Source organism: Rhipicephalus microplus, chromosome 3 (assembly GCF_043290135.1).
Source record: "Rhipicephalus microplus isolate Deutch F79 chromosome 3, USDA_Rmic, whole genome shotgun sequence".
Taxonomy (NCBI): domain Eukaryota; kingdom Metazoa; phylum Arthropoda; class Arachnida; order Ixodida; family Ixodidae; genus Rhipicephalus; species Rhipicephalus microplus.
The window spans coordinates 16,408,699-16,544,369 of NC_134702.1; the positions used below are offsets into that span (position 1 = coordinate 16,408,699).

Below are 135,671 nucleotides of genomic sequence, written 5' to 3' on the forward strand. Positions count from 1 at the left end.
GTGACTCTGCTATGGTGCTATCGCCCCTAAAACAACGCGCTTTGCTTAACTGGCAAGCCATTCAGATATCTGATAGATAATTTCAAGAGTCACTTTGAAGTCCCCTCCAGCGTGAGCGCAATAGGGGGAGGGGGTGTAAGACTCCGCTGACTCCCCCCACCCCGTCATAATTGATGCCACTGCCCATGGAAACATCCTTCTGGTCGCGTAAGCGTGGGAACGGGGGGAAAATAAAATGCGCTGATTGTGGATGTCGTTGAACTCAAAGACGTGCACTGTTGCGGTGGCCGGTAGCAATCGTAAACGAGTAAAACGGTACAGGCTCGCCGGTAATCGCAACCAGGATGCGCACATAAGCACTCGGCGCGCACCGCGTGCGGACTGAACGGTTGCTTGTTTGCTCGCGCGGCCACACTGTCCGGGCGGAGCGCTTCCGAGCTGGTGCCTCGGGCAATTTCGTGTAGGTCCTGGGCCACGGACCACCACGATTGCGTCCCCGCTATCTCTTATCTGCGGTGGCCTCATGCAAGCAATGCTGCAGCTGTCGCGCGCAAATCTCATCGTTGTACGACATCGAGCAGCCACGCGCCCCGTTTTTATCTCCGATCCGGCAGCACGATGGCTGTGGTAAAAATTGGCGCTAAAATGCTGGCCTCGTTTTCACTCTTACGCGCGTCTCGGCGGGCTCTTTCTCTCTGCGAGTTGCGACGCACGCACAAAACGAAGTCTAAACGAAAGTGCTGGAGCGAATATATTAACATCAGGGGATCTGCGTTCCAAAGCTACGACACGACTTTGCATGAGACACACCTAAAATTTGGTCACTTACTGTCATTTAACATGAACTGACATCGCATGGTACACGGGCCTCTGGTATTTCGCCTCCGTGGAAATGTAACCGCCGTCGCCGGGATCGAACCGGCGACATTCGTGTCAGCAGCGCAACACCGTAACCCCTGCTCCACCGCGGAAGATGTGCTATTGGAGAAAACGCGACCGACGTGCACAGTTGGCCTTGGACCGATCGCGTTCATAGGGCGTTTTAACTAACTCTGAAAATACGTGAACTAGAGCAGCTGCAGTTCTCCCCTCATGTTTCCTGTCTTTTTTTTTTTTTTGACAATTTGTGACGCGAGCACTCTGTTCACAGTGACGTCGTGAGAAAATAAGCTATCGATCGGTGCGTATGACATGGAAACAGGTTGTGGATTGCCTCGTATACCCTGCTGTGCCATGCACTCACACGCCCTTCCATACTTGTGTCGCATGAACATCGTGCGAGGTGAACCGATTTCGCTTAGTGTTGCGTGTTTCTGCGCAAGCGGAGATAAACAGCACATAGCCGAAAAGTGCAAAATTCTGACTGGCTCAAAGCCTGGTGCTGACCTTGTACTACGTACACTGTCTTCCTTCATGGAAGGGAACACGCGAACGCGTGGCCTGCGCTCTGCGGCGGCTGCCTACAGCACCATCAACCGACAGCAAAAGGAAACACGTTCGCTTTCAGCGTCATCTGTTGCCCCCCCCCCCCCCCAAAAAAAAACAAATATAACGGGTTATGGCCGGTAGACAAGTGCTAGTAGATTGCACTCTCTCTCTCTCTCCCCACGCCTGCAGTGTGTAGTCCACTGCCAGCATATCAATCGTTGTTCGCGACCATGGCGCAAGCTGCAGTAATCGCCCGATATCGCTCGCCGCGAGAGCGATCAGGGAACGTATAATCTAGCAGCGCTTGTCTATACCGGCCATAACTCGTTATCCTGCTTGGCCATAGATGACGCGGAAAGCGAACGCGATTTCTTCACTTGTCGGTAGATGGTGCTGCAGGCAGCCGCCGCAGAGCGCAGGCCACGCGTTCGCGTGTTCCCTTTCATAAAGAACGACAGTGTACATCTGTTTTGTGAATGCGTGGCGAAGAAGGGATAATATTAATCATATCTATGGTTTTACGTCCCACAATGACGTTACTATTACGAGAGATGCTGTAGGAGAGGACTGCGAACATTTGTTCATCAGGCTTTCATTTACGCGCACTGATATCGCATGGGCCTCTACCACTTCGCCTCAATCTAAATGCAACCGCAGTGGCCGAAATTGAACCCGCAACCTTGGGGTTCAGGAGCATAGAGTTTCTGAAAACTAACTAGAGGGCACTCTGGCGCTGTGATCGTTCAGCGACCATGGGAATGATGGGTAGTACACACATTTGCCTAGTCTTCGTATTTGCGGGCGGCGAATCGTACTTGCGGCTTCGTTTATTGCCGTGTTTCGGTTTTGTGTTGAAATAAAGATTGAATGCTTTTGAACTTCGTAAGCCAATTTGGAAAGTAAGTCTAAAAAAATAAAATGGTGAAGCGCAACCGCTGAACATTTGCTAATACTTGTTTCGTAAGAAAACAGCTCCAAGCCACGCAAACACACAAAGAGCCAAAGGCAGGCCAGAAGTACGAATATTAGACAAACGTGTGTACTACCCATCATTCCCATGCTCGCTGAAGCGCCATGCGTTGCAGCTCCCGTAGACACTATAGCGCCAGAGTTTCCTCTAGTAAGTGTTGTGGGAAACTCTTATGTTCAGGGATTCAGCAGCCGAGCACCATACAGTCCGTGTAGCCACTGATCCACCTCGGCAGGCAAAAGGAGTAGATAACGCCTTTAGGAAGGGTAGTAATGGCGAAAAAGAAACGACTATCCCGTCTTTGAATTTGGAGTGGTGCAAAGGCCATTTGCCGTAGCCCCCCCCCCCCTTTCTTCTTTTGTTTCGGGGGAGTGGCACGTCATTGATACGACACGAGGTCCGGTAGGTAAGTGTCTGTTCGTGGTCTGTATCACGGAAGGAAAAAAAAAGAAAACCTTCAGAAGTGGGTAAGGGGGGAACGGGCATGGTGTGCCGCTCCCTTGCTGCGCTACTGACGCAGACGCCATATTATATGGTGCACCTCAAAGTCATGTTGTGGCTTTGCCACTTAAAAACAACCACGTGTTCATGTCTAGGCTGCAAATGTGCGCAACCAGAAGTTACTTCAGTGGATATGGTGGGTCTTAAACATTGTCGTTATTTTTCTTTTTTCCCAATACGTAGACAGCTGTTACTGGATCAGGAATGCGCGCTGCCCTCTGCATTTTCGTGTCGATTTGAAATGTACCCTGTCACTGTCTCGCGTCGCCACGCACCTAAACATACTGCGATGGCCAAAAGAGAGTAATTCGTATGTAGTTGCGTTCTAGGTCAATTAGTGAATGTTCTTCAGTATTTGAACCGGGCAAAGGATGAGACCTCAAGGAAAGAATTGGAAAACTTGTGTGGGGGCTAGTTGGACCACACTGCAGGAAAAGGCTGCGCGGCAATGTTGAGGACAAAAAATTGGACTGGCACGGGCAAAGCGCATCTAACAACTGAAGTTTATTGAAATAAATAGCAAAAAAAGGTGGAGTAACAGTTTGATAAAGGCACGTGTATGACGGCATAGATAGCATCCCGATAGAATCATGCGTTGTTTGCTTGCAGTATGTTACCGCACCTTTTTTTTTGCTATTTATTTCAATAAACTTCAGTGGTCAGATGCACTTTCCCTGTGCCAGTCCAGGTTTTTGTCCTCAACTTTGCAGCGCAGCCTTTTACTGAAGAAAGAACTGGCCCGTAAAGTGACTGGTCGCGACACACAGCGAGTCTGGACACTGGGGTAGGGTGCCTGGGTGCACGCTTTTAACATTGCATTACGACAGCCGCGATGGTACAATTCGTTGTAGTATACGTGTTTCGAGCCTTTGTTAGGATGCAGAAGCGTAATCGTACAGTGCACCGCTGGATAACTTCACGACGTGGCTGGAGTGCGAACTAACGCTCGTGAGCTCCCCTTTGGCCGAGCTACTGCGGCTGTGGTCTGCGCCAGCTTGACGGACACGTAACGTTGAAATGTGGGTTGCATATTTTGAGGCCCTGTCAGATATGGCCGTAAGAGAAGCGATATCCGCCAATGCTCGCGAGACGCGCAGTCCGCAGCCAGAGTCCACAAGGGTCCCGTTGCAGTCTTGTACTTTGGGACCCTCTTCTGTATATTTTACTCCCTGTAACATCCATTTATGACATGATAATAAACTGATTGATTAAGACGCGCAGTACACGTACAGCCTGAGTGCTGCCATGAGACGCGCGTGTGGCTTGAGATGTTGATAGTACCTTCCTTGTGATTAATCATAGCAATTAGGCGGCAGTAATAAATGCTACACACTAGTATTGAATCTTGTAGCGTCGAGTGAGCGACGTTGCACTTATAAAATGATCAAAAGACTGCGCATTTTACAGCGAAGGCTGTTATAAGGTCACTTTCTGGGTCACGCGCAGTTGCATGTTGTCCGCCGCCGCCGGTGTCCGTAACCACTTCGCGCGAAATCAGAAAAGAAAAAACCTTGCACCAATGACAGTTGGGCTCAAATCCGTGTCCGCTGGGTACCATCCCAATATTCTACCTCTGAGTTACGCCGGTGCTTGTAATTTGTCAAACTTGCATTAGGCAGGCATCGCCTAGCACTAATTTCACAGTGCGGCTTTTACCTGGGTCCGCTGGGTGCCAGCCCAGTGTTCTACCACTGAGCTACACCGGTGCTTGTGACTTGGTGTCAAACTTGCCTTAAGCAGACTTGATGTCGGGAAACCAATCGCGTTAATACGACTTATAAAGCGTTTTACAACAGCGAAAGAACAACCAGTCGTCGCACAATGCGAATAGCGTAATGAGTGGCCCGTCCAATGCTCCAACCCATTACAAATCTTGTTCTTGTTGCCCTATTAACTGTGGCGCATACCCATCACAGCCATAATTCCTCATCGTCGTCAGCCACTTCATGGGCAATTGGCACAAAATTCCTTGCAAGTGTTTAGCGGATACCACGCTTCTCAGAAGAATGACGAAAAATAGCATAGCGAATGCCAGCCTACTTCCCAACAGCTTATTATTAATGCCCTAGCGGGTACCAAGCAAGTGTGCTTGCAGTAGTCACCCAATGAGTGTTTTGAAAAGGCTCTGAAAGGCCGCTCTTCTAGCTTTCGCTGTGACTGTGGTGCGCCTACCACGCAGGCCTGGTGTTTTTATCACATGGGGTGCAACCTGACATGTACTACAAAGCGAAATGTTAAGAAATAACGTTTGGTGGAGCCGGTAAAAGAAGTAGGGGTGGGGGGGGGGGGGTGATTTCGAATTCACTGCGGCTAGCAGCACGAAAAACACAGACGCAGAGGAGAAGAGGACACGGCACAGCGATCGGCTGAATACTTTTTATTATAGAAATGGTAGAATATATAATACATGAGCAGGGCCTCTCGTGTCAGCTTGTGAGGATTTCAAGCCCAAAGTTTTCTAAGTTTGCATTTGAATAAATGCATGCATACATGCAAACCTCATGCTCGAACATACATACGGGAAAAGAAACTTTAGTGCACCCCCCCCCCCTCCCTCTGAAAAAAAAAAAAAAAAAAAGTTGGACTACGCCTTTGGGGACAACTGTCAGTCTATAGCGCGAGAACAAAGATGTTCCGTGTTTCTGACATCGTAGATACGTAACATTTCCGCTTATTTAATTAAACGATTGGCAACAACACCAATACCGAAAATGCTTTCGTGGTGACAGCTAATGCGCGATTCGCTTGCGCCCAGTGAGTTGCTATACGTTTGGGGTTGCGGCATTATTGAATGGTACACAGCAAGCGATTTTTTTTTTTTTACCGCGTTTGACACTATATTGTAAACTTTCCTCAAGACGCAATGCAGGAATACTTAGCTGCCGTGGTGACGTGAGCGTTGTTTATAGAATGACAATACTTCTTTTTATTTTCTTCATATATGCCTAAAAAGTGTTACGTGGCCCTATTCAAGAAGGAAGAAACAGTTTATTTCATCAACGTACGCGAAGCTAATTGATTGGAAAACTTATCGATTTCTAAGACATGCGGGGCTCCCAAAGTCTAAATGAAAAGGACAACTTGTAGTAGAAGTAACACTAAATGTTGATATTATAAGAGAGGTCATTTGTTCTTTAACGGAGGCATATATGACTTTTAAGGGAAAAAAGTGTTGTGTTTATAGAGTACACAATGTACTTTGTTCGGCAAAGTTTGAATTGCGCCGTGATTACAAGACAATAATATAACTTTAATTTGAATGACATGACGTGGTTGCCTTGATTATCAGGACCTAGGAAAAAGATTTATTCTCAGAACAAAAGGCTGAGTTGAAGTGCTCGGCACATGTGACGATAACGAAGTGGGATCACCCTGCCATAAACATGCCCAGCAACCAGGACTGGTACACACACAAACAAAAACAAAAAGGGGCAAACAAAACGTTCGTCTTGCGCAATTACAGACATGACAATACACGCAGAGAGCACGTCGTTGTTCAGCTCGCCTCGGGTACCACCTGCAGATAATAAGCGCCCATCGCTCACTGGAAAAAAACATGATTGCTGTGGCAGGAGTATACAGCCCTGTTTGTCAATCTCCCGCTGCTGCGAAAGAGAGCATGCACTTTCACTAAAACGGTGCAGCACTGCAAGCGTTCGCGTCGAGAAAGCACAGGAGTCACACTGACGAGGTCATCTGCATGCGAGGAGGGTTATCATCCAGTTGACACTTGCGACACGATGTTTGAACACGAAGAAGAACACGAAAAGAACAGGTAACATCCTGAGCGACCATTTGCGTTGGGTAAAATACTAGGCCCATGGCCATCTCAAATAAATGGCAAAAACAATGAAGGTCCTGCAACGTTTTTTCGAAGAAACAAAGATTTGTGACCACTACTGAGCGGACTATAGTTAAAAGTGAGCGTGGCGGTTACGAATTTGTTCTACCCATATGAGAACGTTTGGACTCACCAATATAGGACTGTATATATGTATATATGTTATTTTGGTTTTTTTCTACTATATATTTCTAACAATTAAGTAGAAAGGGGTAGCTGTCGCCGATGGAGGCGGAAATGTTGTAGGCCCGTGTTCTCAGATTTGGGTGCACGTTAAAGAACCCCAGGTGGTCAAAATTTCCGGAGTCCTCCACTAAGGCGTCTCTCATAATCATATGGTGGTTTTGGGACGTTAAACCCCACAAATCAATTATCAATCAATATAGGACTGTATATATGTATATATGTTATTTTGGGTTTTTTTCTACTATATATTTCAAACAAACAAGTAGAAAGGGGTAGCCGTCGCCAAGTAACGGTGACAACTCCTTCGTTTATTTTCTATTTCAGTTTAAAAAAAACAAAAAAAAACAGGTATATAGAGCTCACACTCGTGCTCCTGTGTGTCCTAACTGTTTTCGTTTGTTCTTCTTCGTGTTCAAACAGCGTGTCGCAATAGGCAACAATGTAACAGCCAACTATCCGCTACTCTTGCCCTTTAAACCGCTTTCATTCAGCCTGATCAGCCTGTATTGGCGTAGCCAAAGCGCAGGGGTTTACCCCAGCCGTTCCCCGTCTGCAGAAATTTTTGTACGTTTTAAATTTCTACGCACACAAAATATAAGAATGAACACGCATGAATGCTCATTAAAAAATTTCCCGGCCCTGTTCTTACCATCAAAAACATTCTAGCTAAACCCCTATCCATGTATTTTCGTGCGCTCACCGGTTTCCGTGTTTTCCCTACCCCCTCCCACTGAGGCCCTCAAGGTCACAACGCAGTGCAGCAGGGAGGAGGAAACTTAGGAAAGACAAGGAGACCTCACACCTCCCGGTGCTCACGCCAATGGGTAGCAGCATATGCGTTCCGAACTGGAATGGCCGGCGTCACCACCAGAGAGCGCTTCGGCGATGAAGAAATGATTGGACATGTCCTGTGCGACTGTCCGGATTATGACCCTCAGAGACGATTTCTCAGTAATATTCTCGGCAACTAGAGCAAACGATGTGTCATCGCAAACGGTACAAGGACTACAGTGGAACGAAGACAACGGGACAAGCGCTGACTACCGACTGAATATTGCTTACAGGGAATAAAATCAGGATTTTATACATCCCGAAAATTAACATGCGCACGTCCAACAACTGCTAATCGCAATGAAATTCTTCTACAAGTTTATTTCTCTCTCTCTGAAAGTAGGAGAGGGCGAATGAACACAATTGTCACCTTCCCTGCGGAACGCCTTTAAAATTTCTCTTTCCTTCTGAGATTATGGTTTTCCAGTAACCTTCGTTATTTCAAACGCGTCAACACATGCGTAGTTCTTACAACGGTAAACTATATGGCCGCGATATTCATATTTACGTTATTGCAGTATTGGATGGATTTGTGGTGTTTAACGTCCCAAAACCACCATATGATTATGGGAGACGCCGTAGTGGAGGGCTCCGGAAATTTCGACCCCCTGCGGTTCTTTAACGTGCACCCAAATCTGAGCACACGGGCCTACAACATTTCCGCCCTTATCGGAAATGCAGCCACCGCAGCCGGGATTCGAACCCGCGACCTGCGGGTCAGCAGCCGTGTACCTTAGCCACTAGACCAACGCGGCGGGGCTTTATTGCAGTATTGACGAGCATATATAGTCTTTGAAACGACTGTCCGGTTTCACCTATTTAGGCTTCCCCACAGCCCATGGGAATCTGACACATTACATTATTCGTGCATTCAGTAAACGGCTGTCGCGACTGGTTGCGTACGCGGGGGAGAAGGAAGGGAGCTGTTTTTTTTTTTTTTTTTCATGCGTCCGCATATCGAAGACAGCTTGCAGAGTGCTTTGAAAAGTAAGTTCGCCTGGTGTCTATTTGAAACTATTGTGTGACAACTCATGCAAGTCCGGGGAGACGTGTACTGGTTTCCTGTCTTGATTTTTTGTTCTTATTGTTGCCTGTTTCTGTTTTGCTCTCTCTCTACAAGATTGATTTGCATATACCCGCCATTAGCGGTTATGGAACTTGACTACTGGTCTGCAGGTCGCGCAATACCGGCATCGATTGACGCATTTTCAATGAGGACGAAAATTCTTGAGGCCCATGCGAAGTTCTTCTATTTCACTTCCCATTTCTCGTCACTTTTTTGTAGGAATACGTAGCCAGTGAAGTCAGTTTTAAAAAAAATTAAACAATGGAAAACTAGTGCACCTATAAAAGGTGATACTGCAAATTAAAACCCACCACTTGGAGCTGCGATTCGAACCCTTGCTTCTAGAGTGCGATCGCTGCGCCACAAGCGACGTGACCCTGTGTGGGCTTTAGTTTTCGATGCTCGTTTCGAGCATCGAAAACTGTTATAGTTCACTCTAATTATAGTTCACTCTAATTCACTCGCCGCGAAATTAGAGGGTATGTACTAAAGCTATCTTGCGAAATTATATTGTTGTAAAGGCAACACGATGAAAACCATCGCTCTTGCTTTGCTTTTTCTGTGCAGATATCTAGTGGAAGCCGCAAATCGTATTATAAAAGGGTGACGTATACGTTGACGTCACCCAAATACTCCCCATGTACAGCAATAAATACAACAATACGGCGTCCGAATCGGTCGGCAATTTGGCCAGAAAGATTTCTTTTCGATGTCTCTTATAATGTCAAGCAAAATATACTTGTCGAGGGGCACAGCCAGAGATATCCGCGGTGTCATTCTTGGGCGATATCCGAGTGTGCAGTGACTCACCGACATTGCATTGCTGTGTGCACGACGGTTATTCGACACTGGTTCTTATCAACGCGTCATAACTGAAAAAAAAAGCACGGTGCATTTTGTCGCCGGACGCTACCCAATTGCCATGACATGGTCACCCACCCAATTGCAGTTTTCAGCGAACTATACATGCAGAGGGTCTGTTGTGTCTGTACATGTGGAAAACTGGACTGTAAAGGAATATTTCATTACACAGTGGGCCCTAGAAGTTGCTGGCTGTAAACGCTGCTCACTGCCGGCGACCGCCATTTTGCCTTGGCGTGTATGACGTCATGTGCTTCATGGAGTTGAGCCGTCGTCTTATGCCTACAGCCACTATAAACAGCTCAATTTTCATTGCTGTACGGAAGAAGGCTCTCAATAGATCCAGTGCACGCGCAGCTGATGAAACATTGTCGGTGGCCGGAATACAGACGCTTGCAAAACAAGCGGCTTGTTACGTCACGGCTCGCGAGTCGACCATTGTTGTCAGACTCTCGGGCTGCCCACGTGCTCATGAAAATTTTTGTTATGATTAGGTTTTCGGTGAAAGGTGCTGAAATTCTTGCCGGCTTGTTTTAAACACCATGCATTAGCCTAGTTAACACATATTACAAACGAAAACTGAGTGTCATGGCCCTTTTAAGCACTCTGAACAGCAGTCGACGTCATTCGTGACAAGGTCTAGATTTCAAGTGTAGTTTGTATTCGAGGTGCTCGCCTTGAAACTGGATGTTTTATGCGTCGCCGTTCGGCACTGATAAAATTTCATGTCAAAATGCAAATCGTCTTCGTAGGCGGAGAGTATGGTGGCGGATGGGGGGGGGGGGGGGGGTAGATATTTCTTCGGGTGGCATCATAAAGGCATCCCCCCCCCCCCCCCCCAGGCGCTGGCCCGGGCTCCATTTAAGAGCTTGGCTCAGGCTCTCATCCATCGCACACGGACTCTTTGACATCCTGTCTTGCAGCTATTTACACCCGATACTTTTCCTTTCAGGCTTTTATAATACGGATACAAGTAGGTAGTCTGGCACCATGGTCGCATAGAGAACGAAGTGCACGATGACGAAACTTACTGCTTTTACACCGCTCTTACGCAAAATAGGAACAGGATCTACGTGTATGCATCAAGAAAGTGAATGTTTTTAAAGCAAAATACATCATGATTTTCAATATCTTCTTAATACCTTCGACAAGTCTTTTTCTCGCGAGAGGTGCTGGGATCGATACCCAGCACCTCCACCAAATATGTTACGGTTAAGACGCGACGGCGTATCGACGAGGCTGTGGATGAGATGTACTTAAGACCAGCAGTAATGGCGTGTCCGCTTCACCAGCGAACTAGTGGAGACCACCCTTCGCCCTCTTGTCAGGCACAACGCGCATCGTCCGACAAAATGACAACATGCATGTAGCAATATATATATATATATATATATATATATATATATATATATATATATATATATATATATATATATATATATATATATATATATATATATATATATATATATATATATATCACAGCGTAAAGGGAGGGAAAGGCAGTGTGCGAGATGACAGCTTCTGCGGCGGCCACCCGTGACGCCACAGCAGTTCGCACCGTCGTGCGGTCGCAGATGACGTCATCATTAGGTTATACCGTGAAGGCGTTTCCCGATGCATTTAAGGAAATAAAGCGCTGCGTGTACGGAGGCCTCTTTGCGGCAGCTGTAGGGGAACGCGCCCAATCACTGCCTTCCGCGTTCTTCCGGATATCGAGGCAGTCGCGCTGTACGCTCAGTCTGCGGTGAGGAATGCGAATTGGGCTGCACGAGATTGTCCGCGCCAGTCACGCTACTGACGGCTTGGTAAGCAACTGGGCATGCGTCCATACCTCTCTTAAAGTACTTGCCCCCATCTTATCACGTAATCAGACACATGGACAGCGGCGCTCAGAATTCGCATAACGCAGTGTACGTAATCATCGGCGATTTTTTTAGGGGCGAAGCGCCTTAGGGCGTATAATTGTCTGCCGTAGTAGTCTGTCTTGCCACCCCTAGTACGCGAAGTGTTAACTAGATGGCGCGGAGGCGCGCGCTGCCTTCTTCTTTCTTCTTTTTTTTTCTTTTCTTACCGGCTAGGTCACACTATCTGTGACCACCCCATTCAAAGGGAACAGCCACCTATTATTATAGTTTTGGATATCAAGGGAGCGTACGATAGCGTGGCTCAAAAGAACTTGTGGGGTTTACTGGACACACTAGGTGTGGAAGATGAAGTCACTAATCTTTTGAAAATATCTATAAAGGTAACAAGGTAGTTATAAAGTGGGAAACAACAGGTCTCCAAGCCCGCAGATGTAAAACTAGGGCTTAGGCAGGGGGGTCCTCTGTCACCCTTGTTATTCATGATGTACCTACAAGGATTATAGAGGTCAAATTTGAGGGGAGTGGACTTGGCTTTAACCTCTCTTTCGTCAAACAAGGAAAACTCATTGAACAGGTACTACCGGCATTGATGTACGCAGACGATATAGTGTTAATGGCAGAGAACAAGGACGGTTTGCAGAGATTGATGGACATCTGCGGTAATGAGGGAGATAGGTTAGATTTCAGATTCAGTAAGGAAAAATCAGCAGTCATGATTTTTAATGATAATGAAGGTAGTGAGCTTAGAATACAGGAGGTCACGCTAGAGATAACAGATAAATACAAATATCTGGGCGTATGGATAAGCAATGGCAGCTAGTACCTAAGCGAACACGAAATATACGTGACGACTAAAGGTAACAGGAATGCAGCAGTGATCAAAAACAGGGCACTGTGGAATTACAATAGGTATGATGCTGTGAGAGGAATATGGAAAGGGTCATGGTTTTTGGTCTGACGTTCGGCAATGCAGTCTTGTGCATGAGATCGGAAGTTCAAGCAAAATTAGAAGTTAAGCAACGTGGAATATATATAGGCTTGCCTTAGGAGCTCACGGGAATACACCAAATCAGGGAGTACAAGGTGATATGGGATGGACATCATTTGATGGCAGGGAAGCTAGCAGCAAGATAAAAATTGAGAAGCGATTGAGCGAAAGGGGGGAGGAGCGTTGGGCTAGGAAGGTATTCAGCTACTTGTACATGAAAAATGTCAATACAAAATGGAGGAAATGAACCAGAAAATTGACTGGTAAATACAAAGAAAACAGCAGGGGGCCACACTAAAAAGAATTATCGGTTAAGAAGAAGGTGAAGGAACCTGAGACTGATCTGTAGAGAATTGGCATGATTATGAATTCCGCACTAGAGATCTATGAAACTTTTAAGCAAAAAATTGCCAAGCAAAGGATCTATGATAATACCCGGAGCAGTTCTGTACTGTTTGGAGGCCAGGACGGGAGTATTGCGAACAAAGACATATCGGGCCAACTACGAAGGTGTACACATGGTATGCAGTGCGTGTGGAGAAGAGGAGAAAACTGCCGAACACTTGATAACGTTCTGTAAAGGCTTCATCCTATAGTTCAGGATGATGGCGCTGAGTTTTTCAAAGCACTGGGGTTTAGGGACAGGGAGGGCAAAATAGGCTTTAAGCGGGTAGAATTAACTAGGAGGAGGTTATCTGATTGGTGGATGAAGTCAAGCCACGAGTGAAAATTAAACCCTTCAATGCAAAGTACGAGTCCTCAACCTCACTATTTAAAGGAAAAAAATCTAGTTTTTTGTTCACTAAGTATTACGGCTTGTTGGCGTTAGCCACCGCCCGATCTAAAGGGTACAGCCATATCAATCCGTTGGAGATGTTGCGATAAACAGACATACAGACAAAAAGACAGGTTTGACGCGTCGAGCTCATAAACAAAGTATGTCATTACGGCATTCATTATCAGAGTATGCACAGGTGCTGTGTAGTGGCATTATTTGTCTCAATCCCAGTAATCAAAGAGGAATAATTTGGATTTGCCCGGTGCCGGTCAGCTCAAACGAAACTAAACGACTGATACGAACGGGAGAATTACAGTATCTAGAAGCGGCAAAAAAAAGGGGGGGGGGGGAGGGGGCAGCTCCCGCATTGCAGCAATCTGCGTTTGTTTAATGTATTTTTTAGTTCACGTGATAATATTAAGAAATAGCTCGGAACTTTAGAAAACACCGAACGGTGCTCGAAATTGTTCCGACGCACGAGCATCTGTCATTTGTTCCTTTAGGTTTGAGTGTAATATCCTCCGAAATTGGTTGCACATCTTTTTAATAACTCTGCTTATACGGGAACGAACTTGCAACGTAAACTAAAACTCCGGACAACTGACGCGTCCTCCAGTCTTCCAGAGTGGGGAAGCGTCCTTCAGAGGGGTTCAGTGGACGTGTAGTTTGCTGGTTTCATTGGACATTGAGTAGACCGTTTATGAGTAAAAGTGAGCTCATCAAGGAAACGTGATAGCGCAATGGGCGAAAGACTTTCGCTCAATCCTGACGGCTTCTCGGGAAGGTATACGCCCGCTTGTCAGAACAAGTGCTGGCTTTCCTGAGCTTTCTCGATGAAGCCTCTCTCTGTCATGATATACGTCGTCCAACATCAACAAAAGCTAAAAAAAAGGATAGGCGTTACGAAGGAAAAAAACAAAAAATGGTTCCAAATCTGCATGTTACACCGCAAATGTAGTCGTAAGACGACAGTCTTGCGTCTGGAGAGAGTGAACAAAACGTTTATTTGGTGTTCTGCGCAAGAAAATCGGTGAAGGGTATTCTGGGGGCGCTGCGTTAGAGTGCCTCGAGCGTGTAGCGGAGGTGAACGAGCGCATCGAGGCACGTTTGACACAAGCGCCATCTGGCAGTTGTCTTCGAAAATGAAGGCGTGCAACCCGCGGAGAAAGATGCGTGCCATTCTCGGAGGTGATAAAATGTAGAACGCAAAGCGACTGGCAGGTGCCACCACTGTGACGTCGTAGCAAAGCGTTGGAAACACCTTTTTGAGCATCGCGTTTCACTGTCAGCGCGGCGCGATAAACGCTACATTCTTTAGAGTTATTTGTGTGTGCTTCTTCTAGTATAAAGGCAGACATACAAAACTTCGAAGTGTTGTTATGGCGCCTCAGATTTGCACAAGAATTGCTTTTTATTTGACAATCGCACAACTATGAACGCTAATACTTGAGCAATATAGGTGGGCGCTGCGAATGGGGTTGGCCGTTTAGTGCCGTTTCAGATATTGTTAGGGCGGACAAACAGACAAATGTAGAGACAGACAGACAGACAGACAGACAGACAGACAGACAGACAGACAGACAGACAGACAGACAGACAGACAGACAGACAGACAGACCAAAATTTTTCCGTCGAAGGTCCCCAAGAAAGACTATCGTCATTTAAATAAAAAAGAAACCAGATCTTTTAAAATTCGTCAACGCATGGACACTGGATGCCACCTTTTCTCAAGCCAAAGTCTGCCCTCTGTAACAAACACGAAAAAATCTTCGCTAAGGGAGTAGTTACGCTGGCTTACACCCCCCCTCAGCGCGCGGCATGCAAGCGGAGAGAACAGGGCGGGAGTGCCTGACCTGTCCACCGTCCTCCTCCTTGCCTCTAATGAGCGGCCTATCGTCCAGCGGGAGACGTGCGATAGGCCGAAGCCAACGGTCGGTGCCGGGTTGACGTTTACGAGCAAGGTGCGAGAGGGAGAGAGCACGCGTCGGGGAGGAGGCTCCGGACGTGAATATATAGGCTGAATTTCAACGCACGTGCTTTCGTTCGATGGCTTCGCTAGGCGCCGCACACCGGCTCGACCCTAGGTTCCAAGTGGATAGCCCCGAGTAAGAGAAAAAAAAGAAAAAGTCATGTCCCACATACTGGTCTCCCGGATCGCCGCGACCGTCTCCAACTGCTGGAAGTTGGCGGTGCTCCTCCTCGTGCCATTCCTTTTCTTGCCCCTCGTGCTGTACATCGACACCAAGGTCAGTACCCTGCTGCTGACGGTACACGTCCGTTACGTCACTTCCGCTACCGCGCACCCGTGCCAGGTAAAGACTTGAAGGACCATGACTCCCAGATACGATTTCTTAGAACCTCTTGTAAAATATATAGCGACGCATTAGCCATTACATTGTTCGAATCAGGTGCTTCAGGACACCTCAATTGACAGTTGGGTGTTATCATCACGCAAGTGAACTAAATGCTGTAAAAATGAAAAAAGATCTTTAAAGCATGGTGTCTCTGAGTGCAATGTTTCTACAAAAGGATTCGTCTTCCTCGAGGCTGCAACTGCATGCAGTTTGGAAGCTGGAGCTGCTTTACGCAGATACCGATCTTTTGAATAACCAAAACAAAAAGAAACATGCAACGTCTCCGCTTTAGTTTATGTAGTCTACTCGCTACAACTTCGTAAAGCCTCGCATACTTGCTTCCACCGCTTAGCACCGGTGATTTCGCTTGTTTCCTTAAAGAGTAGGCCAAGATTAAAATTTGCTCTTGAGATCACGCTCCTCAGGCGGGACATCCCTTGCAGCTGCATGGTGTCTTCTTAGTTGTGTGACAGCTTAGTTATGGGCTTGAGGAGATCAATAATTGTGAAAGCGCTCTCATATCTGATAACCTCGACCCGTATTCATTTTTATTTCTTTCGGTAGAAGTGAACCCTTTTACATTTACTCGTTGGCCACCGAATAAACGTTTTTTCTCCTCTCTATCTCGCTAGAAGTTTCTTTCAGGGGAAGTACGAGTCTGTTATAATAGCGTTCGACTAAATGTTAGCGTAGCGTTCCGATCTATAGCAAGCAATACTTCCGGAGGAAAACTCCCACGAATACGGCATGCGAGCTTTAAAATTTAGCTAAATATGCGCAACTTTCAACGTGCAATGTTTAGAGTGCAATAACTGTTATTTTTTGTACCACGCGCTTACGAAGTCCTTATGATCAACACTGCCATAAACACTGACCGGTTTTTTGTTACGTTAGCTAAAGTATCCACAATTTGAATAGCTTGCAATGTCACTGGTGATGATATGAGGCGACATTCGTGCATTCAACTTTGTCATGTGGTCGCGTAATAGTCGCGTTCACTGTGGAGGCCAATTCTTTTCTGTTTTCTTACGCTGTTAGTATTTCCACAGCGAATCGCCGACGAGAATAAATGACTCGATTGTAGAACATTTGTTGATTCTACGCCCACGTGAAAAATTACACTCGAAACACTCGAGCTCGGCTCAAGAAGCAACTTCCGTGAACATGGAAGGAACAATGGCATTCTTTGCAAATGACTTCGTGGTTTACGCGACGAACATTTAAAATGCATGAAAGCAAAAAAAAAATTGGTGACTCATTTTTGTTTGTTTGGATCTACCTTAATTAAAAGAAGCATTTAATTAAGCTATGAAGGTTTGTCTGTTCCGAAGAAGAATTAAACTTAAAACCAAATTGGTGGTTTGTGCCCACATTGGTGCGAACTTTGCAGCATCCCCTAGTTTTGTTTCAGTCATGCATTAGCAGCCTTACTTTGATTACTGTTGCTGCAGGCTGTTAGTTAACATGTGTATTTCTAATTAAAATACCTTCAGCGAAGTTCTCGTTATGCATCCTTTCAGCAGAAAACTGGCAAGAAAGTGAAATCTGCACAAAAAACCTCCCTCTCTTCCTTTCTTTCAGCGCGCTTTTTGCGACATTCTGTTCATGCGAAAATTATTCACTTTCTCTCTGTCTTTCTTTAAACAATTTTAGCTATTGTACTCACAAAGCTGAATGAATGCTCAATGCACAATGAACTGACAATGTCGGCAATAAGCAGTATACGATGCCGGGTTTCACGCGACATATCAAATGCGAGGCATTTCATTGCCTATTGCAAGCACTTTTGGAATCTATCTATCTATCTATCCGCCTACGTCTCCTCATGATTACCCCCTTAACTTGGGATGAACTAAAATTAGCATGGGAGGGTGAAATGGTTTGACGAATATGACGCGCCGTCATTACATTAAGAATGTGAGAATCGCGTCTCGTACGACGTCGAACACTATCCGCCAGACAGTGGCACAATACCGCGGGTGTGTATGTGCCCGATATGCGGGTACGTGCTGCAGGTGACTGACAGTTTATGTCTACCCAGGAACTACCAGAACTAACATTGGCAATATTAACGCGAGATCATTAAGAAAAAAGTTGACATCGGCAGCGTTGGCCGGACAAGTGATGCAAAGGATGAATGTCAGGACCCCAGCTGGAATTGAACCCAAGCATTCTTCTTGGCAACCGAGTGTTCTACCACAGAACCATTCCACGTCTCGGTATTGCTTTCGAAAAATGCTCCATTCAGGTGTAATCAGGTGTGATGATGGTGAAACGTCAATTGTAGTTGCAATGCTGGCTATCTTATTCTATCAGCGTTACATATGTACTTCTATGATAGAACCGTCTCGTCGGATTAACATCAATTGTTGTTAAGTGCCATCCACTGAAGTTTATTTATGTAGAAGTGTCCAGGGCTATCATCCTCGCGATAACAAGCTTTACATATCAGCTTACCTCCTCTTGTATTGATAATACTCTTGTTCCTGTTGGCATCTTTACGCAAGTGCAAACAACTGGTTATATAAGTATATTTGACTGTTAAACATATGCCTGTCAGTATATGTCTGTGGAAATATATTTAGCGTCATTTCGTAACGTGTCGCTCTATAAAACGAATTACAACACGGTCGCCTTCCTTTCGCATGCTTCGCATAACGTCGATTCTCAAGGTTCGTGGGACCTGCCGAATTTTTATTTTATGAAAGCTTTTTTTTCTGCATTTCAATGCTCGACTGCTGAACTGAACGTTGCGGGTTCGATTCCGGTAGGCACAGTCTCATTTCGACTGATTCCAAATGCTAGGGGCTCGTGCATTGCCAGTGCCGGTTAAGAAACACCAGATAATCGGAATTTTCGGAGCCCTCCACTACGGTCTGCCTTATAGTCATATAATGCTTATAGGCACGTAAGATCCTACAGATAGTATTATTGTTATTTTCCTGTGGAATTTACGATGTCCGCAAGCTTCCGAGACAATATGCACAGGTACCGACTCACTCCACACTTTTCGCCGAGACAGTCTCGCTCCTGACTTCGTTTCCTGTACAGAAGCTCTATATTGGAGTTTATGTCATTCGTATATCAAACGTCTCGAGTTGTCCGCAGCGCAAAAATGTTGCATCGTTTGCAGGGCGCAACTTCTTCCGTTCACTGGAGACCCGCATATAATTTTTTGATGCTGTAATGACGTGCTCGTCTAGACGAGCGTTACCTCGAGGCAGTTTAGAGCTGGCGTGAGCGGAATCGATGGTAATTTGAGCGTTATTCATCGTTGCGCGATCCCGCGAAAAAAAAATAAAGAGAAGAACTGCTTTCGAAATGCGCTACACAGCGAGCAACAGATGCCTACTCAAGTGCTGGCTGTAAACTCTCTGTTCCGGTAGCCATGGCAACTGCTTACGACGTACTACGTTCTGCACGTGTCTCTTGACAGTTTGCTTGTTGTTTGCTTGTTCACGTTTTTCTTCGTTGTACTCCTTCCCAGTGATCCTAGGAGAGAGGGATAGAGAGATTTCGTGTTGCTAAGATCCCCACGGTCTTATCGCGCGGTGCGCTGAGGTCAATTAATATACGACACTACACGATGGTTCGGAGACGTAGCGCAGTCGCAGCTTATCAACGCAGTGTTCCTTCTACAACTAGACGCATGTCACTCCCCTTGTTTCGCACTTATTTTTCCTGCGATGAGATATACATAACTTTCTCCGCAGCATGTTTGCGTCTTGCCACCCTCAAATTCTGTTACCGCGCAGTTTTCCACGGCTGTTTTGCCGAGTCAGGCATTTCGTGTGAGAAGTGTTGAGACACTATAGGGTGATTAGCATAAAGTTTCCTAAAATTAACTAGAGGGGACTCTGTCGCTGCTATCCTTCAGTGACCATGGGAATGATGAATAGTACACACATTTGCCTAGTCTTCGTACTTGCGGGCGGTGAATCGTACTTGCGGCTTTGTTTATTGCTGTGTTTCTGTTTTTTCTGAAAGAAAGATTCAACCTTTTGAACTTCGTGACTCGATTTGGAAAAGTAAGTCTAAAATAATAAGGTGGTGAAGCGCAATCGCTGAACATTTGCTGATTTTTGTTTCGTCAGAAAACAGCTCCAAGCCACACGAACACACACGGAGACAAAAGCAGGTCAGAAGTACGAAGATTAGACAAATGTGTGCACTACCCATCATTCCCATGCTCGCTGAGGCGCCATGCGTTGCAGCTCCTATAGGCACTATAGCGCCAGAGTTCCCTTTAGTGTATATTAGGAAACTATATGGTGATTAGTGCATAGCAGACGTATTTCATTGGCCTATAGTTTCGTAACAGATCCTTCTGTTGTAACTTTGTTCATGGCAAGAGATCCAAAAAGAATGAGAAATTATTTACGCGTTTCGTTTTTTTTTCTTAGTGTGCAACGCGAAAAAATAAATTCGCACCATCTTCCCAAAAAGAACCCTGATGGGATGCGAAGTGTCCCGCCGCGGTGCTCTTGTGGCTAAGGTACTCTGCTGCTGACCCGCAGGTCGCGGGATAGAATCCCGGCTGTGGCGCATTTCCAGTGGAGTCTAAAATGTTGGAGGCCCGTGTGCACGTTGGGTGCACGTTACGGAACCCCAAGTGGTCGAACTTTGTGGAGCCTTTCACTACGGCGTCTTTCATAATTATATTGTGGTTTTGGGACGTTAAACCCCGCGTATCAATCAAATTAAGCCGGTGGAATGCAAATCACCAGTGTTGCGCATGGGTGGCGTCACGAGTTGTACCGCGCTAACGCGGGTGGAGCAGTGAGCGCTGGAAGATAGCGATGGCTGGCGTAGGTCTTGGCATTTCTTCAGAGTGGACACGGGCGCTGGACCGCGGCCGGTGAGTGTATCGCCTTGATTACCACGGCCTTGTGATTGGCGAAGTGCACGCTGAGAGGCTTCGCTAACCCTTGCAACGCCACCAACGGCTGGGTTAGGGCTAACTGGTTCGGCAGATGTGTCGGTGCGTCGTCTTCCGGCGTCCTCTCCAGCGCAGATAAACGAGCCAAAAAGTGTTACCACTCAATGCGCGCTAGAGCGTTGCGTGTGGTTGAGAAGGTGAAGGGAGAGACAAGTGAAACGTACATACATGTTTCAAGGCGCGCGCTAGGCGCGCGTCAGATTTATTGCGCGTGAACCGACGAGTCGGAGGTGTAGCGAGAAGCGGTCGTGGTAGTGAAGCGAGTGGTGGAAGGGGCAGGTGTTGCAGGCAAACGAATGAGGCGGCAGCTGTGGGTGCTCTGGCAGGCGAAGGAGAGAGTGACGTCAGCGCGCACTGTGACGAGAGCGTGACGTGGACGTCCAGATGCTGCGTGACATACTTGGCAACGCTATAATACATGCGGCGAGGGAAATGCGTTGCGGTGCATTCGTACGGATGAACGGAGGGACAGCGTTACACTGGCTAGTCAAAGAGCTTCTTCGCATCTAAAAAAGCAAAACGCCTTAGGGGAGACCTCCGGAAATTTCGGCCGCGTGTGTTTCGTTAACGTGCACCTAAATCTAAGTTAACGGGCTTCGAGCATTTTCGCCTCCATGGAAATGCGGTCACTACGTCCAGATTTAATGATAAGGTAATAATTCCTTCGGAGGTTTTACATGCCAAAACCATGATAACATTGTGAGAGTCACCGTAGTGAGGGACTTCGGATTAATTTTGACCACCTGGCTATTCTTAATCCGCCTGTATAGTTAGCTTGTTGTAATTTACCAAGTTTATTGTAATTATCTATCGCAACAACGTTTAGCACTTACTTATTATTCATAAACGTGTGCTTCGTTTTGACGTTAGTAGAATTACGCTTACATATCTCGGTTGCGCAAATTAATTTCCTGACCCATGGATACCTTGAGCCTCATTTTCCGCATCAAGATGATACGTCGAGATGAATCCTTTTAAAATATTATAATAGTTATTACCTACTATTTTAGATTAGATAGTCAAAAGCTTGGTAGCACAAAGGTAGTAACGGGGCAATAAAGTTAGTAAAAGCTGCAGCTACTACCTATTTATTTCCAGTGACTAACTTTCTACCAACATACAGGTAGTAAAGACGTAGTAAAATGTTAATTATGGCAAGGTAGTAGGCGCTGCAGTTACTACTTATTCGCTTGCAGTTGCTACCTCTTTACTAACTTTTTTAAAAGTATGCGTACATTACAAGATGAGTTACGTAAATTTCCATTCAGATATCAGATAGGCAGATAATCTTTAGAAGAGTTACCTGCTACATGCGTTGCTCGGCATAGATATCATGTAAGGACGCCAATATATGCGCTTGCCGAGACACCTTTCACGGTCACTGTAGATATACGCATAATAAAACGAAACAAAGGTACACGCTTAGATATGATAGAGATCACTACCTGCTATGCCTTATCACCTCATAAATTCAGTGGCGTATCCAGTGGCGTAGATATCATACAGCTCACTACCTGCTATGCCGTATCACCTCGTAAATCCAGTGGCGTATAATCTCGTAAATGTATCAAGAAAATGCGCTGCTGTAAAAAGTTATGTGAGCTTCATTCGTGACTGCAGCTATTCGATATCAAAGGCGACGGCGATTCACCCTCTTCGTCTTCTTGCACGATCCTTGAGGCCTTCGGTTTTTCACTTCCGCGTTTGTTCATGTATATTTCTAGTCATCTTTATGCTTACTTACAATAACCATCACAAGTACATTTACAGTTTCCTTCACATTTTTAACAGCTTTTATAGACTTCTGAATTTTCTGTGTTCTGATGTTGTTTTATGGCGCATTTGTTCATCTGACCGTCCATGAATGCATCTGTCCGTCCATCTGTCCGTCCGGCCTTGAATCGATGCGTTTGTCCATCCGTCCGTTCATCCTCCACACCCGTCCATCTGTCTGCCCGCCCGTGCGTGCATGCGTGCGAGCGTGCGTCCGTTCGTCTGTCCATCCGTCCATCTGGTTGTACTTTGAATTTGTCGGCGACTTCAACATAGACATTATGGACCTTAAGACTTACCTTCGCCCACTCTTCATCATTCATTTCGTGGAGGTGGGTGAATTTTCAGTTTGTAAGCTGATTGATATGTGGGGTTTAACGTCCTAAGACCACCATATGATTGTGAGAGACGCCGTAGTGGAGGGCTCCGAAAATTTCTACCACCTGAGGTTTTTTAACTTGCACCCATATCTGAGCACACGGGCCTACAACATTTGTCAAGTGTTGACATTCTTGCTTCCGTTAAATTGAACTCACCGGATATTCTTCTACAGAATGATTCTGCGACATCAATCTCTCCACATTGTAGGTAAAGTGCCAGAGATGTAAATGGGTGTCACTCACCAAAGGTTGTGCTAAGACCCCGGACAGTTCTCCATATCAGCGATAAGGGCTTTCGCGGATCCAACGACTCGCAGAAGGATGCCCAACGTCGCCAAGCCAGTTTATTCATGTGCCGTTGTAATTTCTTTTGAGTGCGTCAAGCCAGCCTCAAATCATTCATGTACTTTGTCCGTCTGTACCTACGTTCCGCACGACGACGTATTGTGCGAAGTTTCTCAAGCTGGATGTCGAAATCAGTGCGCTTTTAACATGGTCAAAAGCGAATGCGTGGTATTTGCCGGGCATCCTTTATCGGAGGCCTCTGGGTTATAGGATGAGCCGCCACTACAACAGGCTTCACATAACACTTTGAATTTAGGCCAGTCGGTGTGTTTGAGGGCTCTGGGGGACTTGGAGCTGGGGAAGCCTTCTATCCTCATGTAAGTTGGAATATGGTCACTGCCCCACGTATCCTTATCCGAAAACCAGTGCACTTTTCTGCTAAATGAGTGAGAAACCAATATATGGTCCAGGCAGCTACTATAGGTTGATCTGCGTAAATGTGTAGGGCTTCCATTATTACAAACGCAACGTTCACACTCCGAGGCAAAGGACACCTAGTTTCTTCCTCTAGAGTGGGCCCTAGCGCTTCCCCATAGGAAATGGAATGGTGAACCTTAAAGTCACCAGTGATCACCCATGGGCATGGGTTTGGTGTCAGAATACCGCGTAAGCGCTCGCATTCGAGGTGGCTTGATGGAGATATGTAAGCTCCGAATTGTGAAAGTAACCTTATTCTTCTCCACAGTAAGGCACACATATTGATTCTCTTCGTCAGGCGAGACGGTGTGGTGAGCGTAAGTGAGGTCACGGTGCATGAATACAATAACCTTGCTGCAGTCTCCGTGAGTGGAGTACACAAAGCACTCATATCCTGACAGTTCGATTAAGCCAGACAGGTTGGGTTCGCAAAACACAATGATGGGAAAACGGTTGACAAATACAAACTGTCTAAAATCAGACATGCGTGACTTAAAACCTTTGGCGTTCCACTGAAAGGCAGATCCATTCTTGACTTCCAATCGAAACGATGGTGCCTCGCTGACCGTGGTTTTACTGTAGAGCTGCAAGCACCGGACTCGGGGTGTTCAGCACTTGCAGTGCGCTTTGCGCAGACTGAGTCTTCATATTTCTCAGTAGAACACGCACGGCGCTTATCAGCGACTGCAGCAAGCTTATCACTTGTCGATCTTCATTCGTCGCATCAGTGGTTCGAAGGGTCGTCGAGAGCGGCGGGATCTGATGCGACTCCGAATTATATGGGTTGACCTCGGGCAAGTGAGGGCCATGCACTCTTCGGAAAGTGCGACTGCTGTTCCTGTCTTCTTTTTCACAGTATCCGTTTTCATTGAGTTCGGTGTTCGTGGGACAGCCACTTTGATGGGGGACGGCATCTCTTTATCGGTAGAGCAGTCTTTCCATGATGGTCTTCGATCTCGACGTGGTCGTCGGTGAAGTGTTGCGGCAGCTTCCCTGTGCTTTGACTTGTCCCGCACCGTACGCTTGAGTACCGCGTGCTCGTTTCGCACCTGCGGGCAATCTTTGGATGAGGCTTCATCAGCACCGTGGAAGTTTGGACATCGTAACACGGTGGCACCGCAGGCGTGTTTTGGATGAGATTCAGCCCACTGCGGGCACGCAACTTTGTTCTCACAGACGCCTTTTACGTGTCCTATCTTGACACACTTGTAGCATTGCAGCGGCTTCGGCACGTATGGACGTACTGAGTGGCGAACGTGGCCAACTTTGACGTACGAGGGAAGGCTGTCTCTCTCGAACACGAGTCTCAAGCAACATGAGGTGCGAACGGTCTGGTTATGTGCCTGATATGGGTGCCTTCTGCAGCTGGATTTAATAATATTGACAGCGAATTAGCTGTTATGGAAAGATCCGCATGATAAATGACGCCTACAGTGTCGTTACAACCTGTAGCGACTATTGGCTGAACTTTCACGTTGCCCATTTTTGTTATGCGCCGAAGGCTTTGCAGCGCGCTACTGTGCATGACGTCTACGGCAAGGACATTCTTTCGTGCATTGATCCTCACGTTCTAGATCTCATTCGGCGCGGTTTCCTCGAGAAGCACAAAGAATACTTGCCTGTTGAGAAGCCGCAAGTTGGAAGCAGGGTCTTCAGGCATGAACAGCTTGGTGTGCGGCCAGCGCTGTGGTGCAGTCTTAACGGTGGAAACACTTGCCGACGATGCCGTTCGCAGCAGTCTTTGTTTTCCAGTTCGACTCGTGACGACCTTGAAGTCATCGTCGGATGACTCGAAAACATCCGAGTAAAAATCGGTTGCCTCGCTTTCCATGTCGCTCAGCGCGTTGCCACGTTTTTTGTATGGACGCGACGGTGGCACGTCAGGAACGTTGTCAGGTGTGTCCTGAAGCATCGCCGCAAAGGAGGGAGCGGCAGCTCCCATGATTTGCAGGAAAGCAAAATGAAAATACTCAGACACGGGTACAAGCGTTCTGTGCAAGAAACACTTCCAAAAAACAAAACAAAAAACAAACGGCACTGCCAAGAAAAGTATGGGGGAGGTTATTAATAGTAAATGTAATGTAAATGTGAAGAAAAAATAGTGTGCGATATCTTTACATGGGCCGGAACCGAACCAGCGACCTTTGAATAATACATCCTATATGCTCTACCAACTGAGCTAACCACGGCGGCTTCCCCGTCCACTTCATGGTGTATGTATGGGCACTTATACGTGCGAGCGTCAGTCAGCGTCGCCAGTCAGCGCCTGAGAGCTGCGCTCGAGAGAACGGACGCTCGTTTCATGATGAAGCAACGCCAACCGTGTTTGAAGTTTTGGCTATCCGCGCTTGGAGCGATCTAGCATTCGTTACATATTGCCACACACACAGCCAGCGCTCGCGTCGCGAACCACGCGAAACGCTGGCTGTGTTACAATACTAACCGTAGACGGCTAAATAGACAGCTAAATGGATGGCGGCCATCTTAAGTCCCATTCCAATTTTCACGTAGCCGGCAAAGTAGACAGCTCCGAGAAGACCACATCGTAGACAAATACGATGCAGGCTACTTTGATGTGTAAACAAGATGGCGGCTCAGCGAATCGCTCAGATAGATCAAATCTCGCCAGAATGGCCGTCTGCACACAAGCAGACGCTTTCCCAGACGCTCAATGTGAGTAAAGTTTATTTGCTTTTGATTTTAACACGAAATAAGCCAGAAATTACAACTGTTACTTTTGTTTCTTTCAGCTTTTTCTTTTCAACGCAAGGTGGCGCATCGTCGTGTAAAAGCTGTCTAAACGTGTTCCGATTCTCGGACAGCATGGACTCGGTGCGGTCTTCTAAGCTGTCTGCGTAGACTGTCTACGTGCTGTCTAAGAATTGGAACACAGCCTTTGACATCCCCGTTACGACTAGCGAAGCCGGCCGCTGTGCACGTGCCAGCCTTGCATGCGCACCGGCTACGACCGACGGGCCAGCGTGCGTGACGATGGATGGAGAAAGAGAAGTTGGGGGTCAGTGGTTCGTAACATCGGCAAACTGCCCTGGGTCTCTTTCATCCTCGTTCGCAATGTCCTCTTACACCGATGGCGACGCCACATAAAGCAAGAAGAGCTGCGCTTTAAAACGCGAAAAAAACACGTAAACACAAGACAACAGAAGGGTAACACAGGCGAATGAATGATCCACAGTTGGTACAGCCTTCACTTAACGAGGATCAGTCTTTGATGTACAGGGTATTTCAAGAAATGTGTCCAATGTCGTTTGAAAATCGGCAAAAGAATGCTACTTGCTCGCTGCCATGACAGTTGCTTTTCTGCAGCGTTAGGCATCTGAAGAGGCTTGAATACATCATTACGAGCTGTAATTAGGAAATTTAAATTAATTACCTTTTGAACTAGTGGAGTTAGGACGTGAAGTCAAAGAGACAATTGAAGTCATTCATGCGAGCAACCGATTGTCGCTTTGAGGTTTTGGAAAAGTGGCCTCTGGTAATAACTACGAAATAATGAATTTCTTCCCAATTCTGCGGCGAAACCAAAACCGAAACGCGAATGAGCGCACGTTTTATTTATTTATTTGATTTGCATACATAGACACACAAGGGCACAGGGGAAAGGGAGAGAGAGCAAGCTGGCAACTGCCACCTGGATGGGGCACAACGCCGGCTCACTTTTTCGGGAGGAGGGAAGAAATAGAGGAAACAAAGATTAGAAGGGAGAAAGAGGGAAAAAACTGAGGAAAGAAAAAAATGACGAAGACTTCGACGAGTATGAGTAAAAACATAAATAAAAATAATAGTAATAAAAAAGACCGTCTGAGAGAGCGTTGTTACATCAACCATCAAGCAACTTCTGACGTTGTGTGGGTGTGTGGGCTGCGCTCGCAAATACAGCACGCATGACGCACATACGCTAACGAATGGGGAAAAACTGCACTTTTGTAACCACTGTTTTGAACAGTGACGTCATTGTAGTCTTCTACTTGCTGCGCTCATCGGTCCTTTGGTTTCGGTTTCGCCGAAAAATTTAGGAGCATTTCATTATCTTGTAGTTATTTCTAGATGCCACTTTTTCAAAGTCTCAAAGTGGCAATGGGTTCTCGCATCAAGGACCTCAATTCTTACATTTGGCTCAACTGCCTACTTCCAGCAATTAAAAAGTAATTAATCCCACTGTCCTAATTGAGGTTCCAAATGATGTCTTCAACCCTCTCAGAGGGGCCCTGGAAAACTTTTTCGAGTAACCATAGAATTAATTCACTGGAAAAGCGTATTGCCTCATAAATTCAACGCCGCGAAAATGTTAAGAATCCGTCCAGTACGAGCGGAGTTACAAAGACTTGTCACACGCTGCAATTGCATTCCCTCTTCTCTCGTCCCGACGCAAGCGCTGGAAGCGAAGCAGGGAGGGATGGCAGGGGCAAGCAAACGACGTCATGCGCGCCTTGTGACCTTGAGCACTTTACTCTTTTTTAGGGGCGAAACTTCTTATAGCGGCACCCGTTCGTCCCCCGTAGTTTGTAACAAGTATAACATTTTGACCTCCAAGGTGGTGCCGGTGAGAGACTTCTTCTGTGCGCTGTTGAACAATAAAAAATAGTGCTCAATGTACATGTCAATGGCTGCTAATGGGGAATGAGAGACAGGAGCATTCGGCTTTTAGTTAACGCGCAGGCTGCGATCACCATTAGCAGCCATTGGCATGTACATTGAGCACTATTTGACAAGAAAAGGTTGCTACGTTATACTCGCTGGGTGTAACCTCCTTAGCTTTAGAAAGGTTTAGCGAGCGTTAGGGAGCCTACATGAACGGCCGTTTTTAGGGTGGAGACATCTTAATAAGTGCCTTCAAGAAACTCAGCCAAAACCAGCGGGCATCGGGGCACGCTGTTGCCAGCTTTCACCAAATTCAGCATAGTTTTCTGTGTGCCGCCATTTTGGAGCCAGCCGCCGCTCTCTCCAGCTACGCGAAGCACGGCGCAACAAAAAGGAGCCGACCGAGTGACAGCAGTGGTTCTCAGGGTCGTGTAAGCGACCCAGTTCTCAAAGTGAGCGCACGAAGAAATGCGCAGCCCACACACAAACACTTGCGACATAATACTGAGAAGTGTGGCAGCTTGGGCTAGTTGGTATGGCATGACGAGAGTTATAGCGCGAGAACAAAACGACGACACAGAGTGTCCTTCTTGTCTCTGTGTCGTCGTTTTGTTTTCGCGCTATAATACTGAGGTTACGCTGACACGAACGCAAGCGTGGCAACAGCTCAGACTAGCGAGCGCGTCTCCGTACGAACGCGCGGACGCGTCCCGTTTGTGGGCTTCCTACTCGCAATGCGTGGACGCAGCAACGACAACTTCGGTTATCTACTCATTCGCGAACACCGCGAAACACATATACGTGTGCAGAAGGAAAAAACAGTGAACGAAATACGCAGTACTCACAGAGCAAATACGAGACGCACTGGTGGGCTCCCAGCCGTCTCGCTTCACTTGAGCCAGCCATAGTTGTCGTCGGCCAGGGCTCACTGGGAAGCGGAGCATTCGCACCCCCTTTCTGTTGTGGTTAGTGCAGAGCGGTACGCAGCATCCAGGCATTCTAAGGCTTCACCGGCAGCGTTTAACACGCTATCGCAACGTTCGACGCCGTATTATTGAGAACTAAACGCAACCGGGCGTAGACGCAGTGCGGGCACCAAGATGGGGCGACAGCGCGGCGTTGCTGTCTGGCAACATTGTGTTTTGGCAGGCGGCGGTGCGTTGGCGGCATGTAGTGGGTCAAAGGCTGACATCACCCTAAAAACGGCCGTTCATGTAGGCTCCCTAGCGAGCGTTGAGCCGCAGTGCCATGAATACAATGAACTTGTATATACCATGAATGAACACGAGGTGGTTAAAGGTGGGAAGTAGATACGAAGCGCAAGCCGTAAGAAAGTAAAAGCCGAATTCTCCTGTCTCTCATTTCTCATTAGCAGCCATTGGCATGTACATTGAGCACTATCTGACTGAAAAGGTTTGCTACGTCATACTCGCTGGGCGTAACCTCCTTGGTTTTCGAAAGATTTAGCGAGCGTTCGGCCGCAGTGCCATGAATACAGTGAACTAGTATATACCATGAACTCGAGGTGGTTAAAGGTGGAAAGTGGACCCGAAGCGCAAGCCGTAAGAAAGTGTGCGTGTGCCACCTCTCGTTTAGTCCTTGGAATGTCCGCTGGATGGCGGTGTCTATATGGGCAATATATGATGAAAAGATGCGAGATGGTGGTACTTGGAGTGTTGAATAGATGGACGAACGGACACATAGACAGATGCATGGATGGACGCATGAACGGACGCAGGGGTGGCTGCATGGACGAACGCAGGGACGGACGCACGAACAGACGCACGCACGGACGGGCTGATGGACGCAGGGACGGTCACACTGACGGACGCATGGACGGACGGAAGCAAGAACGAATGGACGGACGAATTCTTCGCCCCACTCTCCATCATTCACTCCGTGGATATGCTGCCATTTTTTTTTTTTCGAATACGTGGATTTGTCAGTGCGATCGCGCACGCGCGCGTGGACAAGTGACGACCTCCCGCGGAAATCTCTGTAACAACCAAGCGCGCCACGTTCAAATCAGCCAATGGTTGATAGGTGGGCTTATTACGAGTGATTTTTTAGGCTTATTGCGTGATTTTTCGAGAGAAGAGTAATCAATTTTTAGCTGACTTTGATAATTTATTGTGAATTCCCGGCCGCGAACTGCACTATAATATTTGGCTCACGTGTTGTCGGGAGCCTCTACTACAGATCGGCAGCATTTTCTAACTATGCTCAAAAAGCGTTGCAGGGCTCCTTTAAGGTGCCTGCCGCTACAGAAAAACCAACTGTGAAGACAGCGAGCAAATAGAGTCTTTTGCTGATTTTTAAAAAAAATATTGGACACATTTCTTGAAACACCCTGTATGCTTTTTTTTTTTCTTCGCTACGCTGTCAACCACATGCATAATGCGCGAGTGAAAACACCACGATAGGTGTCCCCCGGTAATATCAACATCGTCTGGCGCCACTCTTGGCTGCCCCTGCAGACGGGGTAAAGTGGTAACGTCGTGAGTCATGTGGCGCGATTAGTCGCCCATCTGCACTTATATGTGGCGTAATAACACACAGACGCTATAAAACGTTGTTGTTTCGCAGTTGGCGCCGAGATAGGGAAGCGTGGTTTAGCCTGAGCGTGGTACAAGAACGCGGAAGGAAAACGTTGGATAAAAAAGGAGTTGTAAACGAGGAGAAGGAAGGCGCAACATCAATGTATTCCGAAATGTCTTGTTTTTCGAAGGCTTGTGTCGCAACATAGACACCACTGAAGTCGGCATCATGACATGGCTTGGCCAATAGATGTGGGAGGAGTTCACTTGCGAAGGTCGTTTATTGTCATTCCCGCAGTCACAGACGTAATAAAGCTTGCCTGTAGTTGGGTTTGCCGCAGCGAACTCACGCATGCTTATTGAATTGGCGAGAATTTCCCGCAGTCAAACAGGTGTCACCTTTTTTTTTCTTTTTTTTTCGTTGAGCCTTTTTTATTGCGCTCCGAACATTTTAATATTGACCTGTCACTTGGCACTACTGAAGATTTATCACCTACAAAAATTGCCTTGAGCTAGAAAAAAAAAATGACATACCGATGCAATTGTGTATCCTACATGCAACGTGGCTTCGGTTATTGTACGGTAGCTGAGAATCCGTGTATCCACAAATCTTACTATAAAACGCACACATGTATTACCAGTTAATCATATATTTATTATGAATGACAGCTTTTCGCAGAGGTGTTGTACCTAATGAAGTTCACTTTCTCTTTACATTATGATAACTTCGTCGTGTTCATCTTTTTTTGCTATTTAGAGCTCGGTCGCCCCAAACCTGTATAGTTTGTGACGCCGGATGCCTTTAGAATCACGGTACTTCTCAAGGACTTCCATCTGAAGGTATTGAAAGGTTGAAAGGTCTTCCCAGAGTCCTTGGTCTCTGTATTATATAACTTTCAACCTCGTATGGGCTTGAGTTGCGTGTTAGACCGAACCATTTTGGCTATGAAACTGGCTCACAGTCTAGACGTTCTTCAACAGTCTTCATGCCTACATAAATCTCCCAGGTGCCTCCAGTAAAGCCTGATGAATACTTATCGATTATGAGTTTTGCACAAGCCGACTTCACGTTAGTCATTCCATTTTCCTACACGCGAGTACTAACTGTGCGCGTTATGAGAAAGTACAAAGCATGGCTGAACATCGATTTAGGCCCCGCCGCGGTAATCTAGTGGCTAATGTACTCGGCTGCTGACCCGCAGGTCGCGGGATCGAATCCCGGCTGCGGCGGCTGCATTTCCGATAGAGGCGGAAATGCCGTAGGCCCGTGTGCTCAGATTTGTGTGCACGTTAAAGAACCCCAGGTGGTCGAACTTTCCGGAGCCCTCCACCACAGCGTCTCTCATAATCATATGGTGGTTTTGGGACGTTAAACCCCACATATCAATCAACATCGATTTAGTATACGTTTCTGGTTCAGACACTTAGCATGTATTCTTATCGGTAAATTTCGAAGCACGCGCGTTCATTTTTTTTGCATTACTAGTTCATTTTGCGTTCATTTTGTGTATCGCTAGTTCGCTGTGACGACTGTTATTCTCCTCGTAAGGAGTTGTCTGGGTTAATTGTTTAAACTTCAAGTTTCAATTTATTTCGCGCAAGAAGCTAGTTACACACGTTATTTCAACGTCGCAGATGTGAAATTCAACAATTCTATGTGTAATGACGTAATATTGTTTGGGTTTAACTTCCCATAATCACTGTATCATTATGAAAGATGCCGTAGTCGAGCACTTCGGAAGTCGTGCACCTAAATTAAGAACGCGGGCCTCTAGCATTTTCGCTTCCATCGAAAATGTGGCCGCCCTGGCCGGGATTAAATGGAATTTCGTCGATGCTGTCATTAAAAGGAATCCCATAAGCCACGTAAGCCTTTCACGTTTTAACCTTTCTGGTCACTGACCTGCCTCAGTGTGATTGCGTTTTAGCTGCGACACTAATCACAATGCATGCGGCGCGCAGAAAATAAACTGTCACTTTTTGTTCCCACTGTCGCTTGTTGCGGGGTGCCAAAAAGGCCGGAGATAATAACCCTTATCTCGCCAAGGCTGTTTTGGTGGCGGAAAATTTTTGGCGACGCAAGCGGCTCTAGCATGCGGGTCATAAAGCAGGTCATCGCATGCCCCAAGCTCTTGCTCTTTAGTACACCGCGTGCGTCGCTTTCTTTGCAGTAAACGCGCTGCTTTTGCACTGCGCTTTTCTTATCTCATCCCGCTGGCCCCCATATACGCTCGAGGCTAACTTCCGCTACCTGTGACACTTGTCGCGGGGTTCGTACAAAAGGAATACAGAGCGTATTGGTCTAGTAGCCTGGCGGCATGCTCTAGAGTGTACGAATTAATAGAGTGCTGGTTGAGGGTGAAGTGGTCGCAGAACCCGGTTCGGGACTACTCCGTCTACTATAGTTCTTGCACAGACTGGATGAACCAAATAAACGTTCCTCGCATTGTGTTTCACTCTTTACGTGTTTCCTCTATTTCAAAATTGAGTATACACGGACGCTAAACGCTAATTCCCGCTTTGCCTACGCCGTCGTTGTGATGTCTCGCTATAGGTACTCGACACTGGACCAGATGACGCGACGGAGCTCTTTTGGGGCCGCCTCAGCATTGTTGGTATTGACCGCCAGGGATACGATGAAAATAAAACTCTCGCTGAACACATTGACATGCTCAAGTGTCATGTCATTGCTCTTTTTGGCACGTGCTCAAAGAACGCTTCCTGGGTACTTCCATAATCACGCGTGACCCTCTTGTTGACCACTGAATAAAAAAAAATGTACCCTGGCAAGTCCGCTTTTCCTGCGTCTACTCGCTAGTAGGCGACGCAGGGGCGGGCCCGGTTTTGCGGTGTCTGTTCGCTAGGCTGTGTGCTTTGGTGCTACCATCGGTTCTTGCAAACTGCGTTGCCGGGTGCCTATTGACGGCACGTGTGCAGCTGGCGCGGAAGCTGTTGTAGAGGGCCTTCGTGCAGGCGAAGGCGTTTCGGTGAACGCACGGTGACTGCTTTACACTGTCAGCTTCGTGGTGACTGAAATGGCGTCCTGCTTTCCGACGTTCACACGAACGATATGCGCAAATGTATGTGTTCATGCTAAGCGACTGCTTTCCCCCTGAGTGCAACAGTCAGTAAAGGCCGGACTGACATTACTTAAAGGGCCCCTAAACATCCTCCAGAAAAATCACAGCATATCCCCTAGGTGAATGATGACGATCGAGTGGGGCGAAGCGGACGACGGACGGACGGACGCACGGAAGCATGCATGGACTGACGGATGCTTCGCTCCACTCATCGTCATTCACTTTGTGGATATGCTGTGACAGCGTTTTTATGCAGTGCAATGCAACTTCCAATGCAATGCAACTGTCTACTACGACTATGACCACGACACGAGACATACGACCCATGGCGTAAGGAGCTTCGCCCCTGAAATGCCAAAAAACAAGCAAGTTATCACCTCTTGGCATTCGCCGTCCTTGCGGTGCGATTCCTTACGTCAGTAGTCTGCTCGTGAGACATCAGGATCAAATAAGCTCACGACTGGTCGATAAACTGAAGATATATGTTGCGCGTTGTCACTTGCCCTGTTATTCCGTGTAGTCGCATGCCCGTTCTCCAATGAATCACATCGCTAACGGGTGCGATAAACAAATTTCACTTCGTTTTCTGCGTTTGCGACAGCGCAAGCGGAGGTATCAGCGTGTAGCCGACAAGCGCGAAATCTTGACTGGCCTGACGCCGAGTGCCGACATTTCACGGGCTTCATGAAAAAAAAAGGGGGGGGGGGGCATGAGGAAATGGCGGCTCGTAGGAAGGGCAGTGAAGACGAGAAAGAAACTACTCTCTCGTTTTTAAACTCCGTACGATTCAGGGGCCGTTCAATTCAGTGAGTGCCTTAATAACGTCGATGGTTTTCCGCCAGCCTCATCTCGTGCACCTAGGAAGGGCAGTGAAGACGAGAAAGAAACTACTCTCTCGTTTTTAAACTCCGTACGATTCAGGGGCCGTTCAATTCAGTGAGTGCCTTAATAACGTCGATGGTTTTCCGCCAGCCTCATCTCGTGCACCTAGGAAGGGCAGTGAAGACGAGAAATAAACTACTCTCTCGTTTTTGAACTCCGTATGATTCAGGGGCCGTTCAATTCAGTGAGTGCCTTAATAACGTCGATGGTTTTCCGCCAGCCTCATCTCGTGCACCTAGGAAGGGCAGTGAATACGAGAAAGAAACTACTCTCTCGTTTTTGAACTCTGTATGATTCAGGGGCCGTTCAATTCAGTGAGTGCCTTAATAACGTCGATGGTTTTCCGCCAGCCTCATCTCGTGCACCTAGGAAGGGCAGTGAAGACGAGAAAGAAACTATTCTCTCGCCTTTGAACTCCGCATGATTCAGGGGCCGTTCAAGTCAGTGAGTGCCTTAATAACGTCGATGGTTTTCCGCCAGCCTCATCTCGTGCACCATCGATATGCGATGCCACTAACGATACTTCGCATCATTCGAGATTCCTCGCAGTTGCCAAGGAGGTTGCCGTTCCTTGTGGCAAGCAGCGCCGTCCTTGTGTACGCTGTCACACCCATACGATGTACCCCGTGCATATATATAAGACTTTTATAGGAGTTCGAGAAGCACGTGGAACCTTGCTATAGCTGTCAATGTTTGATCCCCTATCAACGTGCTCGATATCACATTGCTGCTTCTCACTATCGAGTAAAGCAGGTAAAATGCAACTACTTCCCTTCAAAAAAGAAAAAGAAAGGTTCAGGCATTTGCACTAACGAAGCGCTCCCGCTTGACTAAACTAAATCAATTGATTGATAGATGAAGTTTAACGTCCCAAAACCATTATATGATTGTGAGAGATGCCGTAATGGACGGCTTGACTAAATAAATCGATGAAAAAAAATGCCGTAGGTATAGTAGTTGACTATATTGTTTGAAATGCAGGAATCAAGATGTGCCTACGTGGTCTGTCTCATGTCTACGTTCTGGATGACGAACGCGGTTCCGCTGCCTGTCACAGCCTTGCTTCCCGTGGTCCTATTTCCGCTGTTGGGCGTACTACCGACGGACGAAGCCTGCTACCCTTACCTTCAGGTCAGTGCTCCGTTTATATGGGAGTCCTACGGGTGCCCAACAGCAGGCGATCTGCGTCCATTGATGTCCTTTGTGAACGGGAACACGCGAGCCCATGACCTACGCTCTGCAGCGGCTCCCTACAGCACCGCCAACCGATAGCTAACGAAAGCACGTTCACTTTTGGCGTCATCGCCAGTCGCAGGACCTAAGCAGGACCGGTGTGGGAGTGCAATCTAGCTTCGGCTAAAGTGGACATACTTTTTTCAGTTGTCGGTTGATGGCGCTAGGCAGCCGCCGCAGAGCGCAGGCCACGTGCTCGAGTGTTCCTTTTCTTAAAGACGGCAGTGTACACCGCTGGAAACAAGTGGTTTGCCTTGTTTTCTGGGATTGGAAGCTGAGTTGAAGGGAATGACAACAGCGTCACAGTTTATTACGTCACGACTTTGTGCTAGATGCTCTGACTTAAAAATGGAACTTATGAGTAACGCAATGTCGGTCGTTTAAAAATCAATTACACTAGAACATGAGGAACCAAAAAAAAAGTTTCTCTGCATCGTTCTCTCCTTTGATAGCTTATCTACTTATTCTATAGGATGCAACGTCACGTTTCAAAGATTTCGGTCGAGCGTTGGTCTATTGTTTGAATTCGAAAATTCTTCTTTGGCTCGCGCATCATGCATACGTGCTTGTTTTTCCCGCGTAGCAGATGTCTGCCCTTGGAAAATTGTGCAGCTATATGCGCGTTCCAGCGATTCGTTTAATGCGCAACATATATACAATCGAGAAATGCACACGGTTTCATATAGCAAATAATATCTGCTGTCTCACACTCAAGGCGCCACGTTTCGAACATTAATGCAACAAACCTCATGGCGTGCTTTTCTCCAGGAAACAAACATGCTGTTTATCGGTAGCCTAATCATGGCGATGGCTATCGAACATTGCAACGTCCACAAGAGGATAGCTCTAAGGGTAATGCTCTGCGTTGGAACAAATCCTAGATGGTAAGTACATATGTTTATAAGTCAATCAATTCATATTACAAATTGTCCTTGTAGTTCAAGACGGCATAAAAGTTCATAGCACAGTTCCTCACAGTAAGAATAAATTACAGAGAACGGCAACTGTTTTCACTTGCAATATCTGAAATCATTTGAAAAGCAGATCTTGTTCAGCGTTCTCAAACTAAACAGTGTGATTTAACACGTAGAGCAAATGGTATCAGCAAGGCAAATGGCTCATACTTGACCCTGCTACCTTGGCCATGTGTCTATAGAAGAAACATACGGAATCTAAAATAAATTACGGTGAGTCTAAACTGGCGCTGTTGGGTTGGTGGAAGGAGAATTAAATGTTCCTCTTATTCCCATTTATTAAATTTGGTGTCGATGACTCACGGGGAAACATGATATATCTGCTTAACCCATATACGTTGTACAAAAATATCACGGAAAGCCTGATAAAAAGCAATGAAACGAAACTATATTGAATAGGTGTTAAAGTTCGAATTCTCAATCAAACTTCAGAATCTGGAAAATATTGCGGAAACATACTATGATGTAGAGTAATGTTTCCGTTAATTAAGAAGGAAATGTGAGGTATATCCTCGGTCTGAAGCTTTGACGCGTGCAAAGTTTTGTAACCTTTGCCTTTTTGTTTTGCATTGTTTCTGGTATTATAACGTCTGTTTTGTGTTTTTGCGATAACTTGTTTGTTTTCACTGTAACCGTCGTATTTCTATCTTTATTCTATTGCGATGTCTGTATTTTATTTCTGTGGTGATACGTGATTTGTGCTGTACTTCTCATATGACACGCCATCGTTCTTTGGTGCCAGGTCATCCTTGCTTGCGCACATGAAGGAAAGAGAGAGAGAGAGAGAGAGAGAGAGAGAGAGAAGAAAAATGAATGAAGCTTTACCATGGCGCTTCATGCCGGACATCAGATATAACCTGCCAAACTGAATGAATGGTTTGCTAAAGCAACCCTATCGATGAAGCATGAAATGCTTTAGCGTAGCATCTGCCTCACACCAAAAAGTTATGCAAATACACCATAGGTTTAACCAGGAGGTCTCTAGCTTCCAAGCGTTCATTTCCATCTATATAATAAGCGGCATACAACTGAACAAGGCAAAAGAGGTGCTGCAGGATGACCGTAGTGTGGCGGCAAATTGTCTCATCGCGCTTCTGACGGCAGAGCCACCGAGCGTCTGGTTTACAATCTTAATTTATATTCGTCCTTATTAATTACTCCAGGCTTTTGATCATCAATAATAAAGGGCGAAAGTCCGTTGCCCTTTAAAGTTGTACTAGACAATATACGTTCGACCGGGCGCAAATTTATTTTTTCTCTTAATCAAAGCCCCACGGCGGTGCATTGCTCAGTGAAGACGACGTGTGTGGTTTCTGTAGGATCATGTTGGGTTTCATGCTGACCACCATGTTCATGTCGACTTGGATCTGCAACACGGCCACCACCGCCATGATGATGCCCATAGTGGACGCCGTCCTTGCCGAAGTCATCGACGCCGAATACGATCCACTCATGCTCGCTGAAGTCGGAGGCGTCTGCGACACTGAAAAAGGTGACCCGCGTGCTTCGTGCTTACTTACGCGGAAGCTGGAAATGTACTGATGGATTGATGATGCCGCTTCGTGGAAGCGAGGGAAACTGGAAGAAATACCCTATGGTAGAGTCTCAGAACTCGTCCTAATCTTTCATTCTTGTTCTTAGTAACAGTGCAACAACGCTGAATGATGATCAGAGAAATGGTATAGAGCGTGCATAGTTGAAGCCAAATTGACGAAGGAACAAGAGACAGCGCTGACACCATGTCAGCGCTCCGTGCTCTGTAACCATTCTATAATACAATGCCAGCTAACTCACGGAGCTGTCTTCATCTTAAGGGATAAGTAGTCGTGGTTTCATACATATCTAACTATGGTATCAAAATGTGAATAACGTACTCTGGGGCGTGAAGCTCATTCTTACATGCCCTTAAAAAGGTTAAGCTTGGCTGTCGCAAAAACCTGAACAGGGGCTGAAAACAAGTACCGAACCTGCAATTGAACCCCTTGTATTCTATATTCTAGTCTTATTTCAAGGCTGTGTTGTTCTGTGGTAGACCAAGTCAGCTTACCTCTTCAACGCGCGTTCAGTGATACTCTCCTAGGCTTAGGATGGGCTCGGCCAATCACCCAGAATCCTTTGTTCCGACAAAGGCCGATGGTTCAGTCTATATATCCAGAGCTGCAGTCAGTTCTTGTCTTCGCGCGTTTAAATGGGTGCACTCAAGCTTTGCTGTGTGTTTTTTTTTTTTTGCGGACAACTGGCCGCAGAGACAGACTTTAGTGTCTTATACTTTTGAGGTTGCCTTTATTCTGTCGCTATTTTTTGTAATCTCTCTCTCTCTTCGCAACATTTCTTTTTATTGTCTTTTATTCCCCTCACCCCTTTCCCAAGCGCAAGGTAGCCAGCTGGTCTAAGAACTGGCTATAACCTTCCTGTTTTTCCGCTTAAGCTTTCCTCCTCCTTCTCCTCCGTGATACTCTCCTATTAGGAACTAGTTGACGCCGGAACCTTGCCATAATTTGCTTACTATGCTTTTCTTATAGCTACATGCTTGGAAAAATCACCTAGTTACGCGATCTCTCAGCAAGGTCTATTACACAGCGCTCTTCAGGCTTTTTCTGCGTTTGCCGGTTTGAAGAAATTAATAAGCTGCAGCTAAGCTTAAGCGTAAGGCCGCTGAACGAATGCCTAGCGAAGTCCACCCATGCGAGCATTGGTTTTTACACTTCTCAAAAGACTGGACTTCAGCATGTTTGTTTCCTTAAGTAGAAGTAGCACGTCCATGAATAATGATGCAACAATTCGTGTTTCTAATACCACATGAAATAATGATCAGACTATTCATCTGAGACCACATGAAATAGTGATAAGACAATTAATGTTTCCAAGACCACATCAACTAATGATCAGAGTGTTCCCATGAGACAGCATGAGAGTGCTCAAGTACTCAACAAACATGAGAGTACTCATGTTTCAAGCGACAAAGCCCGGAGCAGAGTGTACCGCAGTGCACTTTTTCTGTATACGCGTTCAATCGTGTGGCTTAGATTTCCAATCATTCACGAGTCCTTGCATAAATAACTGTCCACGTTCCTAGTGAATACTCCTCATCTACATTTTCAGAGACGAAGCCCGCGATGCCAGCGGCACTAGCATCGCAGACGTGCGGCTGGAGCAGTGCAGAATGCTACGCCGTCTTTGGCGACCGATGAACAAAAACGGGGATCCACTTCTTTTTGTTCACCAGTCGATAAAGACGTCCGAGCAATCTGGAGACTGCCGCCGTCGCGAGCCAAGAGCCGCTCTTGCATCTCCCGGTGTGTCCGAAGCGTTCATATATTCTCTGCAATTTGTCTCCGGAGTCATAGAGTGGGCCACTGTGGTCACTGGGAGTTTGTTCGTCGAACAATTTTATGACCGCTGCGACTCATTCTGATCGCGTTTTCACTCTGGAGACCTGCCTTTGTAAAATGTTGCTTCTGAAAGGTTTAGATGCAACAAAGAAAAAAATTATTATGAGTGAAACCGTTTGTATGTCAATAGTATGTATAGTGTAATTTGTTTCCTAATATATAACGTTCAGGCAGTTCTAACCAGTTGTTTTAGGGTCACTGCTAAAGTTCACGGGTATCGCTGCTTGAACACGTTTCACCTTATTATTAAAACTAGTGTTCTCACCGTCGTGGCAGTGAATAACAACATTATCAGAAATATTGTGCACCTAAATGTTTTTTTTTCTTTAACATAAGTTACGGTGTCATATTTTTTACCAAAGGGTGTGTTAAATGGCTCTGACCCTATTTTTTCTGTATTTATTGCAAGAAAATGAGAATGCAAGGAATGACGAGGTTGACTAGATCACGTGTATTCTTTACCAACTCCTCGCGTAAAAAAACTAAATAGCTTTCTGTACTCCCTGCGTATATTTTCTCGCTTTAAATCTTCCGTCAGAACTTTCTCGTAATCATGTATACATGATCGTATTATTTGCGGTACATGCTCCGATCGGCATGTAAACATGATAGGTATTTCACAAATATCTTGCTCGATAAGCTCAGGCTGTATGGTGTCGTTCATTCTAGCAGTTCATGCTGGCGCCTTTTTTTGTTGTTGTGTTCCTCTGAAAAAGGTTTTTTTTTATTTGCGGCTTTCAAGCGAGCCTTCTTGTTATGATGCGTAATGTTGACAAAAACAACGGGTTCTTTATAGCGTTGTGAAGGGGTCATAAAATGCTTGATAAAATATTGTCGGGCATAAAAGCAAACTTGATGGACATGATACTGACGAACGAATTATTTTATGGCGTTCGTGCAGTCTTCTGTTCATTTTAATGCTACCAGTATATTAATGATTCCGTGTGCGTGCGTTTATTTTTCCAGGAGGACAAAAACCACTCAACCGCAGCACCAGCACGGAAAGCTCCGGAAAGAAAGAAAAGTAAATATACCAAATTTTCGGCGCGCTAACTTCAATATAAAGCTTTAGACTTTACTTTTATCAAAACTTTTTTTGTGCGAGTTGGTTTATCGTAGAGCGAGGGAGTAACAGCGCGAATGCTCACCCGTAAGAGATCTCGGCACCTGTGGGTCAGATGTCTAAAGCCTTAACCACCAAACCACCATGGCAGGTCGGTGAATACTGAGAACGCGTAGATGATTTGATGGGAACACTTGAAGGTTTACGCTGTTGTGGTTATCATCCTTAGCCATATGTGCTCAAAAAACCTGAGTAGAAACTTGAAAACTCTTCGAGGGAGCGTATGGAAGCATTGCTTCTTCATTATTTTTTTTTTGGGTACAGCACGAGATTGATGAAGACGAAAGAGTGCGCAAGGGACACAGACAAGTGCTGGCTCGAAACTGAAAAGCTTTATTTGAGGAACGCGTGAACGTGGGAGCCATATGAAAAAATAAACGTATCAACATTGCGCAGAAGTGTTAAAAGTGAATAGAAGAAGATACGTACATGTCGAATCACCTAACGGCACATGTGTTCAGAAGATAGGCGAACTCTTTGTCTGTGAGATACGATGCCTCAGTGACGCATGCGTCATATTTGTTTAATATGGAATGATTTTATCACTTCCCTAGTTATCTGGGAACTATGTTCCGGCGAAATTTCGGTATCGGCGAGAACAGGTGTACAGCCACAGGTGCTGCAGTGGAATGCCAGGTTCTAAGCGTTCGGATACTTGAGCGAGTTTTTTGTACTTTCTTAACTGCACATGTATCTCACGGACAAAGAGTTTGCCAACTTCTCAGCACATGTGCCGTTAGGTGATACGATATATATGTAACTTTTTCTATTCAGCTTTAAAGCTTTAGTGCAATGTTGATGTGCTGACTTCTTGTTTTTTAATGCTTTCACGTTCATCTGTTCTTCAAGTAAAACTTTTCAGTTGCGAGACAGCGCCCATGTGTGTCCCGGGCGTCCGTGCTCTTCCGCCTTCGTCAGTCTCGCGTTGTAGGTACCAACATGCCTAAGTTTTCATACTATTCCTTCGTTATTATTTCTGCTCCCTCATGGACTCGGGGGAAAAGTTTATGTCGACCCTTTCGGGAGTTTCGCTAAGTTAATTGACGCTGTCAGACGCATATACTACGTGACTACGCAGGTCCGTGTCGCCTGTCAGCCGCTCGTGCAGCGTTCGCAGCGAGGACGTCGCCAAGCAGAAAGCCCAGAGGACGCTGAGCAAGAGCCTCTACCTCAGCGTGGCGTTCGCTGCGAACATCGGAGGCACGGCAACACTCACCAGCGCCGGACCCAACCTGATTCTCAAGTTCGTAGTCGAAGAGTAAGTGCGGATCCCATGGTAGCAGTTTTCACGAGTTTTTATGCATTTACACGGTATATGTTTTTTTTTTATTGCGCACCCGCTTTCTGCCACATAGAAAAATCCTTTTAAAGCGCCTTCGGGTGGAACCGAAGCACAGAAAAGCACACTCTAAGCACAGAAAAGCAGAACCTTTAAAGGTCTATAAGTTTCACCAAGTGAGCGACTACCTTTTTTCTATACTCATTGAAAAGGCGAAAGTGTCAGAACACATCAAGGGCTCGAAGAACTTGTACCGGGGCTAGTTGGTGCTTATGCTATTATAACTAAACGTGTTATTCCTGGCACACTCCGGGAAGGTGCTGCATCTTGGATTGTGCTTGGTGTAGCAAGTCAGGTGACGAAACCAGGCTAACATGTTCGGGAGTTTCATGAAAAGAGTATGATCTCTCTCTCTCTCTCTCTCTGGCACAAAGTCTCTGAAACATGAAAGAAGAGAAGAAAGCAAAAAAATGCAGGGGCGCAGACTATCAACTATAGTAACAACTCCCCACTTTTTATGGCTTTTTCTTTAATGGATAGCTTCCGCAATGTCATGTGTGATGTCAAGCTTTCGCGTCTTTACACTTAATGCTTGGAGGTTAGCGTCGTCTCACAGCTTTGACCTTTAATAAACACGTGGTAGCCAGTGTCCATCTGTCTCATCTCCGTCGTTTTTTCATGTTTTAAGTACTGCACCAGTAATAACATAATTAGCGATCATTTGGCGCCTTATAGATTCTCATTTTCGCGCCCTCCTGCATCTTCGTGCATTATGCTTTCTTTTCCTTCATGTGCACGTTAATTGAAGCTTCATTTGCATATCCGCTTTGCTGGAAAAACATCCAGATGTTGCACTCAGTTATTCTTACTAACACAGGAATGAGTTGCGCAAATTTAGGTATCCCCCCCCCCTCCGAAAATAAAAAAAAAACGCGACATATGTCTACAGACACCGCTTGTTGTGCCCCGCAATAATATGCATAAATCTATGGCCCCTCGTTTCAACAAGGACCCAAAGGCTTACCCACAGCTTGTTGGGTGGAAGGCTCGTCCCGTAAAATAAGCAAGGCCACTGCAGAGCCGCAATGGAGGGAAATGACTGCAATATCTGTTTATGGATGACGAGGTGCGCTCCGTTAGTGCAACATTGGAACACATGCGTAACGTATAGCTGTTACCGCTGCGGTGAGAATTACTCGCGTGGATTTTCGCAGCCTACCTTGTTCAGACTCTTAATTGTATCGCACACTGAATTGCTAATCGTGAAAGGTAGTTTTATTCAGCCAAGACAGCTTGCTTTGAAAGTCATCTTAGGTCTACTTCAGGACAATCTCTACATGAGACGAGTCAGCGGGATCGATCGTGCTTTTTTGTGTGTGTGTGGCACGAAGTATACGTACGATTGGTGCTCTTGTTCCTCTTCCAAGCACTACTGGTCAAGCGTTTACTTCCAGTCGAGCACCTACTTTCGATTTTTTGAGTATTCTGAAAGCGCGTTTTATAAAATACAACTGGTGTCAGACTCATGGTTCTGGTTCAAGTTACTAATACTATTTGTGGGATTTAACATTACAAAAAAACACGATATGATTATGAAATAGGCCGTTGTAGAGGATTCCTTATTTTTTGACGACCTGGATTTCTTCAACGTCCACCTGAATCTAAGTACACGCTTCTCCACCATTTTAGCCTTCATCGAAAATTTGGCTGCTGCGGCCAAGATTCGATCCCGTGACCTGCTGGTCAGAAGTCGAGCATAATAACCACCGTCGCGGGTTCGGGTTGAAGTTAGCAGTTACATTATATGCACCTAATATTAAAACATAAGTTTACTTTAGTTGAAAGTCAATTAACTGTCAGTTAATTAACTGAAAGTTAATTGACTGAGTGCACTGAAATATCAGACGCTGGGATCTCTGCATTGCCTGACAAAGCCGAGATTCTCGAATGCATGCCTCGTTCGCCCATGCAGATTCTACGGTGGCCTCCCGCCCATCGACTACGCGAGCTGGTTGGTCTTCTCGACACCCGGAGTGGTCATCAGCGTCTTCGTGGTCTGGGCTGCGTTCCAGCTTCTCTACCGAAACACCGGGTAACAACTCGCCGCAGGGGCGTTCGCGTTCCTCGTGTTGTGGGGAACGCACTTTTGAGTCACCAACGTCTCTAGAAGCCCTGAAAGTGGCAGGGAAAGATGCACAATGACTCGCTTTTTTTTAGTTTGCATATGATAATCATAGCTGTAATTATTACTTTTACTTTATTACGTCTATGCATTTTCTCTTAAGGGTTCCTTGAGGGACACTACGTATAAGAGCTTCAGTACAGCAGCAAAAAAGAAAAAAAGGATAAGGGTTAGTTATACAGTCAGAATGAACTATTGTCTAGGACCAAAAAAAAAAAAAACACAGAATCCTAAATTGATGAGGAAAAGGCAACCAAATGAATGTAGAATACTAGCCACGCAATTATTCGTGTCATAAAGTGTCAAAACTCAGCAATTAGGATGGTGAGAGAAAGTTCTTTTAGTTTATTTATTTTTTTGGCTGATGGACTACATAAACGCTTCGCAAGATGTATTTCGAAAAAAAAAATGCACTGCGTCGCAGGGGTGCAGCCAGGGACTTCCTCCAGTTGGGGGGTGCGGGGGGGGGGGCAGTTAACTCTATTTTATGTATATTCGCGCGTACGTTTGTATGTGTGCGTGTATATATAGTTATGTACATATGCAAAAGTGAAAATTTTGGACGGAAGGGGTAGCCCCCTCCCTCTTCGGGCTACGCCAATGCTACGTAGAAGAAACTCGCGACGCTTAGAAGCATACGAGTGCAAATCAGTGTACCCATTAGGAGGGGGGGGGGGAAGGGATGACGTAGTGTCCCCTCCTTACTAAGTAAATATATGCGACAGACTTTGCGCCCCTCCAAGCTTCCCTGTCGCTCTGCACCCTCACGCTTATGCTTAAAAGTTATTATACATGAAGCGGTTTTCTCACAAGACATATTGATCAGATGATGCAACGATATCGTCAAGTGTGAACGGGACAACAAAGTTCAGTGTTATAGGTACCAATGAATGCATCTTGAAATTCCAACTTGCAATGCTTTTTCTCGTGCAGTGCCATTGGACTCGAGAAGAAGGGGCATGCAGCGAAGAAGGTCATAAACAAGAAATACGACGAGCTTGGTCCAATGAAGTGAGTTCGACAAATTCTTCTCGTTTTACTTATTAAGGTGAAATAAACGAAAAATATTTCTTCGCTGAAGAACAGTCATCATTTCAAACCTTCGGGAGTAACATACCTAGTCTGAAGCTAGGAGCATTTATTTCGCATTGATACTTTCTTTTTTTGAGGGGGGGGGGGGGGGGTCCCTGATGTTAGTCCAAATGCTTGGTCTTAATCCACTGTAACAGTCTGCTTCGCAGATAGGTGAGAAACTACGGTTTTCATCTAATTAGATTCAAGTGCTTGTGCTTTTATTATTTGTAATCATCACCGAGGGTCCCGTTGCAGTCGTGTACTTTGGGACCCTCGTCTGTATATTTTTACTCCCTGTAACATCCTTTTATGACATGATAATAAACTGATTGATTGATTGATTGATTGATTGATTGATTGATTGAAGTTACAAGAAAGGAACACTTTGGGAACTCCTAAAACTGAAAGTGTGAACCAGTTTGTTCAGAGCGGGTCTTACAGAATATTTTTTGTCATGTTTTGCCTTGACCTCCAATACATCCAAGTACTGTCAGTAGGCGTTGTATCTGCTGTGACTGTAACTATTTTTCAGGCCATGCAGGACTTGCCTCTTTAATGTGTGCCGACATAGGACTATAGGCTTCAGTGGCGTGTGTGAATTCAGTGCCCTAATTACTTTATTTCGTTGACCCAGCTGTCTACTTTTCTTTAGCTCTTCCTGTTCCCGCTTCCTCAACTCGGAGTAGCAGGGTAGCTCTGGGAAAGTACCTGAGACCACCCTTTCTATACCACTCGTCTAGTTCAACTTTTCGCTCCATTTTTCCTGCACGATTCCGGCTTCAGAAGCGTGCTGTTCTCTCCGAAAGTTCTTGAGCATTACTTGAACGATGTTAACACATACTTGTCTGTTCCTGCATTCGTCACATTTCTTCCCCCAGTTTCCACGAGTTCGCCGTGCTGGTGATGTTGGCCACCCTCGTGCTCCTGTGGATGTTCAGGGACCCACATTTCGCGAGGGGCTGGGCCACCTTCTTCGGTGACCTGTAAGTTCAGCAAAATATCTTGCCTATCACGCTATTGAAATCGTTTACTTTTGTTTATGAGAGGAGTAATAATAAGGGCAGGCGCACAGTTATCCATCACGGGGTGCATCCGCACCTCCATATTGCTCGAGTCTGAAAGAATACAGGCTTCACAGGGCAAGCGAAAATGAAAATTAAGCGACAAACTGCTTCCCAGAAAGGCCTGCCTTTGGTTTTTATCATTCTTTAGATAAGGCGGGAAGTAAACATTTCTTGGAATGGAACATCGAGAGTATTCAGTCAAAACACATCTATTGCCGTAACCCTGGACTATAAAAAAAAATAGCGAGATAGGTTCGGCTGAGTAAAGAGATGCAGATTTGGCGTCTCCTTTGATAATTAGGGGAGGGGGGCGCACACCCTGCATTTACCGCCTCTGCGCACCCATGTGGGACTGAGTCTTCTAGTGCTCCTTCTCTGGAGGCCCCCGGGACGGCTTTGAACTCTCCCATAGTAGAGTACATAGTACTCTACATTGTTACCCACGTTTCCTAAACACACACCGTACTCTCTTGGAAGAAGTTCTGTCCAGGTCAACGTTTATTCATTCTCCTCCTACTTCACAGGAAGCCCAAGGACGCCACGGCGGCACTGTTTGTGATATTCTTCCTCTTCGTGATCCCGGCGGACCCGCGCAAAATCGGCACCAGCCCGACCTTACTCACCTGGGACGTGGTCCAGAAGCGCCTTCCGTGGGGCGTCGTCCTACTCCGAGGAGGTGGATTTGCTATGGCCGAAGCCACAAACGTGAGAGCCTCGTTAGATTTTTAGGCACTGCGCCGTGCTCCCGACCGGGTTGCAGAAATTAGGTGCATTTTCTCATCTTCTAACCACTACCACCACCACCGTTAGATTTATTCTATACTCTCAGTGCAGCTGGCTAACTAATGCGGCAAGGTGGACGAGCTCCGAGAGAGACGAATGTGTTCGTCCATGAGTCAATGTGTGCGTTGTTACAGTATAGTTGTTGGCGTTTTACGTCCGAAAACCGGAGTGTGATTATGAGGGACGTCGTAGCGGAGGGCTCCGGAAGTTTTGAACTCTATAGAGGTTCTTTGACGTACTCCTACATCTAAGCACACAAGCATCTAGCATTGAGCTGTTCAAAGAGCGGCCACAGCGGCCGAGATTCGATCCCGCGACCTTCGGCTGAGTCGAGCACTATAACCACTGTAGACTACAACGGCGGGTCTGTGTGCGTTGCCTTTATAGCTTGAAATGGTAGGCAATGGAGTGACGTATCAATGCAGTAGAACCCCGTTAATACGTTTCTCTTTTGTACAATTTCTTGGTTCTAAAGTTCGTGATGTCGATATCAAGCGAAACAGCGTGATATTGTAGAGAATTTTGACTGCGGATCATCCCAGATACTGTCTTTGCTGAAAAACGTAGGAGCGTGGTTTTACTGTATCTTGCGAGAGAGAATTATTTTAATAGAGAGCTGGAGAAGTTTGCCTGGTTTTTCACCCGACACGCTACTCTAGGTATCTTGAGTGATCTAATTTAACTACACACAACCGATGTAGAGCCGGAATCTATAGTTTTTCGCATTCGAAACAAAACAAAAAAACAGCTAAGATGATGGGACAACAGCGACAGTGTAGACCTATAGGCGCTGTGCATCACCCGCCATCTTGTTGTTGTCCTACGAACTGCATTGCTTTACAAGCGGTAAAGGGTGCTTCGGCCAGGTTTCGTGGTGTGTGCTGTCGTTACGCTTATCGTCATCGTCATTCAGTGGCAGCAGAGCGTGTCAAAAAAGAAAGAAAGGAAGAAGACTGCTTATCTTAAACACGACCATTCCGTCGCATTTGCATTGCGTTCTCGTCGAGCGCTGCCTGTTCTAAATTGCCGCTTTTCGGTGGCTATGGGTGTACGATCCGCAACTTTCTCCTGTAGACTCTGTCACTCTTTTTATACTGGCCAGCGTCGCTCCCGTTCTCACCGTCGTATTCATTGTTTTTGGATTGCCTCGGGTGTCGTTTAAGCCTTCCTGTAAATAAGAGCACGGTACGCACAAATCTTGGCTGGAGAATAACTGAGTTTGTGCTGCTTCATTGGTGGTTTGATCGTGTGTCGGTTCTCGCTATATTTTCGGTGCCCTTGTATGCAACTTAAGGCACCGAAAATGTTACGCGTTATTATCACGTCTGTTTCGCAACAGTGAAGCTGTCTTAGTCTGTCTATCCTGTGCCATCGACGTCGTCGTCGGCGGAATAGTAGAAGTAAGTAGTCAACAGTAAGGTAGTTGTAGTAGTCGCGGTAGTGGTGGTAGTAGTAGTAACAGCAGCATTACAAGACTTCACGCAGCTCATGTGATGGAAGCGGAAGTTAAAAAAATAAAATAAATAAAACTAACTGATGATTAAGATAATTATGATGATCATGTTGCTCGATCACATACACTCGAGCGCTCACAACTTTACTATGCGGCGATTTTAATGGCATGAAACTGGCTGAACGTTTTCTTTTTTTTCTTCGTATTATCTTGAACAATGTTTTCACTCTCAGTATCTACATTTAAAAGAATTAAATCCTGCACAGCAGCACTCACTCTTCTTTTCATTTATTTTATTGTTTCTGGGGACCTGCGAACGATTGACTCTCCAACTTTGTAACTTGAGGTATATTAGGCCAATAGATTCCACTGTTTACGCCATAAGAGTGCTTTCTATTTCTTTATTTTTTGGTGGGGGAGAGGTGCTCGGGTTTTTATACACGAAACTTGCATGTCAACATCAATACAGTGTAGCGTGTCGCCCGCATGTTTTCTTTAAAAAAAAAGAAAGCGCATCGACAGCCTACCGTTTTGATAAAGGAACAAAGCCGGACCTGATCGAGAGGCGCTTATAAAGCGGCATGCTTCGAAGCATACATTCCAGAGATGACCTAGGACGCTTAGACAGAATCGAACAGTTATCGGACGCATGGCAGACCATATGAATGAGCTTATCGCAGTGAAGAGCGGAGACAGGACATTACCCTTTGTGCGTGTCTGACAGTAAATAGCATCAAGTAATTGATAATGGTCCTTTGTGAGGTTATACACCCCATATCCGCCATATTTCATGAAGTAGATACCGAAAACCTTGTCATAGGGCGTGACTTTGTGTAGTATTTCGTGACGGCTACCCCATTTGCACTTGATTGTTACAAATAAAGAATAAAAAGAATATAAATAGCATATATACATTCAGTCCCACATAGGTGAGTACAAAAGTTCTCATATGGACACAACAAACATGTAGCCACCACCCTAAAAACTCACGGTTACTAGAAATATAAACAGCGCAGACCTATAGCAGTAAATGGGAGCTTTGAGGGATCAAATATCGCTAAAAATTAAATGGCACTGAGGCTGGTGTTTCCCCAAGAAAACGAAAAGCCCTGACGGAGAAAAGCCACGGTTTAGTGACGTTAATTGCAGGGACGTTCTTTGTTGAACGACTTTACATTGGCTATACTATAAAAACACCGCGGAATCTGTAGAAAAAGTGCAAAGGAAAGGAACACTCAACGGTGTCTTTGCATCTCCTTCCGTATGTACCGTTATACTGTTTTCCCCAAATGTCTTCAACGAACCTTCTTCGTGGTGCTTGTGCTTCTGAACCTCGGGGTGTTTATCTTTCCGTTGCGAACTGCAGGTTTCCGGTCTTTCGAGGTGGATGGGCCACCAACTCTCCTCGTTTGGCTTCATGTCGCCGCAGTGCATCATATTCGTCGTGTCCGGCATCGTGGCCTTCATCACCGAAGTGGTATCCAACTCTGCCACGGCCACTATCTTCTTGCCCATCATGGCGCAGCTGGTACGCTGACACATCCTTAATATTTTGTTCACGCGTAAACAGCTACATGCGTTCGAAACCGGATTTTGAAATAAAAGGTGTAATGCCAGTAGGGCTTAACGGTGGTAGTATGGAACCGTGACCGACTGTCTTCCCTCGGCCAAAAGTGTAGCTAAGTTGGCCTTTTTTGTGATATTGATTACTAGCTATATAAATAAAAGTGATACTTTTATGACTATTGTATATATTTAAGATTGTGTTACTTACGAGAAAGACCTATAAGCAGAGGTCTCATTCAATTTTCTGTCTACGGTTTTCTTGAGTGATTATAAAATAGAAGGCCGCTGCATTACTAAGGAACCGTCTAACAAAAGCCATTTGAAAATACTGCTGATCGATTTTAGGATCCATGTACTGATTCACTTTCTTTTTCTGGCTTGAGTGTTCCAAATAGCGTAACAACACTGTCAACCAATGTTTGGTATTCAGAATTGGATTGTGCGATGTTTATTTTCTTTGGTTAATAAAAAAATACTTGTCCTGCTTTTATACTCACGAAAGAGTAGATGGAGCGCATTCATGGTATTCACCAGCATCCTAAATTTTGTCGCTCTTTCACGCAGGCAACTGACCTCCACATGAATCCTCTGATGATCATTGTGCCAGTTGCGTTGTCTTGTTCCTATGCCTTCATGTTGCCCGTCGGAACGCCAGCCAACGCCATTGTTTCAAGTCATGCCAACATCTTCCCGGCTGAAATGGTGAGATCCACAAGACGTTGCTCATGCTTAGCGTGAATTGTGCGTCGGCTAACATTGCGTAATTCCGCTGCACTTTCTGCCTTTAATTTGTCATGTTTTAATGTTAGCATTTGTTCTAAGCGTTTTGGTATCCGCGATCTGAGGCCTTCGTTATTATTTGCTAGGTGTACCTTATTCTAAAGACAAGAAAATTAACCGTGTGTAATGTTCCTGTGGTAGGCTATACATAGCAGACAATTAAGTAGTATTAGTTGCTTTGGGTGGCAGCTGCAGGTAAGATGAGCCAGCTGATTTGTCGTAAATACTGCGCAATGACAAAGACGAAAACACACAAGGTGGTACGGACAAGGACACGTGCTGCTCCTGCCTTTAGTGCACTTTCCGTTGTTGTTGGTTTCTTGAATAGCGTAACACCTATTTGAGAATGAAACTCACCAAAAATACGTAGCTAACAATGTTCAAGAACAGTGAGTGGCCACCATTACCACACAGCATACGATAACTTATTGAATAAGTGTTTAATCAAAATAAAAGAAACTTACAGTGCCCCTTTGCATTTACCAAAAAAGGCTTTAAGGCAAAAGCCATTTTCTTTTTACTTCTCAGTCAATGTATTGATCCTCCTCCGCCCGCCTCCGAAAGCCTTCTGCCCTCAACGTGGTTTCGCAGTTTAGCACTGCCTCGAAGATCGCAGACATTGCAAGCTTTCTACTTCTCACTTGATTTCACATCGCCTCTGTGATAGTCGGACCACTGAGCTAGCGATGATGCCACGTGACGATGTCATAATGTGACGCCACGTTATTGGACATCGTGATTACGTCATGATAACGTCATAAATTTTGGTGATATCGGACATTGTGATGATGGCGTATGGTGCTGTAATCACGTGATGACCTTTTTTTCATCACTCGCGTTGACTGCGTCGCCGCATGACAAGCGTCGACGCTGACGGTCAAGCTTTGTGTTTGTTTAGACCATGGTCCCTCAATACTTTTAGTTGTCATGAAAATCCCGTATTGAGGGACCATGGTTAGACGTACACAGCTATCGCCTTAAAAGGGAAATTTCAGGTCAGTGTATTTACTGTATGCTTTACGGACTTTCCTCACAGATCCTCCCTGGTCTGGTGGTCAAATGTATCTGCATCTGCATTATGCTGGTCAGCATCAACACGATTGGCATCGTCATCTTCGACCTCAACAACTTCCCCGCCTGGGCAGGAGACATGGACGCAAACGGTACCCTGGCGGCCATGTTGAATGGAACGTTGGCTGTCAGTGGACACTAGGAGGCACAGCGACATTGTTGAATGCGTGCCTCGCTGTTCATGGACACACAGTGCCATTGGCGTAACGCCGATGAACGATCGTCGAAGCTGGACTTCGGTGATTACTTGGAGGCGAGGCGGATACGTACGATGTACAAAGAGTTAAGGGCGAGGAGAGCGAGGAGGAAGCACCGACTGACGCAACTTCCGTTTTATGGAAGATGGGCGGGGCTTCCACAAACTTGCGGGTCGGCTGTAAGGTGTCGTTTCACGCGCTGCCATCGAAACCGCTAGGCGCCTGTTCTGCGTTTTTAGTCCTGCAGAAAGGCGACGTTTTTTGTTTTTGTTTTCTTGCGAGGCGCACATACCTAGCAATTGGTGCCACTTCTAAACAACTTGAAGATTGACGCTGTTGATTTGACAGCGCTCTTGGCGTAGTTCGTGCAATTGATTGTGATTTGTCCCACTGTTTTAATTGGTGCAAGCCAAACGCTATTGTGCATTCAGTTACTGTGAGCCGTGGTGACATGTGAACCTCAAAAAAAAAAAAAAAACGCGAGATTCTCGTCATTGGCAGTGAAATCCTGCAATAAGCATTTCACGTATACTATGGAAACTACATTTCTTCATTACTCGTTTGTAATTATACAGTAAATATTTCGGTACCCGGTCGCTATGCATTGCTCCGGAACGATGTGGTGCCACTTCCTCATGACAGTGCTTTGCATATTCTGACAGTCGTGGTACATGCTATGCTCGGTGAGCTATACATCGGTGACCTTGTGTTTGCGGTTTTGATGTAAGTACCCAGTTTAAATGTAAGTGTGCAAGTACAATTTAGGAGTACACACACAATCGCAAGGTCTAATATAAAAAAAGAAAATATGCTGATGTGGTAATACCACCTCACTGTTAAGACCTACACACGACAATCACGAGAATGAATTATCAGAAATCAATCAAAGAATATCTCCATGGTGCGACGATGCTCGTGCCTTGAATACATGTGGGCATTTGAATGCGCATTTACAATTTGCACTATGCAAGCGTAAGCTTGCGGATACGACCTGTTGAAGCGAGGCACGACAGCATGATGCAGTTGTCTACTAATTCGCATGTAAATACCCAAGTGCGTCGTTGTATGCCTATAAAACACTGATCTCCTCGCTTGTTTGCTTGTCACTGTGTATACTGATTGAACAGCGACCTGACAAACGCACGGCGTAGCGCTAGCCGTGCGTGGCACATTGTCTTATAATTGTGTATAAAGCTCCCGAATTGGCGTTTTTCTGTCTCTTTGTCTGTTTGATGAGCTGATGCTTCACCTGGCACCGTGGTGCAATATTGACGGCCACCCATACACCATCACCACCACACTACTACTACTACTACTACTACTACTACTACTACTACTACTACTACTACTAGCAGTAGTAGTGGTAGTAATAGTTCTTCTTTTACTACTACAGCAGTCGTAGAAGTTGCAGTAGTAGTGGTAGTACTCATATTAGTAGCTACAGTAATATTGGTCGTATGCTAACACCACTTCTAGCGCTGCCACAACTACTATACTATTGGCGTAGCCCAAGAAAAGCTGGCGGTACCCCCCCCCCCCCTTATAGCCTGTAAAAGAACCTGGTTACGCCTTTGTACACATTTCTATTACAGCTGTTACTACCACTGTTATTTTATTTTACACATTATGAAAGGCACAGTTCACGAGACCATTTATTTGTCTTTGAACGTCATAGACGTTGTCGGTTGGTGCCATGTTAAAAAACCGGGCGTTCAAACATGGACGCAATCGGAAAGTCAAAATGTTGACAAACAACTCAGGTGCACAGAGACGGAAAAGAACGTCGGAATAAAAACTGTCTGGGTATGCGTAGATAAATCCTGGGCATGTGCAGATAAGTTTTGTGCCTATCTCATTTTATCGCCACTGAGTGCTTTTTTCAGTCGTTAGTCATTAGATGACGCTCGTGGTGTCTCCCCTTCTCTCTTGTTTCCGTGCTTGCACGCCCAGTCTTTTAACTAGATTACTTTGTGTACAAACTAAGGATCTGATAATCAGTATGACATAGGCGTTTGCAGCCTATCGTATCCACTTCGTGTTCTCCAACGTATCGTGATGTGGCTGGGAAGAGATTACATTGTGCAAGGTACGGCCTCGTAGCAATGCGTTCGTGAACTTCAATAGATAGATACGAGGTAAAATTTCATGTCGCATGCTTCGTCAGTTCCGATTTCTTAACGCCACCAGCGAACGATAGTAAGTGAGAATCAAAGTATATGCGGGCGGAGCTAATCGGCTTCAGTTCGCGCGCGTGCCCAGAGACGGCGCTCCGCATGCTTGACGTCGCTTGACGTCGCTCCATGACGTCGTTCCGAGGGCTAAAGTGCGCGCTCCCTGTAAAGCGCCGCCTGCGCCGCGCAAATCTGTTGGGGGGCGTGGGCGTCTAGCGGCTGCCGTCCATTTATCTGCGTCGAAAGTCGCGACACTTGGTATTTTGCAAAGACGTCAGGAATCGCGCACACGCAGCTTTCAAAGGCGAAAGTCGGTGCTGCTCGTCGGGAAGTAAAAGCGGTGCAAAAAAACCCACGAACACTTGGATTCTCAGTGCGCGTTCGCTCAACGGGGAGACGGCAAGGAGCGCAGAAGGCGTCCGTGAGTAATACTGGATGCTTTACTTTCCATACACGTGACTCGTTCTATTCTCTCTCTTCCCTCGTTCTCCTTTCTTACCCCTTTCCTAATCCCTCCATGTTGGGTAGCCAACCGGATGTCTTTCTGGTTAACCTCCTATACTTCTTCCTTTCTGTCTGCTTCATCTTCATACACGTGACTCAGTTGTTGGGAAAAACAACGCGATATTCGAAGCGATTAGCGGAAACCAGAAAATGAAGGCCCGAGAGAGAAGTAATAGTAGTAGAAATGCCGGGTGCTAATTTGAACTTTTAGTATTCGAAAGGTAAGCTCAGGTTAGTACAATTTGCGCATGCGTGCGTCAGTATCGGCAAAATGCGATCGCATTGACGTATCAGAGAACTGCGTCACGTTTTCGATAAGACAAACTGAAGCGTCTTTAAATGCAACTCGTGCCTCGTTTTTTTTTTTTTTGTGCGAAAAGCGTCAAATGACTCTCGCGCTAACGTGTCACTGCAACTGTCTTATTACCTTGGGATCTCGCTAAACAGGGACTCGCATCTGCAGATAAGGGCTGCAGCGCGAGCACCAAGGTGCTAGAAGAAACGTGAAACGAAAGGCGAGGCAAGGAAAGCAAGGAGGACAACACGAGCAGCGCTTTGCTTTCCTTGCCTCGCCTTTCGTTTCACGTTTCTTCAAGCACCTTCGTGCTCGCGCTGCAGCCCTTATCACCACGAATTCTACCCAACTAGCCCAAATAGCCGTTCTTCTCCAATCGCATCTGCAGTCCACGCGATACGCAGGTAAGCACGTGTTACCTTTGTGTGTGTGTGTTTTTTTTTTTTTCTAAGAACAGTTCACGGTCACACGTGCTCGGCCACCGACACATCACGAAATTCCGTACGCGTACGTCACACCAAAGCGGCATCTCACATACAACGAGCTAAAAAGCATTCCTTTAGAGTCAGACAACTCGACCTGAAACATGTCTTACTGGACGTCATATTAATTGAGTCCTTCCACAGCGACAAGTATTCATAGAACAGAAATGCTACACACTACCATATCGAGATTTTTTTTTGTTCTAATATATATACTGCGGGCTCAAACAGCGTTTGCGGGAGTGGTTACAGAGGTAAAACATTGATTGATATGCGGGGTTTAACGTCCCAAAGCCCCCACGTGATTATGAGAGACGCCGTAGTGCAGGGCTCCAGAAATTTCGATTACCTGGGATTCTTTAACGCGCACCAAAATCTGGCACACGGGCCTACATCATTTTCGCCTCCATCGGAAATGCAGCCGCTGCTGCCGGGATTCGATCCCGCGACCTGCGGGTCAGCAGCCGAGTACCTTAGCCACTAGACCACCGCGGCGGGGTGGTGAGAGGTAAAGCATGAAAGGCAATCATGACTAGAGACACTCTTTGAACTTTTGTAACAAAATACTCGGCAGTATTACAGTTCACAAAATTGTTCTGCTAAAAGAGTGCTGATGGGAAAGATTGAACATTTGCGTGTATTAACGCGGCTTTAAGGTTGCTAACTTTTTTTTTTACCGTGATGAGGTCTCTTTAAGTGTAGGAAAGTGTAAAGTATTAGAATGACAGGTAAAGTTAGAATTGTTTATGGTAATACAGAAGTTCATTACAAGAGATTCCACAATGAACGTTTGCCGGCTATTTAGGCCTGGCTGACCCTGTCTGTTGCAACACCACCACTACCACCACCGATTACAAATTACCTCGTTCGCGTCTTCACCAGCGTGAACTGCAGTAACGGGCCACTAACGATGTAGCAACGTAGATAACCAACACGCTAATAAGGACGGCATTAGCTTGCCGGTCATTCATACCAGCTCGCTTACTTTTTTTCTTCGCATCGTTAAAAAACTCGAATTCAAAATTTTGGACTTAGGAATTTTACGTAAAATTAACATCACTCGTGTCGTTTTTGTTTCGCTCTTTACGTATCGTTGTATACGAGCTCGCAGCAGAATTCACTATGATATGTTTATGCCTCTGGCAAGCCTATTGGACCTCCCCCCCCCCCTCCTTCTTCCAAGGCCATGCCAGTGGTAGCTAGCCTTGTCCAGTATTGCATTACCTCCCGACCGTTCTTTTATCATATCAATATCCTACGCCTCCCCCCCCCCTTTTTTTTAATATTTATTCTGATTAACGACGAAAGCGATGCGCAACTATTATCACCTTTGTTTGAGCATATGTCGACTTTAAGGTGTGGTGAGGTGCACTTCAGTTTTGATCTGCTAGGAATAAATATTCATCTGCCTGTAGTGAATTCAGCCTAGGAGTCTGCACTGTGCATCTAATACTTTTCTTCTGTTAGCGAATGAATCCACCCATGTCTTACCGCTGTCTATTACTATGTCTGTATAGCCATAGTGTGTGGTGTCAACTTTAACAAGCTTTTGCTTGCTGTTCTAAAGAGCACTAGCTTTATTTTAAGTTCGTTGTTGCTGTGAACCGTCAAGTAGTTGCTGATTACCAGTGACATCATACGTATAAGAACGCCCAGTAAGCATTGCTTAACGTAAGTCGTTGCGCTGAAGTCTAGCTTTAGAAAAAAAAAGAAACATTCACCAGAATGTAGTAATAATTTTGTCGTAAACGTGAGGAAAGACTACTTCAATATCATTAGCTTCGCGAGCGTAGTGTAGGCTCTTTTTTACTCTCACAGTCATAGGGCAATCGTAAAGCTCATGTTAAAGACACGGTCCAAGGTTATCTTAGTGGCATGTGGTATGTGCAGTACGGGTTACTACTGTCATAAACATTTACGACGAGCCCTTTGCCTGGCTGTTTCCGCTTTCTGGCGCAATATGTCCACCCTTGTTAAGTGCAACTTCTCCTTCCCTTGAAACTATAGTTTCAAGGGAAGGAGTTTTTTGCACTCAGTATACTGAGGGCAGAAATTACATTACACTACGTGTTTTGTTTTATTATCTACTATTTTATTATTAGCGCAGTATTTGTTTATTCATATACCCTAAAAGCCCATTCAGACATTACATTCGGGGTTTCTATTATACAACTAATTTGTAAATAATATTGTTAATATACGGTGAAAATGGTAAACAATGTAAAATACAGTTCAATGAACTATAGGTGCAAAAAAGGAAAGAAAAAACATGGGTAAAATATGAATGAAAATTCAATAACGGCAAAACTGATATAGTGAGAAATATAAGTACAATAAAAAGTGACATAATGTATATATAACACAAAAAAGAAAGAAAAACAAGTACATACATACGTGTACGCGTGCACATGCACGCACGAACACACACACACACACACACACACACACACACACACACACACACACACAAATAGGCAAGTCATATGTTCAAGAAAATCTTCTGCTTCTTAACAAGAACTGTGTATTGAAAACAACGCATGCGACGTGATATAAACCAATTACTCTTGTGTTACTACGCAATGTACCTTCAATAGAGGCCCATCGCAACGCACTCGCCAATGGTATAACTGCGTATTAAATTGGCCCCGTTCCCGAATGAGGAAACATATAACTCTTGGATTTCGAGTATGGCCTCGAAGGAGCCGTCAGACGCCGTTAAAAGCTGTCACAAACCTTGCAACGCCTCTTTATGATACGGGGACCATTTACAGAATAGAACTGCCAACAGTGAACGCGTACGAGCCTTGATTGAGGTCGATGGAGTACATGGCGCCTTTCCTCATGCTGCACATTATGCTTGGCCATGCTGCCAAACTAATTTGGTCTGTAACTACAACGTATCTAAACGTACACCGGCGACGGTGACAAGACGCCACATTTCTGCTGATGTAACACGTGTGCCGAGGGGTGCTATGCAAGATCGGCGGTGTTTCGCGAAACTCGGAATTTTCCCGAGCTCTGTCGACAATCCCTTATGAACGAGCCATCAGTACGGAAAAGTCAAATTCACACCTCAGCGCGCTGCGTTTCATTGGTTACGATGAAACCAGTCATCGCGTCTAGGACGGTCGACTAAGTTGGGTGGTGTTTTCAAACCAGAAGCATCTTCTTTCATTTGTTGATCTTTCCACTGAGGGCAGAAGTGCACCGATGTAAAAAAAAGTGCCAGAAGCTTTTTTGATATTTTTAGCGGCACAAGGTGTTTAAATTTATTTTAAAGATTTTAGTGCTTGCACTGAGTCTGGTCTAGATTAATCAGCACGGTGGCCTCTGAGGTCAGTACTGGCCGAGCGTCTTACAATATCGCGATCGTAGCTAAACCCGAGGCCACGTGTCAATCATCATGGTCAGCCTGTACATTCTAGTGCGCTGCTCGGCTGGAGCGCGTCGTCTTTGTTGTCATCGACCGCTAGCACGCGAACATTTGCGGCCGGCTAATTAGCTATTTGGCTAGACGGTAGACGTGGCTAGTTAGGCCAGGGCATGGCATGATTAAGCTAATTACGCCATGCCATGGTAGGGTCGAGGTAATTGCGCCACATCCTAAGTGCGCCTGCTGATGAAGCCATGTAAAGCTGGAATCGGGCTAACTAAAGCATGCTAGGTGATGAGCTAACTAGACTACGCTAATGAACGCGACGTGAATCACGAGTACGCTAAGAAAAATTGTGCTAATTATCCCTTACTAATATGATGACAATTACTATCATGCTAATCATGATTACGTTTAATAACTTCATACTGATCATGACATTGCTAATTGTGCCCGAGACAATTTTCTTTTAATCGGAGCCTTATCTATGAAGACAAAACAGCTCAGTGTAATGGTCTTCAAGCCTCAGTCAATTATTACAATCCAAATTAAGACATAGCTGATGTGGTCTTCACTTCAAAGCCGAGCACGCACATGAGTAGACGACCAACTTAAAAAGCTACAAGAAGCTAGGTCATCACGAGCTCCTCTGTGGCTCCAGCCTTGCACAAGCAGTGTAAGCTCACCAAATTATTTATATATATGCAAAGAAGCGGCCGCTAAGCGTTTACTGCATCAAACGCTTGACAGCCACACCAGCATCGTCACAGTCACGAGTTGAACTCGGGCCTTCTCAAAATCAACGAGTTTGTATCCGAGTCTACGCGTCAATCAGTTTGATTGACAGACGCTCGCGGCGAAGATCGGGTACGCCCACCAGGTTTGCTCGTGCCGAGGAGCAGTACTCACGTCAAGCGGCACGATTAATTTATCAGCTTTATCGCGGAGACTATGCACGCATGCATGCAGAAGTAAAAGTGATATCACCATGTTCCATTATTTTGATGTTACCAAAATTGTTTTATTGTGTGTTCTTGCATTGACAATGTATAATGTAGGATTTGGTATTCTATTATGTAATTCTGGTTTTTTTAGATTTTATACATATAATTTTGCTTAAAGAAATGTTAGTTTTAATCTATCTTTACGCTATATTATCTGATAAGATTGGCGGTATTGTTAAATAAATAATTGAATAAATAAGTGAATAAATAAATAAACAAGCTTGCTTTGAGGTTCAGTTTTTGCCTCCATCTTTAAATCGGGCATTGGCGCAAAATCTAGGCAGACTATATTTTGTCTAATATTTACACATTATTTTCGAACTCGTACCTCCTTTCAGACCAGAACATAGCTAACGTCTGAATCATTTTTACATATTTGAGTGCTCTTCAATAGGAGCGTGAAGGCACACAGCAACAAAGTATATGACATACATACACACTTTTTTATTATACTTATTATTATCACTGACGCAGAAAAACCGAGACATATACCATTCCGAAGCAGTCAGCGAAGAACTATGATCTATGAACTTCTTCGGTTGGCGCGCTATCGATGCAGAGCACGCTGAACAATGTCTATGTTTAGCTAGTGTTTCATGCATTCGCCCACATCTGCTTTTGTTTGGCAGCGAATGGGATACGGAGGATAACAATGTACACAAGTGTCTAGTTCATGATAACCCCAAAGAACAAAGCCTCGTTCACTTCCATTCGATGAATTTCGCATGCGTATAGTTCTTCCAGCCGCAAGTTTCCAATCACAATGTTTATCAGTCTACTTGCTAATTGCGGGGGAGGGGTAGCAATCTTAATAAAAAAAACTATGGCCCATACATGGACTTGGTCTATAGGCCACCCCCGGGGAAGACTATACCGTTCTTTTTGATGCTTTTTGTTTTTGTTTTTTTTCTTGAAATCACGGATCGATAGAGAGCGCGTCAAGAGCAACTCTGGCGAGAAATTGATTACCTTGCAAGTGCTGTACCCTCGAAATTCGGTCATCAACATATTTCATTCAAGTGTGAGAGCTACATATTGCTACGTGCCAGTGCACGGAGACGGAGAAGAAAAACATATAGACTGGTGCGAGCTAACCTCTGTGGCTGGCGCTGCTTGCTTAACCAGCTGACAATACATCTGTGACTACCCCTCCGAGTCGGTCTTCTTCTCGTAACATATTTGGTTGTGGTGGAGGTCTCCTCCTCGTAACAATATCACTTAAGCTAATTAGGCACATTTTGATGCACAGTGCGTCACGAAACGTGCAGCTACCGACAAGAAGAACGCTTTTTCTTTTTGTTTTAGTATCACCGATGCGCACAATCCTTCTGTCCGTCCACCGCGGGGATTTGATTGATTAATCATTGGGGTTTAACGTCCCAATGCCACAGCATGATTATGAGAGACGCCGAAGTGGAGGGCTCAGGAAATTTCGACTGTCTAGGGGTTCTTCAACGCGCGCCCGAATCTGAGCACACGGGCCTACAGCGCTTTCGCCTCCATCGACGCTGCGGTGATATAGCGGTTGCGGTACTTCACTGGTGACCCGAGGTTCGGGGGTCCGATCCCGGCCGCGGCTGTCGTATTTCTCCAAAAGCGAAATTCTAGACGACCGCGTACTGCACATATAGTAAACGTACGTTGAAAAACACGTGACAATGAAAATTTTCGGAGTCCTCCACTACACCGCGCCTAATAATGATATAAGTGGTTTTGGGACGTACAACCACGTATATTATTATTAGAATCCCTTGTTTCAGCGTAGTGCTCAGATTTGGGCGCACGTTAAAGAACCCCAGGTGGTCGAAACTTCCGGAGCCCTCCACTACGGCGTCTCTCATAATCATATGGTGGTTTTGGGACGTTAAACCCCACATATCAATCAATAACTTGTTCCAGCATACAATGTCAGTGTATTCATTCATTTACCGAGGTTTTTGACAGGACGCCTCAAGTTGATGGTGCGCGACGATATAGGGGACCTTATTTTCTTCATTTTATTTTACTAAAAGCCACTCTTTCTTTCGAGCAAATGTTAGCAAAATTACATAAGAATATGGCGAGAAAAATTATACAAAAGTGATTTCTCACTAATCTGCACAGTGACCATTTTCATATCGGTTCAAAGTCATTTAAAGGGGTGGCTTTGACAAACCTTGATTCAGATCAACTATAGACACTTAGTTTGATGCCGACAGAGGAAGGCTGCAGTGAACATAGCCCAGATGTTCCTCAAAAGCCCTTGACATGTTCATTCCAAAGGGAGCCCTCGAATTCCACCTTGCCTTCCTATAGTTCGCTGTGCAGCCGGCGGTCTATTTCAGTGGCGGAGAAACAAAAATAGTAGAAAAGTGGGGAAATCGCGTGGCCTATAAATACAGTGAAACAACGCAATCGTGCAATAGACATTACGTTATCTATTGCTTTTGAGGGCACTCAATTAGCCACGATAAAGCTTGTTGCGTGAAGGTGGCTTCTGCGTACAAGTCGCCTTCACTTGGTAAACGGCTGCTATAGCGAACACATTGAAAAAACTCCCTTGATTCGGCTTGCAGTAATTTGTGGGAACACGAATACAAATACCATTGCACGTCTTATTTGCTTAGAAAGACTAATGCAATTACGTCTTTCGGGAGCAGAGATAATCAGGGTGAATAGTGGAAGTGCCTCAGATAGGCTGGCCGACGTTTCGATAGGAGGGTCCTCCTATCGAAACGACGGCCAGCCTATCTGGAGCACTTCCACTGTTCACTTTGATTATCCCTATATACGTGCTTAGGTCTGTCGGCTCCCATCTTGATATTGGATTTCTTTCCGGAGCAATGGCAGGAGCACATTCTGGGAACGACAGCTTGAAAAAACAAGAAGCAAAGCTTACGGCATACATTTATCCTTAAGCATTTTGATTTCCTTTCTGTGTGCAGCGCAAGAGGCGCAGCGATACGTCGGCATTGCGATTATCAGCCTATACACACCTCACGTCGATACGTCTTACGTATCTGTAAACACACGCGGACTTTGGGTTCTGCACCGCGCTGAGCCTCTAACATGGCGGTATATGCACACGACGGCCGACAAACGGCAGCGATTTCGCATAAGGTCTATAGGTTCATAACGCAACGCCTATGCGTATATGGTCCGTCTTTAAACGGGCACCGAGAAACGGTGGAGAGTCCTTAGAATGAGGAGGAAAAGTAAATGAGCGATAGATAAAGAGATGTTGAGGTTAGCCGATGTATAGACCGAACGGATACTCTTTCTGGAGTGAGTGAAAAAAAAATGTAGTTCGACTACAGAAGAAGGTGGGACATCCTCTAAAAGCCCACTTGTCTGCGAACTCAGTGCAGCTGTCTTCAAAGCGCACAACACGTTGCTCACCGTTCTGTCTCACGTGTAGCGCTATCTGAGATATCCTAAAGGGGCCCTGTAACGCTTTACAAGTAGCTATAGATTGTATTCACTTAAAATGCTTATTGCCTCACAAATGCACTGCCACAAAAACTTTTAGAACATTTCCAGTACCAGTGGATTTACAGATTTGTCGCATGCTTAAATTGCATTCTCCCTATATTCTATTGGCTTAATTCACATTAATTTTATAAGCCATTATTTTTGTAAATATTTTGTAGAGAACAGGCAATAAGCTGATTGGCCTCTAATTTTCCAAGACCTTGACGTCTCCTTTTTTATGGATTAAAATAATGTTGGCGTTCTTCCACGATTCTGGTACCCTTCCCGTCAATGACACTTCGTATATAAGGTGACCAGTTTTTTAAGCACAATTTCCCCGCTATCAGCGGGTCGATCAACTGTTACCTTATCCTCACCAGCGGTTTTGCCTCCTTGCATTACTTCTAGGCGCTTTCCTTACTTCCCTTTCGTAACTGGTAAGATGCTGACTTCGTCTGGGCTATCATTGTTTCTCATGGTATTGTCCTGGTTTTTTTGGCTTCTGCACAGCTTCTCTGTAGAATTCCTCCACCATATCAACTATCCTATCAATATTGGTTATGAGATTAGCTTTCTTGTCCCTTAATGCATACGTTCGATTTTAGGGGCGGTCGGTCGTCCCCTGTATGTATGCATGTATGTAGTAACCACCTCACAACATATCGGCGGAGTAAATGATTATGAGTGGGGCGAAGCTTCGGTGGGTTTTATCGGCGAACCGTTAATCATCCGCTGGCCGCGTCCATCCGTCGTCTGTCTGTCTGTTTGACGCACGGACAGATGGACGCATGGGTGGGCCGACGGGCGGACGGACACATAAATGGACGGAAGAACGGACGGACGTACGGATGGTTGTATGGACGCAAGGATGGATGCATGGACGGACGGACGCGCGGGCGGACGCATGGAAGCACGGACGGACTGATGGATGCTTCGCCCCACTCATTGTCATTCACTCCGTGGATATGCTGTGATTTTTTTTTCTTTTTTGCTTATGCACAAGTTAGCCTTCGCAGCTTTTAAGCTTCAGCCGCTTTTTAGAGCCTGCTCGATTCTCTCCATGTTATACCTTCTGATGTCGGCTACCTTGCGCCTATTGATTAACTTCGAAAGCTCCACCAGCTCTGTATTGTCGGTTGCATTTGAGGCTTTGATAGTTTGTCGTCTTTTGATAAGATTGTTTGTCTCCTCAGATAGTTTGCTAGTGTCTTGTCTAGTGACAGTACCTCCGACTTCCATTGCACACTCTTTGGTGATACTAGCAGGATTATCATGCGCGTGTCATCGCTAACATCGGTTACCTTGTTTAGAGCCTCGAATATATTTTGAAGCGAAACTCTGCATTCCTGTACCTTCCTTCTCACCACGAGCTCATTATTTGGCTTCGACTGTGCTAATTTCTTCTACATCTTACAGAAGTACTTTTTTATAATAAAAATGTGCACTAAACGCGGTATCTTAATGTCGAACCGTGCGTTTAAAAATGTTTAAAAATTTCGAGTACTTCGTACCCAACTATGGGAGAGCCTTGAGCTATCCCTAAAAAACGATGAAGGCGAGCCGAACCGACGGTGAGCAAAGAGTGGTTCACAGAGACAAAGAAGGCCTTCCTCGACCACTGTACATCATTCCAGACGCTTTTATCTAGACAAGGGAGGACTGTGCTTCCTGGAAACGTCTTTCCCTAATTTCTGGTTTTCTCTCAGTGGTGCATTATGAAGTGCAGATAATTTCATTGACACTGCATGTGTTTTCATCTTTATTGCTTGGCCAATGCCACCGTGGCTATTTGTGCTTATCATAATGTATCCCCGCAGTGACTCTATTTACAGCAATTCTTTTTGTAAGGTTGAAATGATTTTTTTATTCGAAAGACTGCCCTTTGGCATAACCAGCATAGATTTTTCGATTGAACATTGAAGCTATTATGTAGTATCACTTAAATGCAGAGCTGCCAGCTCCGCTTATTTAAGCAGACTTGGGCTTTTTAGAGGCAAAGCTGCTTGAGTCGTGGGTCGTTCCCTACTCTGTAGTCGTAGTAGTCACCTCTAGTTTGAGTTGCTCAATAGATGGCGCCATGTGTATATGTCTTTTAGGGTTGCTCGATACGCGCACCCCTTCTACCGCTTTAAAGAGTAGAGACAACCGCGTCGTCGGCTACGGAGTCCGCCATTACGATGCCACCTCCGCAAGCCGCCTATAGTCGCGACGTCCAGCCAATAAGTGTTGCGCGGCTGCATACAGAGTTTGTTGCGTCGAAACATGTGGTGCTCAAACAACATGAAAGAAATACAAAGTTTTACATCGGGAGTGTGACGGTCTTAGATATCGAGTCTCTAGTCTTCATTTTTAAAGAGGCATTAGCAGCTGGATTTGCTCGCAGCAGAAAAATACCGTCGACGTAAGCCGTGGTAACACCTTCAATTAGCGTCTTTTGAACTAGTCGCTAACTATTTAGATAGGTGGTGAAACACCCACCACACCTGAGTCACATGAGCTTTCAATGTGTCTGTGTGCTGTGTGCATTCCACAAAAGTGTAAAAATAGGGCCATTTGCCAGCTGGCTGAAAAAAAAAAGAATAAGGTATACGTGCTGTCGAGAGAAAAGAGAAAAATCACAGCATATTCACGGAGTGAACGATGATGTGTGGGGCGAAGCGTTAATACATGCATCCGTCCGTGCTTCTATTCATGCATTCATACGTCCGTACGTTCATTCATACGTCCGTCCATCCAGCATATCCACGGAGCACAGCATGGCACGGACGGACGAACGCTTCATTCCACACATCATCATTCATGATGAGTGGGGCAAAGCATACGTCCGTCCGTTTGTTTCTGCTTCCGTGCATCCGTGCATCTGTCTGTCTGCGCATCCATCTGCCTGTCACTCACACTAGCGCAACATACTGAGTGAGTCATACAACTTGGTCGTTACGAACCGGTCACAGACATGCATGGACAAACCCCCGGCTTTAGAAGCTTTGCCCCTAAAACTGTGAAGGTGTACCATAATGCCATATATTGTTTTTGAATTATTCAATAGCTACCTCATTTACGGACCACACCATGCAACGCACAGTATATTGTACGCTGTTTTTATCTCTTATACCTTACCGAAAACCGCAGATTGGCAAAACATTGTTGAGAACATATCATACTATTTGGTGATCAACATGTGGCTTTTATGGCATTAAATCATTGCTCGCACGCAGACATTGGGAGTCGAACCAAGTTTAGCGTGTTTTCTACGGGAATATATTGTAAATTAGCAATTTTAAAGCGTTCATTGATATCTATAAAATGAAGCGACCACACGGCTTTACAACAATGACCAAGCAAATTGCATTCTTTATACAGCAATTTCAGATGCCACAGCTTTATTTGGGCGATAATATTACTATACTTCAAAAACAAGCGTTGTAACTCACTGCAAGTTAACCACAGCGCATGACTTGCTTCCACTTCCACTGGTTCTCGTTGTTTCGAGCTGGCGCAGGTGAATGCGCAGCTTTACTCGTGCATAACTTCATATCAACATTTTTTCCAAAGAACCCCAGTGTTGCTGACATTCCTGTACTCTGCACTTTTGTTTGAATTATCAGTTACAGCTTTGAGAGGGGACATCAGGCTGGACAGGTTGTCTGCTCAGGATGTGATTCCTTTCAAGTCCTCTTCACAAGATATGAGCGAACTCATAACCTGACCGCTTGGATAACGCAAGTTCTTGCCATCCTGAACGTACTGCTTCAGTGCAGTTAAATATGTGTGTTCATGGCTCACCTAGCCCGTCAGTGCAGCCCTGCACTACCCGCAATCCATTTTCTTCAAGGTTCCTTACACAATAAATCCACCTATATGGTGCAAAATGTTGCATGCTATTGAAGTCAACGCTTCAACAAAGTGATTTCCCCCATCATCAATCTTCAGCATCTACACGAAACTCTATTTTCCCTTGGGCATTCATGGCAACCAGGTACTGTGAGTCATCATTTTCACAACTATAGTTCGCCGGCATGTGCAAGAACTGGCTGACGCATACAAGCTTTAAAGTGCATTTCATACCTTAAACGTTGGGAACGGGCGCACGGACAGACGCACAGACGGACCGATGCACGGACAAACGCAGGGACGGACGAATGAACGGATGAACAGACGCGCGAATGGAATCATGGATGGAGAGACGCACAGACAAATGGATGCATGGACGCACGAACTAACGCATGGACGGATGAACGGACGGACGGATGGACGTGAGCACGGATGGACTTATGGACGCTTCGCCCCACTCATCATCATTCACTGCGTGGATATGCTGTGATACCGTTTTAATTGACATGCAATGCAATGCAACTGGCTACTTTGACTACGATGACATGCGACATACGACCTACAGCGTAAAGGGCTTTGCCCCTTAAAAGAAATAGTTGAAGTCGCTGGCAGCAACAAGTGCACAACGTAGGCGCACATCTTTGCACAATTGCAGCGTGTGTGCAAGAAGCGATTGAGAACGCATTTTGTGCGACTCAAACTGAAGGAGTTAAGTACGGATGTACACAGCATGCAAATGAACGTGTATTGCACTCGGTGCACTGGTGATCGCAGTTAAGCCCGATCGGAATCAAATTTCTCAACAGTGATTGGCGCCGTTCTGCAGCTGGTGCAAGAGAGTCAATCTCATCAAGCTTTATCGCGATTGAAAGCGCCCGTGTGACAGCGCTTTAAGTTATAACTCTCGAAATGCTGAAATGGCATAAATTACGCTGCGCAATCACGAACGGTTCATGGGATTCCACTTCTCGCGCTTGATCTTTACAAGCCACAAAAGTCGCCTTTTCAGATATTTCGGGAATCAGAACACCCTGTCGCCATTTCATGAGTTGTTTCGCAACACCCAGGAATTTTCGTCCATGAAAGCGCCCCGCACGCGTCTCACTCAACCAGCCACGACGAGACGGGTGGAGCGGAAAGGCGGAAGGGGGCGCGCGCATCGAGGAACCCTGTCTTTGGGAATAATATAAGTAAACGGCGTTAGTGGTATTCACAGTAAACTACGGAGTTAATGATGATGAGTGGTGGCGAAATATCCCTCCGTCTGTGTGTTCATCCGTCCTTGCTTCCGTTCATCCATCCGTCCGTGCTCCTGTCCCTTCCTCCGTCTGTCTGTCTGTCCATGCTTCCGTCCGTCCGCCTGTCCGTCCATCCGTGATTTCGTCCGTCCGCCTGTCCGTCCATCCGTGATTTCGTCCATCCACCGGTGCGTCCGTCTGTCTCTCTGTCCGTGCTTCCGTCCATCCGTGTGACCGTCCGTCCAAGAGTCTGTTCATGCGTCTGTCCCTCGGTTCGTGCATCCGTGCTTCTGCCCATACGTCCATGCGTTCGTTCGTTCGTCCGTCCGTCCGTGCTTCCATTCGTCCTTCCGTCCATCCGTCCGTTCGTGTTTCCGTCTATCCGTCTGTGCGACCGTCCATGCGTCCTTCTGTCCGTCCATGCTTTCGTCCGTACATGCGTCCGAACGGAAGTTTCGCCACACTCATCACTATTCACTCCACGGATATGCAGTGATGTTTTTAAATGCGAAGCATCTTAAGAGCATGCTTGATCGAGTGGTGTCCGCACTCTACTGCGCTTTCTCTCCCCCTCTTTCTCCTTTCCTACGCCCCCACCTCTCTCGGCTTGCAACGCTGACGCAGGCAGCATCTGCTAGTCTACGCTTTCTAACCCTCTCTCTGATAGGCATCCTTTTGCGAGGCGTTCACACCGCTATCGCGCATACCCGTCCCCTCTCCCTACCTTTCCTGTATTCCAAATTTGGTGTTACGTGATGCCAATGGATGACAAAGGTATATAACTGGTGCAAACATAATCATGACATGAAAGTCATGTACGGTCTAATTTACCTCCACCTCGTAACGTTGTGCTAATTTTAAAGTGAAATATCAACCTTTCTCATTAGGGCTTCGCATATAATCGATTCCCACTGCGTGACATCTGCCCATTTTTATTTTTTTTTCCTTTCCATATACAGCTTTCGATGTCGAAACCGACTTGTCGCGCTGCACAACCGCCCACTGGCCACCCGTATACGTATATAGGCACTGGTTTTGACACCCAAGCTAGTGCCGGAGGGAGATTTATCCTGTGCGTTATTCAACAATAAAATTCTCAGCGCGCGTGGTAACCAAAAGCGGTTTATTAGCACTGACAGTTGGGCGAGTTGGTGTTGGTTTGTAGTCATGAACGGCGAAAGAAAATACACGGGACACGGATAAAGAAACCACAATGACACGGCCGCCAGACTTGCAAGTCCGGCTCCCATGTCTCCGTGGTTTCTTCATCTGTGTCCCGTGTGTATTCTTCCTCTTTCAATCCTCCTCCTCCTCCTTGTGCCGTTCATAGCTATGAACCGAAAGTGGACTGTAGACTCTGCGTCCTATCGGAGTCTTCAGCATCTGATTGCCTATTAACAGAAATTGGCATGTTCCAGTAGGAAACAGTGGTCCAACACCGCGTTCTTTGCGCCTCCCTATGTTTCTCTCCTGCGCAACGCCGCCATGAGCGCCAACGTGAACGCCGAGCGTAAGCGTAAGCGCTCGCTGCTTCGCATCTGCACATGGTTTGCTTCGGAGGGAATTGGTGTAATTTTTTTTTTTTTGCTTTGTAGAGTTCACTTTAGTATTTTCTAACCGCGGTTTGTTTGCTTATTTGCTCATCAGAAAATATAGTTTATATGTGCCGAGGTAAATGCTCATCACATTCACTAAAGTGCGTTTGTCGTACGCTTTGAGTGGTTGACTGTGGGAGTGAAACTTACATTGGGAGAATAAACAAGTAATGTTAACCATGCGTCGACAAACGTGCATTCAATCGCCGGTGCAGACAATGCTAAAGCTACATAAAGCTACACTAGAGGCAATGTTAAAAAAATAAAACGCGCTTTTGTTCATCTATAGTTGAGCATAATTTCACAATACTAAATCATTAACGTGATTTTCTTCAACATCCCTTCATATTTCAGGGCTTTCTTCAATTTTTGTCTATAGACAGGATGTTAAGTAAATGTTGGCCCATGCAATAATAGGGCGCAGGCCGGTCCTTATCTTTTAGAGGAGTCTAACATGGAGCGCTAGAGTCGAAGTTCATAATTCACCGCGCACAAGATGCACTAACACCCTACTTCGCGAGAACCGGAATACATTTAAAAATTCTTTTTCCCTCGTACTATAACTGAATGGAAATGTGTAATCAAATCGACACCAAAATGCTGATTATTATTTATTTGTTTGTATAGCGTTTTGCAAAAAGTATTGACTTTATTTCTGTATTAGTGATCTTGTTTCATTTATCCTTTTTGTTTTCGAAACTGCATGTTCACTGTTGTACCATTTTATTTGCCCTCCCGGCTTGGACTACGTGTCCGCCGTATTTGATAAATAAATAATAAATATATTCCAAGGACACAGAAAATTCATAGAATTTCCGCTTTTGTCGGGCTTCTTCGCGAAATGGCGTGTTTCTTTTGTTTTGTCGTTTTTGTATGATGCTAATTTGCTTGTTAGATTAGTAGCATCTGGTGGTCAAGCAGAAAAGCAATAAGGCAAGCGATTTTTTTCCGTTTCATGTGACATCTCAATTTTTTCAGTCATTTGCCTCAACAAATTCTATTGACATGCTTTTTGTCCTACCCCCTCAACTTTCTGCATCTCACCGCATTTTGCACTATCTTCAGAATAAGCCAAGCTCCGATCAAGCGACGACATCATGCGATGACGTGATGCGAGAGTTCGCTCTTATAGCGTAAATCACACGACACAACAACGCGGATTTTTGCAGCGTTCGTGTTCAAGCCACAGTATGATTGACACCAAATTCTTCACCTCGCGTGGCACATAAGACATTCGCCTTAATGATATTTATGACCGTGAGTTATCGTGGGCTGACGTGACAACATACTTTCCACGTTGTCCATAAAGCGGTTTAAAAAGCGATCACATCCGCTTGACCTCAGAAAGCGTGCAACGTCATTTAGCAAGAGTTTTGTAACAGTATACGGACCCCGATTTCATAGTTCAATGGGTACAACCACTTAAGGCCCCGCCGCCAAGTTCCAGTGGCTAAGGTCAGTGGTCCAGGGCTGCTGACCCGCAGGTCGCGGGTTCAAATCCCGGCTGCGGCGGCTGCATTTCCGATGGAGGCGGAAATGTTTTAGGCCCGTGTGCTCAGATTTGGGTGCACGTTAAAGAACCCCAGGTGGTCGAAATTTCCGGAGCCCTCCACTACGGCGTCTCTCATAATCATATGGTGGTTTTGGGACGTTAAACCCCACAAATCAATCAAAACAACCACTTAAGAAGGCGTCCTGCGTCGTAGTTATTGTACGCCAGTATCGGTTATCGGTCTGCGAGCGTGGCGATAATACTCCTGTGTGACAAAAAGTCGAGGGTTCCCATTGTCGTGCTTTTAAGAGCGCGCTCATTGTTTTCTGCAGGACGGTAAGCTGAAGTATATATTGTCCTGTACCTCCTTTCGTGTTATTGATGTAAAAATTAGTAGTTACGTTTCTATATAACTAACGATTGTATAACTGGTACCGCACAACAAAAATTGTTTGAAGTTTGACAATTGTGAGACGCGCTGCGCCTTCTTTACGTACATTTACGATAATGTCGAGTGGAATAGTGAAGGGCAGCTCCGGGTTTACTCCCCCCCCCCCCCTCTTCGCTTTAATGGAAACGTACCGTGTATACCATCGACTTTATGTAGACAACACGTTAGCGTATTCCTTGCCCGAGAAGATGCGACTGCCTTACGTCGAGTGGCTAGCGATACAATTTACGTTGCCTGTGTTCTGCAAAAACAGATTTGTTCGTGCAATTTTCTTGGCGGTACAGCTGCGCGGCCCTTGAGTGAGAAACTACGGTGAAACTGTGGTGTGCTTTCCTTGCAAGGACGCGCCAACATCGGGCAAGGTGTCCGTGGTGAACAGAACGTTAAGTCGACCCATGCGCTGCTTCGCATGCTACTCATCGTTCTTTTTAGTGGGACGTGGTGTGATTTAATTGGCCACGCTGCTTGAGCTTGTAGCTGCGCCACCCTCTCGGCATGCGGCAAAGCAACGTTTGTTCGATGCACGACACATTAGCGCTGTTAGACTTTCTGAAGACCACTCGCCTAAAGGGGGCCCTGAAACACTAATTTTAGTAACCATGGAAAAAATTCATCAGAAAGGCGTATTGCCTCACAAATTGAACACCACAAAATTTTTAAGAATTCGTTCAGTACGAGCGGAGTTACAAAGATTTGTCACACGCTGCAATCGCATTCTCTCGTCTCTCGTCCCGACGAAAGCGTTGGAGGCTAAGCAAGGAGGGATGGGAGGGGCAAACAAAAAACGTAATGCGTGCCTCGTGACCTTGAGCACTTTTTTTTCTTCGAATACGCTGCTTTTTCGGTGCGATCACGCGCGCACGCGTGGATAAGTGACGGCCTCTCGCGGCGATCTCTATAACAACCGAGCATGCCATGTTCGAATAAGCCAATGGATGACAGATGGGCTTACTACGAGTGATTTTTGGGCTTATTCCGTGATCTGTCGAGAGAAGAGAAAGCAATTTTTAGTTGACTTTGATAATTTATTGTGAACTCCAGGCCGTGAGCTGCACTATAATATTTGGCTCACGTATTGTCGGGAGTCTCTACTACAGATCGGCAGCGTTTTTTAACTATGCTCAAAATGTGTTCCAGGGCCCCTTTAATGAAACTTTACGTGTGAATTGCGTGTTCGCAACTACACAATTGTGATCCTTAAAAATATCGTTGCCATCACTCGACACCAGCAGTTTCGAGCTAACGTGATAAAACAGGCTAACATGTACGGGAAGCATATATATTATATGAAACTCTATGACGGTAACATGGCGTGGCAGTGTCGCATGCACGTGTCATAATTCAGGCGATCGAAACGGGAAGATAATTAAATATTGCTATCTCTTTGTGTCTATGCACGTATTGCCATGTGCTGCCGATAGTGGAGACAAAGACGTAGTCAAGCCGATTTGTGGATTTTTTTTACCTGTGCCTTTGTCATCCGTACTTTGTATGAATTCAGGCTACGTTCAAGCTCGAATTCAAATTCAACGAAAATACCTGCTGCATAACAATGAGGAAGGCTTCAATAACACTGGACTGATAGCTTTGCGTATCACGAAAGCGAAAAGCCTTTCCTGGTGAAGAATATATAGGCAGTGGTGATGGGTACGTCACTCGCTATTTGAGATGCCGCTCAACTGGAATAGAACTCGTGTCTTTCAGGTCAGTATCCGAGTACGGTGATGACTGTGCCACTGCTATACGGGTGCGTTTTAGTACAGTTCGTCCACGGGCTTTTGTTCGGAAAACACACTTAGTAAAACGGTGGCGCAGTGCAATACGATTGATTGATTGATATGTGGGGTTTGACGTCCCAAAACCACCGTATGGTTATGAGAGACGCCGTAGGTGGAGGGCTCCGGAGATTTCGACCTCCTGGTGTTCTTAAACGTGCACCCAAATCTGAGCACACGGGCCTACAACATTTCCGCCGCCATCGGAAATGGAGCCACCGCAGCCGGGATTCGATACCGCGACCTGCGGGTCAGCAGCCGAGTACCTTAGCCACTAGACCATCGCTGCGGGGCGCAGTGCAAAACGAGACTTAAGAAAAAGAAAAGTGGGAATTGCACGTTTCCCGTAGTGTCCATAAACCGAAAACGTCCTTTCGTGCTCGGCAATATACAATTTTATTGGGCCATATAGTTGTCTCACCACAGCAACCCCGTTTTCATTGCTCAACATACACGGCCACTTCCGAAGCTGCTTTGGGAGATAGAATTATTGTCTTTCGCGTTTTATGTCGTCGTCTACACGCAGTGATAGTCATCCGTGCACGACAAAACTTTCAGTGCTCCTATATGGTTGGGCTGGAAGGATATTTTACTCGCCTCCGTGGTCCAGTGGTTATATTGCTCGACTGATGACCAGAAGGTCTCGGGATAAAATCCCTGCAGTGCGCCGCGGCAGCACCTCATTGTAGGCGGCATGCTAGAAGCCCGTGTGCTTTTATTTAGGTGCACGTTAAGGGACTATTGGAGGTGGAAATTCTTGGAGGTCTCCACTATATAGCGTGTCCCATAATCTTATGAAGGCTTCTGGACTTAACATTCCAACAATCATTGTTATAGTTGGAACGAAAGCGCGCCGTCATTCTTTCGTTTTTCGATAAACCAGCTTCGTCACCTAGTTACAAAAAGAAATGTCTTCGCCTTTCTTTTAGATAAATTCGTAGATATTTTCGTCAACCTCCCGTTTAATTCACATAAAAAACAGCGCCAATAACGAGAGACTAGAAAAAGAAGGAGACAGACAGCGGCACTGAACTTACAACAAGATTTATTTGCCAGAACCGCACAATATATACTTGGTCAGTATCTAACAAAAAAAGAAAATACAATTCGATTGCGCTATCATTAAAAGAAATAGATTTCCTTCGGCATGTTAGCACACGTGCTGCTCATGGTGCGTTGTGAGGATGACTATGTGGTTGTTAGGTGGATTCTGTTTTGTTTGTTCTGTATTTTCTTTTTTTGTTAGATACTGACCAAGTATATATTGTGCGGTTCTGGCAAATAAATCTTGTTGTAAGTTCAGTGCCGCTGTCTGTCTCCTTCTTTTTCTAGTCTTTCGTTATTGGCGCTGTTTTTTATGTGAATCATGTCGTACCAACTCGCCCAAACAACCACGTTAGCTCCCGTTTAAGTTAAGCCTCACCGGTGGGGAGGGGGAGTGATTTTTGAAAGAGATAAAAGGAGATAAAAGTTAGAGCCCCGTAACTTTCTGCATCATAGTGCGACACCTCCACAGTGACTCAAAAGGGAGGGGGGTAAGGAGGGATTAAAAGGGATAGGGAGGTATAAAAGGGATAGAGATAGAGATAAGGGCAGGGACAGAGAGACCCACACACAGAAACAAGGAGATCGGAAAGATGGACACGGTCGCAAGGGTCCGAGGACAAGGCACCACTCGGCGAGAGCTCTTGTCGGCGTCAGGAGATGGCGTAGGGCGAGCCCAGTCGGCCAGAGCTACGCTGTCGTCGGAGATCGCGGGGGCACAACCGGTCCGCACGAAATCCAGCGAGATAGTCCGGCGGGTGACTGCTGCACTTCCCAAAAAATCTGTTTCCGGATGCTTTTCGCTAGTGGGCACGAGGGAGGGTGGACTAACTTGCTCGTTTCAAGCGCACGTCAGACGACTGTAACCTCCGCTGTTTACGGCGTCCGTTGTTCTACGTCCCACAGATACCGTTCTCTCAGCAGTATAAAAGGCACGTGCCTTCCGTGTACGACGTGTGACATGTGATCGTCACGCACGCTCAGACCAGTGTTACCCGGTTCACGCTCGCTACGTCGTCGTCGGAGGTAGATTAGAGCTATTGAGAGAGCGCGTAACGGCTTCATTGATAAGCTCCGTGTGACCACGAATTTCCCGTCGAGACACGCGCGCCATACAAAGCGGCAGTAGCGATAGTGTTATGAAGCGTTTCAGTTTTGCACGGTCATCTGTAGTTGGTTACAACGTATGAGCAAAAATGTTGGCTCCGCACCGGATTCCGGCGCACCTGCACTTCGCCTGTGAAAGACCAATGCGCTATAATTGGTGTCCTCTCTAACCGTAAGTAAGTTTTATTTCTGGGTTAATGTAAACAGTACGCATATTTTACGTTAAAGGTTCGTCATTACTACCTAAAGCAACACATTTGGCTCAGCAGTGATGTTTGAATCCCCGATGAAATTAACTAGAGACTTCAAGTTTTTGACCAAATCCCGGTGACGAATACATGTGTCTGCCTAAAGATGTGTAACAAATCATATAGGCATTGACGATCAGAGTTTACTTCCAAGTCGACAACACGCTGCGGATTTCGTAGTGCGGCTTCGGACAATGAGGCCCACGAGACGGCTCTAAGTTCTCCCATAGTAGAGTACCCTGTACTCTAAATCGTTACCCACTCTTTTAATCCCCCCCCCCTTTCGTCCAATAGTTACGCCCTTCCTAGCTGCTTATGGCTTGACGAGTTAATCTCTTGTATAATTTCCCTGGCGTGTGCTTTGACTAGGATCATAGCGAAAGATGCTGGTATTCTCGAAAACCTAAAAATGCACGTCGCCTGTTCGGAAATATTGCGTCGACGTGTAAGGACATCATCTATTGAAGTAAGCTTGAGCTAAAAAATTCAGATGTTCCGTGATCTACGAGGCTGAAGAATTGAAGTGCTTATACACCTCCAACAACGCTTGTACTCCAGGGTTAGCTCAACTGAATACGCTTTCGACACCACGCATCTGTACACTCCGAAAGCAATGTTTTTTCGATCAGAACAGAAACATATCGGGTGTAAATCGCGCACTAACGAAATATATATCCCAAAAACAATTCATATGCGACAACTTAACTATTACTGGGGGCCAGTCGTTGTACTTCTTGCGGTCAAAATGTAACACACCGTAAAAAGAACAGATCATTGTTTAGTGTATATATGCCGTATATCGAATACAAGTTATGATGCATAAATAGCCATAGCTCATTTTGTTTTGAAATCAATTTTGTTATGTCTTATTTGGGTGGTCGAATACTGCTAGGTATTTCCAAGGCATCTCTTCAAGCCTAGAAAAAATTTTCGCAGCACTCTCAAGAGCCTTCGTATCAGCAAAATCATATCAGAGGGAATTCCCGACGTGTATACTGTTTCACACAGATTTGTGTTGCAGTGAAAGAGCTGTGCAATTCGATGACGGCTCCTATCAGCAAAAACACACGAGCAGCCGGTATATCTCTTCTGTAACGCTTCTGCAATGACGAATGCCGGGATGTGAAATAGCTTGAAAAAATGGGGAAAGAAAGGATCTCGGAAATACAGAGACAATTACATCGATTACAAAGAAGGGAAACAACAGAGGAACAATTCCGACGCAATTATTGGTTCATCAATGTGGTCCTACAAAGTAAATTTTAATTAAGTTATAAAGCACAAAACAAAAATTACGCAAAAAAGTTTGCAGTCGTGTGTGCGAGCGTTCAGAGGAAGAGAGATAAGTATTTAATTGCAGAAATGAAAGGAGGTCAGATTGATTATAAAGGCTGCACTGATCTGCTGCTCTGCGCTGGTGTACGGGGAGAGTACAGAAAAAGAGAGGTGAAAACAGTGAAAGATGAGTGCTGTGCAAAACTGCCACAGATCGCTAAATGACTCGGAAACTCTGGCGAACTAAGTAATCCCCCCTGTGTAATTTCCTGTCCAGCATTTCATCTGTATTTGGTTTCGTTTTTTCTTAGTTATAAACTGAATTTACTCTTGTTTATATTGCTGATCCAGAATACTTTAAAGGCCTTCCAATGTACTGCGTCAGGGAAGCATCAAAACATTATGTTCATGAAGTTTAGACTAATTAAAATCATACAAACAATCTTAGCACAAAAAAACATGCCCATAATTATACAAAGTCTAACAGTTACAGTGGTAAAGAAGATGCTATGGAAATTAGATACAGGAGATGAAACATGTGATGTAGTGTTTATAAAACAATATGCTGCAAAATAAGTCAAATTTTTAAAAAGGCTTTGAGTATTCAAGTCAAAACCAAAACATTGTTCAGGGTTATACAAAAATGAAATGCGTGTTAGTATTCAAGTTTAACGAAACTTGCAAATTAATGAAAAGAAGAAAGTACTGATAATTATATGCATACATACTAGATTAAAAATAACTAAAACAAACAGCTGATTCGGGAAGTGTGTGTGGAAGTGATCTCGGAATTTATATTTATCGCGTTCAGCGACTATGTCATCGAGAAGGTAGTTCCACGTGCGGCTGACTCATGGAAAGAAATTTAGGTTCATGATTTCTGTCTTGTCGTAGATGCGCGTGAAGGAAAGGTTATCACGTCATCGTTTTGACGGGAATCTGTTTATCTGTTACAACTTCTGCTTCCGCTTTTCTTTGGTTCATCTGATTTCAAGCGATGGCAAGCATTACGCGGCAAAATAACTGGAACAATCGCTTTGTTTTATTGTAAACAGAAAATAAACAAAAATTGTCGATAAGCACAAAATTTTCACAGTATAACGCTTCTGAATACTGTTTTCTTTCCCTCTAAATAAAGAGCTGCCGCTATAGTCACTCTTTCTTACACCCAAGAATGCGTTGTAACGTCAGTGCAATAAATTTCGAAGCATTTATTGCTAACATCGTTCGGTGAGGTAGGCAGAAAGAGAACACAAGCACAATCGTTCTTCGGTTTCGCCAAGCCCCGCCGCGGTGGTCTAGTGGCTAAGGTACTCGGCTGCTGAGGTCGCGGGATCAAATCCCGGCAGCCGCGGCTGTATTTTCGATGAAGGCGGAAATGTTGTAGGCCCTTGCGCTCAGATTTGGGTGCACATTAAAAGAACCCCAGGTGGTCGAAATTTCCGGAGCCCTCCACTACGGCGTCTTTCATAATCATATGGTGGTTTTGGGACGTTAAAGCCCGCATATCAATCAATCAGTTTCGCCAAGGAGCCAAACTGAGTTGTGTCATGTGCTCTTCTTGTCTACTCTGCACTCTCCCCCAGCCTTTTTTGTTGTTGTTTTTTTTTTTTTTGCTTCGTGATGCGTAACTCACTCCCTCCCGCTGCCTTTTCCTTGGCTAACCGTGCATATGTAGGAAACCACGTGATTGCAGATAATCATTTACGCGAAAGAAAAGTAGCGAGAAGGCGGCGGGAATTGCCGCCACAATTACAAGTACCGGACGGCATGTAATCTGTCAAGGAAGTCGCAGCGCGCGGCCGGGGGGCAACCGCCTCGCTCGTTTCTACCTGTACATGCCAGCGTCGATCGCGGGGAACACGTGACCGGAATGCTGCACTCACGACCCGTCTGCAGCAGTGGCTCGCCTTGCCATCGAAAGCCGTTTGCCCTGGAAGACAGCCCATTTCCCAACATTGACCCGCGATTTTACGCACACCCACTACGGCTGTCGTGGAAGCTGGCTGCTACGACTAACGTTTTATCCGAAGTCGCTGTGCCGCTTGTACAGTGATTTAAGAATGTGGAACTGTCGGTTGTGCAACGTTCCAGTTGCACGCGCTTGTCAATTTTGAGACTGGACGATGAAGGATCGGGTTAGGCCTCGCGTGAGACGTGCGCCGAAAAAGACGTCATTTGTCGTTTTTTGACGTTCCAATGCTCGAGGTCGCCGAGAAGTGCTCCACAGTTTGGCGTCGTTTTCGCGGGCTTTGAAGCAGCGTCGTACGAAGTTCGTCTAGTCGACTCGTAAAAAACAGCTCGCATTATAGAAGGCACAGTCGACAACGTTTTGCTGCAGACCAAGGAACAGTTTACCATGTTCTCCTACGTGCAGCGTCGCCTGCGTGTCGGACAGCCGTGGTACAGCCGAGCGAATCAGCGTGATGACGCCGAGCAGACGAGAGGTCTCGGGGGCGAGTGCCTGAGGCTTTCCTTGAAGACGCCGGTGCAGATCGTCCGCGCTCGAGACGGTGCGTCCGACGAAGATAGCGAAACCGTTCATCGTAGATTGTCATCGTCCGGCCGTGAGACGCCGCCGACTTCAAACAGCATGGCGGGCAAACGTGGCGACCACCTAACGGCTACCAAGCGCGTTCTCTGGTTCCTGCGCTGCTACTGGCGGCGAATCCTGGCACTCCTGGCGCCCGTGCTACTCTCGCCTCTGCTCATACTGCACGATTCGAAGGTAGGTTCATTCGAGCATTCCGTTCTCCGAGTGCGTAAACTATTACAACGTGCTGTTCCACGTTCTGTTCGGTTCTGACTGGCTCGCATTGAAGAGGCTGATGGTGATTTTATGCCACCTTGGCTATTTATATTTTCGGCCCTTTGTGACACGGTGTCCTAATTTGGGCATACGTCTCACTTTTTTTTTTTCATTTCTGTGCACAGAAGAGACCACGAACCCTGCACTAATTTTACAAGCACGTAAGACAGTGCAACACATAATTGTTTAGGCTGTAACCTCAATTTGTTGCTGAAAAATTCACAAAAACCTTATGTTACCTTGTTTTAGTTATCCCAAGATTTTTGGCATCAATTCATGTAAATATCGCGCATCTAAATACAGTCGATTATAACAAATTTCTCAAATGGCCATAGGTTCTGCAAAACTTGTCAATGGAAATGCCTGCATGTGAACGTTCTATTGCAATGTGAATTGTTGAAAGTGAACTGCACATTACCAGAGTGTTCGGTATCGAGTCGAATCGCTTTGAAATGCAGAGTTACGGTGCAAAAAATTAATAAAAAAGAATCATGGACGCCGAAGAGTGCTGTAGCTGTGCGTGCACGCACAGTTATTGACTCGGTGTGGGACCGATGGCGGCGCTGCGAACGGTGTTTGTATGACGTCAATTTGGGGATTCGCGCGCTTTCGTTTTGAGGCCTGGCACTGTGTAGAAATCATTGTGCGTGACAAAGCTCGACAATGAAGCAGTTCAAACGTTTGTCTGATGTGTGTTGGCTACCTACACTGTTAAAACGACTACGCGTCCCGCTTTTAAGTCATTTTAAAAGCACGGCGCAATGTTTTTTAGAACTACGTGAGGCTGTTTTTCTCCGCGGCGAGAGCTGTGCAATGTTAAACGTTAAAAGGCACCCATCGATTATGCTAACTACATTCTCCACCTCTCCACCTCCACCTCTCCACCTCCACCTCTCCAACCACTCCACCTCTCCAACCTCTCCACCACCTCCACCTCTCCACCTCTCCAACCTGCAGTCTTATGCTGTAATCGCAGTACAGATTTCAAAGCTGTAAAATATTTATGGTCTTTTTTAATTAACAGAAAAAATAGAAATTTGTGGCGCCACACTTAAATATTTCATTATTATGTTAAGAATGCTGGGAACATTATTACTTAAACTAGTTCGGAGTTGTAAGTAGGTTCCTTATTTAGAAACATTAACACAATGCAAAATGTGATATGAACCCGACAGCAACTGCAGACCAGCAGGGAACATAACTTCTATGTAAGGTTACACGAAGGCATTGCCTCAACCTGCTTGACGCATGCCAAGTTCTACGCGTAGACATTGCCTCATCCTGATTTGCACGAACAGCGAGCATTCGCGACTTCCCAGCAGTCGATCACGACGGAGACGTTGTGTGGCGGGTTCGAAAGCCCACTTGTTTGCAGGACGAGAGCCGTGATGGTGATGCCGTGTCCGTTGACAGCCTCTACGGCGCATTCACCAACGTGGCCTGCGTCGTTCACAACCTCGTTTTCCATGAGGCACCGCGACGTTTCACAAGCTGTATCTGCATACTTGTAGGTGCAGGAGAAAGGCACAATTACTGAAACACGAAGAAAAAAACACCTGGTCAAACTATAGTACCGTATGACGGAAAGTATCATAACGAGCAAGAGCACGCAGACGCAGAGTTTAACTTGATAACCCCCGATACGGTCGGTGGCTTCGGCGCACTTGTCGGCCATTCAGGGGATTTTCTGGCCCTGTAAATTGGGCCGCAACCAGAATAAGATTATAATGGCACTCTAAAACAGTTGTTGAATGTGGTCATCGACCCTCGCAAGGTGATCTGCTTACAGGAGCTGCGATGGCTTCAGCGCGGTTGAAAGTAGAATCCTCAAATTGACGTCACACGCAAGAGGGTGCCACTGCTAGATCTCGATGCGATAGCGCTCATTGCATGCTGTGCACTCACACTATGGCATTCCAATGCATGAGTACTATACACCTAAATTTAGGGACCCTGGCGTTCTTGTATTTTGTGCCCACGGAATCGTGATAGCCGTGGCCGGGAATCAAACCCACGACTTCGATCTTGTAGATTGGCAGTTTGTCTGGCAATACGTATGGCAATGCTGTGAAGCGGCGATTTGTAGAATGCGTGATTTTATCAACTGTAGCCTTCAGGAGGATTTACATACACTTGGGCTTGCTGGTGATTCATCTTGATGATGGGGACAGATGCGCACAAAAGGAACGCAAGAGGGAACAAAGGTAAACAGACGAAGCGCTTTTTTTTTTGTCTATATGCGTTTCATCTTGTCGTCCTGTTTTTAGCGCACATCAATCACCATCAAGACATATTCAATTAGCGCTTGTCGCCTGTCCACACTACATCAATAATTGCTCAACTCGACGTCTCTTGCTATGATCGCGAAACTATAGCTTTTTTTTTTCGCAAGTCTGGGAACACACTACATTCTGCAGTTCTATCACTCCGTTTTTTTTCGGGCGTGCGTAATGACAGCCCCCATTGCTTTCGTTTTGCAGGAGACGAGATGTGCCTACGTCATCCTTCTCATGGCCGTGTACTGGATGTTCGAAGTGGTGCACCTCTCTGTGACGTCACTGCTGCCCGTCTGCCTGTTTCCTTTGTTCGGCGTCCTCGACACCGCAAGCGCAACCGCACCATACATGAAGGTAAGGCACCAGTGTACAGCTAGCGCATATACGCACGTTCTATAGATGTAATGAAATAAGGCGTTGAAATTTGGGCGAGTCGGCGCGGGATAATCATCCGACAAACTGTGCCCGTTCATCTCTATTTTTTTTTTTTTTTGTCCCGTCCTGCGCGCAGCTTGTTGGAAGAATGTAATAAAGGCCCCGACTTCCTGACTATATTTGCGTATCTCATAGCCGTATGGTGGTTTTGGGACGTTCAGTCCCACGTATCAATCTTGACTATTTCATTTCATTTTACTACCTTAAAGACCCCTTAAAAGGGGTATTACATAAGGGGTGGGAAGACATTAGTACATAATTTGCTTAATGCATAACTAAACACAATAAAAAAGAAAAATACATGCGCTAAAGTACATAATTTGCATAACATGTAACTGAACACGAGAAAAATACAGAAACATACACGGGCTAAGGTGTTACATACGCGTCAGCACAAGTACAATAAATAATACGTCAGCACTAGTACAGTAAATAATACAAACTATAATTTCACTTTTTATGTCCCCGTCGATGGTACTAAGCGGAAGCAAATTCAATTCTTTCGTTAAGTAAGATATGCTCGTGTCATATGAATGATTAGAATGAATGAACCTTGCGGCACGATTTCGAACGGCTTCGAGTGCGTTGATGAGATATTTTTGGTGAGGATTCCATATGCCAGATGCATATTCCAGTTTCGGACGGACTATTGACTGGTAGGCCAGTAGTTTAACCGGTTTGGGGGCGCATTTCAGATAACGCTTGAGAAAATCAAGTGATTTGTTAGCAGAAGAAATGATGTCAGTGACGTGTGTGCGCCAGGACAGGTCGTTCGATATAGTAACACCTAGGTACTTGTAAGACTGCGCAGAAGACATGGGAATGTTCCTGATTGTGTATGTGTAAGGAAATGGGTCGTGCCGACGAGAAAATACCATCAGTTTGCATTTCTTATGGATTAAGTTCCATTAACCAACGGTCGCACCATTGCTGTAGACAGTTGATGTCCTCCTGAAGTAAGTCTTGATTCGATGTGTTAGTAATTGTTCGATAAATGACGCAGTCGTCTGCGAACAAACGAACGTTGCAAGACACGTGCATAGGCAGGTTAGGAAGAGTAAAGGTCCGAGAACAGATCCTTGCGGTACGCCGGAGGTCACTGGTGGAGGGCTAGATGCGCAATTGTTAACTGTAACGAACTGAGATCGGTTTGTCAAGAACGCTTCAATCCATCGCAAAATGTCACGGTTAATGTTCGCAAGAGAAAGATTTAGTAATAGACGTTGGTGTGGTACCTTGTCGAACGCTTTTGCGAAATCTAGAAATATCGCGTCTGTCTGGAGGTTAGAATCTAAGTTGGTATGAATATCATGCAGGAAAATGGCCACTTGTGTTTCGCAGGAAAAGCCTTTGTGGAACCCATGCAGTGAAGAATGAAAGTATTTGTTCGAGTCAAGAAATTTCATAATTTCTGTGTACATGACGTGTTCCATGAGCTTACAGGGCACACTTGTTAATGAAATGGGGCGATAATTAAGCGGGCAATTCCTGTCACCTGCTTTGTGGATTGGAACAACACTGTAAACAAAAGTTAGCCGAAATGGGAGTTTCTCCAGCACATGAGCCCACAAAACTCCCCTGCCCCAATTATTTACTCCCTGGTAGGGAGTGAACTCGGCACATGTCATCGTAAAACGCCCCCTCCGTAATCACAGAGTTTATGAACGACATGACCTTGTTAAACTCCCCAGGGAGTTTCAGGTCACGTGGTTACAAACTCCCTATAGAAGCTTTAAAAACCCTCTTTGGGCGTGACGTGTGTGTGTGTGTGCGTGTGCGTGTGTGTGTATGTGTCTGTACGGGCATATGTTTGCACGTCGGTGTGAAACACATGTGATTTGTGTGGCTAACCGTGTAAGCATCTGTCAACAGGCAACGAAATTATAAGTGAAGCGAAGAATAGCAACGACCGGTTGGCATTTACTGGGAACATTTCAATATATTTCGCACCTTAAACCACGCTGCACATCGGTCCGATTCCTCGACGAAACATCCTGAATGCCACGCTTCAAAGGGCCGAGTAACAAAAAACTTCGAAGAATAAATTAATGGTAGCAAAAGTAAGCTGTTACGATCGTCAGCGGCTGCTCCTGGAGTTTCACCATCAGAAACTTCGAAGTGGTCTGAAGTAGGCTTCGCTCGACTACGGCAACCGGTCTGAGAGTTGCGCCGGCGACGCGCTCGCCCCTGTCTCCGCCGATAGTGGCTTCTCGGAGTGTCACCGGTATTTCACCGGCTGTAACATCTAAGTGTTAAGAAGGCCTCGCTATGCCGTCGGTATCAAGCCGGCATCGTATTGAACTCGCACTGTGCGCTGGCCACCGCGGCAAGCGCTACGAGCTAGCACCGACCACCGGCGATGCAAAGGATGTGTTTCACAAAAAATGAAGGCTGCTGGGATGTATAAAAGTCTTCTGCACCTTGCGACCGCAGCTGTCAATGACTAACTACAAGGCGAGCGCCGAACGAGGCGGAGTACGATCGTCAGCGATCGCACCGTAAAACTTCGAAGCGGTTCGAAGTAGGCTTCGCTCGACTACGGCAGGCTGGCCGGCAACCGGTCTGAGAGTTGCGCCGGCGACGCGCTCGCCCCGTCTCCTCCGATAGTGGCTTCTCGGAGTGTCACCGGTATTTCACCGGCTGCAACATCTAAGCGGTAGGAAGGCCTCGCTATGGCGTCGGTATCAAGCCGGCATCGTATCGAGCTCGCACTGCGCACCGGCCGCCGTGGCGAGCTCTGCGAGCTATACATGCAATGCATGCGAGCAACGGGAACAGCGACTGCGAAACGTCTTATTCGTTTAAGCCTATCGCTCCGTAGCTTAAACTGCGTGGGTAGCGGACACCTATTTCTGTGCATGGGAAAAACGAGACGTAAACTGCACATCAGCAAGCATTTTGTGATCGCCAGCTGTCATTCATCGAATCACCGTGCCGTACTCGTGAGTGAGGCCTAGTCGTCGAACGCGGTAGCGGCGGTCTACCTCGGTTCATCGCTGGAGCTGCTGAATGTGCCTCGTTAATGCGTTCATTCAAGGCCGCGCGCACTTTGTGTATGATTCAGTGCATTTTACGGGTCCACAAACAGCACTGCTGATGCGAATTCAGCCTGTACGACAGAGCGTCAACTGATAAAACTTTTTCGTTATAGTAAAAAAATATTAAATATTAGGCAGGATTAGGATAAAAGGCATGTGTGTTGAAGTGCTTACATCAGACCACCGCAAGTTCATACTTACGCCATGCGTATTTATTGCTTAATTATTAGAAAAAAAAAAGGCTTTCACCTGGGCTACAGGAGGTCAGAATGTGGTGCCTATATATACTCGGTGACTATATGGTAGGTGTGTACTGCGTGTGGCAAGCTGTGGTGAGTGCGAGTGTTGTGATATTACGTTAACGTTGTGATAATGTTTGTGTACTGTAATCATTGTTGTGCGTATTAAATGTAATGTAATTAAAGTTACGCTTGCGCATGGTACGGCGGCTGACGTAATTTTTTTTCTCGGTCGATGCAAAAAATTTACTCCCATACTGACCTGAAAAAGTTCCCCTATGGATGTAAATAAAAACCCCCCTGACACCATGTGAAAACCCCCTTCTGATGGGGAGTAAATTTTTTACTCCCAGAGACGGGTTTTTTAAAGCTCCCATCTGGGTGTGCGCTAGAGGACAAGGTCATTCACTCCCATTTCGGCTTATTTCTGTTTACAGTGAACCATTCTCACCTTCCAGTCATATGGCATTTCACCAGTTGAAAGTGACTGCGAGAAGAGCAAACACAGGAAAACCACGGTGACATGTTTAGTATTCTTTATTCTTTAACAGTTTCGAATTAGTGTTATCCACGCCGGCTGACGATGTGAGTTCAACATTGTCGATTAACGATGAGATGCCATCTGGAAAAAATGTAATGGTCGGCATATGACTTGTCGCATTGGTACGCGAAAAAAGAGGGGGCGTGGTGAACTCTTCTGTAAATACAGACACAAAGGCTGCATTAAAAAGGTTCGCGCATTCTATATCGTCGGACGTTTCGCCTTCTTCATTAGTAAGTGTTACACTGTGCCTTTTCTGAGGATTTATCACCTGCCAGAATTTCTTTGAGTTATTGATTAAAAGTTTCGGAAGGTCATCGCAAAAGAACGCATCTTTTGTCTTGCGAATCGCTGACAGGTATGCTCGTTCAGCAGCGACTATCTTTCGAGAGCCACAGTATAACCCCAATCCGAGCATTCTTTTGCCCGCCATATCATGTACACTTTTCGTGCTCTTTCGGGAAGACTATAGGCGCCTTTGATCGCCATCGACCGTGTGTTGCCACTTCAGCGCATGCAAATTATAGCTTGATTACTCTCCCTCTCGTTATATGTCGCTTCTTTTCAATCTTTCTGTTCACTTTACCGTTTTCCCTGCGCTACCAACCAGAAGCTTATGTAATTATTACTCCAGCACTTTGCATTTTTTTTCTCATCCTTTTTCTTGAATCTCCAGTGCTCAGTGTTGCTTGTGGTTTCCCTTTTCAAAGAACAGGGTAACAAACTGGACTCTTCCTCTTTGTAACCTCCCTATCTTATGTATCTTTTTCTCTCTCTCTGTTAGTTTTTGATATACGAATTCTCTGTGGTTGTCTGTTATTATTGAATTTAACATATATCATGGTGCCTTTTTGTAGCTTCTGTGATGGCGAGCAAATTCTCTGCTATAGAGCAAAAGAACTTCACCTGTGTCATAAAGCTAACTTGTCAAAATAACCGACAGATGTTAGGGTCGGTTGTTTCCTGTTAGTTCTACGTGGCAAAGTACAAATTTATTTATTTATTGATCCATTTGTTCAGTGAGTGAGTGAGGTGAGTGAAACAACTTTGTTTGGTACAAAATAGACGCGAGTATAAAGTCAACGTCGCCTGGTTAGGCTTACTTGGATACAGTCAGGTTAAACCTGACCGTCCTCGTGCAGGCCTCCGGGACGGCCAGGACATGAGAGGCCATGTGCTGGGCCTTAATGAGCGTCATCATTTCCTCTTAGTGGAAAGGGCAACCGGCAGAGGCGCAGCCCTACATGCAGGACATGGTCGAAGTCCACATCACCACCACACAGGGATGAAGAAAATTTTGGGGCTATAGTTTCGAAAGGTTGCCGTTCAGGTTCGGTTTTGTCCGTCCAGAAGACCGTGTTTGAACGAGCCTATACTGACGGGCACAGTATGAAAATGGGCACATATCGTTTGTAGCAACGACGCAGTCTATCTGCAATGTAACAACTGACAGTTATGGCTGAACAGCGATAACTACAGGATATCTTCACAGGACACAGCGCTATCGGCTCATCTTATATATTTTTCAATAAAAAGGCAAAGCCAGAATGACAAGAGCACAATAAGAAAGGACCACGAATGCTATCAGTAGGCTTGGCCGGCTGGCAAAATTATCTGTTGAGGTAAAGTTTACAGACCTAAAACAACGCACTAAAAAAAAAAAAAGCTTTATCCGCCCCGTTAGGCGGAAATGTTGTAGGCCCGTGTGCTCAGATTTGGGTGCACGTTAAAGAACCCCAGGTGGTCAAAATTTCCGGATCCCTCCACCACGGCGTCTCTCATAATGATATGGTGGTTTTGGGACGTTAAACCGCACATATCTATCTTATCTGCCCCGTTGGTCTAGTGATTAAGCTCCTTGACTGGTGACCCTAAAGTCACGGGATCAAATCCTGTCTGGCGGCTGCATTTCTACGGAGACAACATGCCAGAGACCTATCTACTTGGAATTTAGGCGCTCGTCTAAGAGTCTCAAATGGTCTAAATTTGCCAAGGCTTATTATGTGGCATCTCTTAATCATATTATAACGTTATCACGTCGCACCTCCCTCACAAAGATGTTGCATAAAAATGAAAAGAGGCCTAGCTATTTACAAGTTGTATTTGCGCTGACGGGTGTAGCATCAACTCATTTGAAGGACAGCACACAGAGTGGATAGACCAGTCTTCTCTGTCGTCTTCTGAACTCAAAATGCCTGATCTTTGATATTTCAGCTACGTAGCAATATCACGGTTTCGGGTTTTAGAGCTCTAATAGTTACTATTAGAAAGGCAGCTTTCGTGAGAGAGCAGTCTGGGGCAAAGAGACGGCATAACAATACCATAATTCAGTGGATGGTACGATAACTCCTGACTATAAGAACAAAGAGAAAAAAACTGGAAAAACAAGCAACTAGATTATACGCAACAGGTTTGGAAGTATGTGACAACAATGTACTTGACTGCCCGTATTTTGCGCTGTTCGGTCACGATGTTCGTGAACTAACTCGCCCAACTATAAGAATTCTCGTGCTTAAGGATGGAGCGCCCTCTTGCATATCAAACCTTTAGTCTAAGTGATATTTCTTTGTAAACTTTGTTTACAGGATGCCATCATGATGTACCTGGCTGGCATGATCATTGCAGCTGCTGTTGAGAACTGCAACCTTCATTACAGGATTGCTCTCCGCATTCTTCTGATCATCGGCACCAAAACTCTATGGTGAGGATGTATTGACAAACGTGGCCAGTAATTTTCGCGCAGTAAACAAGCTTCCATTAAAATGAAAGCAAATGATAAATGCGCTGTCTTTCCTCAAAGTAATAAGACGAGGTCCGGTAAAAAGGATTTGTTGACTCGATCAGCACGTATTGTCATGGTGTCGGCAGCCTGAAAGGTAGAAGACTGAAAGGCTCGTAAAAGAATAGAAAAGGAAACCGTTCATTAAGCTGTCTTGCGCTTGCTAAAGAAAAACTGCAACTCTGCTGCGGCGACAGCAGACAACGTGCACGAACGCCGTCGATGAACAGGAATGCCTGTTGTGCTCACCCGCGCTCAATTTTGAGTCGCCATATAACATTCGAGATTCATCCGCCTTCCAAAACAGCTATCATTCGGCAACGATTTGGAACTATCTCGAAGCCAATTCAAGGAATATGTAAATTGGTAGTGTGACTTCCATAGAAGCCCATGAATCCAGGAGTCTGAAGCTCGTTTCTCCCATCGCCATCTACGTGAAAAGGGGACAACTTACAGCAAACAAAAAAATTAGTAAAATATGACGTCACAACCGGAAGCGCTAGCGAAGTCACGCATTCGCCCTACATGGCGCGAAATCACGTTTTTTCAGCGCAGCGTGATAAGTGCTACGTTCCTGATAAGTGCTTCAGCGCAGCGTGATAAGTGCTACGTTCCTTGAAATTTCTTATGCATGCCTTTTCTAGTAAAAGGCGCACATGCAGAATATATACGTGTTGTTATGGTGTCCCAGACATGTGCAATAATTGTTTTTTATTTGACCATTGCACAAGTATGAACGCTAAACCTTGAGCAACACTGGTGGGCGCTGCGCATGGGGTCGACCGTTTCAAATATCCAGTGCCATTAAAAGTGGACAAACAGACAAATGTACAGACAGACAAACCGACCAAAATTTTTGCGCCGAAGGTCCCCAAGAAAGACTATCGTCTTTAAAAATAAGTAAAATACTGAAGCTACGCACGAAGCCACCACTGAAAAGTGAGCGATGCCTCGTTGACCTGGAAGTGCACCGAACTAAAGAACACGCTAAACTGAACACAAGTTTTGATAGCAGATGCCTGGATATGCCCCCTTCCCATTTATGGCACTCAACCGAAAAAGTGAGGCCGTCAACCATTTAGCCAGGTGTGAGATACACCGCAAAGAAAGCTTATAGTTAGCTTTGACATATTTAAAATTATGCCCATTTGAAGGGAAAAATAAAAAAATGGCATTGCGTTTTTTTTGTTTTCATTGTTTGCCTCCCCTCTCACCTCATCATCATCATCAGCCTGACTACGTGTAATGCAGGACAAAGGCCTCTCCCATGTTCCGCCAATTAACTCGGTCCTGTGCTTGCTGCTGCAAATTTATACCCACAAACTTATTAATCTCATCTGCCCACCTAACCTTTTGTGTCCCCCTAACTCGCTTACCTTCTCTGGAAATGCAGGTAGTTACCCTTATTGACCAGCGGTTATCCTGTCTACGCGCTACATGCCCGGCCCATGGCCTCTTCTTGATTTCAACTATGATATATTTAACCCCAGTTTGTTCCCTAATCCACTCTGCTCTCTTTTCGTCTCTTAAGGTTACACCTACCATTTTTCTTTCCATTGCTTGCTGCGTCATCCTCAATTTAAACTGAACCCTCTTTGTAAGTCCCCAGGTTTCTGCTCCGTAGCTAAGTACCGGCAAGATACAGCTGTTATATACCTTCCTCTTGAGGGATAGTGACAATCTACCTGTCATAATTTGAGAGTGCTTGCCAATTATGCTCCATCCCAATATTATTTTTCTAGTTACTTCAATCTCGTGGTTCGGCTCCGCGGTTATTACCTGCCCTAAGTAGACAGTCATTTACAACTTGAAGTGCACTATTACATATCTCGAAGCGCTGCTCTCTTCCGAGGATGTTGTACATTACTTTCGTTTTCTGTAGATTAATTTTAAGATCCACCTTTCTGCTCTCCTTGTCTATCTCCGTAATCATGAGTTGCAATTCGCCCCCTGAGTTACTCAGCAATCCAATGATAACTTACCGCTGGTAGGAACCGAACCTGCGACCTTCTAATATCGCGTTCGATGCTCTACCACTGAGCTACCACGGCGGCTATCCTTCCAGCCACTTTATTGGGTATAGATATTTGAATTTAAACGTGGGAGTGTCAGTCAGCGCCAACTGTAGCCATGGCGGCGAGTGTGGCACACTCTTTGTGAGCCTTTGTGGCGTCACATAGCACTTCAACTTATTACGAGCTTGCATCTTACCAATAGTCCCTCGTATACAACTTAAGTTACCAAGTCTGCCAGTACGAGACCCTCGTAATAAATTAAGGAAGGAAGTGTATACTTCAAGGCTCGTTTTTCTGTGTTTTGACAAAACATTAATGAGATCTAACAGACAAAAATGCCAAGGAAATATATGTGCGTATAAACGTATAAACACTTCACGTATAACACTTCACGTATAAACACTTGTTATTATTCAAGAAGCGTTAGCTGCAACAAGCTGGTTCAGACAGTAACCCGGCAAGCACGAGCCACACGGACGTCAACGTCTTCTAGCACGCTGGCATAGAGCTGGTGCCACTATGCTCCGCTACAATTACTCCCCGCGCAGAAAGGAGCCAACCTGGCGATCTAGGGAAATTACAAGACAGGGGGGTCATAGCACGGTTTGAGGTGTGATACGTGAACTGTTTCACGCCCACGGCAGCGCCGGTCCGAAGGTGGATCGATGGGCTCAACTTCATAGTTGACGGGAGATGTTTGTCGCTCCACACGGAAGGGGGTCACGGTATTTCGACGAAAGCTTTGGGGAAAGGCCGGGAGAAGTAGATGGGACCAAGAGCCAAACCAACATTCCTGTGTTATAGTGGGCACTAGACGCAGAGGCATCGTGGTGAGTTTTCTGGCGCCATTGGTCTTGCGCGGTAAACGAGTGAGCGAGTTGACGACACTCTTCGGCATAATCAGCTGCTTCGGAAACAGGCGTCGCTTCGGAAACATTCGGTCTGTAAGGGAGAATGGTGTCCATGGAGCGTGATGGTTCACGTCTGTACAGGAGAAAGAAAGGAGAGAAGCCGGTGATTGTTTTTGGCGCTGAGTTGTACGCGTGCGTGACAAAATGGAGCACTTGGTTCCAATTAGTGTGTTCGTCTGACGCGTACATGGCAAGCATATTGTTACGGAAGTGATGGGTTTATTTACAATGAAAAATGTCAGCGCTCTACCGTCACTGCCGAATCACCATCGCTCGAGCGCGTCCGATCTCTTCTTCTTCCTCGCTCTTTCAGTCCGCGTTACATTTCCCTCCGGGCCAGACGAAGCTCACCGAGCGAGTAGAAGCGATCGGTTGTTGTAGGGCTTCAATCGGGCAATGTGCACAATTTGCGTCTTGCGCGAACGCCGGTTCTGAGCTGTCACTCTCGCGACAGCGTAAGTGATGTCACTCAAGCACTGAGTAATGACAAACGGTCCTGAGTACTTAGAAAGAAACTTCTGGCAAAGTCCCTTTTTTCGAACAGGCGTCCACAACCAGACCAAATCACCTGTAGCGAAAGTCACGGGCGGGTGTTTTGCGTCGTAACGGTCTTTCGCGCGAGCGTGGGCGGAAAGAGTTCGGAGCCGAGCAAGTCGACGAGCTTCTTCGGCGCGACACAAAGTCTGCGCGACACTGGCGTTTTCGTTCGTCGAAAATGGAAGTATGGTGTCAAGGAAACTTTGCGGATGACGAGCATAGAGAAGAAAGAAAGGCGTATAACCTGTGACTTCGTGTTTCGCGGTATTAAAGGCGTATGTAACAAAAGGTAATACGGCATCCCAGTTCTTGTGATCCGCTGCGACGTACATTGAAAGCATGTTGATGATGGTACGATTGGTGCGCTCAGTGAGGCCGTTGGTCTGAAGGTGGTATGGCGTGGAATGGCGATACTGACACCCACAAAGCCGTAGCAACTCTTCGACAACGTCAGCGGTGAACTGACGGCCGCGATCACTTATCATTACACGAGGGGCCCCGTGACGAAGTATGATCGAGTGTAGAAGAAACCATGACACATCAGATGATGTGGCTGAAGCAACCGCCATCGTTTCAGTATACCGCGTCAGGTAATCTACGCACACAATAATCCAGCGGTGGCCGGTGGTAGACTTGGGGGAAAGGGCCCAGTAAATCTATGCCGACTTTTTCGAATGGTGATGTCGGTGGCTTAACCGGCTGCAGTGGGCCGGCCGATGGTGTGGTAGGTTGTTTGTGGCGTTGGCAGACATCACAACTTGCGACGTAGTGCTTGGTGGTCTTCCAGAGTCGAGGCCAGTAAAAACGTTGTCGGATACGGTGAAGCGTTCGGGCAAATCCAAGGTGCCCAGACGTGATGTCATCGTGCATGGTTTGGAATACCGCAAGTCGCAGGCATTCTGGCACGACGAGTAGTAGTGTGGAACCATGGCTGGAGTAATTCTTGCGATATAGTAGGGCGTCATGAATCACGAATGGCGTGGCGCGTTTAGAGCTACGAGCCACATCAATCATTGGTTTCAGCGAAGGGTCACGCTGTTGTTCGTGACGAAAGACATCCAAATTTGGGAAGTTGGATGAGATTGCGGCCAGGTAGTTGTCAAAATCATCATCATCAGCATCCACAGTTGGAGATGGAAGGCGAGATGAGCAGTCGGCATCTGCGTGACATCGACCGCTCTTGTAGGTCACAGAATAATTATATTCTTGAAGCCGTAAGGCCCAGCGAGCCAACCGACCAGCTGGGTCACGTAGTCCGACAAGCCAACAAAGCGAATGATGATCTGTGACGATCTTGAACTGCCGGCCGTACAAATAAGGTCTGAACTTTTGGACGGCGAAAGCAACTGCAAGACATTCCAGTTCGGTGACCGTATAATTCCTCTCCGCCTTAGTCAAAGTACGACTTGCATACGCCACGACGTGCTGCCGGCTATCGTGATATTGAACTAGCACGGCACCAACTCCGATACCACTAGCATCTGTATGCAGTTCCGTGAGTGCCTCCGGGTCGAAATGGCGCAAGAGGGGCCCGGAAGTAAGCAAATACTTCAGCTGCTCGAAAGCAGCCTCACACTCAATGGTCCATCGAAATGGAGTGCTTTTGCGGAGCAACTCTGTCAGGGGATGAGCAAGCTGGGCGAAGTCTTTGATAAACCGACGAAAATAAGAACACAGGCCCACAAAGCTACGGAGATCCTTCAAAGACGTCGGTTGCTTGAAGTCTCGGACAGCACTGATTTTGTGCGGGTCTAGTCGTATACCGTCCTTGTCAACTAGATATCCAAGCACAAGGGCTTGACGCTCACCAAATTGACACTTCTTTGCGTTTAAAACGAGACCAGCTTGTTTGACGCAGTCTAGAACAACGCTAAGCCGATGGTTGTGTTCGTGGAATGTCTTGCCAAAAATAATTACATCATCGAGATAACACATACATATCTCCCGTTTGAGACCGCGAAGGATGGAGTCCATGAATTGCTCGAAGGTATCTGGGGCATTGCATAAGCCAAACGGCATAACGTTGAATTCAAATAATCCATCAGGCGTGACAAAAGCAGTCTTCTCTTTGTCAGACGGATGCATTGGTATTTGCCAGTATCCAGACCTTAGGTCGACAGACGAAAAGTAGGCGGCCGAGTGCAGACAATCAACAGCATCGTCGATGCGTAGTAGCGGATACACGTCTTTCTTTGTGACGGCGTTGAGACGGCGGTAGTCTACACAGAATCGCCAAGAGTTGTCTTTCTTTTTTACCAATATAACAGGAGCTGCCCAAGGACTGCTTGACTTTTGAATAATGCCTTTCTGCAGCATGTCGTTGACCTGATCGGCGATCACTTGTCTCTCTGACGGGGATACGCGATAGGGTTTCTGGCGTATCGGTGTAGCATCTCCCATGTTGATGCGGTGGTGCATACGGGATTCGGGCAACATGGAACAACGCTTGTTTTGAGCGAAATCAAAGATCCCCGCGTAGCGTGTAAGTGCCTCCTCAAGGACATTCTGCTCGGAAGAAGGCAACGACTTGTTGATCATACGTTTAATCTCGGCTGAGTAGTTGGGCGCAGTCTGACTGATAGCTGGAGACTCTGAGACCATTCTCACGTCAATTGTGGCCTGCTCCTCGAACGTACCCAGTTTGAATCCAGCTGGTAGAACAACAGGCTCTGAGGCTGCGTTGAGTGCCCACAAGCAAGCATGTCCGTCGATGGCTGTAAGGACAGACCGTGGGACCAGCACATTCTTCTTAATGGCGTTTGCATGATCAGGCTCCACAAGTCCAGTGCAGGGTCCTGAGCGGACATGAGAAGAGCATACGGGTACAAACACTGCTGTCCGACCAGGGATCGTCACATCTTCAGACAACGAAAGAGCATCGATGGGCAGAGTCGGAAAATCGTCAACTATTGCAGCGGGCAACGTACTTTGTAGAAGAATCTCTCCAGTTCCACAGTCAAGCGTAGCGCCGCATTCATGAAGGAGGTCTATCCCTAAAATGATGTCATGAGTTGCGCGAGCCAGTACGGTGAATTCAACTCGGAAATTTTGTCCACCAATCGTGAGTACAACTGAACAAATACCAACAGGGCATAACGTTTCGCCTCCAACTCCATGAAAAGTTTCTTTACGATTCCACGCGAACATAACTTTGTGACCCAAGAAGCGATGTTTGAAACGAAGGCTCATAACCGAAACAGCAGCACTAGTGTCTACAAGAGCAAGAGTATTTACACCGTCTATACACACACGCACTTTGTTCATCAACATCACAGCAGAAGGAGAAATTGGCGAAACTGACCGTCCCGCGACCGCACCTCCATCGGTCGCACCAGTTAGTTTCCCAGCTGATGCGGGGAAGGTGACCGACGACGCGGAGACGGCGACCGGCGGGACCGTGTCGGAGGCGGCGTCAGGCTTCTCTTGGAGGCAGGGGACTCGCTGCGAAATTCGTTAGGCCATTGCTGTCGGGGACGGTGGTCGGCCGAGTGAGAGGTCCAGGTTTCGTGCATACGAGGCGGGTGTGTCGAAAAACGTGGCGGCACAGGCGTTTCGTACATACGAGCCGGATACGTCGAAAAACGTGGCGGTGCAGGCGGCCGTCTGGGACAGAAGCGCGAAATAAGCCCTGGGAGACCACATGTGTAGAAACGGGGACTTGTCGACTTCCGTTAGCCGGAGCAGAGGTGGCAGAAGTACGCGGAGACGGGTCGTGCTCCGCAGGAACATTTTGTGATGAAGCATAGTAATCTTCTGGTAGAGGCCTGGTTGACGACGGTCGGGGGTCCGCAGCGGCACGTCGAGATGATGACATCCGGTGGTGGCCACGACCCGTCGGGGAAAACGGAAGCCGCGGGGTAAAATCTGCAGTTTCTGTGCGTGGTCGGTTTTCGACGTGACGCTCTCGCATCCAGTAGGGAGGTGGTTCGGGGCACGCGGCGAACGAGCATTGGTGGTGAAAGTCACCTGCTTGAAGTCGTATGAGCTCTTCTCGAACTACCCGACGTACGAGGTTGGAAATGTCTTCGCAGTTGGCGACGTCCATACTTGCGACAGTGGGAACATTGTCCAAGCGCCCGAACTTGGGTAAAATTCTTCGGGTCTTCAACGCCTCGAATGCGCGACACTGCTGCCTGAAAATCGAAGAAGTGTTCAAGTTTTCTTTTGTTATCAAAAAATTGTACACGTCCTCGGCGATGCCTTTCAACAAATGACCGACTTTGTCTTCGTCAGACATATTTGCGTTGACAATTCCGCAAAGCTTCAACACTTCTTCAATGTAGGTTGTGCACGTCTCGCCGGGCAACTGAGCCCTACGTGACAGCGTTTGCTCAGCTTTCTTTTTCATGGAACTCGTGTCCCCAAAGCAGGCCTTCAGTTCCTTAACAAATATATCCCAAGTGGGGAGGACATGTTCATGGTTCTCAAACCAAAGCAAGGCTGTCCCGGCAAGGAAGAATACTACGTTCACGAGCTTCGCCGGTGCGCCCCATTCGTAGTAGCGGCTCACTCTCTCGAAGTGTTTTAGCCAAGCGTCCACGTCTTCGTCAGTTTTACCTGAGAAAATTCGTGGCTCAGGTGCCCAGTAGTCTGGTTGTCGAGGTCGACGGCCACCTTGTGCCGTGTCGGTGGCACTGGTGGATGCAGCAGCGTAGGACGTCGATGGGATTGCTGTGTCGTCGTTCATGCTGATGTTGTCCGGAGGTAGGCCAGCTAAGCGTCTGCTTCTTCGAAGAACTTCTGCTGCGGGGTCCAGGATGGCAAGTTACCCAGCACCGCTCCACCAAAGCTGTTACGGAAGTGATGGGTTTATTTACAATGAAAAATGTCAGCGCTCTACCGTCACTGCCGAATCACCATCGCTCGAGCGCGTCCGATCTCTTCTTCTTCCTCGCTCTTTCAGTCCGCGTTACAATATCTCCAAGGGTACAATTAGAGCGTTCTGTCATGCCATCGGTTTGAGGATGGTATGCCGAGGTTTTCCGATGGACAATGCAACATTCCTTGAGCAGTTCGTCGATGGCGTTCGAGAGAAACACGCGTCTACGGTCACTCAGTAATTCACGAGGTGCACCGTGTCGCAAAATGAGATGGTGAAGAAGAAAGGACGCAATTTCTTTCGCAGTGGTAGCAGGCAGCGCAGATGTTTCAGCGTAGCGTGTCAAATGAATGACGGCGACGGTAATCCACCGGTTGCCTCGAAGAGTGTTGGGTAGAGGACCATAAATATCAATTCCAACGCGGTCGAATGGGCTCGCAGGGCAGGTTAAGGGTTGTAAAGGGCCAGCAGTGCTGTGAGAAGGCGTCTTGCGGCGTTGACACGTTGACAGGATACGCATGACCTAAGTCTTAAGGAGCTTCGCCCCTAAAATCTGTAGGCCCGCGTGCTCAGATGTGGGAGCGCGTTAAAGAACCCCAGGTGGTCGAAATTTCCGGAGCCCTCCATGACGGTGTCTCTCATAATCTTTGGTTCTTCTGGGACGTTAAAGCCCACTTACTAATCAAGTATAGTATAGGATAGCATATGTTATTAGTAGAAAGGGAAGTGAGTAGAGAAAGAGGAGAAAGGACTAAGGCATAGCATATAAAGAAATAAACAAAAAGCGAAATATAAACAGAAACTAACAAACGAAAAAGCTGAATAGAGAAACAGTGAGAATATAGAAGGAAGTAGAGCGTGAAGTACAGAAAGGTTTCAAAACTTAAATTGACACTAAAGCCAACTATTAAGTCGACGCTGGTTGTTGAGATGACGGTCCAGAAACCTTGTAGTGTTACTTTTGTGCCAAAGAAGGGCTTACTGTGAAATAAAATCACGTTTTAGTGCTCCGCATCGGGTTAGCACACTTCAAATTACTCGCCTCAAGAAGTGGACCGACCGGACCGTCTCACGTCACGGTTTCCGTGCACAACGTTGCCCGGCTTTACTGCGCTAGAAGCAGCAGACCGAAAGCAGTGGCAACCACAACAGTAACAACGGCCATTGATCAATTTCCCGCCATTAGCTTCCAGATTGCAGACGCTTTTGTTTCAATTGCGCCCCGCTAGATAGCAACACCTTTCCCGTGTAACCACGCGAAAATTGACGAATTGAACCACTGGCGCCATTCCCTATAGTAACGTCCGGTAGTTCTTTTTTCTGTGAATCAAACAAAAAAGAACAAGCAGCATTGTATTGCGTCTCTTATGCACGGAACGTTCTTTCTTTAGTGCAGTTAGATCGATTACTAGTGATTAATTGTAGGCGGTTCGTCTGTTGTGATCGGGAATATTTTGAAAATGTCCTACTGCGGTGCTTGTGTTCTTGTGCATTTACCTTAATTTCTCGGTAAGTAATGCACTGTTGTTGATACTATTGTCGTTTTAGATGTTGTCATACGTTGAGCTTTCACTCTGACATTAATTGTTATTTGACTTTAGTGTCCCTTTAACAAAGCAGCAACAGCCCTGACAATAGCTAGGGATACATCGACTCCGCTGTCTCTTATGCATTTCGCCTCCCGTGCAAGCGACACTGATTTTGCTAATATTTCTCTTTTATGCTCGCCTCAGGCTTCTGCTGGGTTTCATGCTGACCGCCATGTTCCTGTCTATGTGGCTGAGCAACATGGCGACCACACTCATGGTTCTACCCATCGTCGATGCTGTCGTCGATGAAATCTGCAAGAAAAGCTCTGAAGAGAGTCTCAGGAACGGTTGGTTGCATACTCACTTCATTTATACGCTATAGCGCTTACAAAATCTGCGGTTATGGTTTTAGTGGCGTCTTGAAAAACGTTTTACATCGAAACGTTTCGTGACAATCGAAATGTTTATCTAACTACAATGTTTGCCAAATATAGCTCGTTAATTTTTATTTGTGATAGTTCAGTACTATGAGTCAACATATTGAACATTGAACAGAACCAATCGCATCTGCTTAACGCAGCCTGCAAATTTTTGTTTCGGCTGTCATGATGAGAAAATGTGTTCACCAGGAAACAGACTTAGGTGCCTCATAAAACTCAAAGTTACCGTCTACCGCCGGCAGTGCAAAAAAAAAAAAAAATCACCCTTTCACTATTTCATCATGACATCGCAGGTCGCTGAAATTCGATATGTCGTTGTGACTTAGCGTGACGTGACTCGATGGCTTCATCACGCGACATGTTCGCTTGGTGAAACGTGCACCTGTTTCGGAGGCATCGCTGTAAAACCACGCTAGACGAGATAGACAAGAGTACGATGCCTCTAATCTTGAAGGCAATGCGAAACCACGGTGAGTGAAAAAGTTTGCAGGAGAAGGGGAATTAGGCGAATGGATTCGAAACTCTAGCACTTTCGTTATGTGTGCGAGAAAGTTGAAAACTCTGAGAATATTTTAATCCGGCTCGTCAGTGTTGAGAACATGGTTCTCGAAAACTGTTCACTTCACTTCACTTCTCTTCACTTCACTTCTCTTCAATCTTCCACCTCACATCACCCAGCATGCTTCGTAGCTGCTTCACATATATAACTCTTTAACCCTTCGAGACGGTATGTATAGAAATTTGTGAACGCCACTTGCTCTTGCTATTTGCATCAAGTATATAGGGGCTCAAAAAGAGCGCGGTATATAGAGCTTTGGAAGAATTCAACCTCCTGCATAAATATTTTGTGTTCATTCAACTTCATTTTTCAGTGCACTGTTGCATACATCTCTTTTTTGAAGGCACTACCACGTTTCGTGACTTGTGTGACGTGCAGTATCTTGCGAGCAGCGTGAAAAGCAGGATATCTCCTTATTCAAAATGGAAGTAACGGAAAATAATTTGCTATATATTCCTAGCCTGGGATTTTATCCTGTTTAAGCTAAAAGTAAGCATCAATGACTTCACCGTAAAGAGATACCTAATTACAAATTAATTAGGGTGACTTAATATAACACACGTGAATTGAACAATTATTTCATTATTCTATTTGCAACAGAACATTTAGTGCGTTGAAGTAACGGGGTAGTGATTTGAGGCACTTACAGACCGTCTTTTGTAGGTGGTGTCTGAAAGCGTTAACAGATTATCTTACAAATATTGTCCTGTTGCTTCCTTAGTCCTTTGTGTATTAATCGTTGGTTTGTGCTAAATTGTGTTCTTCTGTGGTAAATATAGCCTCTGTGTCGCATTATCTCACCTGTGTGGCTCAAAGTGCAGGGTCTCCAGCAAGTGGCTACACCAATGAAGCTTTCCCAGCAAACAGCACTGACGTGAACATCGAAAGCTTTGAGCTCGAGACCAAAGAAGATGCTAAAAGGCATGTATCACTCGATGAACATCGCTAACCATTTCATTTTTGCCTGTTTCAGCTTTGTGTATTCAATTGCTTAGGTTACACAGTAATTGATGCATAGCAGCTAATTTCATAGTCATTTCCTATAATTCAATTAAACTGGTTAGTAAGGTAGCGGATTGGGCTAGTTGAAACATACTCATCACGATCAGCGTACAAAAACGACAAAGACGACAAAAAAAAAAAATCACAAGAGCGTGCAGCACTTGTGTCCTGCACCTTCTTCTGTTTTTTTCTTCTTTTTGTACGCTGATCGCTGATCGTGATGAATAAACTGGTAAGTACACTCCCTTGTGCTTAATTTCAGAAATTATAGAATGTGCCGTTTTGTTGCTGTTAAAGAAGCGTATTGAAAACTATTCACTTTTCTTATGGGTTCATATTTTTATGAGTTCTCTTTATGTTTTTTTATTATTGATAAATTTTTTTTTTTTTTAGAGAGTCATACGTTGACGCAATTAGAGTTTAGAGAGTCATACGTTGACGCAATTGGGGTCAATGTTTCTAATTTTGTCTATATAATCACTCAGCATTGCGTCATGTGGAGATAAAGATTACGAAGGTGCAATGTACCTGCTAGGGTGTACATGCCGGCAAACTATTCTTATAGCGGTGTTACACTGGCACTTTTAATCACGATCAGGGATGATCTGTATTACGCGCGATCAGGATCAGATGCTACTACACGGTCTTTTTAATGGCGATCAGGCTCAATTGGGGTCAAGACAATATTTATCAGCGCATCGAGATCAGGCTCCCCGATGGAAATTTCACCAACGAGAGCAATAGGCACCATCCAGATTAGTATGTACCATATGGTCGCGACCATTGTTGGTCCCGATTGGCTTTAACTGCGATCGAAAGAGCCTGTGTGTTAGTGGTATTGGCACGTTTCATTCAATTTATTTGCACATGAAGGTATAATTTGTGCACACTCGTTATAATCACGCACAAGTAACTGTTTTTGTCAGTTCTTATTAAATGCAGCCTCAATCACGTTTACATGACATTGTAATATGTGATTCAGATTTATCGCGATGATTTGCCTACTTAAAAAGCGTTTTACGAGTTCTTAAGGAAATATAGGGATCATATTCGAGATAGAGAAGCAGTAATGAACCTTGCGATGTATGCTTAAAAGCTTGATCATTTTTGACGAACGCTTAATCCGTCCCCGGGTGACACGGGCGTCAGGACAGGCTTCTCGTTTGCTCTATCCAGCAAAAAGTACCTTATATCTCCTAAACATGAAGGCCAAACAACCACCTGAAGCAGAGAAAACGTTATGCATACGAATGGCCTCGATCCAGGACTTTCGTGTGGGCAAAGCTGTTAAGTTATAACGTCTAGTTCAGTTGGTAGAGCATGATTCGAAGCTAAGTCCTCGCCAGTGACACGTCATCTTTTCTTTCACATTGATCTTGTCCCTTTTGTATCATACTTACTACAAACAGGAACCCCAATACTTTTCTTGACTTGATTGTGTGTTAGTTCTCATCAATGATGCGCCTAACAAAGAAAGAACGAGTCCTTTATGGTACTCTTCTTTCGTCCTATGCGTAGAGTGTCTTGCTACGAGCGGTACCGGAACGCCATGCTGCTGGGCATCGCTTACGCTTCCAACATCGGTGGCACGGGCTCGGTCATCGGCACGGCTCCCAACCTGGTGCTCATGGGGCTCGTCGAGGAGTAAGTCACGGGACAGGAGTGCGGGACAGGAGTGTCTGATTTTAAAATTCAAGCATTTCTTTGCGTACTGCAAGCACTCTGCATCTATCTATCTATCTATCTATCTATCTATCTATCTATCTATCTATCTATCTATCTATCTATCTATCTATCTATCTATCTATCTATCTATCTATCTATCTATCTATCTATCTGTCTGTCTATCTATCTATCTATCTATCTATATCTATCTATCTATTTATCTATTTATCTATCTATCTGTCTGTCTGTCTGTCTGTCTGTCTGTCTGTCTGTCTGTCTGTCGCCCGGCCGCGGTGGTCTAGCGGCTAAGGTACTCGGCTGCTGACCCGCAGGTCGCGGGTTCGATTCCCGGCTGCGGCGGCTGCATTTCCGATAGAGGCGGAAATGTTGTAGGCCCGTGTACTCAGATTTGGGTGCATGTTAAAGAACCCCAGGTGGTCGAAATTTCCGGAGCCCTCCACTGCGGCGTCTCTCATAATCAAATGGTGGTTTTGGGACGTTAAACTCCACAAATCAATCAAAATCATCTGTCTGTCTGTCTGTCTGTCTGTCTGTCTGTCTGTCTGTCTGTCTGTCTGTCTGTCTGTCTGTCTGTCTGTCTGTCTGTCTGTCTGTCCGTCCGTCCGTCCGTCCAGCCGCTTACGTCTGAGTGCTCTCGTAGTCACCCCCTTAACTTCCGGCGTGATCCGAAATCAGTATAGAAAGGTAAGACGGTTTGACGAATGGGACGTCCTGGTTAAGACATAAATAATGTCACAATCCCGTCACGTACGTCGTCAAAAACTTCGCGTCAGACAGTGGAACATACCTGCGGGCGGGTATGTGCCACTGGTTTGCGGATACGTGCCACAGGTGATTGACACTTAGTATCTACCCAGGAACAACGAGAATATACATGTGTAACTTTTCTAGATCTTGGAACTACTTTTCAAGTATACCCTAATGTTTGTGAAACATCAGTTGTGGTTGCAGTTCTGGCTATCCAATTTTATAAACATATTTACTCCTATGGCACAGCCCTCATGTCGTGCTAACGTCAATTGTAATTAGATGCATTCGCTGAAGTCGATTTATGTAGAAGTGTCCAGGGGCTACCGTCCTTGCAAGCACCAGCGCTTCACATCAGCTTATCGCTTCTGGTGTTGCATAACGGGAGTGTCAACCAATAAAAAAAGTAACTTACGACGCAGTCGCCTTCCCTCCGCATGTTTCACATAACGTCGATTCACATGCTGAGTGGGTTCTGCGGAATTTTTATCGGTCAACCATTCCATTGCCAGTGCAGGCCAATGGCCAGGAATATTTTTCGGAAAAATAAGGGCGGTGGGGGGCACCTATTGAAGACCTTGACAAGCAGCTATTTCTATTATTTTTCCTCGGTAAAGCGCCCTCCCCCTACATACGAATTTCTTGGAGGGGGCGGTTTTGGAACATTAAACAATGTGGTGGTTTTGGTACGTTAAACACTCTTAATTATTAATATTTTGGGAGAATGCCGCTAAAATTTTGACGTCACGGTCGTTGATGGAGACATTTCCGGGGGGTGGGAACACTCTTATTTGCGCGTTTTCTCGCTTAGCAATCGTTTCCTAGCGGCACCTAATACGATAAATACAGTATTTCTCTTCAATGTTTTTTTGAAATGACATGTCCACTTTTGACCACCGTGCATTATATTGAGTTCTCGCTCTATTTTATTTTTAGAACTGCCAAACGATATCCTTACACGCTTTCCGCCGAATCAGCTAATCTAATTTGTCCATTAACTGGGTACTGCCATCGAGTGTCCGTGGTATGTCAAGTTCGGCCAATAGACTAAAAACTATTGCTTTTCTTTCGCAACTGTGTTTACGTAGGCTATAAATACAAGCGTTATTCAACGAAGAGAAATAGCTTACATTGCTATTTAAAAGAGATACGAAATAAAAGGTTAAAGTTGGTATTACTTTGGCTCAACATGGGCTGGTTTTAGTTTTCTTCGAGTTTGAATATCGGAAAACGTGCGCAGAACCATGTGTACAGAAACTATTGCGCCTATGGTAATCCCGATCTGTATTCTATACGAATGTTTCACATTCGTACTTTGGCTTTATCAGGCGTTCCTGAATTGACTAGTGCTTTTCTTACTATGAGTTTCGTTTCTGACCTTTTTGGAGTTCACGGGACGGCTTTCAGCCCTCCCATGGTAGAGTCGTTTACTATGTTACTCTATGGTAGAGTACGAAGTACTCTGAATTGTTAACCACGTTTTTTAAGGGGTGAAGACTCTTATAACAGCACCTGTTCGCTCTTTGTTGTCGTTGTAGTATGTAAAAAGTGAAACATTTTGACCTTCAAGGTGGTGCCGGTCAGAGATTTCTTCTGTGCGTAGTTGAACAATAAAAAATAGTGCTCAGTGTACATTCCAATGGCTGCTAATGGGAAATGAGAGACAGGAGCATTCGGCTTTTAGTTAACGCGCACGCTGCGATTCCCATTAGCAGCCATGGGCATGTACATTGAGCAGTATCTGACAATAAAGGGTTGCTACGTTATACTCGCTGGGTGTAACCTCCTTAATTTTAGAAAAGTTTAGCGAGCGTTGAGTCGCAGTGCCATGAATACAATGAACGAGTATATACCATGAATGAACACGAGGTGGTAGGAACTCGCTCGCTGGATTTCGTGCCGACCGGTTGTGCGCCCGCGCGCTCCGCGCGCTCGCGACCTTCGGCGTCATCGTAGCTCTGGCCGACTGGGCTGGCCCTACGTCACCTCCTGTCGCCGACGGTCTTCGGTGACAGCGCAGCTCTGACCTACTGGACCTGCTCTTCGTCATCTACAGACGCCGACAACATCTCTCGCAAGTGTACCCCGTCCTCGGACTCCTGTGACCGTGCTTCCATCTTTCCTGTCTCTCCTATCCCCTCAGTTTGTTGTTGCTTCTTCTTCCTCTTTTCTACACCTTTACTTCTACCCTTTTTATCCCTCCTCACCCCCATCCCTTGTGAGCTCTCTGGCGGTGTCGCTCCTGAAGCAGACAATAACGGGGCTCACTTTTCTCTTCCTTTCTCTATCTTAAGAACCACTCGCACGAGATGGTTAAAGGTGGGAAGTAGATACGAAGCGCAAGCCGTAAGAAAGTAAAAGCCGAATTCTCCTGTCTCTCATTTCTCATTAGCAGCCATTGGCATGTACATTGAGCACTATCTGACTGAAAAAGTTTGCTACGTCATACTCGCTGGGCGTAACCTCCTTGGTTTTCGAAAGGTTTAGCGAGCGTTCGGCCGCAGTGCCATGAATACAGTGAACTAGTATATACCATGAACTCGAAGTGGTTAAAAGTGGGAAGTAGACCCGAAGCGCAAGCCGTAAGAAAGTGTGCGTGTGCCACCTCTCGTTTAGTCCTTGGAATGTCCGCTGGAGGGCGGTGCTTCTATATGGGGAATATATGATGAAAAGATGCGAGATGGTAGTACTTGAAGTGTTGAATAGATGGACGAACGGACACACCGACAGATGCATGGATGGACGCATGAACGGACGCAGGGGCAGATGCATGGACGAACGCAGGGACGGACGCACGAACAGACGCATGCACGAACGGGCGGATGGACGCATGGACGGTCACACAGACGGACGCATGGACGGACGGAAGCAAGAACGAATGGACGGATGAATGCTTCGCCCCACTCTCCGTCATTCACTCCGTGGATATGCTGCCAATTTTTTAAACACACTCTAGTTGAACGTCTCATCTAAGGAGGTTTAAAAAAAAATGCTGGAGTGGAAACTACCGCAATGCTTTTCCAGCCGTAGTGAAGCCATCATTTGCTCTGCAAAGATCTTGGAAACATGCCATTTTCTGGTGTCCATTTAGACATTAAGTGGCTTTGACCTGTTAGTCGTAAAGCTACGTTCATCATAAATGACAAGATAGTTGTTTTTGATAAAACAAGCCACCGAGACGGGCATCGGTGACTTATACTGTAATAATATTTACCTTGATACCGTGGTTTACTAAAGAAAACTAGTAACAGAAAGGCGCACTTTGAGCACTATATGGACCAGAAAAGGTTGCTATGTTAAACTCGCTGAGCGTGCGAGAAAAACGCTCCATCTGGCGAAAGGCGTCTGACACATGGTACAACCACAGGTACAACGCCTATTTGGCTTTCGAACAGTGCTCATGGCAGGAGAACGTGTTCTGTTTGCAAGACGAGTTTTTACAGTGACCTTGTACGTACTGTGGCGGCGACGCTGTTTGGCGGAAGTATACGGCACAAGCCTCATAGAGGCGTCTATACCGCCCTCCAGACAATACGGCTCACTGTGTGGAATTACCTAGATCAGCAGCTGGAAACGCACGGCGAAGAGTAAGGGAGGGACAGCTGAAGTTTCCAGTTGTTCCGTACTCGCCATTTGCCCACTCTAGAACGCATGCATACGTGGTATTCTGTAAAATGTGATTCACTTGATTCATTTTATTTTCCTTTGACTTGTAACATTTGGATACCCAGTGATCAATTAGACTTTGGTACTCATTTGAAAGATTTATACTCTGTCTTTACTTGTTTTTTATCTTTCGTTTGTGCATGTACAAGTTCAGTGTACAATAAACTTCTCTTTCTCATTTGCCGAACGCCAACAGTTCATCATGCCCATAGTAAGATTGCTACCGCAGCCGCCATATTATGGTGGGTAGGGCTTCATTCGTGAACGATACTGTCCACTCCAGCAAGTTGTTGTTTTTTTTCAAACCTCCTTTGTCTCATCAAGCGCGAGGGACATGTAGTGGCGGTGCGTAGGCCCACGAGACGGGTTTATGCTCTCCCATAGTAGAGCACCAAGTTCGCTAAATTGTTTACCACTTTTTCTAAGCACACCTCTTCATATAGGCGTGCGTTGAAGCCATGATCATCGAAACCATAGGCATTTGTCCCTAAATTTTACAGGGAAAGCTGTTTTGAGATCACTTTTCGGGTCACGCGCAGCTGTTGTTGTCCACCGCCGCCGCCGCCGGCAGTGTCCGTAACCACATCGGGCGAAAATAAAAAAAAAAAACCTAGCACCAATGGCATGCACGGTGGGACTCAAATCCGAGTCCGCTGAGTGCCAGCAGTATTCTACCACTGAGCTACACAGGTGCTTGTGACTTGTTGTCAAACTTGCCTTATAGGCAGGCTTGATGTCAAAAAAGCAATCGCGTTAATACGACTTATAAAGCGTTTTACAACAGTGGTCGAACAATGCGAATAGCGTAACGGGTGGGCCGTCCGATGCTTCAACCCATTACAAAATCTTGTTTTTGTTTCCCTATTAACTGTGGTGCATACCCACTTCAGCCATAGATCCTTATCGTCGTCAGCCACCGCATGGACAATTGGCACAAAATTCCTTGCAAGCGTTAAGCGGATGCCACACTTCTTAGAATAGTGATGAAAAATAGCATAGCGAATGCCGGCCTACTACCCAAAAGTTTATTATTGACGCCCTAGTAGGTACGAAGCAAATGTGCTTGCAGTAGTTACCCAATTAGTGTTTTGAAAAGGCTCTGCAAGGTCGCTCTTCCAGCTTTTGCTGTGACTGTGCTGCGCCTGCCGCGCCGGCCTGGCGTTTTTTGTCGACAGGGCCTCATCAAGTCGTGATGCTCACGGGACGGCTCTATGCTGTCCCTAGAGTACCACGCACTTTAAGTCGTTAACGACTTTTTCTAAACACAGTACTATGTACTCTAACTAGTTAAAACACTTTTTTCCAACACACAGTTTTGTTACTACACGGTTCAGTTGTACTCTCCTAAAATGCCGTTACCAGTATGCAATAACGTTTCCCTTTTCAATAGTACTGTAAAGCATAGTAGTCTGATGATTAATTGCTATATTTAGAGTGCATCTCTTAGACACCCGTATATACGCGTTTATTCTCTTCAAAATATCAAAAATGCAGTGTGTGCGTGCGCGTGCGCGTGTGCGTGCGCGTGTGCGTGCGTGTGTGCGCGTGTGCGTGTGTGCGCGTGTGCGTGCGTGCGTGCGTGTGTGTGTGTGTGTGTGTGTGTGTGTGTGTGTGTGTGTGTGTGTGTGTGTGTGTGTGTGTGTGTGTGTGTGTGTGGGCGTGTGTGTGCGCGCGCACTGCAGTGCGTCATTCAGGAGCGTCGGCTGTCGGTATACTTGTAATAAATATTAAACGGTATGTGTTGGATATCGCACTACCCAGGTTGTACCCGAACTCTGGTTCCTTGAGCTTCGCTACGTGGATGATATACAACGTGCCCACCATGATTGCGTGCGTGGTCTTTGCCTGGTTCTACCTGTACTTCCAGCTAGTGCCCAAAAGGTCGGTGTCTATACTGCTTCTTTGGCGCCGATATGTCAGCAATGGTACAGCGCTATAACTCAACGCTTGAACACTTTAAACAAAGACAATCACTCTGAAAATGGCGTGCTCACTCCTGTTGCAAAAACAAAATAAACACATGGCATTTTCCTGTTGGCAAAAGGCATATAAATGACAGAACACTGAAACTACTAATGCCTCACGTCATTAGTTAGTTCTTATACAAGCGAAAAAAATTCTTTCCTGCGTATTACGCAGTATATCAGTCCTATCACAACAAAATTTAAGAACTTTAGCGCACTTGAAAACAATGGTGTATACTGTTTTTTTTTCTTTTGTGAATCATGCACTGCCGTTTGGATAAACGTCAGGCCATCGCAGAGGCAGGCCCACTTTAATTAACTGTCTATTATCACGGCCGCTGGCCCTGGTATATTTCGTTGTGTTATCTTATATACTCACGGATTGTAATTCGAACTCGTGTGGAATACGACGTTGCACTTGCGGTTTCCGACTTTGCGATGCCGCAACGTAAAAAAATGAAGTTTGTTTTGTTTTTCGCGCAGAACAAAATATGTGCAGACACACCTTCTGTCATTTACCATCGTGTTTACTACATGTTTGTTGGTCGTATCTCGCTCTTAGATACCATAAATACCATTCAATTGAAGCAACGCCTACATCGCATATATATATATATATATATATATATATATATATATATATATATATAATCATCAGTCTGACTACGTCCACTGCAGGACAAAGGCCTCTCCCATGTTCCGCCAGTTAACCCGGTCCTGTGCTTGCTGCTGCCAATTTATACCCGCAAACTTCTTAATCTCATCTGTCCACCTAACCTTCTCTCTCCCCCTAACCCGCTTCCCTTCTCTGGGAATCCAGTTAGTTACCCTCAATGACCAGCGGTTATCCTGTCTATGCGCTACATGCTCGGCCCATGTCCATTTCTTCTTCTTGATTTCAGCTATGATATCCTTAACCCCCGTTTGTTCCCTAATGCACTCTGCTCTCTTCTTGTCTCTTAAGGTTACACTTACAATTTTTCTTTCCATTGCTCGCTGCGTCGTCCTCAATTTAAGCTGAACCCTCTTTGTAAGTCTCCAGGTTCAAGCTCCGTAGCTAAGTACCGGCAAGTTACAGCTGTTATATACCTTCCTCTTGAGGGGTAGTGGCAATCTACCTGTCATAATTTGAGAGTGCTTGCCGAATGTGCTCCACCCCATTCTTATTCTTCTAGTTACTTCAATCTCGTGGTTAGGCTCTGCGGTCATTACCTGCCCTAAGTAGACATAGTCTTTTACAACTTGAAGTGCACTATTACCTATCTTGAAGCGCTGCTCTTTTCCGTGGTTGTTGTACATTACTTTCGTTTTCTGCAGATTAATTTGAAGACCCACCTTTCTGCTCTCATTGTCTAACTCTGTAATCATGAGTTGCAATTCGTCCACTGAGTTACTCAGCAATGCAATATCATCGGCGAAGCGCAGGTTACTAAAGTATTCTCCATTAACTCTTATCCCTAACTGTTCTCATTCTAGGCTTCTGAAAACCTCCTGTAAGCATGCGGTAAATAGCATTGGGGAGATTGTGTCCCCCTGCCTTACACCTTTCTTTATTGGTATTCTGTTGCTTTCTTTATGAAGCACTATGGTAGCAGTTGATCCCCTGTAGATTTCATCCAGAATGTTTATATATACTTCATCTACGCCCTGATTCCGCAGTGTCCACATGACGGCTGATATTTCTACTGAATCAAACGCCTTCTCGTAATCTATGAAGGCTATGTATAGTGGTTGGTTATATTCTGAGCATTTCTCTATTACCTGATTGATAGTATGAATGTGGTCGATTGTTGAGTAGCCTATTCGAAATCCTACTTGTTCCTTTGGTTGATTGAATTCTAATGTTTTCTTTACTCTGTTAGCAATTACCTTTGTAAATAGCTTGTATATTGCAGAGAGCAAGCTGATCGGCCTGTAATTCTTCAAGTCCTTGTCATCTCCTTTCTTATGTATTAAGATGATGTTAGCATTCTTCCAAGACTCGGGTACTCTTCCCGTCAGGAGACATCTCGTAAACAGGGTGGCTAGCTTTTCTAACACAATCTGTCCTCCATCTTTCAGCAGATCTGGTGTTACCCGATCCTCACCAGCAGCTTTGCCTCTTTGCATGCTCTCCAAAGCTTTTCTGACTTCTTCTATCATTACTGGTGGGGTGCCATCTGGATTACTGCTAGTTCTTATAGTATTAAGGTCGTGGTTGTCTCGGTTACTGTACAGATCTCTGTAAAACTCCTCCGCTATTTTAACTATCCTCTCCATATTGGTAGTTATTTTGCCTTCTTTCTCCCTTAGTGCATACATTCGACTTTTGCCTATCGCAAGTTTCCTCTTCACTGCTTTGACGCTTCCTCCGTTTTTCAGAGCGTGTTCAATTCTCTCTATGTTATACCTTCTTACATCGCATACCTTACGCCTATTAATCAACTTCGAAAGCTCTGCCAGTTCTATTTTGTCTGTTGTACTTGAGACTTCTATGATTTGACGCTTCTTAATTAGGTTCTTCGTTTCCTGGGAAAGCTTGCCAGTGTCCTGTCCAACTACCCTGCCTCCAACTTCCACTGCACACTCCTTAATGATACTCGTCAGATTATCCTTATTGTATCTACGCTAAGGTTGGTTTCCTCACTAAGAGCCGAGTACCTGTTCTAAAGCGACACTCTGAATTCCTGTACTTTCCCTCTCAGTGCTAGCTCATTGATTGGCTTCTTGCGTATCAGTTTCTGTCGTTCCTTCTTCAAGCCTAGGCGAATTCGAGATTACAAATATTTAGCTGAGCTGTTCACAGCAGCATCTGCAGGATGTTTCAAATCAGCAAATTCGAGAGGTGGTTCATAACCACCTTGAGGATGCGACGAAATCGGACTTCGTTTTTTTTTTTTTTTTGGAAATGTTTCGGAACAGGTATTGTACAAACAATAAGTATGGAAGCTTTTGATTTCCTTTTTTATTAACTAGTGACTAGTAAAACCGATCGCTACAGTGGTCATCTCAGCAAAAATACAGCTGTGGTCAGTTCATTTGTTAAATTTTGAATTTCTGAACTCTGTACACCATTGTGGCCACTAAATCTATGGTCACTATTTTATGGTCACTGCATCGTACCTTGCCAACCACTTCCACATCCTGCACGATTCCTGGGTGTGCACTCATTATAAAGTCTATTTCGTTCTTATTTTCGCCATTAGGGTTCCTCCATGTCTACTTGCGGTTTTCTCGTTTTCGGTAGAAGGTATTCAAAATCCGTAAATTATTGCGTTCTGCGAATTCTACAAGTAGCTCTCCTCTGGCGTTTCTAGTACCGATGCCATAATCTCCCACTGCCTGGTCTCCAGCTTGCTCCTTCCCTACCTTTGCATTAAAGTCTCCCATCGGTATTGTATACTGTGTTTTTACCTTACTCATTGCTGATTCCACGTCTTCATAGAAGTTTTCAACTGAAGCGTCATCATGGCTGGATATATATATATATATATATATATATATATATATATATATATATATATATATATATATATATATATATATATATATATATATATATATATATTAGTTTTAGTTTAATACTTCTGACTAACTGGTTGAAATATGTAAAAGTCACTGTGAAAGACACGGCAAATTTATTCTGAGTTTTCGGCTGGAGACTAACCTTTCACATTTTAGCTTTGACCGACACAACTCAAAGATGTGTCCTCGTGCATGAAATATGAAACACTACAAAATGGTCGAACACTTAACCTGAGTGTCGGGTGAGCTGTTATCAAAGCTGGTTCCCTGCCAGAAGCTCGGAATATATTCATCATGTTTTCCCTCAAACCCCCTTCCCCCCATCCCACACACATATACACACTCGCACAGATTCACTCATTATAGCCACATAATAAGCATTCTTCTATCCCTCTCATTGTGACTTGTTTTCATATAAATAAATAAAGAAATAAATGAATAAAGAAAGAAACAAACAGAACCCACACACACACACATACACACACACACATACACACACACACACACACACACACACACACACATTCACACACTATAGCCACATAATAAGCATTTTTATATCATTTTCACTGAGTTCTTTCCATATAAATATATAGATAAATAAATAGAGCAACAAATCAACAAGATATCCAAACAGCAAACCAACAAAGCAACAAGCAAACAAACGAACCAAATACACCAAACAACAAACCAGCAAATAAACCAACAAACAAACAATTAAATAAATAAATAAATAAATAAATAACTACTGCCCAGCGCAGTAAATCAGTGGCATTATTTATACTTACAGGATACGTGGTAATCACCTGAACCCCGAGTCGGTTCGAACGGCAATCAAAAAGCGCTACAGTGAGCTCGGGTCATTATCGTAAGTATGCTTATCCCACCAGCTTTACAACAGAGAACCTTAAATGTGCCAATGACGTGGGCTGTGTTCTTTTACCAATAAAATCGGCAACCTAAAGCGGGCGATAGGGATATGTTATGGCTGGCTGCATGAACTACGCGCAGAGCTGACAATAAGGTTGTGAATTCATGTATTCGGGCACGCGAAACATGTTAGCCAGACAAGAAAATGTTTCCTTCTGGAGGTGTGATACCAATTGCGATAGTGAATCCTGTCTCACAGTTTTATCGGGCAATTTGTTCCAATACACTATCGTTAAAAATAAATAAAAATCGAATATCTGAAACAGTAGACACGTGTCGCGAAGGGGTCACAGCTTTAGTTAGTGTCCGTACCTGGCAGCGTAAGCCTGGCGAATACTCAAGAAGCTGTGACGTGTCAATCTTCTTGTACTGACCTCGATTTCCTACTGTGTCAGTCTTGATTTCGGATTTGATGCATTTCAGTTCATTTCAAATTCCGTTATTATTATGTTACAGTAAAAGACGGCAATTAATGGCTCCTACGCTTTCCCTGGCCTAATCACTGTCGAATTTATGCATTGTTGCAGCATCTTGACAAATCTCGAACACTGCAGTGATCTCTGTCGTTGATTGGCGCCATGTGATACGACAAACCACAGCACATAATAGAGGCAGGTTCACTGTCAATAGAAGCTATTATTCTTAAGCGCTTGTGGTCTGTTTTAATGAAGTAGACTTTAGTGAGTTGTATATGGGTGACTTTGGTAGTAACGACCTACTTCTCTCGAGATTCGTGGGTGTTCTGGTACTGTTTTCGTTCTATGGTGTTTGAGGACCGGTATGTTGAAAGTTACTACTACTTTTCAAATAGGTTCCACGAAGGCACCGTGCTGTTCATATTCATCGTCATTGTGCTGCTGTGGTTCTTCCGAGACCCGTACGTCGTCACCGGATGGTCCTCTTTCTTCGCCCTTGGCAAGTGAGTTCCCGAGTTTTTGTGGTTACATCGCTTTGCCAAATTTGATAATTCGAACTCTTTAAAGGAAACCTGAACCACTTTTTCAGTAAGCCATCTAATGCCTCCCTTGTATATGTTTCGGCGAACATTTCTGGAGACGATCATTATCGAGCGGAGCTGTATAGATTTGCGCACGGTCGCTTTAAGCTCTCTTAAAGCTCCCGACGAGCGCATGCACTGGAAGCAGCTGCACAGGGAAAAAAGGTTACGTCAGAGTGCGTCACGACTTTGAGCACGCATTATTAAGCATGATCGTTATCTCTTACTGTGATTGTTTTTTTTTCTTGTGTGGTTCTTAAAGGGAAAAGAAGAGAAAAGTGAGTCCCGTAACTGTCTGCATCAGAGTGCGACACCTCAACAGTTGCTCACAAGGGATGGGGGTAAGGAGGGATTAAAAGGACAGTAGTAAAAAGTATATAGATAGAGAGAGGAAGGAGAGAGCGAGGAGCAGGGGCAGCAAATGACAGAAAACGTCGGAAGGAAAGAGGAGATAGGAAAGATGGACACGGTCGCAGGAGTCCGAGGACGGGGCACCACTCAACGAGAGCTCTTGTCGGTGTCACGAGATGGCGTAGGGGTAATTCAGTCGGCCAGAGCTACGCTGTCGTCGTCGTCGGGGACCGGCGTCAGGAGGTGGCGTAGGGCTAGTCCAATCGGCCAGAGCTGCACTGTCGTGGGAGATCGCGAGGGCACAACCGGCCGGCACTATGTGCGAGTATGGCTCTCTGTGTAACGTTAGCATCCTACGAAGTGCGGAGCCGGCATGTGGCGTCCCCCTGTGGTAAGAAGGGCATCTTATCTTAATGCTGCTTTTGACTTTTGTCGATATTGACCAATAACATGCCATCTGTCGTTCGACGTCATATGGCAGTGCCAGGCGCCTCAACCAAAGAGAGTGAGGATGTGCCTTTGTGCGATAATAACGCCCATAAAAAAAAACGGTAATTCCGAGCTTCGCGTCCAAACTCTCGTTTCCACGCACGACCGCAAATATTTAGCTGAGCTGTTCATAGCAGCTTCTGCAAGATGTTTCAAGTCAGCGAATCCGAGAGGTGGTTCATAACCACCTTGAGGATGCGACGAAATCGGACTTCGTTTTTTTTTTTTTTGGAAATGTTTCGGAACAGGTATTGTACAAACAATAAGTATGGAAGCTTTAGATCTCCTTTTTTATTAACTAGTGACTAGTAAAACCGATCGCTACAGTGGTCATCTCAGCAAAAATAAAGCTGTGGTCAGTTCATTTGTTAAATTTTGAATTTCTGAACTCTGTACACCATTGCGGCAACTAAATCTTTTTTATTCATTGCCGTGATCTTAGAAGACCCTCGCAATATTGAGGAAACAATTTCGTTTATTGTCGTCTATACTTTTGATAGTGAACGCCCATGGCGATATTGCTTCAAAATGTTCCCACCTCTCCGGACATCTTAAGTTGTTCGTATACGGCTAGGTATTCTGATCTGCTGTCGACGCGTGAGAATTCATCCACGTTATGGCCAGATACATCTACATATCGGAATCTTCCTAAAGTAATTTTCACTTCTTATAGTAGGTAATTGGTGGTATACTTGGTAAATGGTGATACCGTTCCATGCACCCTGCATTGGTCGCGATTGGCCTGGTAACTACACGCATTCACTGCTCCTACTAGAACTCGACAATTCACAGTGCATCGTGTCGAAGTGCAGGAAAATCAAAGACGCCACTCCTGCCATGCTCCTGGTGAGCCTGCTTTTCCTGATTCCGGCGAAACCGGTGGCGGAACCCCAGGGACCGGCTCTGCTCGAGTGGAATGCCGTGCAGCACAAGATCCCCTGGGGCGTGCTCCTGCTCATGGGAGGCAGCTTCTCCATGGCGGAGGCGTCGTCGGTACGTTGAACATTCGCAGATGGCGCTGTTCTAAGGCGAAATCTTTAGGTGCCTCATGAAACTTGAAATGAGACTGTTGGCGTTAAGACGAGAGATGCGAAACGCCATCACCTGTGAAGACGTCACCCTACAACGTCATGTTGACGTCACGAGTCACCGTAACTTGTGACGCCATCATGACATCACTGTGATGTAACTGGGATCACGTGATTACTTCATGACTTGGCATTGTCACGTCACGTAGTCACTGGTTGGCCAATCCCGGAGGCACTGCACAAACATGTTGGGTGAAAAGCATTCGAGGTGGGCAAATCAGTTCAGTCTACAGAGAACAACAAGAAAATGGCTTTCGCCTTCGCATTGACAGTGTGACTTTTGATGCAGGCTTCATTAACGCAGCCATCCATGAATGTTCGATTTTGCGTAGATATCACTCAGCATGAAACTTCCAGTGCGTGATGGGAAAACGAAGCATGTTTCATAATGGCATTCTTACCTGGCCCGTCGAGCCTTGCTGAATTTAATGAACAAAATCGGTTTTACCTCGTGTTCATAGACATTTTGTTACTTCTTTACGTCCCCGTCAGTGTTATTTGTTTGTATACCTGTTTTCTCTTCTTTTCTACTATCTTCCTTTCTTCTATTGCCCATTCCCGAAAAAGTAGGCAGGCGCTGTGCCCCTCTTGGTAGCCCTTGTAAGCCTGCTCCCTCCCTATTTTGCTCTGTGTTCTTGTGTACTCGTGTATCCAAATCAAATAATGGTACTAGTAATAATGTCCCTTTGTCGTCAACTCTGCACCTTTTGCCTCATTTCACTTCTGACTCCGAGAGAGCGACTTGACGTTGCTTCTCTGTTTTTCAGAAATCCGGCCTCTCGAAGATGTTGGGCCAGTACCTGACCAGGCTAGACGTGCTCAGCCCGGTGGTGTTGGTGGCGGTTCTCTGCATTTTCACCACCGCAGTCACCGAGATCGCGAGCAACACGGCGACGGCCAGCGTTCTCCTGCCCATCACTAGTTACCTCGTGAGCAATAAACTTGGACCTCGCGCGTGCTAATAAATTCGAAACTATCAAAGCTGGGCCTATGCTCTACATAGCATTTCGATGCACGAGGCATTTGGCCCTTAAATAAATGCTGAAGAGAAAAACAATTTTTATCGCATTAGTAGATATCTCTTTCACGATACCGAAAACACCATGCTTGTCGCGAGAGGGCGCTCGGTTAGCGAGAAGGCACACAAAAGGGAAATGCGTATGGCAACACCACCTTGATGTTGCCACATCAGTGTCTGTGATGTCACGGATTTTGACGGCATCTATCAAGACCGACGTAGGTTCTTATCGGTAAAAATGAGGTACGTTGTGTTCTAAGAAAGCAAGAGACTTAACATACCATGTTTAAGGAAATTTAGTTGAGAAATGGGGCCAAAATACGAAAAATACTTTGAAATTTGTGACGTCACCATTGGAGTATCGGGAAAGAATTGATACTTTTGATATCAATATTTTCATATAAGGATAAAGATATGGTGGTGAAACTAATTACACTAGTTTACGTAGTATAATTTGTCAGTTTAAGCTAATATACTGTTTGAACTCTGTGTTCTCTTGTGTAAAAATCTATAAGACATGACGTAATCAATAAGCGTATGAATCAGTACATTGGATTTCTTATAGATACTGTATGTGGGCTGCCGACACTCTGCTACAATGCACCTTAGCTCGAAAGCAAGGTACTTGCCAAAATGCTACTTCAAGCCATATGAATTGTATAGTTACTGAAGATCGAATTCCTGTCTAAATACCTCAAATCGTAATTTGATTTATTATTTCGCTTGTATTTCCAGGCCCAGGCCTTGAGGATCCATCCGTTCTTACTCATGATTCCTGTCACCGTATCGGCATCGTTCGCCTTCATGTTGCCCGTGGCCACGCCCCCAAACGCCATGGTTTACGAGCATGGAAACATGAAACTCAAGGACATGGTGAGTATATAGGGCCTACAAAAAAAAGACCAGTCATTCGGCCAATCAGCTCTCTTCAACGAACTGCCTTTGCTGTGTTTGTGTAATAAAGAAGGACAGTAGGAAAGAAATAAAGAAAGAAGGAGAAAGAAAATGAAAGAAGAAAAGAAAGAAGTAAAGACGAAAGGAAAGAAGGGAAGAAAGAAGTAAAGACGAAAGAAAGAAAGAAAGAAAGAAAGAAAGAAAGAAAGAAAGAAAGAAAGAAAGAAAGAAGGAAAGAAGGAAAGAAAGAAAAGCGTGGCTCTATGCATAGCCTCAAGCTTTCGTCGTATTAATGCATTGAAATTTTACTTTTCCACCACTTGGCCTTCGAGAGCTATGTATGAGTGCCTAATATTGATGGGTTTCTGAACTACTCATGTCCCCTCCTCCACCGTAGAAAAAATACCTATACACATATCACAGGCGCGTACGCAGAGTTGAAGAAGTAAAAAATCGCATCCCTATCCCACCCCACCCCGCCCCACCCCACTTCACTTTAACACATTGTTTTTGCACAGCATTTTTACCGTTCGGGCCCTCAGTGCGAGGGGGTTGAGAAGCGGGAGGGGATGATGCTGGAATCCACTTCGCCCCCCTCCTTCCTCACCCCAATGGAGAACTCTGCTTTCACAACAGCTGTGTCTTTCGTTCTCTCTCTTCCAGATGAAAGCGGGAATCGTGATGAACATAGCCTGCATAATCATCGAGATGATTGCCATCAACACTCTGGGCCACTGGACGTTCGGTCTTTCCAGCTTTCCAGATTGGGCCGAGCCGCGAAATTACACGATCTTAACAAGTTCTCTGAACGCCACCGTGTGACCGACTTCGTCCTAGCAGCACTGCGAGGGAGATCATTCTAAGTACCTGAATGGAGAAAGTTACGCTGTGTTCAAATAGTGTAACGCTCCACTGTCTTTGACGTTCCGATATCGGCTCGGAAGATTTCTGAGGACGTTTGGGGCCGAGACTGCATTGTTACCAGAAAGCAGACGCTTATCACGTTGCGTCAAAGATATTGCTTCTTTTATATTCCCGAAAAAACGGGTCGTTGCGCAATTACTTCTGACAACTGTGATGGCAAAATCTTCACCCCTTTTTCGCACGTAAATCATCATGTTCCGGCAAGGATGACAAAGACTTTTACGCTATAATTTTAAAACATCCGAATTCTGGAACTGTTGTGCCATGTGAATTGTGAGACAAGCCCTTTTAGACAATGCACCTAAATAAACAAGCATAAATTTCTCCACCGGTGATAGTGTCACTCACTGAACATTCATCTCATCACCGATGAACATGCTCTGCGCAAATAGTAACTCTATGCCACGTCAGTCACAAGTGGGAGAAAATGCCGATGGCAGGCAAGTCAGGGGGAATCGAAGAGCTCAAAATTTTTTACACGAAATGTGGGAGAAAGTAAAACAATGTATTTAGGAAGTTACACAGCCACGTACTCTATCGTAAAGTCACATACAGTCGACAAACTTTCTGCGAGCTGTTAAACGATGGCTGGTGCTTGATTAATGATTGATGCCATTGAACGACCTATATATATGTATAATAAGCGTAAGTTTCAGGAAGAGGGTGTGCAAGGGCGGATGCCTCCGCCCCCCTGAAATTTTGGATAATAATTTTCGATGCAGTACACTCATGATCAAGTCCCGCTTAAGATGCTAGATATAGCTAGAAAACCAAGCATTTAAAGCGGGTTTCCTGAATATAGCCAGCATTTAACCAAGACTATCAGTGTAGCGATAAGCAACACAGCTCGATTATCCCACTCGGGTTTCGCCTATTCGTGTGAAATGGTTGGTTACACATCATCGGCTAAGCTCGCCGATTGAGACACAGCAGTGAAAAAATGGCTACCTGTGATTGATGCCACCCCCCACCTCCACCTCCCCTGTTACCGATGCACTCCACTGCGAAAGTTTTTGTGGACGTCCTTGATTACAGATACTCATATATGATAGTATACTATCAGGCTACTCAACAGCGGGGATGCTCTATTCTCTAAGAGACTGAATTTGGAGCTTTCTTTTGTCAGAAAGCTGCTCTACGATGGCAACTCCCATATCGGCTGGAGAACCTGCGTGCTTTAAACTTAGCATCATTTATGAGAACGCTCATAAGTACTAGATGGAGTCAACTTGCTTTTATGGTCCACTGTGGGTTGAGCAAGCTTATTTTTGTATACGCGTGTACCAACACCAAGAAATGCATTTACGTATGTAACCCGAATGATGGTGAACTGTGCCGTCTTTGTTCTTAAATCTAAAAACATTTGGCGCCCTTTGAATAGCGTTTTGTGTTGAAATTATAATCGCAACTTGTCTTTTATGCTTACCTCTTCAATAATGCTGCAATTTGCCTCGAGAGATGTTAATGTGGGCCCAGGCGTTCAAACGACAAGAGATGGCACGTAGACAAAGACACGACGTTTATAGACATGGACCATCTCTATAGCTGAACAACATGCAGCGAACGGTTCTCGCGGCCCTGACACGACGCGTCCAGTCGCGCACCTCTCGACGTGCTGCATTCACACGTCACTGTCGTCGAGATTGGTTTGAAGCTTTTTAACATATTCGGTGCAGTTAATGAACGATATACAGACAGGCAGTCTGTAAGAGTGACAGCATCTGTTATGAATAGAGAGAATTTTTCGTAATGATAAGACAGTTGCAAGTGATTCCGCTTGATAAAGATAGGTGTAAAATCAGGTAAATTAATTGAAAAAGACCAATCCAACACTGAAGATGCGATTCCCATTCCTGTCTTTCTGAATTTTTAACAGAGAGGCTAACTAATGCAAGTAGATCATAGGTTCTGGGGTGATACTTCATGTATTATTTTTATCGCAGATGCAGGTATATTATCATGAACTGGAGCAGAATTGGGCAAGATTATCACTCCTTGTGCTATTTCTGACGCTGTAACCTCTTCAAATCCATGGCTTTTAACAGCAGACCATGAGTTGTATAATGAAGCAGCCGTGAAGCGACCTCCAAGTCCATTAGCAATATTTTCCAGATCACTAGACAAGTCAATTGGCATTGAGAGTACAGATTTGATGTTTATTGATGATAGAAGTACTTTTTTTTTGCTTCAAGGCACTTAAGGAGTGATTTCCTGTTGCTTGGCTTTCAAAGGAAGTAATTATCTAACCGTAATTATCTAATATCTAAAATATCTAATTGTAGTTATCTTTAGCAGTGCCAAATGTTCACTTAAAAACCGCAGCCGCGTATTTAAAATAGCTTTAGCTTTTGATGGATTGGTTATATGGCAGTTTTCGTTACGTCGCGTCTCTTAGCCCATAATTCTGTGAACAATCAGAGTTCCATCAATGATTCGAAGTGCCTTGTTTATAGACTTGTACCATGACTTTAGCTTTATTTAAATATTGTTTCATAACAACACTAACGCTCGTAACATTCCACTCTTCATTTTCATCAGTTTGCTTTGACAAAGCAACACGTAGTGTCTTTTCAAAAATATTAAAATTGAAGTGAGAAATCGACCGCCTGATTACTGAAGTCGCGGGAGATACAAGCTCCAACAATATGGAAAAATGACCGCTACTTGTACCCGGGTTCAACGTAGACCATGTAGAGATGAAGAGGCAAGGACTATGGGAATCAAGATCAATCGCAGAATGAGACTGATTGCATACAAAAGTGGGGATTTGCTGGTTAATGCATGTTAAAATATTTTAGTAACTAAATCTGTTCGTATCCGTTCTAAAACTCCTCGAAGTGTGATGAAAAATATATTCTCCTACCAATAATATTTCTTTTCTGCAAGACGAAAGTACATCATCTAAACATAATTTTGAACACCTGATGCAAAATTAGCATTTACTAATAAAAAGGGAAAGCAACCTAGAAAAAGAGATATATAAGGTTAAAATTTCACTATCAAAGTTCATTACCTGACCTGTAATTTTTAGCCGATGCGCAATCTGTGAAGAGATAAACACTACTAAACCACCACCTCGATAGGGACGGTCTAAGCGAAGTATGTGGTAATTTTTAAGATGAAATCTTTTTTTTTCAGAAAGCCAAGTATCTTGCAGCACTATATTATATGTGGAATGTAGATTGCAGAGATATTATAAATCAGTAGCTTCGGAAAAAATTTGACCGGCAATTCTACAGTAAAATGGTTAATCCACCTATTTTGACGATATACCTGCAGCATTCAGTGCCATCTGCAATAAGCTATATCTTTCAAAAATCCTTTTATTTCTGATAATTTTTATATTTTCCAGCCTCACTAGAGAACCTTTCTTCCCAGACGACTATTTGTTCAGTCAAATTTTATTTGAGAATTATGATAACCTGAATCAGAGCTCAAATCCAAGTGTTCAAGAGGAATTTTTCTAGGGCTGATATCCGACGGGCCGGCTCTTGATGAATGTAAGTCTTCAACAGGTGCTGTTAACATGTCACTTGATTTCAAAGGCACTGTTTCTAGTGATCATGTTTAAGAGTCATTTAGCTGAAGAAATTAGGCTGTATCTGGTTAACATTCATCAGGACTTGAGTCATCTGTACATTTACTATTTGAGCTAATGACTCGGTCAGTGTTACAAAAAGATTTTCCAACATCTTTGTCATTGTTTTTTTTTTTCAACAGTCGAGGCTATCGTTTCGGAGAGTGACGAATCTGTGGCATGATTATTAGGTTTCATAGCACCAGCGTACACGTGAGAGCGCTGTCTGATGGCGATTCAGGATTCCCGTCTGGACAACGTTTTTGTTCTAATATTTTCATTATTTAGATCTCCTGAACTCTCGCAAGGCAGCTATCATCATCAGCTGAGTGAGGGCCACCGCAGATGCAAGACATTTCCTGAACTGCACATGCATCAGCGTGGTGTTGCTCTGCACACAATTGGCATCGGACTAGTGATCTGAAACCATTTATGCTATGTCCGAAACACCAGCATTTATGACACTGCATTGGACGAGAAGACAGCGCTTCGACCCATTAAATCAGCAGCCACGCTTTGATTTCCGTCGGTCTAGTAGTGCCAGCAAAGGTAACAATCACCGCCCCTTTCGGGATCTTTCTGCTGTCGACGTTACGTGAGCAAGAAAACACTGCTCTCTGGAATTTCACGTGGAGACAGGCTCGAGTCCACCCCACGAACTAAACCTCTCACACGGGCCAAGTGAGGAGGAACAAAAAAGATCACTCGAAGAAAGGTAAACGACGTTTAATTTAGCAGATCTGGAACGCAGCCCTGATCGGGTGAACAACATAGAATGCCTCCACGACCAAGTTGTCGCACCTCGGTGATCAGTTAGAAGTGTTCGGTCACCATCCGTAGCTCCTGCTGGATGCTTTTTGTGTTTCTCATGTGGATATAATCCCCATTTGTTAAGACTATAGAACCATCGGAACGTTGCTCAGACTGCTGCGCGAGAAAAGATAAACAGGCAAATTATCCTTTGTCAGAGAGGCCGACCAGGTAGTGTTTGCCTGGCCCAGAGACGCGACAGACATCACTCAACTGTGGCTAAGACAGCACCACCCGTTCTGGCCACACACCCCGAAAAAGATGCGCCTATAGACGCCGAAGACAGCCAATTAGCGTGAAACCAAGTGCAGGCACGACGATGATCGACGTTCGGCCCCGGTGTTTGTTTGTTGCCTGTGAACACTGGCACATACCCACTCGGGGGGATTGGCCGAGAGAACTTGTAGTAGCCTATATGTCAACAATGTGCAGTGATTGTCAGCCTATTACAAAAGTGTTCAAAAGATGAAATCGCAAATTATCTTTTGGCACATACGCACTCGGGGAGGTTGGCCAAGAACACTTGTAGTAGTCTATATGTGAACAATGTACAATGATATAGTCAGCCTATTACAAAAAATGTACAAATAAATAAATTGCAAGTTATCTTTTAAGAATAATAAAATCACATAAAAATTAATCAACAAAATGAAAAGAGTGCTAATACCGCATCGAAAGACGGAAATTCCGAGCTGACAAGACAGCTCAGTTTACCTCACCCGATCGAAACCGAATGTATGTCCTAAATTTATTCACATTATCAATTATATCGCTAGTATTCGTCAAGAACATACTAAAGCAGACATTATGCTGTCATGCGTTTAGATTCTTGAATGGAATTACATACTCGATCAAATACGCTTCCGTGGCAATGCCTAATCCGGAGGCGTTGAAACTGAAAACATCTGCAGTTAAACTTCAACCTACTGTGGGAAACGGAATAAGTACACGTCTTTCGTAATACATGAAGAGTTCCGTCGTGATATAAAATAATGCCTCTGTGTATAGCAGCTGCCACTTAATCCTCTTCTACTTCAGTGGTCCAACGTGTCATTGGCTCCACGAACCAGTTTTTTTTTTCCTCCAGGTTGTTCTGTGTGTGACGCTGTCATCGCATTCGTCATATTCTTTTCCTCGCACTCGTCACACCCTGTCAAGAGAGTGGTGTCACACTGATACGACGCGCATACCATTCGTGTCCTGAAAGGATACCGGAGGCGTAGCTCAATGATAAAAATGGTGTGATAGGAAAGGTGGTAAAGTGTAGTGGTTTAGAACAATTAAAGCCCGATTGGGAGAAAACACTGTTAAGACATTAAATCCTGCGCATGGCCCATGTCATGTCATAATTCATGTCATAATTACCACTAAACGTCCTGCGTCTTGTCAGACTTTCGTCAGTTAATTCTCTTATTGTACTTGTGACCAACCGCTTAAGCAAGTAGATGAAGACAAATATCTTGGCGTAACATTAACCAGTACCTTAAGTTGGAACTCTCACATTACTAACATATGCACTGCCGCTTTCCGTAAACTTTGTTTATTACGACACAAACTCAAAACCGCTCCCTCTGAGGTTAAATACTTAGCATATACTTCTATAACTAGACCGAAACTTGAATATGCCTGCGTTATTTGGGATCCTCACACTAAAACCAATATCGACTGCCTCGAAAGAATTCAAAGAAGGGCCATCCGCTTTATTTATGGTATGTACGGTCTGACAGACTCCGTTTCTGCCCTGAAGGAAAGACATGGTATCCCTACATTAGAATCACGACGTAAATCATTTAGGCTAAAATTACTTTACCAATTAGTTAACCGGAAGCTCTTATCTGATCACAGCCCCTACATTAGTCGCCTGGAAACACGGCGCGGTCGTCATTCACACTCCCTTGCCTTAACTCCGTATTTCTTCAAAACTAATCTCTTCAAATTTTCGTTTTTCCCGCGCACAATCTGTGAGTGGAACAATTTACCGTTTGCCGCCCTGCTGTCGACAGATTCTATTGACGCACATGTTTTTTTGAGGATGTAAAAATGTTTTGCAGTTTTATTATCCACTGATCCTTTTTGTTGATTGCTTACTTCCAGTGCCATGTTGCTTTCCCTTTGCGATTCTCGCAAATGCGATTCTCGCAATCCCACTTATTTCATTGCTGTTATGATAAGCTTGGTTGCATTATTGTTGTATGTGTGTGATGATTGGATTATTGTATGCTGTGTGATGCTTGGCTTGATTGCCTTACTGCCTGTACCATTCCTGCTTGGGCTCCATGCCTGCAGTATCTTGTAAATAAAAATAAATAAATAAATAATGTGCGTCAACATGTTCCAAGTCATCGGCATTTGTGAGCCCAACGCGTGTGCGTGCTCTCTCCTCTCTTTTTCTTTCCATCTTTCAAACTCCCTCATCCCTATCCCCATTGTAGGATAGCATACAAGTCTTTCTAGACTGGTTAACATCCCTGCCTTGGCTTTCCATCCTGTTCTTCTTTTAGTCTCTGAAAGCAGCTAGGAATTTGAAGAAAGCGTGTGTGTTTCCGAAATCGAGCTTACTTTGCTCAAGCGTATGAAAAAAAAATGGTGATTTGTGTGACCAAGAAAACGATGTTCCATAAATTTGTATGCTTACGCACAAGTCCTTCAATCAGTGCATATTTCATGGAATAAAATCAAACCGAACCTAGCGTAAGCGTTTCGTGTTTTCAGTGAGCTGACTCCTCAGCCATTCTGGTAAGTAAGCCTGGAAGGCGGCGCAACCTCAATCTTTCGTTGCTGAAACAGCGGCAGCGTCTTTTGCCATCCTGGCGAGCAGGTGAGTTTCGACCTTTCACTGCACAAAATCCATCCAAGGATCGCCGTGGTGGGACCCTAATAATATCTTCCCTGGCGAAGCAAAGTTTACAAATTACGTAGTATACCCATAAATTACGACATTACTCTGCCGTAAGAAAATGCATCAGGGAAACTCAAGGTTCTCCTGATACGTTGGCTTCACCACAGCAGTTGCCCCAAAACAGTCGAAAAAGTTGAATTCCTTTACACACAGGATAAGGCTTAACTTTTGTCTGACGTCACACCATGCAGCGATGGGCCACTATGCACTCCTTCCTAGCTACGGGTTCCACCAATGCGATGGCTTCCCCACAGAAGTTGCCTAAAAGCAGTAGAAAAAGATGAGCCCCTTATCACACACGATAAGGATCAACTTTTGTCTGGCGTCACACCTTGCAGCAATGGGAGAGTATGCGTTCCTTCCTGGCTGAAAGTTTCCCGGACGCCTTTGCTTTAACGCAGCAGTTCCCTAAAAGCAGTCGAAGAAGTTGAGCTCCTTATCACACACGATAAGGCTTAATTTTTGTCTGACGTCACACCTTGCTGCGATGGGTGAATATGCGTTCCTTTCAAGGCGGGGGTTCTCCCGATGCGTTGGCTTCACCACAGCAGTCGCCTAAAAGCAGTCGGAAAAGTTGAGGCCCTAATCACACACGATAAGGGTCAACTTTTGTCTCACGTCCAACCTTGCAGAAATGGGTGATTATGCGTTCCTTCCTAGCTAAAGGTTTCCCTGATGCGTTGGCTTCAACGTAGTAGTTCCCAAAAACCGTCGAAAAAGTTGAGCTCCTTGTCACACACGATAAGGCTCAACTTTTGTCAGGCGTCACACCTTGCTGCAATGGGCGAATATACGTTACTTTCAAGCTGGGGGTTCGCCGATTCGTTGGCTTCACCGCAGCAGTTCCTTAAAAGCAGTAAAAAAAGTTGAGACACTTATCACACGCGATATAGGTCAACATTTGTCTGACGTCACACCCTACAGATATGTTCGAATATGTGTTCCTTCCTAGCTAAGGGTTCCCCCGATGTGATGGCTTCACCGCAGCAGTTGCCTAAAAGCAGTCGAAAAGTTTTTGCCACTTATCACACACGATAAGGTTCAACTTTTGCCTGACGTCAGAACTTGCAGCGATGGGCGAATATGTGTTCCTTCCTAGCTAAAGTTTCTCTGATGCGTTGGCTTCACCGCAGCAGTTCCCTAAAAGCAGCCGAAATAGTTCAGGCCCTTATCACACATGATAGGGGTCAACTTTTGTCTGACATCTCACATTGCGGACATGTTCGAATATGCGTTCTTTTCAAGCTGGGGATTCCACCGATGCGTTGGCTTCACCGCAGTAGTTGCAAAAAACCGTCGAAAAAGTTGAACCCCTTATCACACACGATAAAGCTCAATTTTTGCGTGGTGTCACCACTTGCAGCGATGGGCAAATATGTGTTTCATCCTAGCTAAAGTTCCCCCGATGCGATGGCTTCACCACAGCAGTTGCCTAAAGACAGTCGAAAAAGTTTTGCCCATTATCACACACGATAAGGTTCAACTTTTGCCTGACGTCACAACTTGCAGCGATGGGCGAATATGCGTTCCTTTCTAGCTAAAGGTTTTCCTGGTGAGTTTGCTTCACCGCAGTAGTTGCCCTAAAACCGTCGAAAAAGTTGAGGCCCTTATCACACACAATAAGGTTCAACTTTTGCGTGGTGTCACCACTTGCAGCGATGGGCAAATATGTGTTTCATCCTAGCTAAAGTTCCCCCGATGCGATGGCTTCACCACAGCAGTTGCCTAAAGACAGTCGAAAAAGTTTTGCCCATTATCACACACGATAAGGTTCAACTTTTGCCTGACGTCACAACTTGCAGCGATGGGCGAATATATGTTCCTTCCTAGCTAGGGGTTCCCTTTATACGACGGCTTCACCGCAGTAGTTGCCCCAAAACCACCGAAAAAGTTGAGGCCCTTATCACACACGATAAGGCTCAACTTTTGCCTGACGTCACAACTTGCAGCGATGGGCGAACATGTGTTCCTTCCTAGCTAAAGTTTCTCTGATGCGTTGGCTTCACCGCAGCAGTTCCCTAAAAGCAGCCGAAACAGTTCAGGCCCTTATCACACATGATAGGGGTCAACTTTTGTCTGACATCTCACATTGCGGACATGTTCGAATATGCGTTCTTTTCAAGTTGGGGATTCCACCGATGCGTTGGCTTCACCGCAGTAGTTGCACAAAAACCGTCGAAAAAGTTGAACCCCTTATCACACACGATAAAGCTCAATTTTTGCGTGGTGTCACCACTTGCAGCGATGGGCAAATATGTGTTTCATCCTAGCTAAAGTTCCCCCGATGCGATGGCTTCACCACAGCAGTTGCCTAAAGACAGTCGAAAAAGTTTTGCCCATTATCACACACGATAAGGTTCAACTTTTGCCTGACGTCACAACTTGCAGCGATGGGCGAATATGCGTTCCTTTCTAGCTAAATGTTTTCCTGGTGAGTTGGCTTCACCGCAGTAGTTGCCCTAAAACCGTCGAAAAAGTTGAGGCCCTTATCACACACAATAAGGTTCAACTTTTGCGTGGTGTCACCACTTGCAGCGATGGGCAAATATGTGTTTCATCCTAGCTAAAGTTCCCCCGATGCGATGGCTTCACCACAGCAGTTGCCTAAAGACAGTCGAAAAAGTTTTGCCCATTATCACACACGATAAGGTTCAACTTTTGCCTGACGTCACAACTTGCAGCGATGGGCGAATATATGTTCCTTCCTAGCTAGGGGTTCCCTTTATGCGACGGCTTCACCGCAGTAGTTGCCCCAAAACCACCGAAAAAGTTGAGGCCCTTATCACACACGATAAGGCTCAACTTTTGCCTGACGTCACAACTTGCAGCGATGGGCGAACATGTGTTCCTTCCTAGCTAAAGTTTCTCTGATGCGTTGGCTTCACCGCAGCAGTTCCCTAAAAGCAGCCGAAATAGTTCAGGCCCTTATCACACATGATAGGGGTCAACTTTTGTCTGACATCTCACATTGCGGACATGTTCGAATATGCGTTCTTTTCAAGCTGGGGATTCCACCGATGCGTTGGCTTCACCGCAGTAGTTGCACAAAAACCGTCGAAAAAGTTTAACCCCTTATCACACACGATAAAGCTCAATTTTTGCGTGGTGTCACCACTTGCAGCGATGGGCAAATATGTGTTTCATCCTAGCTAAAGTTCCCCCGATGCGATGGCTTCACCACAGCAGTTGCCTAAAGACAGTCGAAAAAGTTTTGCCCATTATCACACACGATAAGGTTCAACTTTTGCCTGACGTCACAACTTGCAGCGATGGGCGAATATGCGTTCCTTTCTAGCTAAATAAAGGTTTTCCTGGTGAGTTGGCTTCACCGCAGTAGTTGCCCTAAAACCGTCGAAAAAGTTGAGGCCCTTATCACACACAATAAGGTTCAACTTTTGCGTGGTGTCACCACTTGCAGCGATGGGCAAATATGTGTTTCATCCTAGCTAAAGTTCCCCCGATGCGATGGCTTCACCACAGCAGTTGCCTAAAGACAGTCGAAAAAGTTTTGCCCATTATCACACACGATAAGGTTCAACTTTTGCCTGACGTCACAACTTGCAGCGATGGGCGAATATATGTTCCTTCCTAGCTAGGGGTTCCCTTTATGCGACGGCTTCACCGCAGTAGTTGCCCCAAAACCACCGAAAAAGTTGAGGCCCTTATCACACACGATAAGGCTCAACTTTTGCCTGACGTCACAACTTGCAGCGATGGGCGAACATGTGTTCCTTCCTAGCTAAAGTTTCTCTGATGCGTTGGCTTCACCGCAGCAGTTCCCTAAAAGCAGCCGAAATAGTTCAGGCCCTTATCACACATGATAGGGGTCAACTTTTGTCTGACATCTCACATTGCGGACATGTTCGAATATGCGTTCTTTTCAAGCTGGGGATTCCACCGATGCGTTGGCTTCACCGCAGTAGTTGCACAAAAACCGTCGAAAAAGTTGAACCCCTCATCACACACGATAAAGCTCAATTTTTGCGTGGTGTCACCACTTGCAGCGATGGGCAAATATGTGTTTCATCCTAGCTAAAGTTCCCCCGATGCGATGGCTTCACCACAGCAGTTGCCTAAAGACAGTCGAAAAAGTTTTGCCCATTATCACACACGATAAGGTTCAACTTTTGCCTGATGTCACAACTTGCAGCGATGGGCGAATATGCGTTCCTTTCTAGCTTAAGGTTTTCCTGGTGAGTTGGCTTCACCGCAGTAGTTGCCCTAAAACCGTCGAAAAAGTTGAGGCCCTTATCACACACAATAAGGTTCAACTTTTGCGTGGTGTCACCACTTGCAGCGATGGGCAAATATGTGTTTCATCCTAGCTAAAGTTCCCCCGATGCGATGGCTTCACCACAGCAGTTGCCTAAAGACAGTCGCAAAAGTTTTGCCCATTATCACACACGATAAGGTTCAACTTTTGCCTGACGTCACAACTTGCAGCGATGGGCGAATATGTGTTCCTTCCTAGCTAGGGGTTCCCTTTATGCGACGGCTTCACCGCAGTAGTTGCCCCAAAACCACCGAAAAAGTTGAGGCCCTTATCACACACGATAAGGCTCAACTTTTGCCTGACGTCACAACTTGCAGCGATGGGCGAACATGTGTTCCTTCCTAGCTAAGGGTTCCCCCGATGCGATGGCTTCACCGCAGCAGTTGCCTAAAAGCAGTCGAAAGGTTTTTGCCACTTATCACACACGATAAGGTTCAACTTTTGCCTGACGTCACAACTTGCAGCGATGGGCAAATATGTGTTTCATCCTAGCTAAAGTTCCCTCTATGCGATGGCTTCACCACAGCAGTTGCCTAAAAATAGTCGAAAAATTTTTGCCCATTATCACACACGATAAGGTTCAACTTTTGCCTGACGTCACAACTTGCAGCAATGGGCGAATATGTGTTCCTTCCTAGCTAGGTGTTCCTTTATGCGGCGGCTTCACCGCAGTAGTTGCCCCAAAACCGTCGAAAAAGTTGAGGCCCTTATCACACACAATAAGGTTCAACTTTTGCGTGGTGTCACCACTTGCAGCGATGGGCAAATATGTGTTTCATCCTAGCTAAAGTTCCCCCGATGCGATGGCTTCACCACAGCAGTTGCCTAAAGACAGTCGCAAAAGTTTTGCCCATTATCACACACGATAAGGTTCAACTTTTGCCTGACGTCACAACTTGCAGCGATGGGCGAATATGTGTTCCTTCCTAGCTAGGTGTTCCTTTATGCGGCGGCTTCACCGCAGTAGTTGCCCCAAAACCGTCGAAAAAGTTGAGGCCCTTATCACACACGATAAAGTTCAACTTTTGTCTGACGTCACAACTTGCAGCGACGGGCAAATATGTGTTCCTTCCTAGCTAAGGGTTCCCCCGATGCGATGGCTTCACCGCAGCAGTTGCCTAAAAGCAGTCGAAAGGTTTTTGCCACTTATCACACACGATAAGGTTCAACTTTTGCCTGACGTCACAACTTGCAGCGATGGGCAAATATGTGTTTCATCCTAGCTAAAGTTCCCTCTATGCGATGGCTTCACCACAGCAGTTGCCTAAAAATAGTCGAAAAGTTTTTGCCCATTATCACACACGATAAGGTTCAACTTTTGCCTGACGTCACAACTTGCAGCAATGGGCGAATATGTGTTCCTTCCTAGCTAGGGGTTCCCTTTATACGACGGCTTCACCGCAGCAGGTGCCCAAAAACCGTCGGAAAAGTTGAGCCCGTTATCACACACGAGAAGGGTTAACTTTTGTCTGACATCACACCTTGCTGCGATGGCCCCGCCCCATATGCGTTTCTACCAATGCTAAAGGTTCCCCTAACGCGTTGGCTTCGCAGCAGTAGTGGCCCAAAAGCAGTTGAAAAAGTAGCGGCCTTTATGAGACTCAATGAAACAAAAGAAAATTTCAAAGCGTATACGCGGAATGATTGAGGATTAGTGGAGCGAAGCGTCCATCTGTACGCCAACAGTACGAAAGTGTAAACTATTAGGGTGCCTTGATGCCCGCGCGCATCGAGGCACTCTAGTAAACTATATATGGTTAGCGCCATCTAGTGATGATATTTGCAAGGACATATACATGCGTCGCCTTCTATTGAGCGATTCATCAATCACGGGTGGCTGGAAGGGAGCGGTTCACACACCAAGGCATACTGTTAATATACTGACTATCTGTATAGTAAATCCATGCCTTAAGGAACTTCGGCCCTCAAATTCCGTGCAGCACTTATAGGATTAGATCCGAGTCCCTCGCGCGCCTCACGCTGGGAGGGCGAACGCCCTAGATAAGCATCAACGCTCACTTGGTGAACCATATGAATTGTCCTGCCGACAAAGAAACCGCTCATCAGGCTTGGATTCGAACCTATTCCCGATCTGAACGCCATCGCTTTCTGGGCTTCAATGCATCTTTACCAAATAATGCATCCTACCAACGAAAGAAAAAAATAAAAAAAAAAACCTTGTCGCAGAATTGCGACTCTAACCTAGTCCCCACCTTTTAAATGACAAAGGCCTTTAACCACATAGCTAACCACCAACACAATCACAACATTCATACGTCTGAGCCATATGAGTGCGTCCTACCAGAGTAATCCTACCAAAGGAGACAAAAATTTTCGACGCAGCATATGGATTAGAACCTAGTCTTTCATGAACCAAAGGCATTCACACTAACCATCTCGCTAAGCAACGACTTTAAGACGATAGTGATAAACAGCTCCTTTCACCGAAATTACAGCGTCGGCGTCGGCGGTTGTCAGCGAAAAATGAACGTCCTGTCCTTGATAAAAAAATCGAGAAAGACGCAACTGGGAGAAAAGCTTTGAAAATTGCCACATCTAAGTGACGATCGAACCCAGGCCACTCGCATGGCATGCAGGTGCTTTACTGTACGGCCGCGCGCCTGCTTGGCCGACGCCTCCTAGATTTCCTGTGCCTGCCGGATTATCGGCGCTCACTTGGAAAGCGGCGGTCGTTGGAACTACGGTGGTGGCGTTACTCAAGTACGGATGTCTTCAAATAAGTTTTTTTATGTTTTTAAAACTTACATGCAACAAAAAAAACGTAATTTTTTCAAAAAAAGCATAAACGTAATTATAATTAACCCTACGTAAGTGACGCTGCCATTCAGCAAGCAACCTTTATTTAGTACAAGGCATCCTTTGAAATTAGTAGCAAACGCCAAAACTGCCAATCTTAAAGGCCAAGTACAAAGACATTTACCCATACGTAGGCAGCGCCGCTATAGATGACCGGCGTTTCGCGCTCATTCGGCAGGCACAAGAAATCTAAGAGGCGTTGGCTTGGCCAACGCCTTCAATAGAACAACGCCTCCTTGATTTATCTTGCCTGCCGGATTATCGGCGGCACGGAGGAAGAAAAGGTCACTTGGGAAGCGGCGGTCGTCGGAACTACGGTGGTGGTGTCACTGAAGTAGGGGTGTTTCAAATAAGTTTTTACGTTTTTGGAACTTATATGCAACAAGCATAACGTAAAAATTTTTAGAAAGGTGTAAATTTAAATATACTTAACCCTACGTAACTGACACTGACATTCAGCAAGCAACTTTTTCAATACAAGGCATAGCCTCTGAAACTAGGAGTGAACGCTACAATTGCCAACCTCAAAGGCCAAGTACAAAGACCCTTACTCCTACGTAGGCAGCGCCTTCATAGATGACGGGTGTTTTGCGCTCATCCGGCAGGCAAGAGAAATCTAGGAGGCGTTGTCTAGAAAGATGCCTGAGGAATGGCTCGCGCTTTCAGCGGAGTCGGCCTGCCTTTAGTTTTGAGCAAGCGCCGCGCGGTAGCGCTCGCGACTGACACTATACAAATAAATAAATCTAGTTTTTGGTCCATTAAGTATTACGGCTTCGTGGCGCTAGCCCCCGCCCAATCTAAAGGGTACAGCCATATCCATTCATCTATTCATCCATTCATATGTTTGCTTGGCAATTCAGTGAAAACAAGTTCCTTTGGCCGGTAATGCACTGAAAATCGCTCTTTCATTACAAATGCTCGGGGAGATATGTCAGATTTCAGATTCAGTAAAGAAAAATCAGTAGTCATGATTTTTAA

At 45.4% G+C, this 135,671-nt stretch overlaps 1 protein-coding gene across 1 annotated transcript; it reads left to right on the top strand.

The window, feature by feature from the left end:
- Positions 1-15,350: 15,350 nt before the first annotated feature.
- Positions 15,351-120,641, top strand: LOC119163757 (uncharacterized). Its single transcript, XM_037415827.2, has 27 exons — positions 15,351-15,564; positions 35,606-35,755; positions 36,626-36,741; positions 38,151-38,323; positions 41,190-41,247; positions 42,425-42,604; positions 44,598-44,717; positions 45,741-45,818; positions 46,760-46,864; positions 47,470-47,650; positions 50,548-50,709; positions 51,312-51,449; positions 52,564-52,737; positions 55,136-55,387; positions 80,508-80,858; positions 83,420-83,569; positions 90,054-90,169; positions 100,263-100,405; positions 101,879-101,978; positions 103,578-103,703; positions 109,920-110,039; positions 114,417-114,494; positions 115,368-115,475; positions 117,206-117,386; positions 118,249-118,410; positions 119,235-119,372; positions 120,057-120,641. The coding sequence occupies exons 1-27, from the start codon at positions 15,448-15,450 to the stop codon at positions 120,213-120,215; spliced, it is 3,936 nt and encodes a 1,311-aa protein (XP_037271724.2). The 5' UTR covers positions 15,351-15,447; the 3' UTR covers positions 120,216-120,641.
- Positions 120,642-135,671: the final 15,030 nt, after the last annotated feature.

Bases quoted from the DNA above. Each gene is read 5' to 3' on its own strand.
- LOC119163757 (XM_037415827.2), top strand. From the start codon at position 15,448: ATGTCCCACATACTGGTCTCCCGGATCGCCGCGACCGTCTCCAACTGC. The intron at 36,742-38,150 runs GTAAGTACATAT...TGGTTTCTGTAG, and splicing joins GTTGGAACAAATCCTAGATG to GATCATGTTGGGTTTCATGC. The intron at 46,865-47,469 runs GTAAGTTCAGCA...CCTACTTCACAG, and splicing joins GCCACCTTCTTCGGTGACCT to GAAGCCCAAGGACGCCACGG.